General features: G+C 58.4%; 12 protein-coding genes across 13 annotated transcripts; 7 read left to right on the forward strand and 5 right to left on the reverse strand.

Annotated features, from left to right (window-relative positions):
• Position 1: 1 nt before the first annotated feature.
• On the reverse strand, positions 2-10271 carry COLGALT1 (collagen beta(1-O)galactosyltransferase 1; the record flags this gene model as incomplete). Its single annotated transcript, XM_084277785.1, has 11 exons — positions 2-188; positions 1224-1351; positions 3009-3141; positions 3259-3365; positions 5305-5381; positions 6415-6534; positions 7278-7482; positions 8557-8691; positions 8782-8899; positions 9113-9223; positions 10021-10271. Coding segments are annotated over 11 exons (1572 nt in total), but the record flags the coding sequence as incomplete, so codon positions are not given.
• Positions 10272-11174: 903 nt separating this feature from the next.
• Positions 11175-13206, reverse strand: PGLS (6-phosphogluconolactonase). The gene is made up of 5 exons (XM_084277833.1): positions 12894-13206; positions 12685-12792; positions 12468-12569; positions 11703-11843; positions 11175-11547 (listed from the first exon to the last, which is right to left on the reverse strand). Exons 1-5 carry the CDS (start codon positions 13200-13202, stop codon positions 11410-11412), a joined length of 798 nt encoding a protein of 265 aa, XP_084133959.1. The 5' UTR covers positions 13203-13206; the 3' UTR covers positions 11175-11409.
• A 239-nt stretch (positions 13207-13445) lies between these two features.
• SLC27A1 (solute carrier family 27 member 1) lies at positions 13446-21464 on the reverse strand. The gene is made up of 12 exons (XM_084277819.1): positions 21216-21464; positions 19174-19568; positions 18823-18984; positions 18288-18357; positions 18092-18183; positions 17850-17959; positions 16312-16521; positions 15996-16122; positions 15182-15319; positions 14692-14856; positions 14141-14287; positions 13446-13804 (listed from the first exon to the last, which is right to left on the reverse strand). Exons 1-12 carry the CDS (start codon positions 21380-21382, stop codon positions 13647-13649), a joined length of 1941 nt encoding a protein of 646 aa, XP_084133945.1. The 5' UTR covers positions 21383-21464; the 3' UTR covers positions 13446-13646.
• A 633-nt stretch (positions 21465-22097) lies between these two features.
• Positions 22098-23321, forward strand: NXNL1 (nucleoredoxin like 1; the record flags this gene model as incomplete). The annotated part of the gene is made up of 2 exons (XM_084277786.1): positions 22098-22420; positions 23012-23321. The coding sequence occupies 2 exons, from the start codon at positions 22098-22100 to the stop codon at positions 23319-23321; spliced, it is 633 nt and encodes a 210-aa protein (XP_084133912.1).
• A 2211-nt stretch (positions 23322-25532) lies between these two features.
• Positions 25533-41432, forward strand: GMIP (GEM interacting protein; the record flags this gene model as incomplete). Its single annotated transcript, XM_084277787.1, has 22 exons — positions 25533-25568; positions 30717-30810; positions 30897-30972; positions 31588-31651; positions 32210-32335; positions 32606-32670; positions 32812-32922; positions 33134-33214; positions 33607-33795; positions 33893-34030; positions 34591-34781; positions 35303-35418; positions 35650-35736; positions 35845-35943; positions 36263-36402; positions 36586-36774; positions 36857-36994; positions 37093-37289; positions 37760-38095; positions 38985-39081; positions 39437-39557; positions 40954-41432. Exons 1-22 carry the CDS (start codon positions 25547-25549, stop codon positions 41430-41432), a joined length of 3156 nt encoding a protein of 1051 aa, XP_084133913.1. The 5' UTR covers positions 25533-25546.
• A 12659-nt stretch (positions 41433-54091) lies between these two features.
• LPAR2 (lysophosphatidic acid receptor 2) lies at positions 54092-58671 on the forward strand (the record flags this gene model as incomplete). The annotated part of the gene is made up of 2 exons (XM_084277840.1): positions 54092-54830; positions 58370-58671. Exons 1-2 carry the CDS (start codon positions 54098-54100, stop codon positions 58669-58671), a joined length of 1035 nt encoding a protein of 344 aa, XP_084133966.1. The 5' UTR covers positions 54092-54097.
• A 4114-nt stretch (positions 58672-62785) lies between these two features.
• PBX4 (PBX homeobox 4) lies at positions 62786-76677 on the forward strand. The gene is made up of 9 exons (XM_084277823.1): positions 62786-63054; positions 65691-65764; positions 72212-72453; positions 72813-73003; positions 73651-73786; positions 74061-74217; positions 74383-74489; positions 75273-75359; positions 75822-76677. The coding sequence occupies exons 1-9, from the start codon at positions 62846-62848 to the stop codon at positions 75912-75914; spliced, it is 1296 nt and encodes a 431-aa protein (XP_084133949.1). The 5' UTR covers positions 62786-62845; the 3' UTR covers positions 75915-76677.
• A 429-nt stretch (positions 76678-77106) lies between these two features.
• On the forward strand, positions 77107-80937 carry DSN1 (DSN1 component of MIS12 kinetochore complex). Its single transcript, XM_084277824.1, has 11 exons — positions 77107-77184; positions 77262-77304; positions 77552-77875; positions 78178-78251; positions 78409-78481; positions 78767-78854; positions 79279-79338; positions 79450-79521; positions 80098-80245; positions 80639-80726; positions 80816-80937. The coding sequence occupies exons 1-11, from the start codon at positions 77113-77115 to the stop codon at positions 80902-80904; spliced, it is 1131 nt and encodes a 376-aa protein (XP_084133950.1). The 5' UTR covers positions 77107-77112; the 3' UTR covers positions 80905-80937.
• A 159-nt stretch (positions 80938-81096) lies between these two features.
• Positions 81097-82966, forward strand: MVB12A (multivesicular body subunit 12A; the record flags this gene model as incomplete). Its single annotated transcript, XM_084277789.1, has 9 exons — positions 81097-81168; positions 81264-81359; positions 81457-81547; positions 81640-81766; positions 81869-82003; positions 82175-82257; positions 82439-82503; positions 82596-82646; positions 82755-82966. The coding sequence occupies 9 exons, from the start codon at positions 81097-81099 to the stop codon at positions 82815-82817; spliced, it is 783 nt and encodes a 260-aa protein (XP_084133915.1). The 3' UTR covers positions 82818-82966.
• A 125-nt stretch (positions 82967-83091) lies between these two features.
• On the reverse strand, positions 83092-99712 carry ATP13A1 (ATPase 13A1; the record flags this gene model as incomplete). The annotated part of the gene is made up of 26 exons (XM_084277810.1): positions 83092-83500; positions 83749-83892; positions 84168-84279; positions 85580-85722; positions 86054-86250; positions 86518-86632; positions 86920-87101; positions 88444-88540; positions 88856-89055; positions 89263-89371; positions 89755-89880; positions 90359-90469; positions 90814-90989; positions 91653-91810; positions 92432-92552; positions 92964-93101; positions 93344-93470; positions 94041-94096; positions 94196-94325; positions 94958-95064; positions 96145-96214; positions 96343-96498; positions 97148-97220; positions 97461-97651; positions 98326-98415; positions 99374-99712. The coding sequence occupies 26 exons, from the start codon at positions 99710-99712 to the stop codon at positions 83390-83392; spliced, it is 3579 nt and encodes a 1192-aa protein (XP_084133936.1). The 3' UTR covers positions 83092-83389.
• Positions 99713-101583: 1871 nt separating this feature from the next.
• CHCHD5 (coiled-coil-helix-coiled-coil-helix domain containing 5) lies at positions 101584-106120 on the forward strand. Of its 2 annotated transcripts, none has more exons than XM_084277841.1 (4): positions 101584-101607; positions 101713-101853; positions 104186-104337; positions 105703-106120. In XM_084277841.1, coding segments are annotated over exons 1-3 (294 nt in total). In that variant the 5' UTR covers positions 101584-101605; the 3' UTR covers position 104337; positions 105703-106120. The 2 variants fall into 2 exon arrangements, with proteins under 2 accessions (XP_084133967.1, XP_084133968.1); XM_084277842.1 differs by lacking the exon at positions 105703-106120 and adding an exon at positions 104557-104638.
• A 6242-nt stretch (positions 106121-112362) lies between these two features.
• LOC311203186 (LIM homeobox transcription factor 1-alpha-like) lies at positions 112363-114636 on the reverse strand (the record flags this gene model as incomplete). Its single annotated transcript, XM_084277834.1, has 6 exons — positions 114361-114636; positions 113789-113946; positions 113626-113707; positions 113334-113483; positions 112840-112998; positions 112363-112517 (listed from the first exon to the last, which is right to left on the reverse strand). Exons 1-6 carry the CDS (start codon positions 114533-114535, stop codon positions 112363-112365), a joined length of 879 nt encoding a protein of 292 aa, XP_084133960.1. The 5' UTR covers positions 114536-114636.
• Positions 114637-132988: the final 18352 nt, after the last annotated feature.

The raw sequence follows: 132988 nt of genomic DNA on the forward strand, positions 1-132988 counted from the left end.
TGATGGGCAGGAACTCGTCCACCGGCAGCATCTTGCCCAGCGGTTCGGCCGCCAGCAGCCGCCGGGCGCCGCGCAGCGACAGGACGTAGCCCAGCGTCCAGTAGGAGTAATCGGCCTCCACCAGGTTCCGCACGCCGGGCACCGCGCGCTCCGGACGCTCCACCTGCATCCGCTTCCGCCCGATGTAGCTGCCGGACAGGGACCACCCTCGTTAGCGCCACGGGGCGGGGGGATTGATTATGCTCTGGTCATTAGCTGGGGAGGGGCTTTGGGGTTGGGATTAATTAGCTCTGGTCATTAGCTGGGGAGGGGCTTGAGGGGGTTGGGATTAATTAGCTCTGTTCATTAGCTGGGGTTGTGATTAATTAGCTCTGTTAATTAGCTAGGGAGGGGCTTGGGTGGGGGGAGGGGCTTGATTAATTAGCTCTGTTCATTAGCCAGGGAGGGGCTTGGGTGGGGGAGGGGGTTTGGGTGGGGGGAGGGGCTTGGGGGTTGTGATTAATTAGTTCTGTTAACTAGCCAGGGAGGGGCCTGGGGTGGGGGAGGGGCTTGATTAGCTGTTAATTAGCTGGGGAGGAGCTTGGGGGGTTGTGATTAATTAGCCCTGTTAATTAGCTGGGGAGCGGCTTGGGGTGGGGGAGGGGCTTGGGGGTTGTGATTAATTAGTTCTGTTAATTAGCTGGGGAGGGGCTTGGGGGAGGGGCTTGGGTGGGGAAGGGGCTTGGGCGGGGGGAGGGGCTTGGGGTTTGTGATTAGCTCTGTTCATTAGCTGGGGAGGGGCTTGGGGGGAGGGGCTTGGGTGGGGGAAGGGGCTTGGGTGGGGGGAGGGGCAAGGTGAGGGGGTGGGGCTTGGGGAAGGGGAGGGGCTTGTGAGGGGGAGGGGCTGGGGCAGGGGGATGGGCTGGGGCAGGGGGGAGGGGCTGGGGCAGGGGGGAGGGGCTGGGGCAGGAGGAGGGGCTTGTGAGGGGGAGGGGCTGGGCAGGGGGATGGGCTGGGGCAGGGGGAGGGGCTGGGGCGGGGGGGGCTTGGGGCAGGGGGAGGGGCTGGGGCAGGGGGAGGGGCTTGTGAGGGGGAGGGGCTGGGGCAGGGGGATGGGCTGGGGCAGGGGGGAGGGGCTGGGGCAGGGGGATGGGCTGGGGCAGGAGGAGGGGCTGGGGCAGGGGGAGGGGCTTGGGGCAGGGGGAGGGGCTGGGGCAGGGGGAGGGGCTTGGGGGGGGTCTCACATCAGGTCCCAGGCGATGGCCGCCGCCTCCAGCTCGCGCATCAGGTTCATCAGGCGGCGCTTGAAGAAGATCTCAAAGCGCAGATCGTCCTCGAACACCACGGAGCGGCCCAGCCCCCTGGCCACGATCTGGGGAGGGGAGGGGGCTCAACACCCCCCCAAAAAACACCCCCAAACGCCCCCCTGGATCAACAACCCCCCCCAAACACCCCCCTGGATCAGGGATGAGCCCCAAACCCCCCCCGGATCAACAACCCCCCTCCCCAAAACCCCCCCAAACACCCCCCTGGATCAACAACCCCCCCCCAACCCCCCGGGTCAACAACCCCCCCCCAAAATCCCCCCAAACACCCCCCTGGATCAGGGATGATCCCCAAGCAGCCCTGTAACACCCCAGGAGCCCCCTAACCCCCCCAGCAGCCCCCAAAAAACCTCCCCAGCAGCCCCATAACCCCCCAGCAGCCCCACAACTCACCCCAAAGCAGCCCTGTAACACCCCAGGAGCCCCTTAACCCCCCCCCCAGCAGCCCCCAAAAATCCTCCCCAGCAGCCCCATAACCCCCCTGGCAGCCCCACATCCCCCTCCCCAGCAGCCCCATAACCCCCCAACAGCTCCATAAACCCTCCTGGAAGCCCCATAACCCCCCCTGACAGCCCCATAACCCCCCTCCCCAGCAGCCCTGTAGCTCCATAACCTCCCCAGCAGCCCCATAACCCCCCCGACGGCTCCTTGCCCCCCTCCCCAGCAGCCCCACAACCTCCCAGCACCCCCACAACCTCTCCAGCAGCTCCATAACCCCCCCGACAGCTCCTTGCCCCCCCTCCCCAGCAGCCCCATAGCTCCATAACCCCCCCAGCAGCCCCACAACCTCCCCAACAGCCCCATAACCTCCCCAGCAGCCCCATAACCCCCCTGACAGCTCCTTGCCCCCCCTCCCCAGCAGCCCCATAGTTCCATAACCTCCCCAGCAGCCCCACAACCTCCCCAACAGCCCCATAACCTCCCCAGCAGCCCCATAACCCCCCTGACAGCTCCTTGCCCCCCCCTCCCCAGCAGCCCCATAGTTCCATAACCTCCCCAGCAGCCCCACAACCTCCCCAACAGCCCCATAACCTCCCCAGCAGCCCCATAACCCTCCTGACAGCCCCACACCCCCCTCCCCAGCAGCCCCATAGCTCCATAACCACCCCAGCAACCCCATAACCCCCCAGCAGCCCCATAACCCCCCTGACAGCTCCTTGCCCCCCTCCCATAGCTCCATAACCACCCCAGCAGCCCCATAACCCCCCAGCAGCCCCATAACCCCCCCTGACAGCTCCTTGCCCCCCTCCCATAGCTCCATAACCACCCCAGCAGCCCCATAACCACCCCAGCAGCCCCATAACCCCCCAGCAGCCCCATAACCCCCGCTGACAGCTCCTTGCCCCCCTCCCATAGCTCCATAACCCCCCAGCAGCCCCACAACCTCCCCAGCAGCCCCACAACCCCCCTGACAGCCCCACACCCCCCTCCCCAGCAGCCCCATAACCTCCCCAGCAGCCACATAACCCCTCCTGGAAGCCCCATAACCTCCCCAGCAGCCCCACAACCTCTCCAGCAGCCCCATAACCCCCCTGACAGCTCCTTGCCCCCCTCCCCAGCAGCCCCACAACCTCCCCAGCAGCCCCATAACCCCCCTGACAGCTCCTTGCCCCCCTCCCATAGCTCCATAACCACCCCAGCAGCCCCATAACCCCCCAGCAGCCCCATAACCCCCCCCTGACAGCTCCTTGCCCCCCCCCTCACCTCCTGCCAGACGCTGTAGTGGCTGAGGAAGCAGCCCAGCTCCCCCCGGGTGAGGGGCCGCCCGTGGTAGGGGTCCTTGTACCCCGGCAGCATCCGGATGCCCAACGCCTCCACCTCGCTGCTGTTCAGGGCTCTGCCGACAGCAGCTCCGCTGTGGGACCCTGTCCCAGGGCTGAGCCCACTCCCCCACCCCCCCAAAAAGGCACCATGGCCCCTCCAGAGGGTTTTGGGGGGGGGATTTGGGACCCACTTGCCATCCACGGCCTCCACCACCTTGCAGGCGATTTCCTGCTCGTGGAGCGTGCGCAGCATCCGCTGCCGCCGGTCCGCCCGGCGCTTCAGGTTGATCATGAAAACCTGAGGGGAAAGAGGGGACACCCCCCCCAAATTAAACCCCACATCCCATCCACTGAGCCAGGAAAATAGGGAGGGGAACCCCTAAATCCAGAGTAAAGGGCTGGGGGGAACCCCAAAGTGCAGTGAGGGGGGGTGATGAGGCAAACTCCAGGGGAAGGGGGCAGGAGGGATGGAAAGGGGGTGGGGAACCCCCAAATGCAGAGTAAAGGGCTGGGGGAACCCCAAAGTGCAGTGAGGGGGGGTGATGAGGCAAACTCCAGGGGAAGGGGGCAGGAGGGATGGAAAGGGGGTGGGGAACCCCCAAATGCAGAGTAAAGGGCTGGGGGGAACCCCAAAGTGCAGTGAGGGGGGGTGATGAGGCAAACTCCAGGGGAAGGGGGCAGGAGGGATGGAAAGGGGGTGGGGAACCCCCAAATGCAGAGTAAAGGGCTGGGGGGAACCCCAAAGTGCAGTGAGGGGGGGTGATGAGGCAAACTCCAGGGGAAGGGGACAGACCCTGAAAGGAGGGATGGAAAGGGGGTGGGGAGCCCCCAAATGCAGAGTAAAGGGCTGGGGGGAACCCCAAAACACAGTGAGGGGAGTGATGAGGCAAACTCCAGGGGAAGGGGACAGACCCTGAAAGGAGGGATGGAAAGGGGGTGGGGAGCCCCCAAATGCAGAGTAAAGGGCTGGGGGGACCCCAAAACACAGTGAGGGGAGTGATGAGGCAAACTCCAGGGGAAGGGGACAGACCCTGAAAGGAGGGATGGAAAGGGGGTGGGGAGCCCCCAAATGCAGAGTAAAGGGCTGGGGGGACCCCAAAACACAGTGAGGGGAGTGATGAGGCAAACTCCAGGGGAAGGGGACAGACCCTGAAAGGAGGGATGGAAAGGGGGTGGGGAGCCCCCAAATGCAGAGTAAAGGGCTGGGGGGACCCCAAAACACAGTGAGGGGAGTGATGAGGCAAACTCCAGGGGAAGGGGACAGACCCTGAAAGGAGGGATGGAAAGGGGGTGGGGAGCCCCCAAATGCAGAGTAAAGGGCTGGGGGGAACCCCAAAGCATAGAGAGGGGAGTGATGAGCCAGACAGACCCTGAAAGGCAGGAGGGGTGGAAAGGGGGTGAAGATGGGAACCCCTAAATGCAGAGTAAAGGGCTGGGGGGAACCCCAAAACACAGTGAGGGGAGTGATGAGCCAAACTCCAGGGGAAGGGGACAGACCCTGAAAGGAGGGATGGAAAGGGGATGGGGAACCCCTAAATCCAGAGTAAACAGCTGGGGGAACCCCAAAACACAGTGAGGGGAGTGATGAGCCAAACTCCAGGGGAAGGGGACAGGAGGGAAAGGCAGGAGGGATGGAAAGGGGATGGGGAACCCCTAAATCCAGAGTAAAGGGCTGGGGGGAACCCCAAAACGCAGTGAGGGGGGTGATGAGGCAAACTCCAGGGGAAGGGGACAGACCCTGAAAGGAGGGATGGAAAGGGGATGGGGAACCCCTAAATCCAGAGTAAAGAGCTGGGGGGAACCCCAAAACACAGAGAGGGGAATGATGAGCCAAACTCAAGGGGAAGGGGACAGACTGAAAGGCAGGAGGGATGGAAAGGGGGTGGGGATGGGGGGGTAGAGATAAGATTTGGGGTGAAAACCAGCCTGAGAATTCAGAAAAGAAGGGAAAAGCACCCCAAAATTCATAAGAGAGGCAAAAAGATGCCCCTACCCCAATTAAAAAAGGGGGATTCCTCTCCCCATGAAAATTTCAGGAGGGAGAAAGCAAACCCAAGCTGGGAGTGCAGGGGAAGGTGGGGGGTGCCCCAAAATTCAGCAAGGAAAACCAACCAGCCCCAAACTAAGAAGGGAAAAGCCCCCCCCCCGCCCAAAAAAGGGATTCCCCCCCCCACCTGTGCCCCCCCAACCTCACAGGCTGAGGGGGAGCACCCCAACACCCCCCATTCTGTGCTCACCTCATCAAAACCCATCTTATCAGGGACCTTGGGGGGGACCCAGACGTGGGGCGACGGCTCCGCTGGCGGGTGCTTCACTGGGGGGTGGGGGGGGAGGAGAGACACCGGCTGCCACAGCCCCCAGGATGGAGGGGAGGGGACAGACAGGAGGGGACAGACAGACACACACCCCCCCCACCTCCACCCTCCATGGCTGACCCGGGGTTTTTCCATCCCAGCTCCTCAAAGGGCCCTTTGTGTGTGTCCAGCAGCACAGGGAGGGGGGGGGGGTTTAACAGGGGGGGAGTTTAACGTGGCCAAGTGGGAGAGTTGGGACAGAACAACCCCCGGCAGCTCCAGGCTGAGGGGAGACTGTCTGGAGAGCTGTCAGGAGGAGAAGGACCTGGGGGTGTTGGGGGGCTGAACACCAGCCAGCAGTGTGCCCAGGAAAGCCCAGGGCATCCTGGCTTGTGTCAGCCCCAGTGTGGCCAGTAGGGCTGGGGAGGGGATTGTGCCCCTGGGCTGGGCACTGGGGAGGCTGCAGCTGGAGTGCTGGGACCAGTTCTGGGCTCCTCAGCATCAGGAGGACATTGGGGGGTCCTGGAGTGAGTCCAGAGAAGGGCAACCAGGCTGGGGAAGGGGCTGGAGGGTGAATCCTCTGAGGAGCAGCTGAGGGAGCTGGGGATGCTCAGCCTGGAGAAGAGGAGGCTGAGGGGAGACCTTCTCCCCACCTGAAGGGAGGGTGCAGAGAGGTGGGGGATGGTCTCTTCAGCCAGGGGACAGGAGCTGGGACAAGGGGCAATGGCACTAAGCTGGGCCAGGGCAGGGGCAGATTGGATTTTAGGAACAAATTTGTTACTGAAAGAGTTGTCAGGGCTGGAACAGGCTGCCCAGGGAGGGGGTTGAGTCACCATCCCTGGGGGTGTTCAAGAAAAGGGTGGATGAGGCACTTGGGGATCTGGTTTAGCACAGGATGGGAAGGGTTGGACTGGATGATCTTCAAAGGTCTCTCCCAACCTGGGGATTCTGGGATTCTGGGAATGGGGGGGTGGAATTGGGGGGTGGAATTGGGGGGTGGAATTTGGGGGTGGAATTTGGGGGGTGGAATGGGGGGTGGGTCCTGCCGCTCACCCATGATCTCCAGCTGGACGTGCAGGAAGCTCTCGGCCTCGTCGCGCAGGGTGCTGTGCGCCCGCAGCGGCACCGGCAGGAAGCCGAACACCTCCCGGTTACACACGAACATCTGCACCTCTGCAGGGCAGAGCGGGAGGCTCAGGCTCAGGCTCAGGCTCAGGCTCAGGCTCAGGCCCAGGCCCAGGTTCAGGCCCAGGCCCAGGCCCAGGCTCAGGCCCAAGCTCAGGCCCAGGCTCAGGCCCAAGCTCAGGCCCAGGCCCAGGCCCAGGCCCAGGCCCAGGCTCAGGCCCAAGCTCAGGCCCAGGCTCAGGCCCAGGCCCAGGCTCAGGCCCAGGCCCAGGCCCAGGCCCAGGCTCAGGCCCAGGCCCAGGCTCAGGTCCAGGCTCAGGCCCAGGCCCAGGCTCAGGTCCAGGCTCAGGCTCAGGCCCAGGCCCAGGCTCAGGTCCAGGCCCAGGCCCAGGCTCAGGTCCAGGCCCAGGCCCAGGCTCAGGCTCAGGCCCAGGCCCAGGGCCAGGCTCAGGCCCAGGCTCAGGCTCAGGCCCAGGCTCAGGCCCAGCCTGGCACCGGCAGCCCCCCACCCATCACCAGCAGCCCCTTCCCCAGCACCGGCAGCCCCATCTTGGCACCGGCAGCCCCCCACCTTGCACCCACAGCCCCCTCCCAGCACTGGCAACCCCCCACCAGCCACCGCCAGCCCCTTCCCCGGCACCAACAGCCCCCCACCCGGCACCGGCAGCCCCATCTTGGCACTGGCAGCCCCCCACCCACCACCAGCAGCCCCATCCCCAGCACCGGCAGCCCCATCTTGGCACTGTCAGCCCCCCACCTTGCACCCACAGCCCCCTCCCTGTCCCCCTCACCCGCCCGGCGACAGGAGAAGGCGAAGACGATGATGTCGTCGAAGGCCCAGGTGTAGTCGGGATGGGGGGGGTAGAAGGCGAGCGCCCGCGCCGCCTCCTTGCGCAGGTCCAGCAGGAAGGTGGAGTGCACCATGGGCACGGCGAAGCAGCCGCGCCGCTCCCGCTTCCGCACCGGCAGGTACGCCGGCGTCCGCCGGTAGTAACCCTGGCAGGGAGCTCGGCTCAGCCCTGGGGTGGGAGAGCTGGCACCCAAGGGACCCAGCACCCAGGGGATCCGGCACCCAAGGGACCCGGCACCCAGGGGACCCGGCACCCAAGGGACCTGGCACCCAGGGGACCCGGCACCCAAGGGACCCAGCATCCAAGGGACCCAGCACCCAGGGGACTCGGGGGATGTGGCACCCAGGGGACCTGGCACCCAGGGGACGTGGCACCCAGGGGACCCAGGGGACTCGGGGCACGTGGCACCCAGGGGACCCAGCACCGAGGGGACCCAGGGCATGAGGCACCCAGGGGACCCAGGGCACGAGGCACCCAGGGGACCCGGCCCACAGGAGACTGGGGGGATCCAGGACCCAGGGGACCTGGCCCCCAGGGGAACCAGCACCCAGGGGACCCAGGGTATGTGACACCCAGGGGACCCGGCCCCCAGGAGACCAGGGGGATCCAGCACCCAGGGGACTCAGCACCCAGGGAACACGCATTCCCCGGCATACAGAGAACACAACACCCAAGGGATGCTGCACTCTGGTGACCCCGAGGACCCAGGACCTGGAGAACGTGGCACCTGTGGGACTCGGGGCATGTGGCACCCAGGGGACCTGGCACCCAGGGGACCCAGGGGATGTGGCACCCAGGGGACCTGGAACCCAGGGGACCCAAGGCATGTGGCACCCACGGGACCTGGCACCCAGGGGACCTGGCCCACAGGGAACCAGTGGAATCCAGCACCCAGGGGACTTGGTACCCAGGGGACCTGGGGCATGTGGCACCCAGGGGACCCGGCCCCCAGGAGACCAGGGGGATCCAGCACCCAGGGGACTCAGCACCCAGGGGACACGCATGCCCTGGCATACAGAGAACACAACACCCAGGCAATGCTGCACTCTGGGGACCCCGAGGACCCAAGACCTGGAGAACGTGGCACCCATGGGACTCAGGGCATGTGACACCCAGGGGACCCGGCACCCAGGGGACCCAGGGCATGTGGCACCCACGGGACCCAGGACCCCCAGAACCCACAAGACCGGGGGTCACCCAGCACCCACCGGGCGCTCACCTGCGCCGTCATCCCGCACCAGAAGTTGGAGTAGGCGGCACGTGAGTCCAGCATGGGCGCCACCACCGTCTTGTTCTCAGCCATGAGCAGCCCCAGCGTGTCGGGGTTGGTCAGGACGTTGTCAGCATCCAGGAACTGGAGGGGGGGACGGCACCGTGGGTGGAGGAAACTGGGGTTATGGGTTGGGGGGGGGACACGGTTTCCTGAGCAGCGGGACCCTCTTACCAGCACGTAGTCGGCCCAGATGGCGCGAGCCGACTCCAGCGCCGCCTGACGCAGCTTCATCACGTGCTCGTAGCGGGAAGGGGTCCAGTGCTTGGGACCCTCCTCATCGGGGTACGACCTGGGGTTGGGTGGGGATTCAATACCCTCCTACCCATGGGGAACACCCCCCTTGGGAGACCCTCTGCTCACCCCACACCCCGGGGAAACCCCCTGAACCAGGGTTCAGGAACCCACTGGGACCCCAAACCCCTGTTTAGGTCAGGAATTGACCACTCACACCCCCTCCCCGAGCTCCCCCCCAGCCTCAGTACCCCCCCCAAGCCCAGCTCACCGCGGCTCCTCCATGGGCCGCCACTCCACGCGGTGGTAGAGCCCCTGCACCCGCACGAGCCAGTCCCGCAGCAGCGCCGTCGTGTTGTCCACGCTGTGATCCACGGCCACCCTGTGGGGCAGGACACGCGTTAATCCCCCCACACACACACACCGCACCCTGGGGCTGCTGGGTGCCCCGTCCCGTCCCCCACATCCCGTCCCGTCCCGTCCCGTCCTCCTCCATCCCGTCCCGTCCCACCCACCACAGCGCCGTCCGGTCCCGTCCCGTCCCGCCCCCCCATCCCGTCCCATCCCGTCCCGTCCCTCCCGTCCCGTCCCCCCCCATCCCGTCCCGTCCCGCCCGTCCCGTCCCGTCCCGTTCCCCACGTCTCGTCCCGCCCACCCACGTCCCGTCCCGTCCCCCCCATCTCGTCCCGTCCCGCCCCGCCCGTCCCTGTCCCATCCCGTCCCGTCCCGTCCCCCCCCATGCCATTCCGTCCTCCCCCATCCCGTCCCGTCCCGTCCCGTCCCCCACATCCAGTCCCGTCCCCCCCAATCCCGTCCCGTCCACCCCACCCCATCCCATCCCGTCCCGTCCCCCCCATCCCATCCCGTCCCGTCTCCCCCAATCCCGTCCCGTCACCCCCCATCCCGTCCCGTCCCGTCCCGCCTATCCCACCCCATCCCATCCCGTCCCGTCCCATCCCATCCCATCCCGTCCCGTCCAGTCCAGTCCCGTCCCGTCCCGTCCCGTCCTCCCCCATCCCGTCCCGTCCCGTCCCGTCCTCCCCCGTCCCGTCCCGTCCCCCCCATCCAGTCCCGTCCCCTCCCATCCCGTCCGGTCCCGTCCCGTCCCCCCCAATCCCGTCCCGTTTCCCCCCATCCCGTCCCGTCCCGTCCCCCCCAATCCCGTCCCGTCCCCCCCACCACAGCGCCGTCCGGTCCTTGGGGTGCCGCAGCCGCTCCAGCGCCCCCAGCGTGACGGGCAGAGCGTGGGCCGCGTTCCGCGCCACCAGCGCCACCATCACCCGTGGGGGCCGCAGGGCCGACTCGGGGCTCCAGCGCTCCTCGGGGAAGTACCCGCGGACCGGCCCCGGCCCCGCCGCCAGCAGCAGCAGCAGCAGCGGCGGCAGCAGCAGGAGGAGCGGCCGCGGCCCCGGCCCCGCCGCCGCCGCCATCGTGCGCCGCCCGCGGCCCCGCCCCTGCCCCGGGACACGCCCCCTCCCCTCCGGCCACGCCCCGCGGTGTGCGGGACCAATTATGGCCGGGGGCTCGCTTGGCCACGCCCCCCTCCCTCAGGCCACGCCCCCGCCGTGTGCACAGCCCGCTATGGCTGGGGGGGGGTCGCTGGCCACGTCCCCACATGGCCACGCCCACATTGGCCACGCCCCCTTTGCCTTCCGCAGAGCCCTCTGGCTGGGGGGCTCGCTGGCCACGCCCCCAAAGAGAACGTGTCTCCCTCAGGCCACGCCCCCGCCGTGTGCAGAGCCCGCTATGGCCGGGGGTCTCGCTGGCCACGCCCCCCAGTAGGCCACGCCCACAGTAACCACGCCCCCCTCCGCAGAGCCCTCTGACTGGGGCTGGCTGGCCACGCCCTCCTGCAGGCCACGCCCCCGCCGTGTGCAGAGCCCGCTATGGCTGGGGGGGTCTCGCTGGCCACGTCCCCACATGGCCACGCCCACATTGGCCACGCCCCCTTTGCCTTCCGCAGAACCCTCTATGGCTGGGGGGGGCTCGATGGCCACGCCCCCCCTGCAGGCCACGCCCCCGCCGTGTGCAGAACCCGCTACGGCCGCAGGTCTCGCCCGGGTTCCCGCCTCAGTTTCCCCGCTCTGCGCTTCCCTTCTCCCGCCTCAGCCTCAGCACCAGGACAGGACCCGACCTCGGGACTCAAAGGCAAGGCCCAAGCGGGGTTAAACCCGGGATTAAACTCGGGATTAACAAGCTCAAACACCACCAACCCCCGGGGGGAACCTGCTACCCGTCCGTCCATCTGTCCGTCCTCACATCACCACCACCCCGATACCCCCAAACCAGCTCCTCTACGGTCGAGTGGGAAGAACCAGGAGCAGAGGAGCCCAAACGGGTGCGTTTAATCCCCTCCCACGGCGCAGCCAGCGCGAGGAACCGCGTGACGCCCTCACCGGGCGCGACCGCCACCCTGCCGCCCGCTCCACGGGAGGAGATGAGGACGGGGGAGAGCGGCGTCCCGCTGAGCACCGGGTGTTCCAGGAGACAGTAATCAAAAATACACCCCCCCCAAAAGCCCCCCACACCGTGTTCCGTGCCGCGCCGGGCTGTGGAATGGCAGGAGCTCTACAGGATGGAATGTTTCTCCAGGGGCAGAGTCAGCTCCTTGGCTGCTGCTTCATCCAGGAACCAGCGCAGCTGCCCGGAGCCCGGCCGGACACGTGCAGCAGGAAGGGGGTTTTCCTCATCACCTTCCAAAATCCGCTGTTGGGGGAGAGGGGAGGGGGTTGTGGCTGAGCCGTCAGCGGGAGGGAACAGCAAGCTGTGCCCTCAGGGGTTGAGTGAAACCCCCTTGATTACTCATTCCAACCCCACAACCAGGCTGGATATTTCATCCCAAAGAGGAAGAGTTCGGGCACCTTTAGCACAGCAGCTTTTCCCTCTCCCGTGGCCACGAACACGACCATCCGCGCGGCGTTCAGCACGGGCAGGGTTAACGTCACCCGCTCGGGCGGCGGCTTCGGGGAGTCGGTGATGGCAGCCACGATTTTCTCTTCCTCCTGCCAAGGCAGAAAAAAAACCCCCCAAAACCCAACGTGAAAGGCAGGGAACCCAGCCCCCTCCACCCCCCACACATAGAATTGTAGGGGTGGGAAGGGACCTCAAGAGATCATGGGGTCCAACCCCCCTGCCCAAGCAGCTCCCCAGGGCAGATCACTCAGACAGGCGTCCAGAATCTCTCCAGACTCCACCACCCCCCTGGGCAGCCTGTCCCAGGGCTCCCTCACCCTCACTGGGGAACTCCTTCCCCATGTTGGTGGGGAACCCCCTGAGCTCCAACTTGAGCCCATCACCCCTTGTCCTGTCCCCACAGACACTGAGAAGGGGCTGCCCATTCCCCCTGCATCCCCTGCTTCAGATAATTATAGACTTTAATTAGTTCCCCCCTTAGTCTTCTCTTCTCCAGGCTGAACAGTCCCAGCTCACTCAGCCTCTCCTCACAGGGGAGATGCTCCAGGCCCTTCAGCATCTTCGTGGCCCTTCTCTGGACTCTCTCCAGGAGATCCCCTTGTGTTTGTAAACCGCAGCACCCACCACCCACCCCTCAATTGGGCCCCAGCACCCATTGAAGGGCTGGGGGTGATGGGATCCCCCATGGGCTCCCCAGCCGGAGCTGAGCTCACCTGCAGCAGGGGGTGGCCAGGGAAAAGGGAGCAGGTGTGTCCATCCGGCCCGACCCCCAGCACCAGGAGATCAAAGACCGGCACGTCCTCACCCGGGAAAGCCTGTGGAGAGACAGAACCGGGGCTGGGAACACACTCTACCCACCCCCCACCCCCTCCCCCACTCCCCCAGCCCCTCCCCCTCTCCCCTTTCATCCTCCCCCCCGGGGGCCGGTACCTGGCGCAGCCGCTCGGCGTAGTCATCGGCAGCAGCGGCGGGAGGCAGCCCGGGGCTGAGGGTCAGCACCCGCGGCCCGGGGCCGGGCAGCCGGGGCAGCAGCCGGGTCTGCGGGGACGAGCGAGCGGGGAGGCCGGTCAGGGCCGGGCCGGGGCCGGTCCCCCGGAGCGCGCAGGGCGGCGGGAAGTAACCAGCCCGGCCCCGCTCACCTTGTAGGCCCCGGCGGTGCTGTCCGGGTGCTCGAGGGGCACCAGCCGCTCGTCGCAGAACGCCAGGAGCCAGCGAGCCGGGGCGGCACCGGCGGCGGCACCGGCGGCGGCGGCGGGGGGCAGGTCCCGGGCGAGGATCTCCACCAGGCTGCCTCCCGAGAGACCCAGCGAGAAGCGCCCGCGCTGCTCCGCCACCGCCGCCGCCGCCTGCTCGGTCACCAGCTGCGCCAGGGCCGGGCCCAGCTCCTGCGGCGACGGGAAGACGGAGACGCGGCTCCGGGGATCGGAACCGGGACCCGGGGCGGCCATGGCGGCGGCGCGCAGGAAGTGACGCTGCGGACGCGACGCGGCGTTACCTAGCAACGCGCGGCCTAGGCCTCCCGTCGACTCACTGAGGCCCGGCTTCCCCCTCCCTCCCTCCTTCCCTCCCTCCCCGGGCTCTCCCAGCTCCACCCCGGCTTCAAGCACGAACCCCGTGTCCCCGTCCCTCGGGCACCCCCTTTCCACGCCCGCAGGAGGTTGAACACACCCTCCCCTCCACCACAGCACCCATCAAATCTGGTTTCTTTAATGTCCTCACAAGCCCCGGGGGGCCCTAAGGGCGTTAAAACGTCACCTACCGCGAGGTTAAAACACAATAATCATCATCCTCATCACCACAATAAATCATCTAAAGTGGGTTAAGCACACGAGCAGGGGAAGACACGGCTCCCCAGCAGCCTCCCCAGGCGACGTGGCCCTTGGGAGAGGCGATCACAAAGCGGCTTTCCCAGAGCGGATCCTTTCGTAAAGGGGTTCATCCAGCGGGACGTATCTCCCCGCTTTTAGATCCAGAAAATACAAGCGGTCTGAGGTCTGGTGGGGGTCGAAGCCTTCCCTCTGCAGGCGTGTTTTCTGAATCTTAAAGGTACCTTCAAAAAACAACCAGAGATAAGAGAGTATTTGAAGTGGGAACGTGGTGGATGGAGTTTGATTCCCACCCAACGCTTCTCTCCCCTTGGCATCGGAGCAACTGGAAGACAGGGAACCATCCTGCCAAGGCAGAGAGGTCTTAAAGAGGACCTGGAGGATGTTGATGTCTCACCACAGATGGGTGAGAACACCTGCTGAGAAATAAAAGCTCCGTGCTAGCGGTACCTCCGTGCCTGCCCCATGCGAAGCTGGGAGGGTGTTTCACCCTAAAATGGGTGGAAATGCTTCCAAGCCTCCTGTGGGGATCTGAGCTTTTCCCTGCGGATCACCAGTACCTGTGGTGTCGACCTGGGGTAGGAGCCGGAGGAAGACGGGCCGGGCGTAGGGAGGCAGCACCTTCTGCAGCTCCTGGTACAGGACGGTGGGGTTGACTTTCGCCTTGGGATCGGCGATCGCCGCCATCCCGGCTTTGCCCTCCACCCCTGAAAAAGAAGAGCGTGGGAGGAGGAAGCGTTTGAGCTGATGTGGGTGCAGGTTATTCCTTTTCCTGGGCCCTGAACACTGAGACCCCTGGTGAGAAGTGGAATTCAAAGCGCCACAGGCAACCAAGAGACCCCAACACATCCTTGGACCCGGCCTCATGCCCTCCTCCACCCCTCTGGTCCCACCCATGGAATGGTTGTTGGTACTTGGGTCCTAAACCCAAACTTTCTTTGGTTTTAAACCCCATTTTAAAACCCCAATAAAGATTGTGCTACTAGAGCTCCTCTTACTCCTGCTCCTCCAAATCAACGTGGCCAACCACACCATTTGACCACCAATTTCTTCCCGTTTCCCCCCCCCCTGGATCTGGTGGGTTTACTGAGCTCCAACTCGCTGTTTTTACCTGGTACTTCCACTCCATACACAGCAACATCTGTCTGGTTGAGGATGTGACTCAACATTCCCTCCACCTCCGTGGTGGAGACGTTCTCCCCTCGCCATCGGAAGGTGTCTCCGCTACGATCTTTGAAGTACATGTAGCCCAGTTCATCCATCACCAGCACATCTCCTGGGAATGGGGAGACACCCAAAACCAGCCTCAGGACTGGGTAGCGCTTAGGACCACCTCAGCACACTTTCCTCACAGGGAAATTAGGAAAAACACCCAGAAAAAGCTCTCTCTTCCTCCTTAAAACCTTAGTTTTTAATATTAAGCCCAGAGTGCAACAGCTGGCAACCTCACAACGCCGACCCAGCTGTTCACAGGCTCTTTTTAGGTTGGAAAAGACCTTTAAGGTGATCGATTCCTCTCAAAAGTGACAGGTTTGGGTCTAAAAACGCCAGCCTTGGGTCTCTGGAGACCATGTAGAGCAAGGCAAGCCTGCAGTGGGTACCTGAAAGGTAGGCCTGGTCCCCTTTCCGGAGCACGTTGTAGGCGATCTTCTTGTTGGTGGCGCTTTCGCTGACGTAACCGTCGAACCGGCGCAGCGGATCCCGCTGGTTTATCTGCCCGACCAGCAATCCCGGCTCTCCTGTGGGAAGGGGATCGAACACAAGGTGATACCAGCCACAGGGTGTATTTCATGAGAAGCTAAAACTTGGCACAGGCCAAAAGATGTTGGGCTGCTGAACCGATGCGGTTCTGGAGGGAAGAACTGGAAGCGAAACCCGCGTACGACACGGGGAACTCCTAAAAACCTGCTGGAGTTTGTTCTCGTGGGGTTTGGGGTCTGTTTGGTGGGGTTTTGGGGTCTGTTTGGTGGGGTTTTGGGGTCTGTTTGGTGGGGTTTTGGGGTCTGTTTGGTGGGGTTTTGGGGTCTGTTTGGTGGGGTTTTGGGGTCTGTTTGGTGGGGTTTTGGGGTCTGTTTGGTGGGGTTTTGGGGTCTGTTTGGTGGGGTTTTGGGGTCTGTTTGGTGGGGTTTTGGGGTCTGTTTGGTGGGGTTTGGGGTCTGTTTGGTGGGGTTTTGGGGTCTGTTTGGTGGGGTTTGGGGTCTGTTTGGTGGGGTTTTGGGGTCTGTTTGGTGGGGTTTTGGGGTCTGTTTGGTGGGGTTTTGGGGTCTGTTTGGTGGGGTTTTGGGGTCTGTTTGGTGGGGTTTTGGGGTCTGTTTGGTGGGGTTTTGGGGTCTGTTTGGTGGGGTTTTGGGGTCTGTTTGGTGGGGTTTTGGGGTCTGTTTGGTGGGGTTTTGGTTCATAGAGGTGACCGCTCACCTGGGCGGCAGGAGATACACAGCCCCCCCGAATCCCGGATCAGCTCCATCGTGTCCTCGTTGACCTTCACCAAGCGAATGGGATACACGTTGGGCAATATCCGACTGTTGAAGCCACAAGCACCGACCTGGCAAGGAAAGAGAAGGAGAAAAAACCCCCAAACACCCCCAAATGAAAGAGTTTTTTCCTAGGGTTTTGTGTGTCTCACCTCTAACTACCAATTTATCTCCCCGCCATCCCTCGCGCCGGGCCAGAGGAGCTTCCTCCCTCTCCCTACACCTCTCCCAGCTGCAGCAGCACCCCTCTTCTTCCTCACCTTTCCATCCAGGTTGGCCACGCTGCAGTTACACTCCGTAGCCCCGTAGAACTCTCCGATCTGTTTGATTCGGAAGCGCTTGGTGAAGTCCTCCCAGATGGTGGGTCTCAGACCGTTGCCCACCGCCAGCCGGACGCAGTGCTGGGTTTCGGCCTCTCGGACCGGCTGGTTCAGAAGATACCTGCAGATTTCCCCGATATACTGAATAATCTGAAGCAGTAAACACAAAAACACAGCTCAGGGTTGGGGTTCAGCCTTGGAACGGCCCCGGAAGAAGCTGGTTGCGAGGCGGCTGGCGCCAGCGGAGCTCGTGGAGCTGCGCACGCCGGGTGTTCTAATGAACATTGGAGGTTTCACGAGCTCGAGCTGGGAATTCTCCCCATGGGGAGAAGCAAAGGGGTAACGTTGCCCTGTGGAAACTGCCCAGGAGGGGTGATTCCCCAGTGCCAACCATGGGATGCACATGAAGAGGCGACCAGAGGCCCTCTAGAAGGATTAGGGGGACGGGTTGTCCATCATAAATCAACAGCCTGACCCAGTGGAACGCGGTTGGAGCGGAGATCCGATTACCAGCTATAAATGCTGCTGCTGGGGGAAGGGCAAGGTAAACACCAGGGAGAAAAAAAACGGCTCAAATTAGAAGGCAGCGTGAGGCAAACACAAAGAGATGTCTGTCAGCCAAGGGGATTCCTCTGTGGAGACTCCCCGGGGCGGTGCAGTTCCTGCAGAGCTCTCCCAGGATGCTGACGGGCACAAACGTGGGGGTTTAGAAGCAGGTGCCACAGGGAGAGGAGGAGGGGGAGGCTGGATGAAGGGCCTTTCCTAAAAATCTTCCTTAATCCCGTGGTGCTGGGGAGTCGAAGGCACCTCGATGCTGACAAGGGTTAACCAGACTCATCAGTGACCCCAGGAGGGGACACAGCGTGTCCTCAGTGACATCGCTGACTGTAGGAGGAGGTGGTTCTGCTGGTCAGGGAGGTCTGGACAAGGCAGAGAGGAACCCTCTGCAACACAACATGGAGAAGCAGAGGGTCTCACCCCTGGGGAGGAATAATCCCCGGCACCAGTAGGGTCTGGGGGCTGGAGAAGGGTCTGGGGGTCCTGGTGGGCGACGAGCTCTCTGCACCCAGCACTGAGTCCTCAGGACAAGGGGCTGACGGGACCTGGGGTTGTTGGGAAGGTCCAGGGAGGTTCCGTTCTCCTCCCTCATTGCTCGGCCCTACCCAGCCCACAGCTGGAGGTGGGTGTCCAGTGCTGGGCTCCCCAGTTTGGGACAGACTGGGAGCTGCTGGAAAGAGTCCAGGGAGGGTATGAAGCTGCCTAGAGTGGTGGGGGTTGTCTGCTTCTCTGGGGAGATCCCAGATCTGCCTGGACACTGTGTGACCTGCTGGAGGTGGTGCTGCTGTGGCAGAGGGGTGGACTGGGGGTCTCCAGAAGACCCTCCAACCCCCCCCAGTCTCTATGAATCTCTGGATTATTAAGAAGTGAACGTGGCGTTCCGGAGCCGAGCGCCGGGATCGCGCCCGCGGAGCCCTCACCGTGCATCTGTACTTCACACAGTCATCCCAGAAGCGACTGGCTGAGAACTTCTTCCTGATGACCACGGTGAGGCCGTGGATCAGGCACTGCCCGACCCCCATGATGTTACCTGGAAGACAGGGATGGTGGGGGTGGGAACCAGCCGGGCTCGGGATGCTGAAGGACAACCTCCGAGGAGGAGGAGGAGGAGGAGAAGGAGGAGGAGGATGAGGAGGAGGATGAGGATGAGGAGGGGGCTTACCTGCAGAGTGGTAGAGCGGGAGGCAGTTGTAGAGGACATCCTCAGGGCACATTTTGTAGGCGTAGTAGCCGAAGGCGGCGATGCGGTAATACCTGTGGGGAGGCAGCGGGCGCTAAGCCAGCCAGAGGGACGGAACACGGGGGCTTCGCGACAGGACACGCGCCCTGAGGGGGAATCAACCCCCCCCAGACCCCACCTGCTGTGCACCACGATGGCAGCTTTGGGCATCCCTGTCGTGCCGGAGGTGTAGATGTAGAAGAGCCGGTCTGGAGGAACAACAGGACTGGTCTCAACTGCTTGTTCCCAGCGGCCAAGGAGCGGCTCGGTGATGGCGATGGCAGCCTGGTAAGGCCAACACCACCACGGAGCCCACAGCCCACATGAAGAGTTCACAGGGCTCCAGATGACATGGCCCACACCCTATCTGTCTGTCTTATCCATCCCCTGGGACTCCGTTAGGTCTCCAGCTCAAACAGGACTTCCAGACCAATGGGGAGAGGAAGCCCCCGACCCGTGTCTGACCCTGGGCAGCTCATCTAAGGCTCCACAATTAACAAAATAAGTAATCAAAGGGAAATGCATCCTCCCTCCGGCTGCAAACGGAGCACTGGAACAGAGTCACCTGCCTCAGGGAACTCAGAGGGTCTTAATTATCTTAATTACAGAGCGGAGACCAGCCAGCACCTAATCCCAGCCACCAAACCACACGGTGAAATACAAACTGGAATTACCATCTAAACCTTTGATGGGAACGTGGAGCGGGGGCGACTTGGATGCTGCACTCAGCAGAGGATCCAGGTGTCTGGTGTCTGCAGGAACCACCCCTGGGCTGTAGTCACCAGAGCAGAACTTGGCCATGTTCTTCCCCAGCATCCCGTTCACTTCCGAGATCGCTGCGAGACAGAACCAAGAGGGTTTCGGCCACGAGCTCCAAGATAACCCGTAACACCCCGTTGCGCCCTGAAACCACAGAAGGACCTGGAGAACCAGGGATTCCTTGGAAACACATCCCACCCACCCAGAAAACCGTGGGTTGAACTCACTGGGTGTTGCTCAGGCCACGCCGTGCCTGGGTGACTCACCCGCCGAGAGCTCCCCGCCGAAGATCACCGCCTTGGCGCCCGACGTGGTCACGCAATACACCAGGGAATCCAAGCGCAGGTTGAAGTTGATCAGAGCCGCCTCGATGCCGACTTTAGCCATCCCCAGCCAGAGCCCCACGAACTCGGGGCGACTCTCCATGAAGATGGCGATGACGTCCCCCAGCCGGAACCCTTGCTGGTAGAAGAAGTTGGCTACGGCGTTGGAATACTCATCCAGCCTCCTGAAGGTCCACTGCTCGCCCGTGGCCTCGTAGATCAGGGCTGTTTTGTCGGGGTGCCTGCGGACCACGTGGTGGAACATCTTGGGGACGGTGCTCTTGGCTCTGTGGTGGCTGCGCAGCTTGTACTTGACTCGCAAGAGCACGGAGAGGCCGCTGCGGCAGAGGGAGAGGGGAAGAGCTGAGCTGCAGCCCTGTTTCTGAAGGGGAGGAATGTTAGGGGGGGCTGGGACCCGTCCCCCCCTGCTTTCAGGCAGCCAAATCTTTACCCTATAATGGGCACTTTTAATCAGAAAGGCTACAAGAACGTTAATGGGCAACAACCAGCAACTCTCCCACTCCCAGCTGCTCCTCGGAGGGTTTGCTGCTCCCCAGCCCCTTCCCCAGCCTGGCTGCCCTTCTCTGGACACACTCCAGGGCATCAACATCCTTCTCACAGTGAGGAGCTCAAACCTGAGCCCAGCACTCAAGGTGTGGCCTCCCCAATGCCAAGGGCAGGGGCACAATCCCTGCCTGGACCTGCCCTGGCTCCGCTTGGCACGAGCCGAGATGCCATCGGGCTCCTTGGCCCCGGCGCAGCTCGGGCTGGGCAGCAGCGAATGTTGTTGTCCTGGATCCCATCTTACTCACCCTTTCCCGGAGGAAGCTATTTTTAGGGGTGTGTTGGCTCCCTGGCTGTGACTTGGGAGGCAAAAACAAACTTGTGGAGGTCCTGGGCTGTAAGGAGCCCAGGGGAACCGGGGCAGGGGAGGGGGGGGGGATCCTGGTCCCTGCCCAGAAGGGGAAGCCACGGGTCTCCCCGGTAAACGGGCAGTGGTTGCGCAAGGAGGGTTTGGAAGGATCCCCCAGGAACTTGTGAGGACGCTGAAGATCAGCGCTTACGAAACCCCCGCAGCTCCGGGAACGGGAGCCCGGCCGGAGGGGGAAGGGCGCCCGTTTCGGAAGCAGCTCTTGGCACCGGCCCGGCCGAGCTGGGGCTTTCACGGTGACCTTACGCCGGGCCGGTGCCAAGCGCAGAACAGAGGAGCCTTTTCAGCGCCGGGCTGAGCCTTCCAGGCGCTCCCAGGGCTCCATCCTGCCCGGTTTGTTCTCGGCCCCCCCGGGCCGTGGGGAGGGGGGGGCGGGGGTGGGGGGGGCGGCTCTCCCCGGGCCATGGGGAGGAGAAGGGGGGGGGCTCTCCCCAAGCGATGGGGAGGAGGGGGGACCGGCTCTCCCCGGGCCATGGGGAGGAGGATGGGGGGGCGGCTCTCCCCGAGCGATGGAGAGGAAGGGGGGCGGCTCTCCCCGGGCCATGGGGAGGAGAAGGGGGGGCTCTCCCCAAGCGATGGGGAGGAGGGGGGACCGGCTCTCCCCGGGCCATGGGGAGGAGGATGGGGGGCCGGCTGTCCCCGGGCCATGGGGAGGAGGATGGGGGAGCGGCTCTCCCCGATAGATGGAGAGGAAGGGGGGGCGGCTCTCCCCGGGCCATAGGGAGGAGAAGGAAGAGGAGGAGGGGGGCGCCGGCTCTCCCCGGGCCATGAGGAGGAGGAGGCGGGGGGCTCTCCGATACCGGAGCTCTCCAGACCCCGGGCTCTCCGGGATAAAGGCGCATCCCCTCCCAGACCCTTTCCGGGGCTCAGCATCCCCTCGCTCATCCCAGGGCGGAGAGCATCGCGCCGGGTCCCCGTCCCCCCCGGTCCCACCGGCTGGGAACCCCGCTCGGGCTCCGGCCCCGGCCCCGCCGGCTGGGAGCCCCGCTCGGGCTCCGGTTCCAGCCCCACCGGCTGGGAGCCCCTCTCCGGCCCCGGTCCCGCCGGTACTCACAAGAGGTCCCGCGGAGCCGTCCGCAGGACGAGCCGCAGCAGCCGCCACCCGCCGCTACCCAGGCAGACGCCCACGGCAGCCGCCAGGCTCCATGGCCAGGGCGCGCCGAGGAACCGGAGGAGCCCCAGGGAGCCCAGCGAGGCGGCGCAGACCCCCGCCGGGCGCATGGCGGGGCCGGGGCTGGGGCCGGCCGGGCCCGTTCCCCCCCTCCCGCTCCGCTCCGCGCTGCCGGCTGCTCCCGCCTCGGCCGCCGCGGGGGCGGCCCCGCCCACCGGGAGCGCGGGGGGCGGGACGACAGGGGAAAGCGGCATTCTATTGGTCGGACGAGAGGATGCGCGATGCTGATTGGGTGAAGGAGGAGAGGCGTGGGGAGAGCCCGAGGAGGGAGGGGAGAGCGGGCTCGGTCCTGCCCCCCCCACCCTCCCCGGTGCCGGTACCCGGTGTCAGGTGTCCGGTACCGGCGCAGTCGGGCTGTTCCTGCCCGAGACTGACCCCACCCCACCGGTGTGGGGCTGCTTCTGCCCGCCCGAGGGATAACGGGCCGGTACCGGTACCGTGAGGGACCCACACGACCGGTACCGGCGCTGCCCACGGTCCCGGGAGCCCCACAGCCCCGGGGAAGTGACAGTCCCAGCGCTGCCCACGGCCCTGCACCCCCAGGACCGGCTTCGGGCGCAGCCCCACCCCCCCGGCGCTGCCCAACCCCCCGTTAAGCCGATTACCGGGGATGCGGGAGCAAACAACCGGGATCGAGCAGCAGCTGCTGGGTTCCCGGCCTCCCGAAGCCTTTCCCGGCCTCCCGAAGCCTTTCCCGGCCTCCCGAAGCCTTTCCCAGCATCCCGAAGCCTTTCCCAGCCTGGCTTCGGCTCATCCCACCCATCCATGGCCGCTCTCTTCACCGGGAAGGTCCTGATGGCAAACCGGGAGGAGGACGAGGTGGAGACGGAGCGGGAGCTGTGCCGGGCGCTGGAGAACAAGGTGCTGCTGCTGTACTTCGGGTCGGGGCAGTGCCCGCGCTGCCGGCAGTTCTCCCCCCTGCTCAGGGATTTCTTCCTGCGCCTCACCGATGAGTTCTACGTGGAGAGGGGGTCGCAGCTGGGGCTGGTGTACGTGTCGCGGGATGAGACGGAGGAGCAGCAGAGCGCGTTCCTCAGGACCATGCCCCGGCGCTGGCTGGCTCTACCCTTCGGAGATGCCTTCAAGAGGTACGGCACCGGGGTGGGGAAGGGGCCATGGGGCTGTTTTCTCACCTTTAAGAGCTTTTCCAGATGTTTCCCTGCGTGGCTGGGCCCTGGAGAGCGATGGGCACGGCGCGTCCCCGTTCCCTCTTCCTTCCCACCCGGGTTGTGCCGATGGATTGGTGTTCCCAGGGTGTCTATTTATAGCTCCTGCGCACGAGGCGGCTGCAAGGGGACGGATTGGAAGCTCTCACGTATTTACTGTAACCTCATTAGGCACCCAACGAGCTGCAATTAATACTGACAATTACTTCCAGGGCAAAGGGGGACGTCAACGTTTCCAGCCGCTCGTGGAAAACGGGTCCCAGCAGCCGCCCCGCATCTCCCAGGGTGCTGCCACCCAAATCCTCCTCCTCTTTCACCAGCCTTGATCCCCATCAGGCTCTAATTAAGCAGCGCTGGACAAACGAGCAAGGGGCACGTTTGACAACCGGGCTCTGTTTAACTACACCGTGACAGCCGCGGGTGTCTTACCGGGTGAGGATGAGGAGCTGTGAGGAGCCAGCACCGTGCCCTTCCCCATCTCAAGGGCTCTCCACTCCCCTTTTTGCCTTGCAGGGAGCTGGAGCTGCGGTTCGCCGTGTCCGAGGTGCCGGCGGTGGTGGTCCTGAAGCCGAACGGGGAGGTGATCGTGGGCAACGCGGTGGACGAGATCCGTCGCGCCGGCCCCGCGTGCTTCCGCGGCTGGCAGGAGGCTGCCGAGCTGCTGGACCGCAACTTTCGCCTGGCAGAGGATTTTGATAACCACAGCAGGAGGAGCATCACCGACCCCATCCGCCGCCTCAAGTACAAGCTGGACAAGAAGGACAAGGAAAGGGAAAGGGAAGGGGAAGGGGAAAGGGAAAGGGAAGGGGAGGACTCGTTTTAGCGGCTCAGAGAAGCCCAAGGATGACCCGCAGGTCGCTGGCCCAACCCGACTGCCAACAGCTCCAGAGTCTGTTCTGGAATCCTGCTGAAATCCTATCAGTTTTCCAAACAAAAATGATCTGTGCTGAGGGAAGAGGGATCTGCTCCAGCGCTCTGCAGAGCCAGGGAAGCTCAGTGCAGGTGGTGTGGCCAATCCTGACCTCACCCACCGTAGCGAAGAGCTGCAGTTCTGTGTCATTTACTCCCCACATCAGCTTAGAAGGAAATTAAGCACCAGACACCAGCATCCCATGACCAGCTCCCTGATCAGTTTGAACCCCCCTTGCCTCATCCCAGCTGCTGTGGAGAAGCTGCCACAGACACCGACAGGAAGGGGGGTCCCTGCGATGCGCCGACACGGGGGCTGAGACACCCCCCACCCCCCCAGCACTGAGCCCTGAAATCCCTCGTGTCGCTGGTGGTGTTCACACTGCTGCCAACTCCCATCTCAGATGGACACCACAGGGAAGGGGGTTGGTGCCACGACTGGAATGACAACACACAGCAGCTTCTCCCAGCGTCAGCCGCCTCTCGCTGTTGCCATCTGCCGCGGGAGCCGAGGGGAACACGCTGTGTAGCCACAACCCAGCGTGTCACCCCATTCCCAGCGCCAGGGAGGCTGCTGTTCTACCAGCCCTGCCTCCTTTTTGGGCTGGAATCCCACGTTTCCCTCTGTTTGGAGCCAGAAGTTGCCCCTTTCTCAGCTCTCACACAGAACAACAGGCTGAGGGGATGGGGGAAGAGTAGTCGCAGGAAGATCAGAAAAGACCTTTAAGGTCACCAAGCTCAAAGCATCCCCCTGAGAGACACACTGCACGGTGCTGGTGGGATGTTCCAGCTCTGCTGTCACTCATGGGGTGTATTTCAGGTTCCAGCCCAGCGACCTGAGGGCAGCGGAACACCCGGGGTGGTGATGAAACACCCAAATAATCCCTTTCTGAGCCGTTCACTGTCCCAGCCACGTTACCTTACAGAAGGTCTGTGTAATCCTTGCTTCTCCTTGTCCCTGACACGTGGCTTTCCTGCAAAGGGCCTCTGTAAACCAAAATAAAACACATATAAATACATCTTCCTGAGGCGTGTGGAAGCCCCACACCTCTTCACAGCAGCGATAAGAGAGCTGTGGGGCAGAAAAGGGGGTTAGGAGCCCCCCCATGGGGGCTGCCCCGGTGCAGGGTCACAGGGCTCAGCTGTAACTCACCCCTTGAAAATACTTATTAAAGAATAATAATGATAATTCACCATTTATTGATGTGGGAGGAGGGGTTTTTTTTGTGGGTAGTGCCGGAGCAGCTCAGCATCCAGAGAGCCAAAGCAGCTTGATCAGCATCGACCCCACCACACTGGCCAGTGGAGAGAGCGGTGTGATGGCTTCTCTCATTAGAGGACCTAATTAGAGGACCTCGTTACTACCTCGTGGACAGCTCTGTCTTACCTGGGAAGGGGACGTTGGGCCATTCCTTGAGAGTTCCTGGACTTCCCTTCTGGGAGGGATCTGCAAAAGAGAATTCAGAAGGTTCACCCTCTAAAAACCCCTTGACACAGGCCAGAGCTTTGTCTTCCTCTCCCAAAACCCTCCCAAACGAGGCTGAGAGTTTGGTTTTGCTGAGGAAGCAGCTGAGTGGGGCTCCATCGTCACCCACACACTGGCCAAAGGGAGCAGAGAGATGATGGCTGGGGTAGGGACCACTGCTAGCCTGTCCCTAACCATGACACCCACCCTTTCCCTCCTCCCACCCTTCTTTTTTCTTACCCTAAGGACCCTTTCCAGCTCCCCAGCGCTTTTATCTGGCAGCCCAGCTCTTTCATAGGGAGCTGCCTGGATGGGATAAGCAGCCCTGGTGCCATAGCCCTGGAACCAGGAGGACCCCAAGGATCCCTTCTGGGCTGATTTACAGAGAGGCAGTTGAGTTCTGCAAACGGCCCCATCAGCCCAGCGCTGGCCGCGCTGCTGCGACGCGGAAGCGTGTCTGCAGGAAGCAGATTTGGCTACGAGCAGCCGCGCTCCCCGACAGGCGCTGCTGCTGCCGCTGCCTCTCCTGCTCTGAGGCAGGTTTTCCTCGCTGCCAGGAGCACTCTGGTGAATTTCTGAGGAAGAATTGGCCTGTTGCTTTAGCTGAGCCGTGGTTCCAAGCTGGGTTCGTTGGGATTCTGCTGCTTTCGGCTCCAAACACCGAGGATTCAGCCATGGGGGACCCAGAAGCGAGCGGTACGTGGTGGCATTGGAGAGAACCTGGTGTTGGGGTTAACGGGAGCTTCTGGGGCACGAGGGGCAGGTGATGCACATCAGCTCTGAGAGCCACTGGGAAACAGAGGGGATAGAGAAGAGCCGGGGTTCCTCCCCTGAGGTTTCCATCCCTCCTGCTCGGCTCTCTGTGCCTCTTCTCTCTCAGAAGGTGCTCGATGGGTTAGTGCCGGATGCTGTGTTACGTAGGGGGAGCCAGTGCAGGTCCCTCTGATGAGGATGTGCCCCAAGCCCTCCTTCTCAAAACCTTAATTAGGAACATAATTGGCTTGGTTATTGGGTAGTGCTTACTGCTGGAGGATCTCAGAAGTTTCTGTGCCACCTGAGAGCACAGATCCCCCCCAGGGAGCCCCAGCAGTGCCCAGCACGCAGGAGGCTGATGAAACGAGCATCTCGCTGGTTGTGCAATCGCAGAGGCAACGAGCAGCCTGAGCCCTTTCCCTGCGGCCTCAGCACTGTTCCTGTCACCAGAAAACTCTCTCTCCCAGCCTGTCCTTCAGCAGCTGGATCTGTCCATCCTCTTGGCCACGGAGGTTGGAATGAGCAGAGTGTCTGCAGCTTGTGCTGGTACCAGGGACAGCTCAAGGGGGTCTCACAGGCTCTTTGATGAACTGAGCTCGTTTGGAAGCCGCTAGATGAGGGTTTTTTTGCCCGTTACAGAGTGGGTTTGTGTCTTCTGCTGCCCCCATCCAGCACTCATCACCCAGCCTGGTGTCTGAAGGCACCAGCAGAGCCAGTTCCCCTTTTGCTCCAGGTTCCCCTTCTGTACGTGCCCAGAGGTGTGGGGCTCCTCTTCCTCCAGCGCCGCTGGCCTCAGGCAGTGCTTCTCCCTGCCCAGGCTTCCAGCTGGCACCCTGACACCAGCACCTGGCTCTGGGGGTGTCCAGCTCTGTGCCACAGGGGAACCAAACCATTCCTGGGGCCACTTCAAGACTCTGTGATAAACAACCCTCTGCCTCAGCTGTCGGCCTGTGAGCTCGGTCTCACCAAGTGCTTTACCAGGAGAGACGATGACACGAGTCCAACTGCTTCATAAACCCCTCAAAAAGCAGGAACACGTTTGAGATCCCCCCCAGGAACAGCCCCCTGCACTGATTAGAGATGTATTTTTAGGTTTGCCAGTGAAAACTGTTGTTACCCCAACAAAATGCCATCCCTTAACAAGGTTTACATCAGCTCTTTGGCAGAACCAAGGTGACAGGTGTAACTTGCTTTGCCCAGTCTCCTCTCTGAGCCAGTGAGCATCCCAGATTCCTCACTAACCAGAAGGTGCTGTACAGCTTTCCAGTATCAGCAGCATCTGCCATGCTTCTCCTCAGTCTACATCCTTCTGACCACCACTAACCTTTCCTTATTCCTCTGAGTGAAGAAAGCAGCAGCTGGAAGCTCAATGCTTTAAGGCTTTCCTTGTTTAACAAGCCAGGTTGATGAAGCCTGGCAGGGGGCTGTGACTCTGGGTCACTAACACCTTCCTCTGAAGCTGGTGACCCCTCATTTTCACCCAGCTCCTGCTGCCAGGCTGTCCCAGGGATGGATATCTGCAGTGTGTACAGCTCCTCCTCCTTAGAACTGGAAGCCCTCCCTCTGTCTCAGGCGTGTCTCATTAATCCCCCTCGTTAATTCGTGCTGCTATTTCAGCTGCCTGCCCTTGCTGGGGCTTCCTGTCAGCTGTGGGCACCAGCACCGCTCGGTAGCAGCTTCAGCCTCCCCAAAAAGATTTGCTGAGGTAGTAAACTCAGGTTCTGCCAGGGCTTTTGTTGAGCAGGAAGGGGAGTGGGGAAATCAGACTGGCAGGGTGGTTATTCAGGCCTGGAGGTTGGTGGCCCTGCCTGTGGCAGGGGGCGTTGGAACTCTCTGATCCTTGGGGTCCCTTCCAACCCATGCCAATCTATGATGGGAAGCAGCCTGTGGTTTGGCAAAACCCTTGCCAAGGAACTTGGGTTATTTAGCTCCAACCCTGTTATCCCTCTGGATGCACATGGCAGAGCTGGAGCCTTGGCTGCTGGTCCCCAGCAGAGCCTCACCGAGGGCAGCCTGGCTCAAATGGGGAGGGTCTCACCCAGGGGGGTTCAGACTACTCAGTCCAACCCACCTCAGCGAGCAGGGAGGTTACACAGCTGCTGCTGCTGGGACCCAAGAGCCCTTTTCTGCAGCTCTGGGAGATCTGCCTCCACAGAGAGATTCAGCTGAAGCGTTACCAAAGCACGAGGCTGAGCGTGAGGAAGAGGAAGGTGGGAGCAGGCTGGTGCTACCAGGTTTGGCAGCTGTGCTGTGCTGAATTAGGGGCTTTAGGTGTTTCACCCCAGTTCACGGTCGCTGCGGCTGAAAGGGAAGTGATGCTTCTGCTGAACGGCACAACAGAAGCTTCTGCTAAAAATAGCCTGGATGCTCTGCACACCTACTGCTGCAGGGGCTTGTCCTCCCCAAAACAAGGTGGCACAGAGCAGCAAGGAGCTTTCCAGAAGCAGAGGATGCAGACAACAGCCTCCTTCATCCAAGGATGGGGCAGAACTTTGCTTGACAGCTGCTGGGCCCCTCCAGCACGAGCATCCCTGTAGAGGTGCTGTCCCTCTGGTGCCAAAGCTGGAGAGGTTTCTGCTGGAACTAAGCTAAGAACAATAAGGGTATGAGGAAGGAAACACAGATGGCTTTTCATCCTCAGAAGAGTTTGTTCCCAGTTGTCATCAGGCTGCCCAGGACGGTGACAGATTTCAGACTGAAGTGTCTATTTGTAAACAAGGCTGCAGGGTTGTGGTGAACAAAGGACTGAGCCAGAGTCTTGTCCCTGTATCCCAGCACTGCAGCAGATGCTCTGTCTGCTCCACCATCCTCTCTGGCCAAGGCACAAGGTTTCTGTTGGGTCTTGAAAGGCAAATCAACTCCTGGATGTTCTTGGGGTCTCTGCAAGGCGCAGGGGCTCCGTTCCCCTTCCTGCACAGGGAAAAGTCTCTGGGTGGTTTTGCCTTTATCTGGTGGGCCCTCAGGAACGTGCAGCTCCTCAGGAAGGTGCCCTGACAGGCAGCAGACCCACGGTGGCTGTGACAGCACCTGAGGCAGCCCCACCCCCTTGGTGGGGTACGGCACGCGAGGCCCAGAGCCGCCAACCCGCCGTGTCGACCGGGGCGGGATGAGTCCGTGTTCATCCCAAACCACAAAGGGGAAGCAGATGTTTGGCTCCCTGAGAATGCAGCTGGTAACACTGGCTGCACCAAGGCCAGGGAAACTTCCTCACACCCAGTTCTTTCCCCTTTTCCCTACTTTTACAGCACCACGATTAATATCAGCCTACGGGGGGGTGAAGCAAAGGACTGGCCAGACCCTGGGGCTCTGGTTATCTTACAGCCCCTTTCAAAAGCGGAATGTGCTGCTTTGCCCAGCTGCTGCTCAGATTGAGTCACTTCTTCCTGTTGTACAACCCTCCAGGGGTAAACAACAGCAATTGGAGAGACTGTCTGCTGAGAGTAATGGGGGCAGCAGGAGGCGTTAAACCAGCACAGCCGGGGGTACAGACAACTGGGAGGCACTAAACCAGCACACACCCTGGCTGCAGCACAGCCTGGGGCAGGGAGAGCAGGAGGCACATTAAATCCACGTGTCCTGGGTGTGTGCAGCTCTGTACCCAGCCTGGGGTATGGACAGGTCCTGTTTCTTGCTGGAACACTCTTGCTTGTCTCAGGGTGCCCGCTGAGGGCTTCAGGACAAACAGCTCCCAAGTGGTTTGTCCAGCTGCTGCTCTGTCTCTCCTCTGCCTTGTTCTGTTTTGGGGTAAAGCACTCAGAAAGCTTACAAAGAACGAGGTTTTAAAGCTTCATTATCACTCAGCCAAGCAAGCTCGTTCCTCGATGCCGAAGGGAACACGGCGCACGGCACAGGCGGGTTGACATCCATGGCTTGGGCACTGTAGCTGTGGGGTGGCTGAGAGTGCAGACAAGACAATCCACAGAACAACCCCCCTACTACTTCCCCATCTTTTCTAATTCTTCAGTTTTCTCCTCAAATCCTTTGCCCCATCTGACCCTTCAGAGTATAAACCCCTCAGTGTAGGCACACACACACGCTCAGTGTCCCTGTTACCAGGCAGACAAGCCAACCTCGTGCCCTTCTGCACTGTGCTGCCTGGAAGCAGACTGGGATCTCACCACTCCAACAGCCAGTGCCCAGGCTTTGGGTGTCCCCCCACGTGCCAGAACCTTCCTGGGAGCATCAGCCTCCTGCAGAGGGGGAACACAGCTCCCCCAGTCAGCAGTGGCACGGTGCTGTTTTGGGTGCTTAAGGACAGGCCAGGTCCTAAGTGAGACCCTGACTCGGAAAAGAACCACCCCAAGTGTGTTTCCCAGGAGCAGCTGAAGCTACAGGAGGCCCAGAGGGACCCTCCTCCCGAGCTGTGTTTACCAGTGCTCACTGGCTGTCAGCAGCTCAGCTGTCGCTGCAGCAGCTCTAGATTTCGGTCAACCACATCCTGTTTCCTGGAATATCAAAAGGACCAACTTTTCTTTTGTTTTTACCAATTGTCCCCAGTTTCATCTTTTAAAATGGGGTTTGGGTGGGTTTTTTTTTTTTGCAGCAGCAGCAGCAGCAGTTTTCAGCCTGAGTCAGTTTTAGCTTCAGCCCTCAGTGACAGACACACGACAGGGTGGGAAGGGGAGGTTAACAGCCCTGACTACCCTGTGCAACACACACACACACACACGTGTGCCCTGTGGCACCACAGCCGGCTGGAGACGTGTGTGGCAGGGCTGCATCACCCCTGGAGTGGCAGCAGGCAGGGTCTGTGTGTCACACAGCCCATAGCTGGCACCCTGTGGGGATGCAGGGGGTGCTGTGAGGTTTCGTAAGGAAGATTATCAGGGTGAATAAGGATGTAAAACATTGGGCAACGGTTCCGGCGTGCGAAGCGTTGCGACACACACACACACACACACACGTGATGCACGAGGAACAGGCAACTCTCTCTCCCAAACCCCATCTCACCCCTGGCTTCACCTCGCTGCCATCACTGGTGTTATCTCTCCGGGCTCAGCCACACTCCCCAGCGCCTCCAGCAGCCATCCTGCCACCTCTGCCAGCTCCAGGGCTGGTGCTGAGGTGAAACGATCCCTCCTCCTGCTCCAGGTCTTGACAGCCACGAGAGGACCCCTGAGAACAAGAAGAGGTACAGTGAGATCTTCCGGAGCCTGGATGCCATAGAAATATCCATTGGGAACACGTGAGTAGGGAAACAGAGGGGATAGGGGGGGTTTCTCACTCTCTGCAGCCTCTGGTTATTCCATCACTGCCTTTGTCACCGTGCAGGACAGTCGATATGTTCATGGGTGACGCCGACAGCGCTGAGGACACAGACCTGCCTGCAGAGAGAGAGGCTGCGCCGGTAGGCAACAGGATTCATTATCACAGAGATAATTAATTAGCTGTGTCTGCTGCTGGAGCACAGGGTTCTGCTGTGTTCAGACTGGGGCTGGGGTCAGTCGCCAACCAAACCCAAACCAGCCCCTGCTACGGCTCCTGCGCAGCCCGAAAAGGAGTGTAGGACCCTGGGGTGGGACAGTGATGGAGCAGGGGAGGTTTAGTGAGAGCACTCGGGCATTTCCTCTTTGCATTTGAGTTTGGCTGCAAAAGGAGATGTGGAAATGGCTGGTTGGGGTTCTGTGTGCTGAGGGAAAGCCCAGGCAAGAAAATCCAACCCAAAATACATCCCAGTGCCCTGCATCAAAACCAGCTCCAACCACCCCGGGATGCTCAGCTAAGCCAACCCTGCTGCTCTGGCAGCTCCAACCACCCCAGGATGCTCAGCTAAGCCAACCCTGCTGCTCTGGCAGCTCCAACCACCCCGGGATGCTCAGCTAAGCCAACCCTGCTGCTCTGGCAGCTCCAACCACCCCGGGATGCTCAGCTAAGCCAACCCTGCTCCAGCTCCTGGATTTCGGGGCGCTCACTTGTCCCTTCACCATTTCCCTCTTTCTCATTCTCCTCTTTTTGCCCCCAGCCAAGTGAGAATCTCTGCAAGAGCAAAATCAGCCTGGAGAAGCAAGCACAAGCAGACCTAACAGGTAACACTGCTAATTAAAGAGAAATCCAATCAGAGCAACACTTAATCACCTCACAATGGTCCAGGCAGCACCCTAATGATGGGGTGAATAATACTGGCTCACTACTCATCAAACCTGCCATTAAATTGGGGTTTTTTTTCCTTAATTTACAATAAAAGTGATAATAATTAATCAATCTGAGCCACTTCCTCTCAGATTTCAGCCTGAAATGTGTTTCGATTTGCTCAGCACAGCAAATCCCTATGAGGTTCCACCAAGGAACAAGAAGCCCCCCCCGGCAATCCCTGGTGACCCCTTAGGTCCTTCACTCCCACCTTTCAAACCAAGTTAAACCAAAATATCTAATTAAAAAGTGAGGGGGATGGGGAATGTACCTGTGAAACTGGCCTGGAATTTGGGTGGCTCCGTGGGTGGGATGCTGTGGGGTCGCTGTGACATCGTTAGGCAAAGCATGACCTGAGTATTCTGCAGCACCAACTCCTGAGCCCCCAATCTGGCTGCTGCTGGGGGAGCCTCTGCCCCTCACGCTGCTCCCAACCTGGGTTTACTCTGTTGCAGTCCAGGAGGCAGATGAGATGCTGATCAAGTGCGACGGCGGCATCGACGCCGCCCTGGAGTACGCCAAGTCGTGGTGTAAATACGTCAAGGAGCTGCTCAGCTGGATCGAGAAGCGCCTGAGCTATGGTGAGTGGGGGTGTGGAACCAGCCCCCAGCCCAAATGCTTGGAGAGTTCTGTTTTTTTTTTTTTTCTTTTAAACAAAGAAATTCACAGCCAAGACCAGGTGGGCTGCAAGTGGTGAGGAGTTAGCCAAGCACCGAGCCTTCAGCCACCTCTGTGTCACACTAGGAGTTGGAGTTTCTCTTCCCTGAGAGACTCTGATTGACCAGAATAACGTTTGGTGTTGCCAAACCCACCCTGTGACTGTGCCTAACCCCCCTCTGCCCTTTTTACAGAGCTGGAGTTTGCCAAGGGGATGGTGAAGATAGCTGAATCGGGACGGAATGCCATCTTCCAGCAGGTATGGGTGTGAGCCACGCTCCAGCTGGAGGGTGACACCAACGATGGGTGTCCCACGTGGATAAGACACACAGAGGACCCCTCGGGTGTAGGGCTGAACCAGCACGTCCCAGCTGGTCGGTTGTGTCTCTGGTTCCTGCAGCACAACATGCCCCTGAGGGTGCTCTACACCATGGTCCTGGAGCACGACATAAAGGTTGGGAATTCAGCTAGTGAGACAGTCGGGCTGCTCCAGCAGAAGGAGTTCTACCAGGTACTGGGTTTCCCCGTGGGTTTGGTGGGAGGTTGGCCAGGAGCTTCACCAAGACACATCCTGGTCCATTGGGGATGGAGGGGAAAGGAGGAGGGAACACACACCAGGTCCAAGGGATAAGGCAGCATCTCGCTGCCTGACGTCACGCCCTGTCCACGTGCTCCTGCCCTGTGGGGAACTGTTTGGCCCAGGAACTCCTCTTCCTCTGCAGCCCCTGTCAGCCAAGAAGAACGAAATCGAGAAGTGGCGGAAAGAGTTCAAAGACCAGTGGATAAAGGAGCAGAAGAGAATGGTAAGAAGCCCATAGACAGCACTGAGCTCTGCACCAGCCACGGCCCCAGCACTGAAAATACGAGTTTAGAAACGAGCAATAATTGATTAAAAGTGCTTTTTTTTTGGTTGTTATTTAAGTGCTCACCATCTGCTAGACCCCCTTGCTCCTGCCCAAAGTGGAGGCTGGCAGAGCAAGGATGATGTTTGGGTTCACACTGGGTTGGGAAGCCTCAAAAAAGGTCTTTTTCATTGAGTATTCAATGATATTACAACGATATTCCGTATCATTGAATCATCTATCCTCAGTGGAAAGGCAGCCCCCCTCCTCTAAAGCAGGCACCCTGCTAAGGCTGACCCCCCAGCCCTTGGTTCCAAGGGTGACCCATTCCTTCCTCCCCCACCCCCCAAAAGAACGAGTCCTTGGCAGCGCTGCGCAAGTCCCGCCTGCAGTACGTGCAGCGCTGTGAGGAGCTGGAGAAGGCCAGGCTGCTGAGTGCCAAGGCAGAGGAGGAGTACCAGGGCATGGCCACCGCCAACCCCGGCAGCGCCAGCAAGCAGCTGGAGAAGCGGCGCCGCTCCTGCGAGGAGGCACAGGCCAAGGTGAGGAGGAGCTCCCCGCGGGCTGCGGCACGGCGTCTCCGCACCCATCCCACTCACCTCCTCCTCATCCTCTTCCTCTTCCTCTGGCCACACACAGGTCCAGGAGACTGAAGCCCTGTACAGGTCGTGCATCAGCGACGCCAACTTCCGTCGGCAGGAGCTGGAGAAGGTCCGAGCGCGGATCATCTCCCACATCAGGAAGCTCATTTACCAGGGGGATGAGGTGCTCACCTGGGTACGTGGGGCTTGGTGGCTTCTCCCCCTAACCACCCATGCTGGGAAACCCCTGGTTGGAATAAAACCTCCAGGTTCATGGAATGGGGGTTGGAAGGGACCCTTCAGACTGAGTCCAACCACAGCCAGACCCCGACTAGCCCAGCTCTAGACCACATCCTTAAGGACTTCATCCATCCACCCACCTTTCAACCACCCCAGGGATGCTGCTCATCCCTGCTGAGCCCTCCAACTGACCCTTCTCAAGCAGGTGGGATCAGAGCAGAGCTCTGGGTGTCGCTTTGCTGCCCCCAAAAATCAAATCTCAGACACAACCACATTTTCAGTGACTATTGCTTTGAGGGCACATGGATCCATAGGGGGAAAAAGCCTGGGATGGGAGGGGAACAATCCTGGCAGAAGAGAGAACAACAAACAGTGTTTATCACCCTGTTCAGCAGAGCTGTCAGCAAGCAGTAACAGTCAGGCAGTGAGCAGCTGAACAGCTGTGATATCCAAGGGAGGGAAAAGCACCTGGGTTTTGACCTGCAATGGGTTTGGGTTTTCCCTTTCCCCTTCAAGGTCACTCTAAGGATGTTCAAGCAGCGGCACAGTCAGTCTGAACAGATTCCTGTGGGATACCAGTACCTGTCTGAGGTCTGCAAGCCATACAAAGCAGGAGAGAAATACCTGGAGTTCATCCAGGCCCTGCAGAAGAGAGACCTTCAGGTGGAGGTGTTTGAATTCGAGCCACACACTCCTGGAGGGCAGAGGTAACCCCCTTCCCCAAACCCAGAGGGGTGGGAAGCTTACAGCCTGGCTGCAGGGCCAGGAAGATGTAACAGAGACCAAGAAGAGGCAACCTGAAACACGATCATGAAGTCAGGAGCAAGGCTGTGGCACTGAGACTGCCAAGGGCAGAGCAGCCCCCAGCATGGGGATCTCTGCACAGCTCCACTCATGAAGAGCAGACCCCTAGGGATGTGCTTGGCTCCTCCATCCCAAGCACAGCCCAACAGTTTGTACCACATCCCCCCTGTTATTTCCACCATCTCCCCACAGCTTTGGGTGCTCTTTGGGTTCTAGATCTTTCCCTCCCCTGGCTAGAGAAGGGGGAATGGCATCAAATCTGGTTTCCTAGTTTTTGTGTTTGTTATCATCTCCCCAGAAACTCTGCTCATGCCTGGAAGCTTCTGGAAGCAAAGGCATCACCCCAGGTGCCTGTAAGGCACCTCTGCCCTGTGGCACTGTTACCCTTCACTGCTGAGAACTGTTTGTAACTCCTCCTCCTCAGGTCCCCTCCGAGCAGCAAGAAGAAGATGGGATCGCATCACACCAGCCCCTCCGCTGCAGCAAAGGACACCCCAGAGGACCCATCCCGAAAGCAGCTGCCCACAAATGGGGAACAGAGTAAGGCTGAATTTCAGAGAGAAGACTCAGTTTCCCCTCGAGTCCCTGTGGTTTAGGTTAGTGCCCAAGGAGGGGGAGAGGTTCTCCAGTTCTTAGGGCAGAGCTTGAGACTGAGAGACAGTATTAGCAAGTGTTTAGGATCTTCTTGAGAGCCTGGCTGGGACTTGGACCCCCTCTTGAGGTACCCTGAGGGCTCTCAGGGTGGTCTGTCACCATACCCACCTTCAGCAGGTGTGAGCAGACCCCTCTGCACCGACACGGAAAACCTCGGTGGGAGCGGCGAGTCCCGGTCCCTGGACTCTCCCAATTCCAGCCCAGGTGAGAGCTGAGCAAGTTCCTGCCCCCAAAACCCTAAACCAGGATCAAACCTTACCCTGCCCCACACGGTGCATCATGAGGACAGCTCTGATTTCCTCTCTTCCCAAGGGCACTCGGACAGGAAGCTGCTGAAAGTCCCCTCCACCGGCACCATGGTCTCCTCTGAGGATTTTGAGGAGAGAGATTCCTTGCAGACCTATGAGAATGGTGAGGTGCACACATCCCACTGGTTCCCACACATCCCCAGCCCAGGGGGAGACACCACCCTGCCCACCGGTTCCTTTGCCACACACAACCCCAGCCCAGGGGGGAGACACTGCCCTGTGTACTGGTTCCTTCACCACACACATCCCCAGCCCAGGGGGAGACACCACCCTGCTCACCAGCTCCTTTGCCACACACATTCCCAGCCCAGGGGGGAGACACTGCCCTGTGTACTGGTTCCTTTGCCACAGACATCCCCAGCCCAGGGGGGAGACACTGCCCTGTGTACCAGTTCCTCTCACCCTTGATGTTGTTTCTGCAGAGAACGGATCATCCCAGCAGCAGTTCAAGAACATCCCCCTCTCCAGCGCATCCCAGACCCACCGGCTCCGGAAGCTGCGGGGACCATCCAAGTGCAGGGAGTGTGACACCTTCATGGTCACGGGCTTTGAGTGTGAGGAGGTGAGGGCTGGAAGACACCACCCCAACGAGCCCATCCTCACACATCCATCCTCCTCTTGCCTGAAACAACCCTCCTGGGGCTGGGGTGACATCGGTGGTCGAGGGGTTGGGAGAGACCCTCTGTGTCCGGGTACCGCGGAACCGCAACCGGGCCGGTAACTGGGGTGTGTTGTGGTGTTGCAGTGCTGCCTGGCTTGCCACAAGAAGTGTCTTGAGAGCCTGCTCATCACCTGTGGCCACAGGAAGCTGCCCAACAGAGTCCCTCTCTTTGGCATCGACTTCACGCAGGTTCCTCGGGACTTCCCAGAGGAAGTTCCCTTCATAGTGCTGAAATGCACCTCGGAGATCGAGGCCCGTGCCCTGGGCGTGCAGGTGAGTGCTCAGGGCTCCTCGCTCCCTCCTTCTCTGCATCCCAAACTCCTGACCTCTCCTTCCCCACTCTTCCCCTGTGCAGGGGATCTACCGGATCAGCGGGTCCAAAGCCCGGGTGGAAAAGCTGTGCCAGGCGTTCGAGAACGGCCGGAGCCTGGTGGAGCTCTCCGAGCACTCGCCCCACGACATCACCGGGGTCCTGAAGCATTTCCTGAAGGAAGTGGGTACTGGATCTCTACGGGTCTCACTGACCCCCTGCCTTGGCTCCAGGCTGGCTGGCTGAAGTGATGCTCTGCTTCCCTTCCCCTGTCGCTGCAGCTCTCAGCCCCCGTGATGCTGTCCCAGCTCTATGACGACCTCATCGCGCTCGCCAAAGACCTGCAAAAACCCGTGGAAGAGAAGCCAGACAGCACGGGCTGCCCTTCAGATCCCATCCAGAGCATGAAGGACCTGCTGAGCAAGCTGCCTGGAAGCAACTACAACACCCTGAGGCACCTGGTCGCACACCTGTACAGGTGAGCGTGGCTGCCACACTGCTTGGGGTCGGGTCCTTGCTGGGACCTTGGGGCCAGCAGAGTGGCACCAAATGCTTCCTCTGAAATGGGGAGCCAAGCAGGCAGTTGAGGAGGGGAAGGGGGGTGGAAAGAAGTCATTAATTAATTCCTGGAAAGAACCATCATGCAGCAATTAGGGGGAAGCCTTAACGACCAAGGAGGACTGGAAGGTCCTCACCAGTAACACTCCATGAAGCGCAGGTCAAGGAATAACGTGGCTCCAAACCCCCTTTGACCCAGCTCCAAACGGGGCCACACCATCCAGACAGATCCAGGCAGCTCCAGAGCCCCTTCTCCAGAGCCCCCTGCGCAGACCAGAGCTCTGTCCCCCGTGCCAGGCAGGCTGCTTTCTGTCTCCACCAGGGAATGGGGGTTTGGGGCGGTGGGGTTGAGGACCAGGAAGCCCCTGACAGTCCCATTTCCCTCCCCAGGGTGGCAGAGAAGTACGAAGAGAACAAGATGTCCCCAAACAACCTGGGCATCGTGTTTGGGCCGACGCTGATCCGGCCGGGCTCAGGCAGCGACGTCTCCATGTCTTGCCTCGTTGACTCCAGTTACCAAGCCCAGATCGTGGAATTTCTCATCCAGAACTACGAGAAGGTGTTTGGGATGGATGAGCTGCCTTCACCTGCCTCCCTTGGATGTGAAAATCCCTCACAGGAAGCATCAGCAGACAAGGATGAAGGACCACAGAGCCCAAACCCGCTCCAGACCGTAACGCTAGAGGTAGAGCCCCCAGACACTGAGCTGGGCTTGCTGACCTTGCTGTAGAGACAGGGCAGGTGCCAAGCCATTAAAGAGACCTTGGTGTACTGATACCAAACCCGTTTGCTGTCAGAGGGTTATTCCAAGAACACCTCTTGCACGTGGAGCAGGAGAAACAGAAACAGTTCTAAGCTACAGACCACCCAGCAGCTCCTCAGAACACCCTGGATGGGGGGGTTCACCCCGTGCTTCAGACCCCCCAGGCGCTCTGGAAAGCTGTGGGGTTCTCTGTGTTAAATTCCCTGGGGATGCTGCTGCTGCTTCTGTGAATGGCTCTGCAGCTGTGGAAGTGGCCACGTGCACGTAGGGCCCAGCAGATCCCCTGGTACAGCCCTACAGGGGCTGACACTGCTCAGTGTCCCTGAGCAGCATCCCCAGACTCTGCTTTGCCCAGTCCCTGCTCCCCAGTGCTCTGCATTCTCCACAGCTCTTTCCTCATGGCATTTCACAGCCCATTTCACAGGATTTAAGAGCCAAAATGTCCCTGCACTGGGTTTGCTGGGGGGGGGGGGGTTCCCCCCCCTTTTCAGGGCTGATGTGATGAGTAAGAAAGAAGAAATCACTCTCCTAGAGTTAAGCCAAAGGGAGTGAGCTCCAGTCTCAGGGATTCCCCACCTCCTCCTTTTAAGTCACAGGTCCTTGTGTGCAAGCTGGGTGCCTGCACTGACCACATCCCCCTGACCCCAGTAACGCTGCTTCCCCCACAGCTCCAGCTCCCTCAGGAAGCAGAAATGAGAATAACCAGTTGAAATAAAGTCACCAGGGTGGACACAGCCCATTCCTGGGGCGCAGGAATCCTCCAGAATTAATAAAACCTTCACAGGAGGCACAGGAGCTACACACAGCTGAGACCTCTGACTGTCCTCAAAGGCCTTTTCCCTGCTGCTGCAGCATCACAAACCCTGAGGAAGGGGAGCTGCTGCTAAGGACACTTTGCCATCGATCCAAGCAGCCCCTGGAGCCCCTGCCCAGGGTGCCCAACCCTTGGGTGAGCTCAGGGCCACTCCAGACCCGTGTCATTCCCTGTGCCCTTGGCTCATCCTCCCGTTGGCACAGTGAGGATGGTTTCCATGCTCTGGTTCTCACCTGGTGTCTGAGGTTTCAGCACCCCCACAGGACACAGGATCCATCCCCACACACCCAAAGCTTTCTGGGGAGGGGGGTCTCAGTGGGGGCACACCCCAAACCTTCACCTCCTCACCGCCAGCTCCCCTCCTGCACCCCAAGTGTAGGACAATCTGAGCAGTCCCTTCCTCCAGCAGCACTCGGGCTGGAGCGGGAGGTGCCAGTGTCCTCACGCCCAACCAGAGCTCCCAGTAAACACTCGTGGCTTTTCCCAACAGAGCCCCCTCTCCCAGCACGGTTCAAACCCCGAGCGCGTCTCCACCAGCTCGTCTCCCAGGGAAACCACCAGCCACCCGACTCTAGAGGGACCCCGCAGCCCGCCCGGCGCGGATGCTCTCGGTAAGTACCGCCGTGCCGAAGCTCTGGAGCTGCTCGCTCGCATCCCCCGTGCTGGTTTCACACCTCTCCCTCCTGCTCTGCGGTGCCAGGAGCATCGTTGGCACCGAGATGTCGTTGTGGGGTCCCCGCGGCGCAGCGGCTGGGGGCTCACAGGGGAGCACGGGCACTTTTCCTCCTGGTTTCTCCTCTTCTCTGCTGCTGTCTCAGGTCTTGAGCTCCCAGTCAAGGCTTTAAGGATCTAAGCCCACTTCCTCCAGCTCTTCCAAAGGCTTTCCTTGCGATCGCTGGTGGTTAACGCAGCCGTTAGAGGGGAGCATCTCAGCAGGAGGGGTTTCAGGATCCTTTTTAAGTGGAAAAGAAGCATAGAATCATAGAATTGTAGGGGTTGGAAGGGACCTCAAGAGATTATCAGGTCCAACCCCCCTGCCAAAGTAGGTTCCTAGGGCAGATCACTCAGACAGGCGTCCAGATGGGTCTTGAATATTTCCAGAGATGGAGACTCCACCACCTCCCTGGGCAGCCTGTCCCAGGGCTCCCTCACCCTCACTGGGGAAAACTCCTTCCCCAAGTTGGTGTGGAACTCCCTGTGCTCCAACTTGCAGCCATTGCCCCTTGTCCTGTCCCCACAGACCACTGAAAAGGGGCTGGCTGATTCCCCCTGCATCCCTTGCTTCAGATAATTATAGACTTTAATTAGATCCCCCCTTAGTCTTCTCTTCTCCAGGCTGAACAGTCCCAGCTCACTCAGCCTCTCCTCATAGGAGAGATGCTCCAGGCCCCTAATCATCTTCGTGGCCCTTCTCTGGACTCTCTCCAGGAGATCCCTGTCCTTTTTAAACCAAGGAGCCCAGCACTGGACACAACACTCCAGTGGGGCCTGAGCAGGGCAGAGCAGAGGGGGAAGATCCCCTCCTGTCACCTGCTGCCCACACTCCTCCTGATCCCCCAGGATCCCCTTGTCTCTCTCAGCCCCCAGGGCACACTGCTGGCTTGTGGCCACCCTGTCACCCACCAGCACCCCCAGGTCCTTCTCCACTGAGCTCTTCTCCAGCAGGTCACCCCCAGCCTGTCCTGATCCCAGCAGTTATTCCTTCCCAGGTGCAAGACTCTCACTTGCTTTGGCTGAACCCCATCTGGTCTCTCCCTGCCCAGCTCTCCAGGTCTCTCTGGATGGCAGCGCAGTGTCCTGCCTGTCAGCCACTCCTCCCAGCTCGGTATCATCAGCTACTTGCTGAGGGTGGATGCTGTTCCCTCAGCAAGGTCGTCAATGAAGATATTGAACAGGACTGGACCCAACACCCAGCCCTGGGGAAGAAGCCACCAGCCAAACACAGTTTGGCACAGCTGCCCCCATCTCACTGCTTTGCAGGTAACCACCCTGTTTTCTTCCATTCAGAGGTGAACACAGGCGCTGCCCTCGAGCTGGAGGAGCTGGAGGATTCCGGGCAGGAGAAGACAGACAGCGACTGCGACGCGGCCGCAGGGACCCAGCCCAGGAGCCACTTCAGCCGCCAGCCCGTGAAGTACATCCGAGCTCAGGCTAAAACTAAACCCATCATCCCCAAGTCCTCCAGTCTGCCCTTCGGGGTCACCGTGTCGGGCAGCGCAGCCGCCGAGCCCGGCGGAGAGGGTGGCTCTGAGGATGGCAGCACGGCAGCTAAGGAGGTGCTGGAGGAGGGAACCAGGACCAGGAGCAGCTCGGGGGACACCGGCGGGCTCAGGCAGCGCTCGGGGGGCAGACAGCAGCTCAGACGCTTTGAGATCACAGAGGAAACCGCCAGGATCGTCTCCAAGTTTCAACTCGACGAGGCGGCCGCATCCCCTGAGCGTTGCCAGGAGAAAGCAGAGGATCTCAACCCAGGGACTTACCTCTAGGAACAGCCCCCAAGGGTGAGGGATGGGGCAGCGGAGATGGAGAGGGGACTGGAATCCCAACGTCCCCAACAAGGGGGATGCGGTGGGGTGAGAGCCACGTCCTCTCTGTGCTTCCCAGCAGGCTGCCAACCACCCGGCCGGCTTCCAGCTCGCCCAGGGTTTGTTTGTCAACCCTTCACAAACCTCTGGGGGCGATAAGGAGCCAACGCCACGCGTGTTGCACCCCGGGGAGGTGCAAAGGGCAGCGTGAAGAGGAGGGGAACACACGCTGCCTCCTGAGGAGGAGGATGCAGCGAGGAAGGAGGTGACTGGAACGCTGGATGATGGACAGAAGGCATCCCTACACGGTCAGGAAGCACTGAGCGGTGTCAGGCTTATTCCACAGCCCTTCTGAAGGTTCCAAACAGGGTACAAGGGTAAGGACTCACTCTGAGTTCTTCTGCTGCCACTGCTGGAGCTTCCACTCTCTGGCCAGCACGAAGCCAGTCTCTGAATGGAGAAGGTGCTGCCATACTTTGAGATGGACCTTGTTTTTCTAGAACATTCCCTGTGTTTCTCCAGGGCACACCAAGCTTCTCCAACAGCCACATCAAGCTGCCACTGTCACTGAAGGCAGCAAAGCCCTGAGCAATCAGCAAGACCAGAAGATTCCTTGGGTCTAAGGGGAGGTTGCCCAGTCTTGCTGGGTCTCATCTCTCCTGCAGCTCCCAGTGCTCCTTTCTGCCTCCGTGCAGCAAGGTTTCTGTCCCCCAAATCCAGCCATGAGGACAAAGATTCCATCCTGTAACACCATCTCACAACACACATGGGCTTCCTTCCCATACTGCTCACGCCTGGGGACAGTGGCACAAGTTTCCTGGGTGCTTGATTGCAGTCTGAAAGCCAGAGGACAACCTAACAAGGCAGATTTCAGGGGCTGCCACCAGCTACAGGAGATGCCTGAGCCCTGGGAGACATCTGACTGTGCCAGAGTCGAATACTGAAGGAAATGTTTCCCCTCAAGCAGCTCAAGAGGCAAAATGATCCCCTTACAGCTTCCCTCTGCCTCACCTCAGGGCTGCTAAGAAACCAAGCTGTGACAGAAACACCCCAGCCCTGCTCTTTGTGTTGTACAGCTCAGGCCAAAGAGGTTTTGCCCTGTGGGCTGGTGTGTGTTGGTTCACACAGCACTCTGAATTCCTCCATCCTGAGTTATCTGGTACCCCAGGGCTCCTGTAATAAATCACCAGGTGGCTGCTCACAGGCTGTTCCTGTGTCTGTTAAACACCAGTAGGGAAGCCTTAGGTAAACACCTCCCTGACTGGTATTGGAAGGGCCAAGCGTGCCCAGGTCTCCAGGTAACACTCACCCACAGGAATTTATCAGCCAGGAGGAACCCTGGGAGCTAAAATAAGATCTCTGGTAGAACCAGTTTCCTTTTCCTGTGCACTTAGAAAGTTCAACAAGGAGTTTTATCAGGGGCTTGTTCAGTGCAGGTCCTGCCCTCTGCTTCCTCAACACGTGCAATGAAAGCTCCTAAACAAACCAGCTCTCACCTTGTAACTCCTGGTTCCTCACAGAGCAGGAGCTGCAGTGCTTCCAGCTCAGCCACAGGCTCCAAAGCATCTCCAGACAGGGATTTTTCTGTGAGCCAGCCCCAGCAAACACAGCTCTGTCAGAAACAAGAGACACTGAGTTTGAGAAGAGCCTCAGGCAGAGCAGGAGACGTTTACACCCTCAATTCCTCCCACCACCAGGCTGCACCTTCCCTCCACTGCATGGACACACAGTGAGGGATGGGCAGTGGCAATGAGGAACACCCTCACTTCCCAGAGCAGGAGTAGGGACCTTACAAACCCCTTATTTCATAGCAGCACCTCATGGAGGCAACTGCCTTCCATCCTCCTCCAACCCATCCCAGCCAGGACAGCAGCAGCACCTGTATGCCTGACCCACAAAGCCAGAGCAACTCCCTCCAAAACCCTTTTATCAGCCAAACACCCAATAAACCCCTTTCCTCATTTTCTTAAATATTTAAACCTTTTTAATTTAATTTATCCAGCTAAGATCAACTCAGAGCACCAAGCAGCCAGCTCACCTCAACCACTCAACCTGCTGCCACTGAGCTCTGGGTGTTCCTTGTGTCCTTAAGTAACTTAAAGCCCAGGGTCATCACAAATGGGGGTCTCAGCTGGGAAAGTGCTGGCACCTGGTGATTTTAGGTAGAGACCAAGTGATTCCTCTTTCCCTGAGATGCAAAGTTTGTACTTTGCTGATCACTGTTTTGTTGCAGCTGATAAATTCTGCCCTGAAAGAAAAAACCTAAAAAAGGAGGGTTTTTTCCCCTCCTTATCCTTCTAAATAAACCAGAGCAAACAGACCTGGAGGTACCAGGAGGAAAAACCTGGTTGGGTTTTGCCAGCAAATTACCTTTACACCTTTATGGTGCTCAGCCTCTGGAAGCAGAAAGCTTTACAGCTGGGCTCTGGTCCAGTTTTTTATGCCATCTTCCCCTTTTCCCTTTTAATTTCCTCCCAGTTTTACCTTTTATCCCACCTAATTGGAGAAGCTCAGTGGAGATTAACACACAGCTGCCAGGTATTTATCTACCTGCCCCAGATGGAGCACGTTGGCATGAGGAAACAGGCTTCATGGGCAGGATTCCCCTCCAGTGCCTCAGCTTCTGACCCAGCACCCTGGGGTATAAAGATGAGGGCTGAAAGCTCCAGGTCCTGATGGAGGAGTGTGGGGTTTCTCATGGGTTTCCCCAGAGTGGGTGCTTCTCTTCTAAATGCTTTGTGGACTCCATCCTGTGAGGGTAAGAAGGGTTTGGTTGGTAAACACAATGGGGGTCTTGGTGTTCCTGAAGCTCAGTGTAGGGGGTCACTCCTGAGAGGCTGGGGGGTGTGTTGGGGTTCCAACCTGGGGGTTCTTGGTGTTCCTGAAGGTCAGTGTAGGGAGTCACTCCTGAGAGGCTGGGGGGGGGTTGTTGGGGTTCCAACCTGGGGGTTCTTCTTGTTCCTGAAGCTCAGTGTAGGGAGTGGGCTCTAGAGAGGCTGGGGGGGGGGTGTTGAGATTCCAACCTGGGGTCTCTTGTTGCTCCTGAAGCTCAGCACAGAGAGCTGGCTCCAGAGAGGCTGGGGGGTGTGTTGGGGTTCCAACCTGGGGGCTCTTGTTGCTCCTGAAGCTCAGCACAGAGAGCTGGCTTCAGAGAGACTGGGGTGTGTGTTGGGGTTCCAACCTTGGGGGTCTTGTTGTTCCTGAGGCTCAGCACAGAGAGCTGGCTCCAGAGAGGCTGGGGGGTGTGTTGGAGTTCCAACCTTGGGGGTCTTGTTGTTCCTGAGGCTCAGCACAGAGAGCTGGCTCCAGAGAGGCTGGGGTGTGTGTTGGGGTTCCAACCTTGGGGGTGTTGTTGCTCCTGAAGCTCAGCATAGAGAGCTGGCTCCAGAGAGGCTGGGGGATGTGTTGGGGTTCCAACCTGGGGGTTCTTCTTGTTCCTGAAGCTCAGTGTAGGGAGTGGGCTCTGGAGAGGCTGGGGGGTGTGTTGGGGTTCCAACCTGTGTGTTTTCCTCCTGTGGGTAGCGTGGGCATGGCTTGGCCTTGTCTTTGGGTGGAGTGTGGGGGTCACTCCTTGAACACTGCTCTCACACAGGCTGTTATCTTGCCTCCCTCTTCTGCCTGTTACCCCTGGGCACCAACTCTGCCTCCATTCCTTTCTCTGAGCTGGTGCTTGTTACAGCGCAGGGTTTAGCGGCTGAGCGTGGTGGTGTTTAGTGGCAGATCAAACTGTTCCTACCTCCAGTTCAGATGTTAACGCCTCTGGGATGTTGTGGTGTGTAAAATAAGCCAGTATTGTCGAATTCCTGGTTTATTTTCCTTTGCAAAGTGCCTTCCAGCAGTCAATTAGCAGCTGAGCCGGGGCCGGGTGAGGTAGTGAGCAGCGAGCTCCTCCGCGGGTCTTGCTGGGAGCTCACGCTGCTGCAGACAAACAGCTTTTGTTTTCCTCTTCTCTCCCCACGTCCCCCCTTTAATATTCTGTAGTTTTTGCCTTTTTTTTGGTGAGAGTTTTGGCTCTGTGAGTGTACAGAGTACTGGTACCTATGGCAGCGCTGGTACACATGGTGAATAACGCGGGCAGGCCCGACCAGGCCGCGGCTGGGATCCTTTTTGGGGTGCTGGCTGCTCTCCTCTGTCATTACCTTAAAAACCCAGAGCTGAAGACACTCAGAGCTGGAACTGCAGCTCTGCTCAGCGAGGCCTGAGCGCTCAGCATTGGGATGGTGGGTTTGGGGGTGCGTTCAGCTCCGAGTTGGGCTGCTGAGCTTTGGGGGAGCTGCGTGTTTCGGAATAAACCTGTTTAATAAATGGGTGTTGGAGCTTTCCTGTGCCCTCAGTTAAGGGATGGCTTTCTTCAGGAGGAGGAAGAGCTCTCCTCTTCCTCGTTTGCAACAGGAGGTGGTGTGGAAACGAGTGTTCTTCTGCTAGAAAGGTGCCTAGGAGCTTGAGGCTTTAGGAAGGGGGTAAAACCTCCCCAGAATGATCAAAGATGGAGAATTAAGGGGACAAAAGCAGGAAAGACTCTTCTTGTTCGTACCAGAAACCTTGAAGGTCACTGTTCAGAGCCTATCAGAGTAATTTACTGCTGTGCAAAGAGAGTCCAGGCTTGAAACAGCTGGGCCTGCCTAGGCCAGGCCTCGTGCTTAGACCAGGACCAAGCAAGGCTTGCTGTGGCCTGGGGACTGTCGAGGGGTTGGGTGGGAGACACGTCCATGACAGATGGGTTCTGCTGAGCCTTTTGCTGGTTCAGAGGGGGCTGTGGGGGTGTCACTTGTTTCTACCCCCAGCTCATGCTTGTGGAACCCGAAGAGCTGTAAAGGGATTCAGAGGGTTGATGAAGCCCTTGTGGGTTATTGAAACATCCCAGGAGGGAGGCAAAACCTTCAGCTGAGAACTCAGCCTTGGGGGCAATCAGGCAAACTCTTGGGAGGGAATCACTTCCCCACTGCCCCTTCTTGCTCCGTGGAGGAACAGTGAGTCCCTGGGTCAGGATGGAGCTGGCACCGCGCTGCGCTGGCTCGTTCCGTAGCTGGAGGCTTTTCTGGGCTGGTTTTGTTTTCCCTCCCCAGCCTTAAGCAGAAAGGCACGTTAAACGCTGCTTACAGCTCTCCAGCCCTGAGCTGTGGGCAGCTGATGTTACCCTGACCAGGGGGGAAGTGGGTTTTGAGAGGTAATCCCTGGAAAAGCAGAGGCACATGGAGCTCAGAACGCTGGAGGATCCGAGTGGTGCCAACTGAACAGGGAGACTGGAGGAGCGGGATGTCAGCTGGGATGGGGGAGCTCAGGGCAGCGTGGAGCCATCCTGCCAGGGGAGATGGGGTGGTTTGTGGGAAGGGAATTTCCACCCAGCTTTGGTTTTGCTGATGATGGGGTGAGATGCCAAACAGAATTATCTCTGGGATGGGAGGAGGCTGAGCTCTGCTTCATAACCACAGCATCCCGGCTGGATGTTAACCCTGCTGTGGCTTCCATCAGTGTGACATCACCCAAGGCCAAGCTCTGCTCTCTGAGCTGCAGGATAATCTCCTCCTTCCTGCGTGAATTAGGAGGAGCAGCAGAGGGGCCCCCGCAGCATCTCGACTCCAAACAAAACACCGATGCAAACAGGCCCCTCTTCCCTCCCCTGTCTCCTCTCTGCTGCTGCAGGACAAATGTTTTCCGTCTTGGAGAGCACTGGAAGAAGCCTGCAGAAGGAAGTTAGGCCCCCAAAATCTGTGTTCCAGGCTAATTACCTGGGGAAGGTAAGAGTGTGGCTTTGCCAGGACCATCCCAGCTGCTCCTTCTCAGCCTTGGGAGTTTCCCATTTGATAGGAAGTGTCCGACCTGGGGCAGGTCGAAGGGTGAGAGGAGCTTTTCCAGGTTCCTGGTGACACCTTCTGCAGCAATCCCTGATAAACAGCTGCCAACTTGCTGGAGGGATTGAAAATTCCTCTGGCAGGCATGGGCTGTGGCAGCTCGGGCTCCTTCCCTGCCTCTTTGTTGAGAAGTGTTTGATGCTGCAGGTTTGGAAACAAGGGCTCTGCTCAGCTGGCAGCCGTTCAGCAGCTGTGGGTGTTAGGAAATTCCTGCATTTCTAACACTGATGTATATGTGCTGCTTCCCATCCAGAGATGCAGCTCTTGGCTGGGATCCTCAGAGCAGCGGAGGTGTGCTCAGGGGAGTGCTCTGTGCTGAGGGTTTGGGGGTCTCTGGGCCAGTTGGGGCTTGGGAAGTGTTAATTTGAGCTGGGGAGGGGAGATGATGACATGGCTCCTTCCAGGAGGTCTTTAACATTCCTGGCATTCCAGGAGAGGGGTCCCAGCAAGAGAAAACCACAAGGGAAGGGGAAAGGGAATTAGGAAGGGGAAAGGGAAGAAACCCCCTCGGATTGTCGTCCACGGGAACAGCTGAGGCTCTGGGGGGTTAAAGGAAGAAAACCCAAACCCTGGGTTTGTTTGAAAATGCAAAAGCTCCTAAAACAATTCCCTTGGCTGGGGAGAGGAGCTGTGCAGGAACAGGGAGTGAATGCTGTTGTCTTTGGAAGCGTTTCCCTGCTAGCTCTCTGCTGGGCACTGGGATGAGCGGATCTGCCGGCTGCAGCGAGATCAGGTTACTGGTGACTGCAGCCTCTCTGCTTGAGGAGGGGGGGAAGGACACCCAACGACCCCCTTCCCAGCTGCTGGAAACAGGGATAACCCATGGAGCAGTCAGAGGGGCTGGGTGCTGTGGGTGTCTGGGCTCCTCGGTGTGGCTGCTTTCAGCATCTGGTACTCTCTCCCAGAGCATCATTGTAGGAAGATCCCTGGGTATCTGAGCTTTAAGAGGGATGGAGAAGCTGATCTGAGGCTTTTGGGGTGCAGCAGCTTTGGGGGGTTGTTTCACAGGCAGCATCCCAACAGGGTGGGTGAGGCAGTGCAGGGCCCACACTCATGTGTTGTACAGGTGGAGAGGTGGGGCTCAGCTTGGCTCCTCCAGGTATCCCCAAACCTGAAACTAAGACCTCCCAGATTTGGCTATGTAGGAAAATTTTGGGTTGTTTTGGGTTCTTTTTTCAAGAGAAAGGGAATAAAAAACATGTTGAGGTCAGGACTTGTACGCTTGGAATGTTCTCCTGCCTCTGAGTAGACACAGACTGTGACCTGAGCCCTGGCCTGATCTGGCACGGGGGTCCGGGGCTGGGTGCTCCAAACCTGGGAGTCCAGGGCTGGGTGCTCCAAACCTGGGAGTCCAGGGCTGGGTGCTCCGAACCCGCTGGGTCTGTCTGACGCTGCCATTGTCACAGGGTGGTGACACTTCAGTTGGAACCAGTTCCACTGGGCTGTTTTCCTGCTTGCTCTGGGTGTTTCTTCAGGGAAATCTTCCCCTGCCTGAAACCTTAAAGGGGTGAGGAAATCAGATGGTGTTTTTAGGCTGCTGCCACCCCAAACCACGTCGCTGCTGACAGATGCCTTGTGGGAAGGTGAAGGGGTCTGTTCTGTGTCACTGGAGTGATGCTGTGTCCTCAGAACACCTTCCTGTCACCCTGACAGCATGTGATACAACCTGCCTGGTTGCAGCAAGGTGTCTGGCCCTTTTAGGACCAGGGTTTGTGGTCACTGTGTTCCTCCCTGCTAGGAGAAAGCAGCTTGTTACACTACAAGTTCAGGGTTTTTCCAAGGAAGAGCTCTGGGTGCAGCGCTCTGCTTCCAAGCACAAGTCTTGTGCAACCCTGTGCAGAGCCGTGGTGCCTGGCACTGGCACCACCCCTCTGAGGGTGCTGAATCTGTAACCCTCAGTGGTGATGACAGGTCCTTTCTGAGTGTTTTGGGGAGGGTTTTGCAGCCCTCATGAGCTTCTGGTGTGACTCTGGCCTTTAGAGGCTGCAGGGGTGAATTGAGGTGGATGTTCAGCCTTTGCAGGAGTCTGGTGTCCCCTCAGCCTCCCCAGCTTGCCCTGCTCCTTCTGCTGGGGTCACTGGAGCTGTTTTCATGTACAGGAGGGTTAATGTGTCCTTGGGTCTCTGGCCCTATCTCCTTCCCCTTTGTAAACCTCCTGCCTGTGTGGGAGCTTGGCAGAGCCCCGGTGTGTCTGACTGGCAGCAGATTAGGGTTGTGCTGGGTGATAACATTGTTCCTTGGGGAACAGCCGATGGTAGGAGGAGGGTGGGAGAGTTGGAATCGGAGAGGGATGGAAATCGCCGGGTCCTTTGCAGAGGCAGCAGGAGTAAATCGACCTGAGTGGGTGTTGCAAACCCCGTGGGGAGGTGGTTTTCCCTCCCTTCGTGGCTTCTGTGGTACAGCTTGTCAGCACCGAGTGTCCTGCTGTGTGGCACTTAGCAGGGGGGAGATAAGCACAGACCTGTCAGGGACCAGCCAGAGCCACAGCTCAACACCAGCTCCCCGGAGCGCTGACACACCGGCTTACAACGAGGAAATACTTCTCTGGGTCGTGCCTCAGTTTCCCTTCTGCCTTTCTCTGTCTGGAGGTTTCCTGCACTGGGCAAGTGTGTGTGTGTGGGGGGCAGATCCCGACCTGCTGGGGTGCTGGAGCTGGGGTTAGGGAAGCCACCCCCCGCAGTGGAAGCGCCGGGACCGGAGGGTGCCGGTTCCCAGCCGGCAGCGCCGTGCCGGAGGAACGCTCCGGAGGTGATGCCGGTCGAGCGGCCGAGAACTCGTTCCAGCCAGAACCGGAGGTGCTTGGAAAGCGGGTTTTTGGCCTCCGTGGAGTGAAGGCGGCGAGGATTCCGGTTACAGCTCCTGGGTCTCCTGAAGGACCCGCCCAGGGGAGGACCCGAGGAGGGACGGGCGCATCCGAGCTCTCGCAAACTTTGCCTCCCCGGGAGCCAGCGTTCCGGAGCGCCCTTGTGATGGGCTCCGGGGCTGAGGCGCTTCCCTGAAACTTCCCTGGGTGGGGTTTTTGGGGTTTCTTTGCTGTTTTCTCCCTCCTGGTTTGGAGAACACCCCAAGCACCGGGAGATGGGGATCCCCTCGGGCCATCGCTGCTCCGCTCCCCCGCGGGCGGACCGACGCTGAACGCCGGGTCTGGACGCGGTGGCTGCGCTTCCAGGTGAGAACGCGGCTCTTCGGGGTCAAACCACCTCCTTTTTCTGGCTTCAAAAGGAAACAGCAGCACTAGGGAGCTTGGCCACGGAAACCCGGGCGGCCGCCGTGGGTTAAACGGGTCTGAGCCCCCCGCAAGCCGTGCGGAGCCATTGTTCTACTGGTGGGTACTGGTGGGAGCGTAATTCCGGCTGGTGGTCCCTGGTCGGCTCCGTGCTTGGCTCCCGGGAGGTCTGTTCCCGTCTTCCCGGCTCTCAAGGAGCCGGTTGGCATGTGGGAGCAAGAGGGAAGGAGAAGGGAGGACCCGGACGCCTTCCTCTGCACCGTGAGCCCGGGGCAGCAATTGGCTCACGGAGCAGGAAGGAGAGTGGGATGCGCGGGGATAACGCCGGGAGCGGGGGCGTTGTGCCCTGTTTGGCGAGGGAATGGGGGGTCCTGCCGACCTGCCAGAGCTGCCCCCCGCCTTCGGGAGAGGTTAGGGGGGGCTGGGGGCGGCGTGGCTCCAGCGGTGCCCGTGTTTGGGGGTGCCCAAGGGAAGGGGCGGCTCGGTCGCGGCACCGCGTAACCGGAGTCTCGTTTTACCGAGTAAATAACGCTGGTGAGGAACAACCCGCTGAGGGAGGGGAGTGGGGAGGGGGTTGCTCGGACACCGAACAATGGACTCAGCCGGCGCCTTTGTGCATCATGGCACCAGCCTGACTTTCTGAGCGGGGGGCTGGGGGTGTTTCTCTGCCCCGGCACCGCCCGTTAAATTTTGCTTCACAGCGTTGTCCGAGCTCTGAGACGAGCTCCCAGGACCGGCCATGAGCATTAACCTGCCGGTTGGCTCCCGGATTTGGTCCCTGACCCACCCACATCCCCCACCCTCCAACTCCTGCCTGTGCTCTAACAGGGTCTTGCCTGAAAACAAGGCGATGCTGTCACTAGGACTCAAGCCGAGGGGTGTTTGGTGTGCAGAACACAACTCCCATCCCCTCCCCACTAAACCTACCGCTGAACCAGGGCTTGTCTGATGCCTTGGGAGAAGTCTGTGATTTCCCAGCGAGTGTGCAGGCTGACAGAGGCAGCTTTCCAGGGCCCATCGTAGCTGTGGGATCCTTTGTTTCTGCAGTGAAGTAAGATTGGCCTCTGATTTAGTGGCAGTTTTAAAGCTAGTCTAGTCTGGATTTAATTTGTCTTGGTGTCAGCTCAAAAATTGCTGAGAGTTAAGTGTGTGGGGTGCCCTGCACCACGGTGCCACTTCAGTCAGTCTCCTGCTTCCCCCTTCTTCCCTCTGCGTCATCTTAAAAAGGCAAAACCACCCAACTGGCCCAACTTCAGCAATTTCCTCTTTTGATTTGGGATTAAAGCTGTAAACGTTTCTGGGAGGAAACTCTTTTGCATAAGAATGGCTTAGGCCCCAGATACACCCTGCGGAGGCGCTCACCTACCTGCCCCTGAATCACAGCGGTTGGCTTTGTGGTCACCTACCTGCCCTGCCTGTGATTCAGGGTGGTTGGGTTTGTCCCGTCCCCTCGGCTGCCTCCATCGCCTCCCTCCCTTCCCACTGTTGAAGCTGAAACGCTCCCCACTCACCTGTCGAGTCTCCACAGGACACCTCTGCAGAGCCCCCTTGGGTGCCTTCATCCCCTGTGCTGTGTTTGGACCATGGGCCTCTCCTGATGCCTGCAAACATCCCGTGCCCTGAAAGGACAGACAGACCTGTTACACACTAGGGTGATCCCTCCTCTACCTCCTTGTCCTTCCTTCCCCACCAATGTGGGTGAAATACTTACCTTTCCAGCAGACTCCAAGTGCAAAGCTCCCTGGCTCGTGGCAGCCAGGTTGAAGCAGGTTGATAGGAGCCCATTAGGGCTCAGATCAAACACTGATCTCTGCAGGTACAACAGGGTTTCCCAGCTCACACACCTTGTTTGCACAGCCCGGCGTGGGTGCAGTGCCACGATCATGTGCTGGGCTGCCCACAACCATCTCTCCTCTGGCTGGCTACATGTGCCAAGCAGCTTCCTGGAGAGCAGAGCAGCCCTGGGAAACTCCACTGCCTGGAGAGGGGAGGGATGGGGTCGTGTGGCTAATTAGGGCCCCTGAACGGCGGGGATGGGTAGCTAATTAGGGCCCCTGAAGGGTGCTCTGGTTGTTGGGGGTGATTCGAGTTGTGCATCAGGCACTTGGGGTTTCCTGTCTGTCCGGAGAGGACGGTGCTTGTGCTGTGTGGTCTGTTAGGGGTGCTCTGAAACCAGAGTGACTGAGCTCATGAGGGGACAGGCAGAGCTGGTGGCTCAGTGTGCAGGAGCCGGGGTAAGGAAAAAGCCGCGTCACTTGTCAGCACCTCGGCGCTGGGAGGAAGGAGGCTCCGGGCTGGGTCTGCCCATCCCACGGGGCTGCAGCCAGCCCTGACTGGAGATTTCCAAGCTCTTGGTTAGGAAATAGGAACTGAGCATCTGCTGTGGGGTGTAACCATCGGGCTGCTGCTCCTCCCTTGGGTTCCCTGCTGCTGAACATTATTTTTCTCATGTTTTCTTTTAATTATATATAGATATATTTTTTTAATGGACAATTAGCGCAATTAACGCCTGGGGAGTTGGTTTGCATTCTGCCTTCACTGGACACTTGGTGTTTGGCTGCCCACAGAACAGGAAGTTCGTTACCAGAGCTATAGATGGTCTCTGCTAATTAATACTTAACGTGATGCTCCTGACAGACGCCGTGTCGGTCTCAGTCCTGGCCGTGCCTGATGTATCGAAGAAAGGTGGAGGAAATCCCTTGTGAGGCTTAAACATCTCTCTCCCTCTCATGTTTGTTCCCCACTGGGTGCAGAGAGCTTGGAATTGCAGCCGTGCTCCAGATCTGGAAGGGAAGAGAAGTCTCTTCCCTTGCTGTGTGGGTGACTAGTGGGTGGTATTCAGAAGCTGATACTGTGTGTGCTGACCCTCATGTTGGTGTGTTGCTTAGAGATGCTCCAGGGGTTGCAGATGCTGCAGGTTGTAGGTGCTGGTTCCTCCCTGCTCTGAGCGTTTCAGGGCTGAGGAGCTTGTTTCTGCACCGCTCTACGTGCCCTGAGTGATGCTTGGGAAGCACTCTCATCTCCTGAGGGATTGGCAAGCACTGTGCCACGCTGGGAAGGGGACTCTGTGTGCTGACTGACCCAGGAGCTGTGGTCCTGGGGCTGCAGCAGCTGGAGAGGCTCACAGTCCCCATCAGAGTGTTGTGTAGTGATTGACTGATAAAGCATCTCCGCTGCTGCTTTGTTTTCACATCTGGGGCAACAGAAATCTTTTATCTGTCATCCCCATGAGGCTGCGTGGGCCGGACAAGGAGAATCCCTTATCAGATCTGGCAGACTTATCTCCTCTCCTGCATGTTCAGGGTTTTGCTGAGTCCTCTGGAAGGTTTTGAGGACAGATAAAGACTCGGCCTGAGGTGTGCAGCTCTGCTTTGAGCCCAGAAATGGTTTCCTGTTGCTCGTGTGGTCGTCCCTGGGTGTTTCAAGCTCCTCCTCACCTCCCATCTGTGTCAAAGCCATTAAGGGAACACTCCACGTCACCCCAGCTTCTAATTGTGTGTGTGCACAACCAGCTAACGATGAGCATCTTTCCCCCTAGGGCGGCAGCGATGAAGCACTGCTTTTACAACGAGACCGTGGGGTTCTTCTACAACAACAGCCGCAAAGAGCTGACCACGTACTGGAGGACAAAGGATGTCCTGGTTGTTGCCCTGGGCTTGACGGTGAGCGTCATCGTGCTCCTGACCAACCTGCTGGTCATCACCGCCATCATCATCAACCGGCGCTTCCACTACCCCATCTACTACCTGCTGGGGAACTTGGCAGCCGCCGATCTCTTTGCTGGCATCGCCTACATGTTTCTCATGTTCCACACGGGACCCAGGACAGCAGAGCTCTCCCTGAAGACCTGGTTCATCCGTCAGAGCCTGCTGGACACCAGCCTGACAGCCTCTGTGGTGAACCTGCTGGCCATTGCTGTGGAGAGGCACCAGACTGTGTTTGCTATGCAGCTGCACAGCAAGATGTCCAACCAGCGTGTGATGATCCTCATCTTCTGCATCTGGGTCACGGCCCTGCTGTTGGGGCTCATCCCATCCTACGGCTGGCACTGCCTCTGTGCCCTGGAGAAGTGCTCCAGCATGGCGCCGCTCTACAGCCGGAGCTACCTGACCTTCTGGGCCATCTCTAACCTGGTCATCTTCCTGATCATGGTGGTGGTGTACACACACATCTTCATCTACGTGAAGAGGAAGATGACGCGGATGTCCAAGCACACTAACTTCCACCCCCGCTACAAGGAGACCATGATCAGCCTCGTCAAGACAGTCACCATCATCCTGAGTGAGTATCTGCTCGCTGTCCTTGCTCTGATCCTCCATCCTGGGTGATGTGGGGGTGGAGAGGGGACATCCTGGTGCTGAGCAGCAGTGACATCCTGATGCTGCTGGGGCGATGCTTCGGTGGGGGTGGTGGTCTGGGCTGGCTGCAGGAATTGAGAGCTGCAGAGGGGAGAGCAAGTTCCCAAATGTCTTTCTCCCCCCTGCCCAGGTTAGAGGCACAGTAACTAAGGTGCCTTGGTGCTGTCTGACTGCTGTGGGTGCAGGCTTCTTGGGCAGAGAGTGATGCTGGAGTGACCTTCCTCCATAGAGTGCAACTGGGAGTTGTAACCAGCCCTCAAGAGAGAGTTTGCGCCTGGTTCCTCTGTCCTTAGAGGATGGAGGGAGGTTTGGGGCAGATCCTCTGAGGCAGTGAGGAAAGGGGGAGGGAGTTGTGCCCAAATTCCTTCCTGCTGACTGGGACAAAGCCCTGAACTCTGCTCGGGTTTGTTTTCTTCTCTTTATGTTGGTTTTTTTGAGCTGCTCAGTGCTGGGTCTCAATCTGCTCTGGTAAATACACCCCAGGAGCTCTGAGCTCTGGGTCCCAGCTGCCTCCCTGCCAGCACAGGGTCTCCTGCAGAGTGCTAACGGCCCGTCAGTCTGTCTGTCTGCATCCGCCTGCTCTCCCCAGGAGGAGCAGATAGTAACTGGAAGTGGTTTTAGGGCCGGGAGATGTGACTTCACTCGGCCCACGGTGAGCAGCGGGCGCGTGCACCGCGCTTCGGGCAGCCCATCGCCCCGTGGTTTCTTGAAGCTGCTTTTAGTTTTGCCTCCTGCTGTAAAGGTCTAACGAAGCCCTGGTTAAAGAGAAGTAAACAGCACGCTCAGACCTCTGCAGCGCAGCTCGGCGTGGGGCTGGCGGTCACAACCCCTGGCAAATCCTTCCTGATAAGCGCAGAATCTGCTCGGTCAGGGAAACCTGGGAGCTGCAAACAAAGGCTACTCCCTTGCGAGCTCCTGCTGGCAGAGCCGGGCTCTGGGGGTGAAGGGGGTGGGGAGTGGGAGCGGTGGAGGGGCTGGCTGGCTGCTCGGTGGCTCTCTGCTCGGGGGCACGCTGGCTTGCTGGGTCCTGTTGCAACTTGTGAGCGTGGAAAGGGGAGTTTTCTGCCCGTTCCTGCCTTGCCTGGGATGTCTTTCCCCCACCTCGCAGTCTCTGACACAGCTGGGAGCTCACAGCTTCCCCCAACTCTCTGCTCAGCCCTGAGGGACTGAAGAAATGCTTGTTTAGGGTATTTTGCACAGCTCATGGTGTAGAGAGAGGCTGGTTTGTTCCCCCTCCCAAACTGTATCAGGGGTGAGCCCTCGGTGTTGGCAGCACTGCTTACTTTAATGAGGCTTTGCTTATACCAACTGGAAGAGGGTTGGTGGGATGGGGATGCTGGCCAAGGAGGAGGGTGCAGCTCATCTCCTTGTTTTGGGAGATGCCTTCCCCCTTGATGCCTGCTCTTGTTCTCTGCCTTGGAGGAGGGAAATGCTTGGGTTGGAGGCTGGGAAGAGCTGCCATGGGTTCACTGGGACCTGGTGTGGAGAGTGGAGGGACACTCAGGAGTTCATCAGGGCTTTGGGACTCCTGTAACCCAAGATATTCTCCCCTCCTCTGTGGGATGGTGTCAGGGAGAAGCAGCAGTGGGTTTGGCACAGGAGGGAATCAGCTTGGCAGGAGGGGGAGGGAAATACCTTCCCGTTCAGATCCAGTGTGCAGAGAGCCCAGGCTGAGGAGGGTTTGTCTCCTCCCTGTGAAAGCCCTGGAGTAATTACTTCTTCACCCTGGCTCCCCAGCCTGTGCAAACTTGGACTCTGCACAGAGAAATACTTTGCGCCTTATGCATCAGAGGGTGTAGCTGCTGGTGAGCGTGCGAGGAGGCCGAGGGCGCGGGAGGAGCTGTCTCTGTGCCGCTTCGTGGTCAGGCAGAGCAGCCAGAGCTGATGGTCCTGCAGGTCCTGGGCACTGGGAACAGGTCTGGGGCTGACCTGGGGGCTTGTAATGAGTCCAAGGTACATTTGAGATGCAGTTAGTGGATCTTCCCGCTGGCTGCTGAGCGATAGAGGGATGAAGCCCTAAACCCCAGGGCACAGTCCTTGGTGGCACGCTGGGATAGATCCTCAGGAGTTCGGGCTTTGTCCTGAAGACTTGTGCTTCTGCAATGGAGTGAAGAAATCTTTGTCCTGAATGCTTGCACAAAATGTTTTCAGTACCTTTTCTTCACCTTTTGTGGTTCCCCCCCACCTCATCTTCAGCATTCCTCTGGCTTTACTTAGTGCTGCTGGGAGCCTGGCCCCAGGTGCTGAGAACCTGGCTAAGGAATGTTACATCCCAAAGCAAGCAGGTCCCTTTCCTGCCAGCTTGTTGGAGGCAGAAGTGTTGGCACCTTCCTGCCTGACAGCTGGGACTCTCCTGTGTAGAGCCGCTGGATTTAAAGGGAGCAGAGTCATGCCCACAAGTAGGGGAAGGCTGCCTGGCCCAGCTGGGGCGGCTGCTGCGCATGAATCACTTAAATAATAAACCAGGCTGCATGATGCATGGCCTGGAATCAGCAGAGAACACTCCCAGAAACCCTGAGATCCCTCCCCAAGCGTTCCTCTGGCTCCCCCACTGCAGCATCTTCCTCAGTGACAGCTTTGAAGTCATCCTTTCGGTGTTGGTGCCGGTCCCGGTGGCTGCTGCTGTCTCCTGATGACTGTTCTGCAGCAGAAGGTGCAGTGGCAAAGCTCCCAGCAAGTCTTTCAGTGGTGGTTTGGTTTTTTACCCCCCCCTCACGCTCTTTCCCAGAAGCTGGTTGGGCTCCTGTGCTCTCAGACCCAGCCTTACGCGTGACCTCCGCGCGCGCCGATGGGCGAGGGCTCCATTTGCGTCAGCCCTAAAAATCACCACTGTAACAAGGGCTTGAGGAGCCGCCGGCACCTCCCACCTCGTCATGCAAAGCAGCAATTATCCCTTTGCCAGAGAGCTTTGCAGGTGGTGGGGAGAAAGTCGTGTCTGCCCAGGCAGCAGAGGCTGTGCTGTGCTCTGTGCTCTGCCCAGCGCAGGGCTGTGGGACAGGGGCTGCATTGGCTGCCCCAAATGTTGGCCACCTCTGAATACTGAAGGCCCCTACACATGGTAGGAAAGCAGAGGTTATCTCATTTAAGCAGTATTGCTTTGACTGTCCCATGATTTTAGGGCTTGTTCCCCTTTTTTCTGGAGGGAGGGGTGTGTCAGTAGGACACACGGAGCAGGGGAGGTAAGTGGGAGCGCCGTTCGGAGTGGATGGGGTGGGGGGGAGCAGAGGGGAGACCACTCCTTGTAGTCACCAGTGGAATCTCTGCCTTTCCTCCAAAGCAGAAATACAGAGTGAAATTAGTTTGGGGTGGGTTTTCCTCCCCCTCCATTTAACATGGCTTTTCCCTTGAGATTAAACCACCAGTGATGCTGTGGAGCATCCTCATGGTGAGTGTCCAGGCAAGGCCAGGACCCTGCTTGCTTTTTGAATGATTATTTTCTAACAGGGTTTCTTCTCTCCCCAGGTGCTTTTGTCATCTGCTGGACACCAGGCCAAGTCGTGCTGCTCCTGGATGGCTTGGGCTGCAAGAGCTGCAACGTTCTAGCAGTGGAGAAGTACGTCCTTCTGCTGGCAGAGATCAATTCCTTGATCAACGCCATCGTCTACTCCTACCGGGACAACGAGATGCGCAGCACCTTCCGGAGGATCCTCTGCTTTGTCTGTTACAGGAATTCCAAATACACCCCCACGGTGGTGAAGCTGAACACCACAGACCGCAGGACACTCTCCCAGAACGGGCACTTCACGGTGGATTCCTCCATTTAGCTCTTGCTTGCTGAGCAGAGAGTGAAGCCCCGAGCGAGCCGCTTCTGAAGCAGCTGAGACTCTTTATGTGCTCAAGCATAAATCCTTCCCTCCAAGACTTGTCCCAGTAAAGGACAGGATGCTTTTAAGGAGCCACAGGATGGTGTGTGGTGTAGGACCAGCACACCCTGAGCAGTAATCCCCTTAAAGACGCTGTTCCTAACGCATAGTTGATCTAATTTAGCAGCATCAGGAGCGTGTGCCGGGAGGCTTCGCGTGATCTCTCCACCAGCCAAGTGTTTGCTCGGTCCTTCAGTGTTACTCAGCCCTGCCTGTGGTAGTGTACTCCAAGGAGCTCTTCAGCTTTACGTGCTGCCTCCTAGACAGAGCTGCATGGTGTTCCCCTGGAGAGCTGTATTCAGGCTGTTCCTCCTGCCTCAGATCCTCTTTCCGAGGCCTCTTCGGAGACAGATCGCTTCCTGAGAAGCACACTCTGCTTTCCTAACTCTGCTTCCCGATTTCCTGAGTATCCCGGGCTCACAGAGGACACCTTGGGGGGTCCTTAATCCTTTCCTGAGCCAGAGGGGTGCTGTGCCTGAGCACAGCTGTGTCTGTGCTCTGCTGAGCAGTACCATGCGGTGTGCACAGCCTGTTCCCTGTTCAGAGACACGGGGCGAGTCCCGTTCCCCTTGAACCCCTTTCCAGCCACTGGAACCCCCTGGGACACGTCTGGGTCACGTTCCAAGGCGAGCCCTGTTTTGCCTTGGGTTTAATGTGTGGTTTGTGCCTTAACTCAGCCACTCCAGTGACACATTAACAGCCTGTGCCCGTGCTGCCCTTCTTCCAGCAGAGCGCCGGGAGGGATTGGCAGCAGTAATTAACAGTAGGATGTGGTTTCCCATGTCAGCCTGTTGATGGGTGATGCCAGGATGTGAGTGGAGGGCAGGGGCTCTGCTGGCAGAGGAATGGTCACAGCTGGCAACCTGTAAGGCTCTGGGTTCCCTTCACCTTCGTGCTGTTGAGTTGGAACAGTGTGAATGTGGCTGGGAGGGTGTAAAATCCAGAGGGAGTCACTCCCCGGGGGCTGCCGTGAGCGCAGGGAGAGGTGAAGGGAAGGCAGGGTTGGGAATAATGTCTGGACTTCTCATTTCTGTTGGTTATTTTTAAATAAAGTGGGCCCTGTTCTGCCAGACCCCTGCCTGGTCCCCTCAAGACGACTTGACTGGAGGTGCTGTTACCCCAAGGTGTGTGTATGGACTGTTCCCTGCAGCACGGGGCCAGGAGGTGACCCTGTTAAGGTGACAGTCTCAGAATATGGTTCTCACCCTTGTGTCCCAGAGACCTTTTTTAAATAAACTATTTTGTCCTGGGTTTTAGAAAAGCAGGTTTGGACTTTCCTTCCCCCCCCCTTTCTCCCCACCCTGAAGCCCCTGGAGCAGCAGCATCCTCCAGCTGTGTGGTGTCATGCTGGGAGGGAGGGAGGGATGCTGGGCTTCATCCCCTCATCCTTCAGGACTGGCTCTGCCTTCCAGTCAGGCTGTGCCCTCCAGAGCTGCTCATGTGACTGTCTCTGGAGGGGCTGAAGCCTCTGGAAAGGTTGTGGAGAGGACCAGAGGAAGGAACCTGCAGCCAGAGCAGGGGTAAGGCCACAGCCTTGGTTCTTTGCTTGCCAACACCAGGCTCAGTGGGTTTGGGGAAGTCTTCCACTGTGAAGAGTGTGGCAAGGCTAAAAAAAGGCCATAATTTTAATTTTTAATGCTAAGGAAGGCTTCCAGTTCCTTTCCCTTTCCCTGGAGAATGCTGTCATTGGGATAGGGGCTGTGGAAGCAGGTGGGGGGCAGCAGGCTGCAGGGAGGATGTAACAGGGAACACAGGGGAAGCTGCTGCTGGGAGCGATGGAGCTGGCACAGGGCAAATTCAGACCTTTTCTGTTCCCCCAAGCAGGAAGCACACAGGGTCTGCTTCATCCACAGCTGATCTTACAATTAATAAACGTTGGGCTCTGGGTTTTCTTAATGAGGGGGGGAGGAGAGGGTATGAGAGCTGGCTGAAGTGTCATTCATAACACCAACAGGGGTGGTTTGTACCCCACACAAGGTGTACAGGGTGTCAGTACAGGCTGGGTGAAAGCAACTCCACTGAGTTAGTGGTAACTGAACCTACAACTCCCCCCCATGGGGTTTTCACACAGGTAAATAGTGTAAGGAGGAGGGGGAAAGAAAAGTCCCAAACCTTTGCTGGAGCTCGTGGCTGAGGGAGGGCTGAGCCTGGGAGGGGTGGAGGTGGTTGCCTGCACTTCTTCAGAGAGGTTTCTCTTCCCAGGTGACTTGGAGCTGCTGTTCCCAGTGGGCTGTAAGAGGTGGGAGGGCAGATAATTAGGAGAGACAGGAACTGGTGCTCTTTCCAGTGGGCTGGGGGAAGAAATGGTGGTGGGAGGGGGATTTTAACACCCCTCACAGCGGTGTCAGCTGAAGGAGAGGTTGGGGGTTTTGGGGGTTCTGTGGGACTTCACGCTTTGGTTTTCCCTGCCCCACAAACCTTTGCCTGAGTAGGTGGAGGTGGGGGTTTTTTTGAGGTGCATGAGATTATTCCAGACTTTTTGTGGGGTGGGAGGAAGGAAGAGACACCAAGGAACCATTCTGAAGGGCTCCAACGTGGGAGAAGGGAGAACACCCAGCTGGATCAAAGATAGGCTGTGTGGGTCTAGGAATGAGAGGTCGTGCCTTGCTGCCTGGTTGGAATTCCTGAAGGGAGCTGCTGCCAAAAGTAATATGGGGTTTGCTGTGTTTGGGGAGGGCAGTGCTGGAGGGGCTGAGGGACACCCAGGGTTTATGTTCTAGAGGGAGAGAAGGGAAAACACCACCACCACAACAACTAAACCCCAACACACAGGAAGAGGAAATGCTGAGTAGAGGAGAAGTGAGATTAACCAGGGGGAGCTGGAGATGGTGGGTTTTTCTTTGGGTTTAAGCTCCAGTTTGTCATCGCTCTGACCTGCTGAGAGGTGGGAAATGGAAAGGAGAGCTGGTGCTGGAATCCCAGAATGCCTGGGTGGGAAAAGCCCTTTAAGATCATCGAGTCCAAGCCTTCCTGTCCTCTGCTGAACCACATCCCTGAGCACCTCGTCTCCCCATCTCTATCTCCCTGGGAGTTTATGCTCTGTGGGCTTCAGGCTTGGTCTATAAGCTGTCAGTTGGCATCTGAAGTCCTGGCTTTAGTTTTAAAACAAACTCTGCCCCCTTCCCTCCCCCTGTTTTTGGCTTTTTTTGCTGACAGGAGAGAATTCACTTGCTAATTATAGCCCAGCCCATTTCCAATCGAACCGCACCGGGCGATTCATCAGAGGGCTGCAGACAGCTCTCCCCATTCCTGGGGCTGCATCAGCAGGAACTTTTGCAAGACAATTTAATTTCTTGTCATCTTCTAATCCAGCTCCTTTCCCCCCCCCCCCTCCCCAGTCAGCCCAAGAATGAGAAAGGATGGTTTATTAATCATGTTAGGTGGAGAAATGGAGCGTTTCCTCAGTGGTGCTCGCTCTGTGTCTCATCAGTCAGCGCTTGCAGAGTTCAGGCCCCACGTTACAAGGACATGGAGGCCCTGGAGTGTGTCCGGAGAAGGGTGACCAGGCTGGGGAAGGGGCTGGGGAGCAGCAAACCTTCCGAGGAGCGGCTGATGAAGCTGGGGGTGTTCAGCCTGGAGAAGAGAAGGCTGAGGGGAGACCTTATCACCGCCTACACTGACCTGGCAGGACGTGGGGAGAGATGGGGGCCGGTCTCTTCGCCCGAGCGCTGGGCGCCAGGGCAGGGGCAGGTCAGACCCCGGGTAAAAACCCTTCCCCAAAGGGGGGTCGGGCCCCGGACAGGCTGCCCAGGGAAGGGGTTGAGTCACCGCCCGGGATGGGTTTAAGAGCCGGGCAGACCAGACGCTCGGGGATGGGGGTGAGCAGGGGCCGGGGCCCGTTGGATTCGCCCATCTCAAAGGGCTTTTCCAGCCGGGGGACGCTGAGATTCTGCGACCCGCGGGGCGGGCGGCGCTAGGACCCGACCCCACCGGAGCGGGCGGCGCTAGGACCCGGCGGGCGGTGGGCGGGGCCTGGCGGGGCCGGGCCCGGTGGCGGCGGCAGCGGCGGCGGCGCAGGGGGCGGCTGCGGGCGCTGGGCCCTGTTGTGCGGGAACCGGCCCCGCCGCCCCCCGCCATGGAGGATCCGTCGCGGCTGCTGGCGGCGGCTCGCGGGGCCGGGCCGGCCTTACCGGGGGGGATCCCGCCGCCTCCTCCGCCGGCCGCTGGGGATCCGGCCGCCGCCGCTCCCCCGCCGGGGCCGCCGCCCGGGCACCACGACACGGGCGACGTTCTGCAGCAGATCATGGCCATCACCGACCAGAGCCTGGACGAGGCCCAGGCCAGGTACCGGCGGGCCGAGCGGCTCGGTACCGGCCGCCTTCCCGCGCGGCCCGGCGCCGTGACTCAGCTCCGAGCGGCGGGGGGGAGATGGGGGGGTGTGTGGGGGGGGGGGTGACGGGACGGCCCTTGGCCCCGCCGCCCCGGGCCCCACCACCTCGGGCCTTGGCGGCCCCGCGGCGCGACCCTCCCGGTGGGGAGAGAAGCCGGAGGATGATGGGGGGGGGCGGTGGGAAAGTTGCGCGGTGGGTCCCCGCCGCGGGCCGGGCCGCGCTTCGGTCCCGGCCTCCGGCACCGTGGGGGGGGGGGACACACGCCGGGGCTTCTGGTGACCGGCCCCCCCCGTCCATCCGAAGCACCGGCCCCGTTACCCCGGGTGGAGGCGGCCGGTGGCTGCTGTGGAGGGCTGGAGTGGAGCCGGAGGTGGGTTCGGGGCTGCGGGGGTCGTTCCCCGGCTCGCCGTTCCAAGCCGTCGCGGTGGTTAAAGGAAGGAGAAGGCTGCTCGTCCTCCCACCGGCTTCGAGGGGACACAAATAACCACGGGGCGGGAACACCCACCCGGGAATCAGAGTTGGGCAGCGCTGGTGCCTCCTCCTTGGTCCCTGGCTGTGCCTGGCCCCGACTGGCACGGTGTGTGGTTACAGGCTCTGCATCCTCGGCGGTGTGAGGTGGGCAGCCGCTGCCACCAGGCACTTCAGAAGGGGGTGCAGACTTCCAGAGCAGGCTTATAAAACCCAGAAAAAATGGGGTTTTGGAGCTTTTTTTTCCTCCACCACCGATGCGGTGCCGCTCCCCAGTTCACTCTTCGGCTGTCGTGTCCGGTTGCGGGTGTCCCGGTTTCCCCGTGGTGGGGTGATCCCAACCCAAACTGTAGCTGGTTTGGGGTCTGCCTGTGGCTTCGGGTGCTCCCAGGGATGAGTGGATCTCAGTCACGACCGGGGTTTAAAGGCGACTCTTCCACGTAGCTTCCAGCTGCGGCTGGTGGGGAGGTGGAACTCGGGAGCAGCGTAGCTCAGAACGGATCCCACAGGTCTGGGATTGCCCGTGTGTTGTGTAGGAGCCGCGGTTTCTCTCTTGTGCCCTCACCCTGAAGCTAATTTGGAGCAGAATAAATTCAGCAGGAGCTTTAGTTTCAAAGAGGAGTTGAAGAAAATGACCCGACCGTTGATGAAATGACTTGAGCTCTGGCGTAGCGGTGCTGACAGAGCCCACCTGAAGTGCAGCAGGCTTAGAAGACCCCCCCAGGTTTTAAAGCCCCACGTGTATTTGCATAAAGAGAAGGGGGTTTTATTGTCTTCTGGATGAGAAGTTTGTTGGGTTGACTTGGCTTCCTGAAGAGGAGGCGTTGCCGAGGAAGTACAACCTGGGCCTGGTTAAACTCACTGCAGGAGCAGGACTCCTGGTGTCTCAGAGCCACGGTCTTCGTAGGGGGGGTTTATTCTTTGGGGCTACAGAAGCTCGGGGATGCGCTCTGTGCCTGGTCCTCGAACGCCTCGCGAGCCTCTCAGGGCTCTGCACGAGGAGGATTCCTAAAATCCAAGTGAAAAACTTGCCTGAAAGTTTCCTTGGAGGGAAATAAATCTGCTGAGGACGTGTTTGCCGCTGCCGATCCCCTTGCCTTACCCCCTCGGTCTCCCTCGCAGGACTTAGCGGGCGTGTTAATTAGGCAATTATCTCTGGGTCCGGTACCTCCGCTGCCGTGTACCCGACCGCCGCTGTTTTAGACCCAGGTGGGCTCTGGAGACTCGGGATTCGTTTTCTCTCTCCCTTTCTCCCCCATCTTTTCCCTCGTCAGGCAAGGACAATAGGCTGCGCGAGGCTGTCTTCCCAGCTGCCTTTGTTCTCAGGCTGTTTGGGGGGTGACATTATCCAACATCTCCGTAGCTGAATGGGGTTTGTGCTTCTGTCGCCCGGGGTTGTGAAGGAAGGAGGCCGCTGGCCTTCAGCTTCTGGGATTTTGGTTAAAAGCTGGCATCCTGGTAGCTTGCTGGCGGCTCGGTGGGAGCTGAAGGGGGTGAGGGAGCCGAGTACCTGTGTTTGTGGAAGTGGCTGGTGTGTGAGGAGGAAGGCTGGGCTGTATTGACACAGAAAACATCTCAAAACCCACCTCTAAAGGTGGTTTAAATGCTGTTTCCGAGTTACAGCAAGGCTCACCAGGAGCAAAAGAGGCTCTTTCGGAGGGGGACGGGGTGGCTGGAGCTTCCCCTGACTTCCAAATGAAGTTCAGCACCAAACTCCCGGCTGCCCTTGGAGATGGGTGACTGTGAGGTGAAAACACCTCGGGGAACCTCCGCTCCGGCGTTGCTCCGGCGCTCACCGCGCTGCCGATGCGCTTTCAGCTGAGCGTGTGTCTGTTCCCATTAGGCTGGGGATGGATTCTGTGTTAACGGTGTCATTAGCGTGGCCTCTTCCTGGAGAGGAGGAGGGAGGCAGCGAGCACCAAAAGAGCTTCAGCAAGGCACAAGGAGCCGTTGTGGTAACGCTGGTACTAAAAGGCTGTTGAACAGGGTCTGTTGTCCCTTGGATGAGGCAGGCGAGCGAGCGAGCGAGCGGCGCTTGGTCCTTGCTGCGATGCTGCTCCCTGAGACCTGGGATCTGCTTCTCCTGCCGGCGTTCACCCCTTCTTTCTCCTTCCCTTGCAGAAAACACGCCTTGAACTGCCACAGGATGAAGCCTGCTCTTTTCAGCGTGCTGTGTGAGATCAAGGAGAAAACAGGTGCGTTGGTGTCTCCTCTGGCCCGAGCTTTCCAAACCCCCCCAGCCCTGTTCAGTGCTCAGCTCCGCTCCCGTTTCACGTGGGCTGTGTTTTCCTTGGGAGACTCCACAGCTTCAGGCTTTTTTTGGGCATTTAATAGTCTTCTGTAAGCTGGGAATGGGTTTGATTGTGCTTTTTACCATGCTGTCTGTGCACAGGTTTGGAGGAAATAAGATGACTTCAGTGGAAGAAGTGTTTTGCTTGTGTGTGTGCGGAGAATCGACGGGTTGGGGGTGTTCTGTGTCTGGCTGGATACGTGGAGAATCCTGAGTGCTCCTTAGCTGTGGGGTGGAGGAAAAGAGGCAGCGGAGCAGCGCGCTCCGGGATACCGGGAAGCACAGGAGTGGGAAATGGAGCTGGTGATCTTTTCTCTGGGGGGTCGAAGCGCTGGTGGCGAATGGATCTGGAGTTTGAACTGCCTGGTAGATGCTCGTACGCGAACACTTGAGCAGTGCTGTCTGGATGCCTGATTTCTAGAAGCTACTGTGAATTCCTGTGGGTTTAGAGAATAACTACTTTAGTTCCATGTAATTAAAGTGGGGGTGCTGTGGTTTGGGGTGGGTTTTTTGGGGTGTGTGTGAAGTTTTAGCTGTGTTAAGCGTAGATTTAGGATGTTAAAGGTGAGATTGCTTGTTCCAAACTGCCAAGTGCTGCTCCTTGCGCTGCCAGTGCTGTGTGTGGCCGTGGCCTGGCCATCCGAGGCAGCTGAGAGGTGGCATCACAGGCAGGTTTCTGGAGAGCCTGGTCACAGTGTGTCCTCACAACAGCCCTTTGCTTTGGAAGAGCAATGTCGTGGTGTGTTGTGTGTGTGTGTGCTTGTCTGTCTGTCTGTCCTTCGAGCACTGCCACCCTTAAAGAGGGTTTGTCTTCTGTTTTTCTTTTCCCTGCTGAAAGCTGCCTCCTGCATCTTACTGATTGACACGGTGACTTCTCTGAGATAAACACTTTTGCAGGGGCTTGATACCCCAGTTAAATGCCCTTGCAGGGGCTCGATACCCCAGTTAAACACTCCTCTTGCAGGAGCAGGCTCCATACCCCAGTTACACAGGATTTGGTTTGGTCTCAGAGGTTTTTTTGAATGTCTGATGGTCTGTCTATTCCTTATTTAAATTACGGGGAGCAGATGTTATGGCTTCAAGCAGACAAAAGCCTGGACATACTGTATAGCACAAGGTTTTGGGCTTTCTTTGTGACCCAGGCGCACAAGCTCCTTTTCTAGCTCGGAAATGAGTTTCAAATGTGTTTCTCCTCCCCCCCCCCCTCTGCCCCAGCCCCGCTCCCCATCTTTCTTCTGCTCTTTGTTGGAGGGTTAAGATCGCTCACAATAGCGCGGGATAAGCCGCACGCCCTCGCGATGGGCTGAGAGGTGCCCAAGAATTCCTCCCCAAAACGCAATTCCCAAGGAGTCTGAGGGATGTAAATAGATTTGGCCCCATTTAATGTTTTGTTTGAGCCCTGTTCCCCACCCCTCCCCAGATGACTTTTTGTATTTTGAACAGTTTATAGGACATCGGGGTGTTTTATTTCCAAGCCTTAGGTATGTGTGCTCCAGGCACGTATTTATTTGGAGAGGCATCTAACCTGTTACAGCCTCCTTGGGGTTTTTGGGAGCTCGTGGAAGCATTTGGAGAGGTTTTATCTAAGCAGCAGGTAGGGGGGTTGCTTGCTGGGCTGCATTTTTAGCTACGATTCGAGCTGTGTGAATTCAAATGGGGCATAGTTCTATTTTAAATCAGAATTAAACACCTTTAGTGTGGAAGATGCAAGCTGGAGGTGGAATCTCTGAGTTTCCCTTCTCTGCTGATCACACGCTGCCAGGGGGGGCACAGGTCTGTGGTGGGCTTCCAGCCCCACGGGGCAGGGACAGCGCGTTTCTCCCCACGCGCTGCACAGTGGGGCTCCGTATTCTGGCCCCTGGCAGGGGGAGTGTGTCTGTTGCAGCATCCTGACAAGGAGCAGCGCTTTCTCACTGCTTTCTTGTCGCTGCTAGCTGCGACCCTGGGTCCTTTCTTTCACCTGCTGGCCGCTGTGAGGGTAACTCAGTGGGTTATAAAGCTTGGCAGGCGGTGTGGCCGAAGAGCACGCGTTCTCTTTGTCACTGAGTTTGTTGACAATCTTACGTAGTGAGTCCTGTTCCTCAGTGCTTGGAGCCCCACTGGCTTTTGTCTTCCGCTTCCATTCCTCTCCTCTCTCTCTCTCTCTCTATCTCCCTGGATGTACAAAGCTGCCTTGGGTTTGGGGAAGGTGCTGCGCTGTGACGGTGCTTTGAGATCAGCTGAACCAACAGCGATGCTGTTCTCTGCAGCGGGATGCTTGGGAGGCTGGTGGCCGTGCTGCTGAAGGGAAACGGGGTGTCTCCCATGGCTTGATGATGTAGAGGGGTGCACACAGTGTTTTGGTGGCAGAGAGAGGGGTTTACGATTGCTTTAGGTGACCTCCTCTTTAAAAAATATGCTCCTGCCTTCTCCCCTAGCAGCTTAATTTGTGGCCTGCCAAGATGGGGGAAGCCTCTGTCTGAGGAAAACAGCAGGAGTCAGCTTTTAGCATGAGCTGTAGGATAAATATCTGTGAGTGTGACACAGGGAACAGCCTCATCCAGGAAACCCTGAGACAGGGATGAGGAGGGCTGCAGGTCCAGTGCCCAACTGCCTGCTTCCTTCCCCTCTCCAGGGCGTGGGGCTGCCCATCCCTGGCCCAGCCCAGCTGGGTTTGGTGCTGGTGTTGCACGTTCTCCACCAAATAAGAGGCACCCATCACATTCCTCTGCGCCTCTGGCTCTGTGAGAGGAAACCTGGGAGGGAAGGCAGGCTGCATCCTGCTTCTTGATACCGGCGATCTTGGTACGGTGCATCACAGAACTGCAGATCTTTAATTAATGAGATGGAAATATATTGTAATGATTGCATTTGCATAGCGAGTGAGGCTTCGGCACCTCAGGTTGTGATGTGTTTTAATTAAGGATTAATTAGAAATGATGGGAATTTCATTTTGCTTAGCACAATTATTTTGCATATTTGATGAACATCCGGTGGGTGATGTGCCAGCCAGTGTTACGTCGGCGCTGCTGATGGGAGCGACTCTTTGGGCCTTGGAGCTGCTGTCGGGGTTTTCTCAAACCTCAGAGAAGCAGCAGATCCTAAAAGGATTTAAGAGCGATGGATTTACCACCACGCTTCAAACGCTGGCTGTGCCCTAACTGGCTGGGCCACAGCTCCAGTCTCTGGGTGTTCTGTGACTCGAGTCCTTCTGTGGTTGTCAACTCATGTGGGAACTTCAGAGCTGGGATAGCTGAATGGCCGTGGAGAGGGGGGAGATTTCCAGGGAAGGGTTAGTCTTGGAGTATTGAGAGTGTCTTCTTGGAGCATCAGGGGCCGGTAGGAAGCAGTGTGTGGTCAGGCACGTGTGCCATGAGGGCTTTTTCCTCCTTGGTAACTTTTTACCTTCTTAATTATTTTCTTCCTTTGGAATCCTTTCTGTTTCACGAAGCAGAGTGTTTCCAGAAGCCACGCAGGCTGCAGGCTCCTGCTGGTTTGATTTTCAGGCCTGTCTGCAGAAACAGGCGCTGCCAGACCCGTGGAGCACGCCGGAAGCTGGCAGGGCAGGAGCAGCCACCCTGGAGAAACTCCCTGTGCTGTGTGGCATTGCTTTACCAGGCTGTCAGAAGAGACTCACAGGAGCTGCTGTGAGCTGCAGCGGTTTTGCTCTCCCATTGTGCTGGTTTTAGAGATGAAAGGAGAGCAGCTGAACGACAGCAGCTCTGGGCTGAGAAATCAGAACCGGCTGCTGCTCGTAGCAAACAAATAGTTGTGAGAGAATCTGATGTGACTCGTGATCGGTGACGGTACTGGCAGTAGGTGAAGGCACTGGGAGTGAAAACGAAGTGAAAGCAGAAGGTATCCAGGAGCTGCTGGCTTGAATTTAGAGATACTCTCCCCAGTGATGATTTCTGCAGGACTTGGGCTTTAACATGCTAAGGTGTGGTGGTGCCAGCTCATCCATGCTTTGCTCTGCTCACCTCAGAGTTTGTGAAGCACAAGTTGGAGCTGCTGGGTGGCACATGCAGGTTATGAAGCACAGGTTGGAGCTGCTGGGTTGCAGATCCAGGTTATGAAGCACAGGTTGGAGCTGCTGGGTTGTGAATCCAGGTTATGAAGCACAGGTTGGAGCTGCTGGGTGGTGAATCCAGGTTATGAAGCACAGGTTGGAGCTGCTGGGTGGCAGATGCAGGTTATGAAGCACAGGTTGGAGCTGCTGGGTTGTGAAACCAGGTTATGAAGCACAGGTTGGAGCTGCTGGGTGGCAGATGCAGGTTATGAAGCACAGGTTGGAGCTGCTGGGTGGCGAATCCAGGTTATGAAGCACAGGTTGGAGCTGCTGGGTGGTGAATCCAGGTTATGAAGCACAGGTTGGAGCTGCTGGGTGGTGAATCCAGGTTATGAAGCACAGGTTGGAGCTGCTGGGTGGCAGATGCAGGCCATGGCACGCTGCTGATGGCCAGCTCCTCTCTAGTTTCTCACCCCTTGCTAGGGCCAGCCAGCCAGTCTTCCCTGGAGATGGGGACGGTGCTTCAGACGCGCTTTTCAGCAGTCAACTCGAGCTGAGCTCATGTGTAATTGATGATAACTAATTTCTAATTACCATAATTAGACAAGTGACATAAAATTAAGCTGCAGCTGGGAGCTTGACTTCAGCACGAGGTAGTCTGGTGCGCATGGTAATGTGCACAGAGAGATGCTGGGCAGGACAGGAGCGTGTTCAAACTGGGTGACACCAGAGTCTCTGTCCTGCTGGCTTTCCACTGCGGGTTGGGGGTAGTTGAAGCAGAAGGACCGACAGCCGAGTGCTGCTCCTGACCCCTCTGCTGGGATGCAGAGAGCTGGCTGCTGCTTTTAAAACCCCCACCAAAAATTGCTGCTTTTCACTCTGTCTCGTTTCTGGCACCGTTCACAGGGTGAGGGGTGCTTGCAGCAGATGGGCTGGTTTTGGTTTTGTTTCTAATAAGGCGCTAATTTTAATGCAGTAAGGAGTTAGAAATACCACCGACTTCTTAAAAGTCACCGCTCCCCTCGCTGCTGTCACGGCTCGAGTTAAACAGTTACCCACGTGTTACCCTGGGGCTGCTTCTGCCTTACCTTGTTCCCCTTGCAGACAGAAGGGGGATGCTGGGCAGATGAGCTGGTTGGCTGTGAGGGGTGAAGGGCTGCAGCCTCTCCGGAGCGCTCGCTGCTTCAGAATGGTGTAGTAACCCCTGCCCGACCTGCAAAATAAGCTCAGGCTGTTTCTGTGTTCAAAAGTATTATTTATTATAGATAAAAGTGTTATTTCTTTTAGATAAACTATCCTTTTGCCTACCAAACGCTGCAGATCGTTATAAACACGTATGTTTAACGTCTCCTTGCTGCTCTCCTGCCCTCCCACTCGATTTTTTGCATAACAAAAGCACGTTTGTGTTTATCTTTGCTGGGGAACAGTCATTCCTTAACCTGCCAATTACAATTTGGAAACGGTCATTTGGGGTTTGTAGCTTCACAAGGTTAAAAACAACTGTTCATCCAACTGAAATTGCCCAGCAATTAAAATCAAATTAACAGCCCAAAAGCTGTTGGCCGTTGGGTGTTTTTTGTGCTGACCTGGTGTCTCCTGAGTTCTTAAGATTTTTAAAATAAACTACAGTCACAATAAATTGTCCCAAAAAAGGGGGAGGTGAAGGGGGTTTTTATAAACCAAATTTACTGGGGAATAAACTGGAACAGCCTGAGTGTAGGGACTGGTGTGGTCTGGGTTCACTGGCCATGAGTGTAAGGAGCCTGCTGGCTCATGTGGGTTTGGGGTTTATAGGGTTTAAAGTCCAGCACGGGTACGACTGGGCTGTGCACCCCACCGCTGGGCAGCTGCACCCTCGGCATGTGAAGCAGACAAGGTCCATCTCTCACCTTGTGCCCAGGTTCCAGCAGGTTCTCATGTGAGCGTGGTGTTTGTTTCCATCCTGGGATGCAGCAGTTGTCCCAGCCGCTCAGGCCTTTGTCTGTCTGTCTGTCTGTCTGTCTGTCTGTCTGTTCAAGGGAGCACTGCACTCCTCTGAGTGCTGCTGTGGGGTGGCCGCTCTCCCACAAGCCAAGTCCTGGTTTTACAGGCTGCTTAAATAACTCTTACATGTAGTACAAAGGAGTGAGACCCTGAGCAGCCTCCTAAGGTGTCTGAAACCCTCCGTGCATCCCGGTGACTCCCCGTTCCAGACAGCGTCCCGTCTGTTCTGCTCTGTTTAATGCTCCTTGGTTCCTTGGGTTGTTTTTTTCCTTGACCTGCCAAGTCCCTCCGAAGGGTGTTAAACACTTTGCCAGAATGTAAGTGGATGCTGGTTCCTGTGTTCAGAAATAATCTCTTGATTCCCTCTCTGTGTTTATCTAGTGTTAAGTATTCGTGGTATTCAGGAAGAAGATCCCCCAGATGCTCAGCTAATGAGACTAGATAACATGTTGCTGGCAGAGGGTGTCTCCGGGCCCGAGAAAAGAGGAAGAGGAGGACCGATGGCTGTAGCAGCAACATCAGGTGGCTGTCCAAATGACAATAGCATTGAACACTCTGACTACAGGGCCAAGCTGTCACAGATCCGACAGATATACCACTCTGAGCTAGAGAAATATGAACAGGTGATCTTTCTGCATGGAAGAGTTTTTATCATCTCAATTAAAAATAACCGTTTTTTCCCCTTGGTGTCGGTTGTAAGAACGGAACAGGAAGTAAAATGGGTTCAGGTGAACGGGAGGAGACCAGATCCAGCTGGAAACCTGTCTCAGTGTTGCAGGAGTGAGGTGAAGGACATCACAGTAAAGATAACGAATGTCTCGTTTTGTCATGTTGCTGTTGCTTTTTAAGAGTACGTGGAATAAAGCTGAAACCTGGAAGCTCTTGAAAGTCTTATTTTGGATATATATATCTCTATATTTGTTGTGGGGAAGGAATTGGGGAGCGCTGTACTGTGTGTCGATACAAATGTGTGTGCTTGCAGGCCTGCAGCGAGTTCACCACCCACGTGATGAACCTGCTTAGGGAGCAGAGCAGGACGAGGCCGATTTCCCCCAAGGAAATCGAGCGCATGGTGAACATAATCCACGGCAAGTTCAGCACCATCCAGATGCAGCTGAAGCAGAGCACGTGCGAGGCCGTGATGATCCTGCGTTCCCGCTTTCTCGACGCAAGGTAGGGACAAAACACAGCTCAGCCAAGCCAGATGTTTAAGCCTGAACCTCTTTTTTGCTGCCCGTCACTCCCAGTGCTGATCTGGTTTAATCAGTGAGGAGTCATAGAATCATAGAATCATGGAATCATAGAATTGTAGGGGTTGGAAGGGACCTCAAGAGATCATGGGGTCCAACCCTCCTGCCAAAGCAGCTCCCTAGGACAGATCACTCAGATAGGCGTCCAGATGGGTCTTGAATATCTCCAGAGATGGAGACTCCACCACCTCCCTGGGCAGCCTGTCCCAGGGCTCTGTCACCCTCACTGGGGAAAAGTTCTTCCGCATGTTGGTGTAGAACTCCCTGAGCTCCAACTTGCAGCCATTGCCCCTTGTCCTATCCCCACAGACCACTGAAAAGGGGCTGGCTGATTCCCCCTGCATCCCTTGCTTCAGATAATTATAGACTTTAATTAGGTCCCCCCTTAGTCTTCTCTTCTCAAGGCTGAAGAGTCCCGCGTTCTGCTCGTTAGGATCTGCTTTGATGTCAGCATCTATTTAACTCCACTCCCTTCCCAACGTTCTCCAGAGCAAATGTATTTAGAGGAGGTGGGGAGGGCAGTGCCAATCTCCAGCGTCATTTAAGTAGGAACAATTAATGTCTTAACAGGCGCAAGCGGCGTAACTTCAGCAAGCAGGCGACAGAAGTGCTGAATGAGTATTTCTATTCACACCTGAGTAATCCTTACCCCAGCGAAGAGGCCAAAGAAGAGCTTGCAAAGAAAGGTGGCATCACGGTTTCACAGGTACGAAGTGTTTTACCTGGAGTGAAGGGACTTTTCTCCTCTCTCCTTGAGCAGCCTGGCGGGGCTTTTCCCTATAGTTGGCGTCAGGCTTCAGTCACTGGTATTTTCAGTAGGATTTAGGCTGTTGGGAGGTTTAGTAGTTGGTATTTTCCACTTGAAGCTTCGTATTTTCCACTTGAAGCCTCGTTTAAAACACCTCTGTTGCTGGTAACATCTGAATATAGCAGGAAATGTAATAATCTGATCAAACACTGACAGTGATACCCATCTCCAGGTTTCCAACTGGTTTGGTAACAAAAGAATCCGGTACAAGAAAAACATGGGGAAGTTCCAGGAAGAAGCGAACATCTACGCCGCGAAGACAGCGGTGGATGCGACTAACGTCGTGGCTCAAGGCAACCAGGCAAATTCTCCATCCACACCAAACTCGGGTGAGTGAGCGTCCCAGGGAGGACTCTGTCTGCCCCAAAGTCCCTCAGATTTGTTTCTCGTGACACACAGTCCTGCAGACTGCTGGCGGGTGAGGTGGGACTGTTTCTGGTGGGTTTTATTGCTCATGTTTGGTGGTGTTTTGTTTGGTTTTGGTTTTTTTTCAGCTTCCTCTGGCTCTTTTAAGATGACAAATTCCGGAGATTCGTTTATAAACTTGCAGTCGTTGACTTCCTACCAGAGCTCCCCAGTGGGAGCCAATGTGCAGTCCCAGGTCAGTAATGGGGCAGGGGAGGAAATGATCCATATCGTGACATTCACGTTACAACCCCATTTCTCTGTCCCCTGTGTACGGTGTGAGCAGCTTTTCAGGGAGGCTGTGGAGTTCTCCGTTCCTTGGAGATACTCAAAACCCACTGTGGGATAATCAACCCTGATTTGGATGGTTGGGGTTGGATTTGGTGGCCTGGCTTTATGTTTTAATGAGCAGGCCGAGCTGGGTGTTCCGGCTCTGGGTGGCACTGCCGTGGCTGCAGGACGTGACTCAGATGTCTCAGTCCAAGTCAAGACACAGACCTGCCCAAATGTGGATTTTCTCTTGGAACTGGGAGTCTTCTAGGGAATTAACCAATGTCCAGATCAACCCACTGCTGCTCTCCTGTCCCTTCACATTCACACCAGTGACTTGGTGCTTTCTCAGCATAATCAGTTGTGCTCTGTGTAAGCGGGGCTTGGTGTAGGATTTCTGGTTAACAGTATCATTAAACTCATTTTGAGCTTTCTGCTGAATTACTAAACCCATCTGACTCACATAAAGCCTGCTCCTGTTACAGAAGCTATAGGTGACAGGCTCTAATGCTGCTAGAGAATGAACTCACTAGGTGTAGCTGGGTTAACAGCAAGAAGCTGCAAAGAAAACTCATCTTCCTGCCAGGAAACCTGCCCCTTACTGAAATAATTCTTGGTGGTTCTTTAACTTGATTAACTTTTCATTTTTAATTGGATTTAACTTTTTTTTCCCCCAATCCTTACGGATCTCTCTGGCATCTTGTTCTAGATGGATTCCTTACATCATGTCATACACCAGACAGGAAGATACGACACGATTGTGGGGAACCCTTTGTATACGACGCAGCGCATAGATGTAAGATCTGTCAGGGGTGCTGGTTACTGGAGAACACTCATTCCATCTGAGATGGGTCAATGATCTGAGAATAAACATTGGCTTTGTATTCCCCTGACGTGGGGATGGGGAAGAAGCTGGAAAAGATACAGTTTCCCTCCTGGAAACTTGATTTAAAATTTTAAGTTTTGTTTATCAGAAAACCAGGTTTCCAGCCGGTTTGGGAACAAAAGGACTTGATTTTAAAATAAAGTAAAATAAATGCATGTACTTTAGTCAATTCCTGCCACGAGGAGTAAGAGTAACACCAGAAAATCCTGGCAGGGGGAAAGGTTATGTGGGATGATTGTGGACTATGCTTTGCCAGACATGATACGGAGTTACTCCCTTTTGAAAGCCCCATTGCTGGTAAGGTATAAAGGTGTAACAGCTTACTTTGTGTTATTTCTTCGAGATTTGATGAAGTATTTGTTCTCTTTCCAGGCTAATGGCAGCTGGCAGGATGCTGCCACCCCTTCATCAATCACTTCACCTGCCGGAGACCCGGGAAGCGTTAATTCGGATGCGTCTAATTAAGTTTTTAGGACCTATTGATGAGAGGAAAGAGGTCATTAGTGTAATTTGTCAATGTTGCTCTTTTGCCAATACTATTGTTTATACAACTTGACACACAGCTAATTACCTCAGAAACCCCCCCTGGAACCAATAGAAGATTGTGATTACAATGATACCTCTCTACCTCTCAGCCTCACGCAGTCGAGTTCTTTTTTCCTTATGCCCGTTGGGATGTGAAATTGGTTTCAAAGAACTTGCTTCATTTTCTTAACCAAATTCCTTTTTTTAGAACACGGATTTTATGGTAAGGATCTGAAAGTGTCTCTTCTAGAACTCGGCGTTCGTCTCAAGTTTTACAGCTTAAGAAAACTGACTTATTTTAATTTCCATGAAGTTTTTTACTATGAAATTTCTGTTCTAGTTGATAGCTACTAACAGTTAACCCCCCCTACCCCCGTATTGTAATCGTATGCGTTCTCTGTATTGTAATTTTGTATAGGAAAATAAGCTTTTTCTTAACTAGAATTCATTCTGAGCTAATTAATCAGAACGTTGCTTTACCAAAACTCTCACTGGACTTTGCTCTCGGGTAGGACCTTCCATCCTCTGTCATTCCATGTAATTATAATTTAATGTCTAGTGGAAGAAAGGAGAGGAAAAACAAGTCTCCTACACGATGAAAAGCGCCCGCACCCGCCTGCCCTCCCTGCGGATGAGAGGTTTTTGTGCGTTAACACAGCCCCCACCCCTTTCAGTTGAGGTTTTATCAAAGATAATAAACTTCCAAAGCCTTTTTTTTTTTTGTTTTGAGGGAAGAGGAGGGGGGTCGTGTCTGCTTTTTATCCCAGTTCCCTTGAGGGAGGGGAGATCTCGGTGAGGGAGGGAGAAGGGGAGATGGCTGTGAGGGAGGGGATATCTCTCTGAGGGAGGGGAGATCGCCTTGAGGGAGGGAGGAAAGGTCGTTATGAGGAAGGGGAGACCTCGCTGAGGGAGAGGAGGAGGGCGCCCCGTGAGAGGGAAGCAGCGTTTCCTGAGGGAAGGCAGGAAATGGCCATGAGGAGAGGCGATCGCCATGAGGAGAGCTGGTCTCCCTGAGGCGAGCTGATCTCCCTGAGGCGATGCGAGCGCGCGGCTGGGCGGGAAACGACGGCTGCCGGCTTTGCGCATGCGCCCGCCAGCCCCGGCGCTTTCCCGCCCTCCTCAGCGCCCAGCAGCCGCCATGGAGGAGGCGGCGCTGAAGGGAAGCGGGGCCGCGGTGAGCTCCGGGCCGGTCACCGCGCCGGAACAGGAGGTGAGGGCTGCGGGAGGGGAGGCGGCTCGGCTGAGGAGTCTCGCTGGCTGCCTGCTGAACGGTTTTTTCCCCCTCAGCGGTGCCCCGGAGAAGCGCAGACAGCGGCTGGAGGTGTGGCGGGTAAGGGCGGCGGAGGGCGGGAGGGCCGAGCATCCCCTCCCCTCACACACACAAGGGATGCGGCTGGGTCCTGCCCCGGGACGGGGATCTCTGGAGCCCCCCCCGGGACACCACGGGCCGGCGATCGGCCCCGCTCTGCCCTTCGGTCCGGGCCCTGAAGCGATGCGCTGGGTTCCCGGGGGGATGCTGCCCCTTCCCGCCGCTCCCAGGCCCCGCTGACGGGCCGGTTTATCCCCCTGTCCCGCAGGGCCTGGCCCCGCCGAGGAGACAGCGGCTCCTGAGCGGCCAGACGCTGCCGATGGGAACGCCAGCGCTAGTCCCCGTGGGACGGCTGCAGCCGGGAGAAGCGATGGGAGCCCCGGCCTCAGGAGAAGCCCCCGCCGAGCCCCCGCCGAGAAGGCGTCTCCTTGGAGGAGCAGCCCCAGGGAAGCCCAGGAATCGAGCCCCTTGGACCTGTCCGTGGGGCAGCTCATCTCCACTCCCCAAGACAAGCGGCGCTCCTGGTGCCGTTCGAGCCTGAAAGGGACCAAACGCCGCAAGTCGCTGCCCCCTGTGCACCAGGACGTCACCGGTTGGTGCTCCGCTGCTTCCCCTTGCTGAGGGGAGTCTCATAGGGCAGCAAGTGGCACGGCTTTTGTGCTGGCTGCTGGCTAAACTGCACTATCCCAAGCTAGTAGCTGCTGCTGGCTGGCTGTCCAATGTTTTCTCTCTGTGATTGAGGGTTAAGAGGGACTTTTCCTTGTTGAGAACTCCGTTTCTCCCTCTTTTCCCTGCTCCTCCTGTATCCTGCACCCCGGCTTTGGGTGTCTTTTGGGACTGTTCCAGCTGTTGGGTGCCAATGTCCCCACGCCCTTTTGCTCTGTTTTTTTTCAGAGTTAAGCAAATCCATCAGCCTGGATCTGCCAGAGACAGACCGGCTCTCCATGCTCATCCTCTCCAGTTTCCAGGTAAGGTCCTCTCTTTAAATTGCCATTTATTTTTCTCTCACCTCTCTTCTGCCACTGACTGTCCATTCTGAGTGAGGGAAACGCATGTGAGGAGGAGGAGGAGGGACTCCTTTTTCCTTTGGCCTCGCTGAGATCTCCTCTTCTGTTCTCTCCTTAGTTTTCAGCACAGAAGCTGCAACACAGCTTGAAGCAGACAGAGGACTTTAGCCCCGAGGCTTTCGAAGCCAATGGTAAGTGTGATGATACATTTATCATGGGAGGGTAATCCCAGCTGTAAAAATCCCCCCATTGTTCCTCTGGGAATGAAACCAGGGCTGGGTGCAGCCAGAACCACAGGAGTGATGCTGTTCAGACGTAGAGCGCAACCAGGAGGGAGGATGAACTGACAGCTGGAACAAACAGTGGCCTCAGGGCTGAGTTACTCCTTTAGGAAGGGCCTGAATCGTGTCGGTGCTGCTGGTTTCTCTGGGGGGGGTGGCTGTGTTTCTTTACCCCCCTTTCATTTTTGCCTCCAGTGCAGTCAGTTTTGGGAGACCTGAAGCAACATGTGCAGAAGCTGGAGCAAGATGGGACACTCAGGAGCTGTGTTGAAGCCCCCCAAGGGTAAGGACTCATCCCTGCCTAAGCCCTGAATCCTGTTGCTTTGTTTTGGGGGGGGGGGGGGGGCCTTTAATTTTGTGACCCTACCGACACAAACCTTCCCCCCAGTGGTGTCAGAATCCTCTGGGTTCGTTTAAATGGTGTTAATTACCCAGCTTCCCTCACCCAGGCAAGAGAACCAGTGAGGAGAGGTTGGTGTGGGGGTTTGTAGGAGGGTGAAGCTGTACTGCCCCGGGGTGCAGGGTCTGGAGAGGGAGGTTCTCCTGGTAAAGGAAATGGCTGAGCCTTCTCTTGCCCTTGTTCTGCTGTTCCTTGAGCGGCTGTGAGTCGCCTCAGGGACTCTGGAGTCGCCTTGAGGGCTCTGGGGTCGCCTCAGGGGCGCGCTGACATCACGCCTGTGCGCGCTGACGTCACACCTGTGCTTTAGGGTTGCCCCTGATGCTTCGTTGGATGAGTCAGTGGTGCAGTTGAAGGAGCACATCGCCAGGTGAGACCCCCCCTGTACCCCCACTCTGAGGGGGCTGGGGTGAGCTCTGTTCCCCCCACCCCATCCTCCCATCGCTCACGTGGTGACGGGCCCCATCCTCCTGCTCCACAGGTTCTCTGCAGAGGAACAGGCCTGGGACCAGCTGCTGCAGCGCTGGCAGGAGCACGCGGAGGAGCGGGCCAGGTGCGGGGGCTGCGTCTGTCTGTCCCCCCCGGGGAGGGAGAAGGGGGGAAAGGGAAGGGAAAAGGAAGGGAAAGGGGGAAGTGGGAATGGCAAGGGAAGGAGGGGAAGGAAGGGGAATAAGGGAGAGGAGGAAATGGGAAAGGGAAGAAATTGCAGAGGGGAGAAGGAAGGGGGGAAGGGAGAGGAGAAGGGGGAAATGGGAGGGGAGGGAAGGGGGAAGACATGGGAACGGGGAAAGGGAAGAAATTGCAAAGGTGAGAGGGAAGGGGGAGAAGGGAGAGGAGAAGGGAGAAAAGGGAAGGGAGGGAAGGGGGAAGACATGGGAACAGGGAAAGGGAAGAAATTGCAAAGGGGAGAAGGAAGGGGGGGAAGGGAGAGGAGAAGGGAGAAAAGGGAAGGGAGGGAAGGGGGAAGACATGGGAACAGGGAAAGGGAAGAAATTGCAAAGGGGGGAAGGAAGGGGGGGAAGGGAGAAGAGAAGGGGGGAAAAGGGAGGGGAGGGAAGGAGGAAATGGGAAGTGGGTGGGAAGAATGGGAGAGGGAGAAGGAGAAGGGCCCCAGCCACGGTGGTTGCAGGCAGCTGGAGCGGTGCCGGAGCGAGCAGGGCCGGGCTGAGGCGCTGAGCTACGAGGGGACGTCCCAGGCCGCCGTCCTGAGCAGCAAACCCGACTACGGGCAGGTCCTGCAGGAGCAGCGCGAGGGGCTGGGCTGTGTGCGCCTGCTGGTGGGTGGCCCCCCCTGCTCCTCACAGCTTCTCTGGCACTTCCAGCCCTTCTTATCCCTTTCTTACCACTTTCTGGTCACTTCTGGTCACTCTCTGGTTCCTTTTTGGTCACTTCAGGTAATTCCCTGGTCACTTTTTTGACCCTTCCTGGTCACTTCAGGTCATTTTCTTGTCACTTTGGGTGCTTTTTTGTCACCTCTTGGTGATTTTTAGTCACTTGTGGTCAACTTTTAGTCACTTCTGGTCACCTTTGAGTCACTTCTTGATCCTTTTCTATCACTTCTGGTGACTTCTGGTCCCTTTTTATCCCTTTTTGGTCCCTTCAGGTCCCTCTTTGCCCCTTTCAGTCCCTTTTTTTGTCCCTCCGGTGACTCTTCCCCACTCTGTTGGCAGCTGGACGAGCTCCAGCAAGGAGCCAAGGTGCTGCAGACCTTCACGGAGGACAGCGAGCAGTACCTGCGGCAGCTCTCGGAGCAGCTCGGTAAGCAGGGTGGGGAGGCCGGGGGCGGGCAGGGAGCCCCGGGGGGTGTCATTACCGGGCACTAACGAGACTTTCCTGCCTGTTTCCAGCCGCCAGGACCTTCCAGCAGCTGGAGAACTCCCCGGTGCGCAAGCTGCTGGCCGCCCCGCCGAGGCAGAGGCCGGTGCCGGACGGCTGAGCGCGGCCAATAAAGGCGGCGGCGATCCCGGGACTGGGACCGGTGTCTGTTCTTTCCGTACTCCTTCGGGCAACGCTCGTTGATTGGCCGGGGGACGCGTCGCTCAGGCGGCGCCAGCCAATCGCTGTGGTGATAGCACCATGACGCGTCCTCAGCTGGGGAGGGGGGGCGGGACTTCGCCACTCCCGGGCGATGGCGGCGGCTCCGCTCACCGGGCTGGGCTGGACCGCAGCGCCCGACGCGGCCCCCGCCGGCTGGACCGCGGTAGGGACCGGGGTGGGGGGGGTGCGGGCGGCTGGGGGTGCGACCCGCACTCCCATCCCAATCCCGCGGCCGCCCCACGCTCCGTGTGCCCGCAGATCACCGTCACGGCCGAGGGCGCGGCCGCCAACCTGGGCAAAGGCTTCGGGCACAAGGGCGGCGGGTACCTGTGTGTGCGCAGCGCCGGGGACCAGGTGGGGCGGCGGGGCCGGGGAGGGAGCTTGTGGGGAGGGAGTGGGGGGGATGTTGTTACTCCCTCCGGTACCGAGTTCCCATCCCAACCCCATCCAGGCGGCTCTCGTGGTGACCGACGTGCAGGTCCTGAGCGAGCGGAGCCCGCAGCCCCCCGGCTACATCCGCGCCCCCGAGTTCCCGGAGCCTCGTAAGCTGCGGGGAAGGGTGGATGGAAAGGGGTAGATACCGGGGTAGGAGGTGCCCGGTCCTGGTACCTATCTTCACACCCCGCCCCCGTAGGAGCCGGGCTCTCCCGGAAAAAGCGGCTGTACGTCAAGCTGTTGCCGCCGGATGCTGCGGACACGGCGGTGCTGGACGTGAAGCTGAGCGCCAAGAGCAAAGCGCTGCCCCAGTACCTGCGGGTCGGGTAGGGGGACCTGCCCTGCCCCTGGCACCACCATCCCCCCCCCCCCTCCCCCGGCTTCTCCCCCTCTCACCCCCTTTTAACCTCCCTTTTCCCCCCCGCCAGGGAACTGGGTAACTTCGCCATCTGGTGCAAGAAAGGGCCCGTCCCGAAATCCAGCCCCCCGCCCGTCCCCAAACCGCGGACACTCAGCGCCGACCTGAAGCAGCTCTCGCTCCAGCCCCCCGCCCTGGACCCCGCGTACACTCCAATCCCCATCGTTCTATCCCCCCCTCACCCCCCTCCCTGCACCAGTCTGGGACTGGGAACAGATCCCCTGACTGCTAGTTCCACCTCTTAGTCTCCGTGCCCTTGCTCTGGGGCTCGTTAATATCTCACCTCCTGAGATTAATTAATTCCCATCTGCTGCAGGGCACCGGGGGCCGGATGCGGCGCCAGGCGCGTTCCTCCGCACGAGTCGCTGTACGATGCCAGCGGCATCTACGGCCTCTCAGGTACAGCAGCTCCCACCTTACAGGGGGGGCTGGAACCCCCAAAGCTGCTCCTAGAGAAAGGGCTCAGGGGGAGGGTTGTTCCCCCCACCTCCTGGGAGTTATTCCTCACTTAAACCATCACCGGAGTCACCGAGACGTCCGCTGGCGGCGGTTAACCCCCTCTCTTCCCCTCTCTCCCCAGCCATGGACGGGGTTCCCTTCACCCTGCACCCCAGATTTGAGCGCAGCCTTGGGGCCGGCACCACCGTGAGTGGGGTTTGAAAGAGCTGGGTTAATCCTGCCTCAAAGCTCAGCTTAACTGGCAACACTTTCCCCCCTCCTTTTTCCCCCTTCTCCAGGCTGTGCTCACAGGCCTCAACGTCAAGTCGCTGGCGGATATCGAGAAGGAGGTGAGTGGCAAGGGCACGCTGCTCTTTTGGGGTGGATTCTCTCAAAATAAGGGGTCAGGACCAAATGGCATCACCTGTGTGTTTCCCTGCTTCCCCTCCCCCTCTCAGTACAATTACACCTTCGTGGTTGAAAGGACAGCGGCCGCCCGGCTCCCACCCGGCATCTGTTAGCACCAGAATCACCCTCAAGGCTGTGGACCGCAGCCAGACCCAGCTCCCTGTGCCCCTGCTCAGATTTCAAGGGTACCTGATGAAGCACAATCCCTGTCCCAGGGCAGGAATCATTCCTGGGAACAATAAAGCTGATTTCTCTCTTTCCCCCACCCACAATCTCTCCGTTACCGGGTCTGAACTGTCCGAGCTGCGGCGTCACCGTGGTCACTCGTTCTCACTCCCCGCACTCGGGGATCCTGGGGTATGAAACTCACATCACAAAGGACGTTCCCAGAGGTGTTTCAAAATGCACCAGGTTCTGCTTTTAGTTACCAAACTCTGCAAAGGTTCCTCACGCCGGCAGCGCGGTACAAAAGGCCGGGCGGGCTGGGGGGGGTGGAGCCCAGCGCGGTCAAAAGTCTGGGTGCCAGGGCTGGTCTCACAGGTGATCTGGGGTGAGGGGAGAAGCTGCCCCCAGGTTCCCAGTTCTCTTCAGAATTCAAGGTGATTCTCAATGCTGGACAAACGCTGCCAGCCCTGGGTGCGCTGCCCTGCGGCTGGTAGGGGGGGTGAGGGCTGGGCCAGCTGGGTCAGGAAGGCACTTTGAGCTTGGCACTCCCCAGCAGGAACTGAAGGACTCGGTCCACTAACAAGGCGAGGAAGAAATCAGCCAGCAGCACTTCTGTGATCACGATCTTGAACTAGGGGGAAGGAATATGGGAGCTGTCAGCCCCTCTTTGCCCTCCCTTGGGTTACTCAGCACCCCCCCCCCTGCTACTGAACTAGATCCCGACCCCCAAAACCAGCAGCTGAACCCTAAAAACCCTCCCAGGAGGCTGGGGGGAGGGTTGTGACCCAAGTGAGTTGAATTTCCTATCACTGGGGCTTGTCCCAGCTTCGTTAGAGCCCTCAACACCCCCCCAAAGGGGGCAAGGAGCCCCCTGCTCACCTCCGTGGGGATTTCTACCAAGCCAAACTGTTCATTGAATTCTGGGGAAGAGCCTGTGAGGAGCCCCACGATGGCCAATCCCGAAAGGATGATGCTCCACAGCAACGGCTTGTTCTCCCGGAGACTCTCCATGAAAGGGTGACCCTGGAACACAGTGGGGAGGAGCCGTGAGCGGGGACCAGGAGCCGTGACAAGGAGGCCAGGAGCTGTGCTCCTTCAGCCTCAGGGATGCAGAATAACCCATGGTAGGTTTAGGATGCTCAGCCCCGTTCCAATGTGGTCCTGAAAGAGGGAGTTTTCCTCCCCACGGAGCCGTTGGTGACCAGAGGAGAACGTTTGGTTTCCTCTCTGGCCCCTGAATTCCGTCGCCGGTTCCTCAGCGCGGCTGAGGGGTGAGTTGAAGCAGGAGCAGGACTTGCCTTGTAGTTGATGGCAAAGGTGGCCATCTGCATGGCCATGGACATGATGTACACGGTGCTGTTCACCAGGCTGGGCTCAAACTCCTTGTACAGATCCACAAACTCCTCCTGCCTGAAGAGAGCAGAGTGGGAGATCATAGAATCGTAGACTGCTCTGGGTTGGGAGGGACCCCAAGGGTCACAGAGCTCCAACCCCCTGCCACAGGCAGAGACACCAACCTCCAGGCCTGGAGCTACACAAGGTTGCCCAGAGCCCCATCCAATCTGGTTCTGAACACCCCCAGGGATGGGGCACCCACCCCCTCTCTGGGCAGCCCCTTCCAGCCCCTCACCACTCTCTCTGTAAAAAACTTCCCCCTAATATCTAATCTAAACCTTCCCTCCTTTAGTTTTAATCCATCCCCCTTGTTCTGCCCTTGTCTAGCCTTTTAAAAAGTTGAATTCCCTCCTGTTCCTCTGCTCCCTTCAGGGACTGGAAGGCTGCAGTGAGGTCCCCCCACAACCTTCTCTTCTCCAGGCTGACCCAGCCCAGCTCCCTCAGCCTCTCTCCGTAGGGGAGCTGCTCCAGCCCTCTGAGCATCTCCATGTCCCTCCTCTGACCCCTCTCCAACAGCCCCACATCTTTCTTGTATTGTGGGCCCCAGCTCTGGACACAGGACTCCAGCTGGGGCAGAGCAGAGAGGGAAAATCCCCTCCCTGTCCCTGCTGCCACCCCTCTGCTGATGGAGCCCAGGATCCCATCACCCTTCCCAGCTGCAAGAGCCACTGCTGGCTCATGTGAGGCTTCTCCCCCACCAGAACCCCCAGGTCCTTCTCCTCAGGGCTGCTCCCCAGGAGCTCTTCTCCCAGCCTGGATCTGGGTCTGGGATTCTTCCAGCCCAAGTGCAACACCTGACACTGGGCAGTGTTGAACCTCAGTAGGTTCACCCATCTTTCCAGCCTGTCAGGATCCCTCTGGATGGCTCCTTTCCTTCTAGGGTGTCAACCACACCACCCAGCTTAGTGTCACCAGCAAACCACCTGAGGTCCGGTGGCTCCTGGTGGCAGCAGCCTTGCCCGACGCGAGCGGAGCCGGAAGCACCGCGGGGTTTTACCCCAAATAAGATGGAAAAATGGAAAAAAAGAGGGTTTTTTGTGGGGATTTCTTTATCAGCTGTCCAGCCACCCACCCCACTGGAGGAAGTTCTAGTTCTAATTCCCCTTCCCATGCAGCATATCACAGACTGTGCTCCCACCATCTCCATCCCATTGCCGACGCTCGACTTCAGGACTCAAAACAGGCTCCATGGTAACGTGGGGCCACCCAACGCTGGGCAGTGAGCACCCATGGGAGAAGCGTGGCAGCCAGGAGGCTCCTTTCCACCCCCAACCCTCCTGCTGGGCAGCCCCTGGAGAGAGGAAGAGCCGCTTACTTGGGGTCGCTGCGCGCCTGGGCGCCGCGGTACAGGTAAACCAGGCTGAGGAAGTGCACGAGGAACTGCAGCAGCACCGTCAGCACCGTGTAGAGGTTGAAGATGTTTGGCAGCGGCCGCTCCTTGGAAAGTGTCTTCAAGGGCTGTGAGAGGAAAGCAGCAGCCCTCACTTGGGTGCCACACGCTGTCTCTTGGCAGTTACCCAGCAGAACCCAACTATCATCTGTGTTCCTCTGCCCCATGGCTTTGGTGTCGCACGTACCGACCCTGGTGGAGCTGTATTTACCCACGTTGCTCCCCCTTGAGAGATCTCCCAAATCTGAGGAACAAAAGGAACTCCCTCCTCTCCCCTCCATCACTAGGGAAGGGTGTCTCATTAAAATCAAAGTCTGTTCTCAGAGGGGGGTACCCCAGTGAGCCCAGTTCAGCTCAACATCAGTCAGCTGCTGTCCCAACGCGCTGCCCTGCCCTCACCTTTGACCTGGAGATGAAGAGGAAGCAGCCAGCCAAGAGCAGACCCTGCAGAGTGGCCTGAAAGTCGCTGAACTTCACCCCCTCCAAGTAGAGGACACTCTGGCTGTAAGCAAGGATCAGGGCGTTCAGGGCAAGGATCTTGAACATTTGGAGCGTCGTCACTAGCGTGCAACGACCTTGCTTGATCACGTGGCAGACTAAGGAGCAAGAGGAAGCGGCGTTTGGAAACAAAACGGGCTCTGGGGAGGGTCCCTCAGTCCTTTCCCAAAGCAGTTCAGAGGGATGCTGACCCCTCACTGCTTGTGCTGCCCCCCAGGAGCTCCTGTGGGGCTGCTGAGCACAAACCAACCCTGGGAGGACACAGGTTCAGAGATGTTTCTCCCCCAGCCTGCGCCTTCCGACTTGGCTTCTTTTAATCCAGTTATTCCCCCCCTGGACACAGGGCAGGTCCCACCCACACTTACTGCACTGAATGGAGGAGAGCTTGGAGGTGAAGGGGGCTGCGATGCTGGCGTCGCCCAGCTTCACGACCGGAACGCGGTCGTCTTCCAAATCCTTCAGCACCTGACTGATGCGCTCCTGTGGGGGGAGGAGGACACAAACTTCCTCCTCATTATCACAACGATAACGAGGAGCCATCATCTCCCACACCCCCTGCTCCAAGGCAAGGAGAACCCTCCACGCTCCCACCATCAGCTGGGAGAGCTGCACCCTCTCCCCACATCCCTCCAGTCTGGCAGAGCGAGCAGAGAAGCTGGTCTCTGGTCTCTTCCCAGTACATCCCACCACTCCCTGAACTCAGCAGTAAACCCTGGGAGGGATAAGGAGGGAGGGGAAGGTAAGGGGCTTTGATTATCATTACCCACCCTCTGGATGGCCAGCTGCTCCTCACGCTGGGACAGGACCCTGTGCTTGGCGCCGCGGGAGGTGGGCTTCACGGCCCCGCTGCCCGCCGCGGGCAGCGCAGGTCTCCCATCACCGGGTCCATCGCGGGGTCTCTTCTTCCTCTCAGGGAGCCTCTCAGGAGCGTTTGCCAGCAGTGCCACTCCTGTGGGAGAGTAAAAGTGATGGCTGGGGGTGGAATCCCTTCCCTGGAAGAGTGTGTTCGCCAAGCAGGGATCCCCGCTGGGTTTCCACCCGCAGGCAGACGGGGAGGTGAGTCACACAGGGATCTCCGAGCTGTTAGGCTTGCTGAGGTAAAGCTCAGAGGGATAAAACAGTTAAGGAAGAACCTTTCTTCTGGGAAAATGTGTTTATAGCACATCCATTCCCATCCTGTGCTAAACCAGACCCCTAAGTACCTCATCCACCCTCTTCTTGAACACCCCCAGGGATGGTGACTCAACCCCCTCCCTGGGCAGCCTGTTCCAGCCCTGACAACTCTTCCAGTAACAAATTCTTTTCTAATATCCAATCTGCCCCTGCCCTGGCCCAGCTTAGTGCCATTGCCCCTTGTCCCAGCTCCTGTCCCCTGGCTGAAGAGACCATCGCCCACCTCTCTGCACCCTCCTTCAGGTAGCTGTAGGTGGGGAGAAGGTCTCCCCTCAGCCTCCTCTTCTCCAGGCTGAGCATCCCCAGCTCCCTCAGCTGCTCCTCAGAGGATTTGCCCTCCTGCCCCTTCCCCAGCCTGGTTGCCCTTCTCTGGACTCTCTCCAGGACCCCAATGTCCTTCTTATGCTGGGGAGCCCAGAACTGGTCCCAGCACTGGAGCTGCAGCCCCCCCAGTGCCCAGTCCAGGGGCACAATCCCCTCCCCAGACCTACTGGCCACACTGGTTTTGATACAAGCCAAGATGCCATTGGCTTTCCTGGCCACCCAGGCACACTGCTGGCTCATTTCATCCTGCTGTCACCCAACACCCCCAGGTCCTTCTCCTCCTGACAGCTCTCCAGCCAACCTCCCCCCAGCCTGTAGCGCTGCCTGGGGTTGTTGTGTCCCATGTGCAGCACTCTGCACTTGGCCACGTTAAACCTCATCCCGTTGGGCTCAGCCCATGGGTCCCGCCTGTCCAGACCCCCCTGAAGAGCCTCCCCACCCTCAGGCAGATCAACACTTCCTCCCAGTTTAGTGTCATCTGCAAACTCACTGAGGGAGCTTCAATCCCTTCATCCAGGTCATTGATAAAGATGTTGAACAAGACCAGACCCAGGACTGAGGAGCCCTGGGGGTGCCACTCATGACCGGCCTCCAGCTGGATTTGGTTCCATTCACCCTTTTGGGCTCATCCAGCCAGCCAGTTTTTAACCCTGAGCTGAGGGTCCCCCAGTCCAGCCCAGTGGCAGCCAGTTTCTCAGTCAGAATACTGTGAGAAACCGTGTCAAAGGCTTTCCTGAAGTCCAAGTAGACACATCCACAGCCTTCCCCTTGTCCATTCAGACATTAAGACTCACCCACATCCGCGTGTTTCAGAGCTCCCACGTCGTTGGTCCCATCCCCACACATCAGTGTGACGTAGCCCAGGCTCTTCAGAGTCGTGATGACAAACTCCTGCAGAGAGACAGGGCGCTGAGGGGTGGCAGCCTGTGTGCTGTGCTGCTGGCCAGGCTGGGTGACACATCCTGCTTCTGTCCTGCAGGAACTCGCTGGTCTCACACCCAGGCTCCAAATGCTTCACCCTCCAGGCTCTGCCTTAGGAACTGGATTCTCTGGGATTAACAGTGTGGCACATCCTGAGCTCTGGATGTTGTGAGGGGTTATGCTGCTTCATTAAGAACAGCTTCAGTGTTAATCATGGGTCAACACCACAGGGCCCTGCCAGAACCCCACTAAAACCAGCTCTTACCAGCAGCCACAATCTCTCACCTTCTGCTTCGGCACCACCCTGGCAAACACCTGGATGTGTGGGATGAGCTTCAGGAGCTGCTGCCTGCTCGCAGACTGCAGGTGAGAGAGCCCTTCCCCAGTCACACACAGGTCATAGCGCTGCGTCAGCTCTCCCAAGGAGGCTGGCATGGCTGGGAGCACCACGGTGCCATCGATGGACTGCCACTGCCAGCCAGAGTCTGGAGAGAGAAGCAGCAGCTCCCATGAGTGTGGAGGTTCAGGAGCTTGCACTCCAAGGCAGGGAAGAGAGGGGAAAAGGACTCTCTGGGATTGTTTCCCTCGCCAGCACTGAGTGGCAGAGGTAAAGCACACAGCTGGCTGAGGGGCTGCTGTGCCCCAAGGACAGAGCCCTTTCCTGAGCCCCTTCCTGCCAGGGATGGGGTTACCTTTGCTTGTGGGAGGCTGCAGGACGAGCGTGTGCGCCCGCTGCAAGAAGTGGAGCTCCCGGGCCACGTGGCAGGCAGTCAGAGGGTTGTCTCCTGTAATCATCACTACCTGAGGGCAAGAGAGAAGGGTCAAACCATCAGCACCAGGCAGATAAGCAGCACTTCACAGTGAGTCTGGACTGATTCCTGCCCAGCCTGGCTGCTGGGGACAGTGTGACCTACTCCAGGTTCCTGTGTGACCTGCTCTACGTGATCCTGCTCTGGCAGGGGGTTGGACCACATGACCTTTCAAGGTCCCTTCCAACCCCTAAAATTCTGTGATCCTCTGGGAGATGCAGCCCTCAGACAGGCTTTCTCCAAGCCAGGGGACATCCCTGGTATAATGTCACACCTACAAGTGTCCTGGCTTTCACCCTGGCTCCACACAGGCTTCTGGCACAGCAACTCCACACCCCAGCCCCCAGGGGCAGCAGCACTGCTGCCGACTCTTACGTGGTGCGAGGCGTTCTGGATCTCCCTGATGACAGCTTTGGAGTCGGCTTTGAGAGGACAGGAAACCACGATGAAGCCAGCAAACCTCAGCTCACACTCCAGAGCCTCCCGCTTCATCTCTCGTACCTGCCAAGGCAAAGCAGGGGAGGGGATGTCACCTGCTGCTCTCCAACTGGTGCTTCCTGCAGCCAAAGTGCTGCTGGGGACACAACTTGGGGTGCACAGAGCAGCCCAGGGTGGGGAGCAGCTCTTCCAAGGGAGAACGGCTGCTTTGGCTCAGAAGCTGCACACAAACAGCCCTGGAAAGGGTTCCACGTGCCCATCGCTGCGTGAGGCCATGGCTGAGCAGCTCAGCACCAAGCTTGCTGGGGTGCTGCAGGGGAAGAACCAACCCTGCTTTCCTAACAGGGCAACAGAGCTGCCCAACAATGCACAAGAGCTCAAAGCCAGGGCCATGATCTGCCCAGATCTTCCCCATCAGGACACCGATGCTGTCCCAGCAGCCCCACTCCCCAAGAGAGTCCCCACCCCCCTGCTCGGAGCGGCCCCTGGATTCCACAGCTCAGACAGACAGACAGACAGACAGACAGACAGACAGACATACCTGCTGGTGTGAGAGGTGTCCCAGCTCCTTGTAGCCAAGGGCCAGCACTCGTGCCCCTTCACGTGAGATCTCCGTGTGGAGAGCCTGGTAGTTGCTGGGACACTGAGCCAGCTGCAGCAGGCGTGGGGAAAGCAAAGGGTTGGGTTAGTCCAGCCTCCAGCACCCACCAGCACTGAACCCAGGGACAGGGGCAAGAGGCACCTCAGGGAAGGGCCCTGAGATCACAAGAGGAGATTCCCCCCACCCCCTTCCCTGATTTAACCCTCTGCTGGCAGCAAGAGGGGCTGGGAACACCCTGGGCGAGGTGCTGGGGTCTCGTTAGGATGCACCCCACATCCCCAGCCAGGTTAGCTGATGATATCCCCACATCCTCCAGGTTCCAGCCTCTCAAGGATGAGGGGAGAGGTGGAAAGGGATGAGCAGAGGCCCCTCCCCTGCTAGCGAGGGGCGCTCACCATTCTGTGCAGCGTCTCTGGGGCCCCTTTCACAGCTGCAATGTAACAGAGCTCAGTCGAGCCGATCTTCTCGTAGGACGCCAAGACAGACATTCTTTTCAGGGCACTGGCAAAATGAAAGCGCTGGTGAATTTTCAGTCCCTGAGTTTTAATACTTCTGGGGAAAACTTTCTCATCTGGAAACAAAGAGACCAGGAAATCCTGAAAGGTTTCTCGGCATCGAAAGCGACGTCCCTCCCCTCGGGTCCCCAAGGAGCCCCCCAGGTCACCCAGATCGGATCAACCTCCTCTCAAAGAGAGGTAGACAGTGCTGGGAATTTCTGTGCTGGGAATCCAGGGATACACCTGGCCAGGGTGCCAGGAAGCCAGGGGTACACCTGGCCGGGGTGCCAGGAAGCCAGGGGTACACCCTGTGTGGCTGCTGCCCTCAGCACTGGCCACAGCCCCATGTCACACAGTCGGCACAGCCAGAACTAAGAGACACCGACCCAGCGTGCCCGTAGCAGCATCTGGTACCCACAGGCCTGAGCATGGACTCTGACTCATTTGCTGTCCCTCAGACAAGCATTGGAAGGGTTTCCAGTGCCCCAAACCAGTTCCTGGGCTCACACCAGGTGGAATTCCCACTTGGATTTGATGATCTTAAAGGGGTTTTTCCAACCAAAATCATTCTGTGAATCCTTTCCTGGCAGGAAGCTGGCATGAGGCAGAGGAAGTCCCCACAGACTGGAGAGCTTCAAGCTCAGAGCTGACAGAACCAGTCACCATCCCCCCCCCTCCCCCCAAAACACCCTCCCAAGTTCAGGTATCATCTGGGGAGAGTCAGACTCAGGTTTTACCTTTGGTCAGGGTCCAGTCCACAGCCATCAGCATGGCCTTCTCCAAGGGATCTCCCACCAGCGTCCCATCATCCAGCTGCACCAGCGAGTGGCACGTGGCGATCGCTCGGTGGGTCTCGACAGGGATGTCAGACACTGGTGTCACTTCCTTCCCATCCCTGCAGGGAGAAGCCAGCCAGAGCACCCCTGTTCACACTCCTAGAACGGTCAGGGCTGGAAGGGACCTCAGAGCCCACCCAGTCCCACCCTCTGCCATGGGCAGGGACACCTCTCACCAGCCCTGGCTGCTCCAGGTCCATCCAACCTGGTCTTGGACACCTCCAGGGTGGGGGCAGCCACCACCTCCCTTCCCTGGGCACCCTGTGCCAGGGCCTCCCCACCCTCCTGGGGAAGAATTTCCTCCTAATATCCCATCTAAATGTCCCCCCTTCCAATTTAAACCCATTCCCCCTCATCCTATCACTCCAGGCCCTTCTAAAAAGTCCCTCCCCAGCTTCCTTGTAGCCCCTTCAGGCCCTGGAAGGTGCTGTGATATCTCTGTCCTGGTTTAAAACCCCTTTGCAACAAGTCCCCCCAGGACAATTAACCCCCAAATCCTGAGCCCACAGAGTGTATTTTTAGTGTTGTTACCAGACAGCCCCTTCTCCTTCCAGCTCAACCCACTCCTTTCCCTCTCTGAATCCCACATCATCTTCTCTTCCTCGCTGGAACGTGACTCAGGTTGTGCCTGAGGAGCTCCTGGCAGCCCCTGGCACAAGGAAAACCCCACAGGCACCCACCTGAGCCCGGCAACTCCTCTCACCACGAGGTGGTCGCTGGTCAGGGTGCCAGTCTTGTCGAAGCAGCAGACCTGGACTTTGCCAGCGAAGGGGATGCGGAAGGGCTCCGTGCAGTACACGTCTGGAACGGGGCACAGGACGTGCCGTGAGCCAGCGGCCACACAGAGCCGGGCCCAGGCGGGCTGCTCAGGAGGCTTAAACCACATGACAGGAGGTATCTCTGCAGTGCTGGAACCCCAAACTCCCACCCCTCAGCTCCCAGCACGGACACCAAGTGGCAATGATGTGGCTCAACATGATGCATTGGCCTCCCCGTTCCACACCCTGCTCAGCACCGGGTTGTGGAGCGAGCACAGCGCACGGATACGTTGGGATCTGCTTCACAGCGCCCAACTCCTGAGTCCTGCAGGGTTCAGGCACTCCCTGCCCCCCATATACATCATCTCTAACCCCCAAACCCTCCCCACAGCCATGGGAACGTGGCGCTCGCCCCTGCCCCCCGGCGCAGGCCTGGGCTCTGCGCGGTACCCACAGAGCTTGGCCAGGGCGATGAGCGAGGTGTTGACGGCCAGGGAGAGCTCGATGGGCAGCTCAGGGGGAACCACTGAGGTCAGGATTAGTGTGCACTCCAGGAAGAGCTTGTACCGGTTCCGACTCGGGTCCTTGGTGCCTGTGGGGTGAGAGGGGAGAGCAGGTTACTCCTCATCCTCAAGACCAGCAGCACAAAGCAGCTCACCTACCTAGGAGGGGCTGTGGGAGGGCAAGAAAAGCAGCCAGAATGCAGCGTGGGCCCCAAGGCTCACCCCCCTGGCACAGCCCCACCCAGCTATTAGAAATGAGACCAACTGGCCTTCCCACAAGCTTGGTGCCAGTCCTGTGCAGAGACCTGGAAGAGGGAAGCAGCAGCCTCACCTTCGATCCAGACGTACGCGGCGGCGGCAACGGCAAAGACCAGCAGGAACAGGATGAAGATGAAGGTCTCCAAGTTATTGGCTGTCACTCTCTTCACCCCAAAGAGGATCGTACGGAGCAACTTCCCCTGAGGAGAACAGCCTTCAGTGCAGGAAGCGACCCCCACAGCAAGCAGCACGTGTATGAAACCCAAGTCTGGGGTTGAACATGGGGTTCTGGTGCCAGAGCCTGAGACTTTGACCCCTTTCTGTGATTAACTGGCTAAAAAAACACCCCCAAAGCTGGGACTAAGTTACTACAACTGTTTCTTGGAAGCTGCCTTGATTTCCAACTCAAAAAGCTCATGTTCACATCCCCAGTCTCTATGGACACACTTTCCCTACCAATATCATTACAGGAACAGGGATAACCAGGAGCTGTGGCGCATCTACACAGCAGCTGGTCACAAGAGGAACCCCCAAAGCCAACCCCCAAAGCCAACCCCCAAAGCCAACCCCCAAAGCCAACCCCCAAAGCCAACCCCCAGCCTTCTGCACCTAACAGACCATCCTCATTTCTCCCTCTCCCACAAAGCAAGGAGTCACCCCAGTGCCCTGGTTTGTGCCTCCCCACTTCCTAAGGGTTCCCTCAGAGCAGAACGCTGAACCCCACGGCCGCTATCGAAGGCGGGAGGCGAGGAGCCACGTTCACCTCTTACCTGGGACGTGTTGAAGCCGGTCCTCAGAGCATACGCCACGCAGCCGTTATCGACAGCTGGAAGAGGAAGAGACAGGAGCCTGAAGGTGACTGTTCCATGGGGTTACACAGCCAGGAGACACCTGAGCTGCCCCCTCCTTGTGCCTGGGTACGTACGTTTCAGCCCCGTGCTGGCCTTTTGGGGTGGGATGTGCTGCACCACTTTTGTTCCCCCAAATATGATGTGTAAGCGGGAATCCGTCTGCATGTCCAAGATGTGCTCTGGGTTGAGATCCTCCACTGGCTCCTGCAGGACAGTGCTCAGCCTCAGAACCACAGCTCTGAGCTAGGACACCCAAATAACCCCCAGCCCACAAGATGTTCTTGGCTTCAGCTCAGGCAGAGGTGGCCCAAATGGAATCTGGGTCTCAACTTGCCGCTCAGGTCCCAACCAGTCGGGGTTCAGAGCCTGGGGTCTGTGGCAGTGCTGGGTTTGGGGGACTCGTTCACCCCAGGGGCACTGAATTCAGCAAGGGAGGCTCTGCAAGTGCTGCTTTGTCATTGTCAGCTCACCCAGGGACGCAGAAAGGAGGATTTGAGGGTTTGAATGCTTTACACTTGTTCCTCCTCCCACCTCTAACCCAGCCAAGGGAATCCAGGCTGGGGAACACAGAAGAGGGCAATGCCAGGCCTGAAGCTGCAGTTCAAACCCAGAGCCTGGAGACATCACCAGACAAAACAGACCTTTCATTGCTCATTTACCAGATCCCTTCAATCACTGACAGGGAGCAGACAGCAAACAGACTGTGTCACTCAGCCCAGTGGGGTCACAGAGGTTCCTCTGCACTGCCAAACGTGCAGGACCTCGGATGCTCCTTGTTTCATTTAAAGACTCCTGCTGGGCTGCACCACAGGGACCAGCCAGAGCGTGTCACTGACCTTCATCTGTGGCACAGACTCCCCAGTCAGCATGGCCTCATCCACAATGCACCTCCCACGCAGCAGCAGCACGTCACAGGGCACCAGGTTCTCATGAGGAGAGCGGCCTGCATTGAGTGTGCAAAGAGGGAGCAGCTCAGCAGCAGAAGTGGCATCACCCAGCTACCTGTCTGCCTGGGCACGGCTCTCCTTCAGCTCAGCAGAGATCCAGGAGACTCCTAAAGCTTCCCAAACCCTACTAGGGGAGGGTCCAGGTCTAGCACAGCACGTGCACACCCAGAACTGCTGAGAACCCGAAGGACTGGGAGGTTATTCAGCCTCTAGTGAGACCAGGGAAGTTTAACATCACTTAGTATGTGTCCTGGGGTAAGAGAACCTTAAAAGGGAGAGAGAGATCTGCCCTTCCCCTTGTAAGAGGTGAGAATGCTTCATCTTCCCAACCCTAAGCCCAGGCATCTGATGCTGGGTTACCTCAATTTCCCCCCGCCCAAAGGCAGCTGGGCCCAAGAGCCACAAATCATGACACCTCAAAAGCCCCATCAGGTTTTTATCCCCAAACTCATTTCGCTGCCAAGTTGAATGTGCCAGGAGGAAGAGGAGTTGGGTGAGAAGCCCCTTGAGCGAAGGGGAGTTTAAGGCAGGGTTGGGGGAGAAGCCCCCTGAGGGAAGGGGAGCTTAAGGCAGGGTTGGGGGAGAAGCCCCCTGAGGGAAGGGGAGCTTAAGGCAGGGTTGGGGGAGAAGCCCCCTGAGGGAAGGGGAGCTTAAGGCAGGGTTGGGGGAGAAGCCCCCTGAGGGAAGGGGAGTTGAAGGCAGGGTTGGGGGAGAAGCCCCCTGAGGGAAGGGGAGTTGAAGGCAGGGTTGGGGGAGAAGCCCCCTGAGGGAAGGGGAGTTGAAGGCAGGGTTGGGGGAGAAGCCCCCTGAGGAAAGGGGAGTTGAAGGCAGGGGTGGGGGAGCAGCCCCCTGAGGGAAGGGGAGTTGAAGGCAGGGTTGGGGGAGAAGCCCCCTGAGGGAAGGGGAGTTGAAGGCAGGGTTGGGGGAGAAGCCCCCTGAGGGAAGGGGAGTTGAAGGCAGGGTTGGGGGAGAAGCCCCCCGAGGGAAGGGGAGTTGAAGGCAGGGTTGGGGGAGAAGCCCCCCGAGGGAAGGGGAGTTGAAGGCAGGGTTGGGGGAGAAGCCCCCCGAGTGGTTACCGATGGACACGATGTCCCCGGCGATGATCTCGTCGCTGGAGATGGGGCGCCACTTGCGGTTCCGGTAAACCTGGGAGGGGTTGTGGGGGGAATAAAGTGCTTTTAGAAGCTCTGCACGTGTCAGACAAGGATCAGAGGATGAGATGGGGCACTACCAGCCAGCCCCAGCCCAAGCACAGCCCTCCCAGCTCCCATCACCTGGATCATGTAGGGTTTGTTGCCCATTTTCCGAATCTCCGACATGTTCCTCATCTGCTGCTGGACCAGAGAAGCTTCAAATGCCACCAGCATGGAGAGGGTGAAGACACTGTAATACCAGTACTCATCCAGGCACCACAGCCCCACGCAGAACACCTGTGGGACAGAAAACATCCTGAGCCCTTTCCAGGGGTTCTCTAATGGGGGTGGGTGTTCTCCTGGCTGACTCACTACACGTGTCACTGGAGGAAGCCAGGGAAGAGGAAGTCACAGTAACTCTCTGGGGTGAAACAGCCACCAAAGTCACTCCCTCACTGCCCTTTAGATAGAATCATAGAATGGTCTGGGTTGGAAGGGGCCCCAAGGGTCACAGAGCTCCAACCCCCCTGCCACAGGCAGGGACACCAACCTCCAGGCCTGGAGCTACACAAGGCTGCCCAGGGCCCCAGCCAACCTGGGCTTGAACACCTCCAGGGATGGGGAATCCACTACCTCTCTGAGCAGCCTGTTCCAGCCCCTCACCACTCTCTCTGTAAAAAACTTCCCCCTAATATCTAATCTACACCTTCCCTCCTTTAGCTTTAGTCCATTCCCCCTTGTCCTGCCATTATCTGCTCTTTTAAAGAATCCCCTCCCTTATCCCTTTGCAGTGGGATAAGGGAAAATACAGATACTGAGAGGCTCAGGAGTGGAGGTAAGGGCAGGGAGAGACCATTCTTCAGTCAGTGTCATGGGCAGAACAGACCCAACACAGAGCAAAGGACAGAAAACCACCACACCCAGCTCCTCCTGCTTGTTCCTTTACCTGAAAGACGAAGAACGGAGCTGTAGCTCGCTCCTTGAAGAGCTCCAAGAACTCTGGCACCACCATCTCAGCCCTGGGAAAGAACTGAATCACATCACCTGAAACATTCCAGATCCTCAGCAAAACCCAACCCAAACCCGCCCGCACCCACAACCTCCCTGTTTTCAGGCACTTTGATCCCATTGAGTTATTCTACACCATTTATTTCCATCTTCAGCCCAAGCTGGAGCCAATGCCCCTGCTCTGACACTGTTCTCTGGCCTTGAAGGAACCTGAGGGTACTTGCTGGAGGAGCTGAAGTTGGAAGACTCACTTGTTTGTACCGTACTTCTTCTCGGCTGCTCGGATGTCCCTGTCCTCCTGGTAGCCACGGGCATTCTGGTAGTAACTCAGGGGATGCTCCACAGGAAAAGCCACTGGGAGAAACTGCTTCTTGCCATCTATCTCATAGGAGTATTTGATTTTCTGAAACTCAAAGGACAGAGCCTCCTGCCCATCCTCACCCTGCAGGGAGAAAGCAAACAGTGAAGACCACCAAAGGCTTCGGCACCACGCGAGCGCTGCCTGGAGAAGGCAGGAGACCCTGAGCCCTGACACATCTGTGGGTATGGCTCCATGCTGTTTGGGATTGACAACACCACAGAGTCCTCAACACCCCCACTTTTCACCCACTGCAGTTGATTTTTGGGGAGCAGCGCAGGGGAGAGGGAGCTGGGGGGCAGCAGGATGCCCACGACCAGCACTGAGCCAGGAAGGCTGATGGATTCTGGGGTGTGTTAGGAGGGGGGGGTTAGGAGGTCAGGAGAACCCTTCTCCCCCCCTGCTCTGCCCTGGTGAGATCACACCTGGAATATTCTGTCCAGTTCTGGGCCCCTCAGCTCAAGGAGGACTGGGAACTCCTCAGAAGAGCCCAGCACAGGGCCACTGAGGTGAAGGAGGGAGTGAAACCCCTTCCTTGTGAGGAGAGGCTGAGGGATCCGGGGCTCATGAGCCTGGGAGCCTGAGGGGTGACCTCATTAGTGTCTATAAATATGCAAAAGGCAAGAGCCAGGAGCCAGGCTCTGCTCAGGGATGGCAGCACCAGGACAAGAGGAAGTTCCCCAGCAATACAAGGAGGACCTTTGTCACTGTGGGGGTGACAGAGCCCTGGGACAGGCTGCCCAGGCCGCTCTCCTCACCTGGTCCCTGTGCAGCGGCACCAGCTCTGCTGATCCGTTGTTGGGGGTTGGCACCACTTTAGCCAAGGTGGCTTTTCTGGGACAGGGTTCCTGAAAGGCAAATGAGCTGCTTCATAAAGCCCATCCCAAACCCCAAGGAGCCGGGAGGGACCCTCCCGGACCCCGAGGAGCCGAGAGGGACCCTCCCAGATACCCTGGGGTGGGGAGGGGTGGGGAGGGACCCTCCCGGACCCCGAGGAGGGGGGAGGGAGGGACCCCCCCGGACCCCGAGGAGGGGGGAGGGAGGGACCCCCCCGGACCCTGAGGAGCAGGGGGCAGGGACCCTCCCTGACCCCGAGGAGCCGGGAGGAACTATCCTGAACCCCAAGGAGCTGGGAGGGAGGGACCATCCCGGACCCCAAGGAGGGGGGAGGGACCGTCTCAAACCCCAAGGAGCTAGGAGGAACCGTCCCGGACCCCCCGGAGCCGGGAGGGACCCTCCCAGACACCGGGAGGAACCAGCTCTTCCCAGCCGGTGCTTTCACCGGGGTCAAACCGGTTCCAGTCACCCTGATCCAGCCCTAAACCCGCCCTCCCCCCCCACCCCAATGAGGCTCGTTCCACACCAGCACTCGTGGCTCAGGTACCAGCAGCAACCCCCAAGCTGGCGATGGCCCCACCGCCGGCCTCCCCTTCCTTCCCCCCTCCCCATCCCCATCCCCATCCCCATCCCCCCCAGCGTGCTGCTCCGGGCCGGTAACGGAAGAAACGCTTGTGTCTCCTCCCACCCCTCGCCATCTTCCCCCCCGGCAAGGCACATCCTCCCCCCCAACACCCGGGGAGGCCGCACGGCAGGAGCAGCCCCGGGGAAGGGGGGAACAGGGGGTGGGGAAAGGAGGGGTGGGGGAAAGGAGGGGTGGGGGGGTGGGGGGAAAGGAGGGGTGGGGGGGGAAAGGAGGGGTGGGGGGGGGAAAGGAGGGGGGTGTGGGCGGGGGAAAGGAGGGGGGTGTGGGCGGGGGGTGTCTGCAGCTCGGCCAACCCCGCCGAACCGGCATCCCCAGGGCCTTACCCGTACGCAGGTGAGGGCGCAGTGAGCGTGCACCGACCACAGCCCCGACAGCGCCGTCAGCAAGTGGACGACCCCGATGGCGGCGAGCGCCAGCAGCGCGGCCTCGGGCGGAGCGGGGCCTGGGCCCGGCTTCGCGCCTCCTTCCCCAGGCGCCTCCGCCGCTGCCGCTTCTCCCCACGAGGCCCAAACGCGCGGTCCCCACAGCCACAACCAAGCCGGGTAGAGCCCCGCCACGAAGGGCAAGACGGTGCCGTGGAGGAGCCGCGGCCGCCGGCGGTACAGAGTCACCGACGAGACCAGCTCGTCCAGCGCGCCCGGAGCCGCCGCGGCCGCCGCCATCTTTCTGGGTGCCGTAACCACCCACTTCCGCTTCCGGTAGGGACCAGCTGGGCGGCTGGAGGGAGAGGGGGGGATGGCGTCTGCCTTGGGTTCAGCAGGGCCCTTGGTCCTGTCTGCCGGGACACCCTGATAGCGAAGCTGAGAGAGCAGGGGATGGATGAGGGGACAGCGAGGTGGGCTGAGAATCAGAGAATCAGAGAATGGGCTGGGTTGGGAGGGACCCCCCAAGGGTCCCAGAGCTCCAACCCCCCTGCCAGGGTTGGGAGGGACCCCAAGGGTCCCAGAGCTCCAGCCCCCCTGCCAGGGTTGGGAGGGACCCCAAGGGTCCCAGAGCTCCAGCCCCCCTGCCAGGGTTGGGAGGGACCCCCCAAGGGTCCCAGAGCTCCAACCCCCTGCCACAGGCAGGGACACCAACCTCCAGGCCTGGAGCTACACAAGGTTGCCCAGGGCCCCAGGCAACCTGGCCTTGAACACCCCCAGGGATGGGGCATCCACCCCCTCTCTGGGCAGCTAATCCCAATCCCATCCCAACCATCAAATTCCAGACTGGTTTGGGTTGGAAGGGACCCCAAGGGTCACAGAGCTCCAACCCCCCTGCCACAGGCAGAGACACCAACCTCCAGGCCTGGAGCTACACAAGGTTGCCCAGGGCCCATCCAACCTGGGCTTGGACACCCCCAGGGATGGGGCACCCACCCCCTCTCTGGGCAGCCCCTTCCAGCCCCTCACCACTCTCTCTGTAAAAAACTTCTCCCTAATATCTAATCTAACCCTTCCCTCCTTTAGCTTTAGTCCATTGCCCCTTGTGCTGCCATTATCTGCTCTTTTAAAAAGTCGAATCCCCTCCTGTTCCTCTGCTCCCTTCAGGGACTGGGGGGCTGCAGTGAGGTCCCCCCACAGCCTTCTCTTCTCCAGGCTGACCCAGCCCAGCTCCCTCACCCTCTCTCCATGGGGAGCTGCTCCAGCCCTCTGATCATCCTTGTGGCTCCTCTGACCCCTCTCCAACAGTTCCACATCCTTCTTGTATTGGGGGCCCCAGCTCTTGCACCTGGGAAGGAATAATGGCTGGAACCAATACAGGCTGGGGAGAGCTGCTGGAGAAGAGCTCAGTGGAGAAGGACCTGGGGGTGCTGGTGGGTGACAGGGTGGCCATGAGCCAGCAGAGTGTCCTGGGGCTGAGAGAGCCAAGGGGATCCTGGGGGCATCAGGAGGAGTGTGGGCAGCAGGTGACAGGAGGGGATCCCCCTCTGCTCTGCCCTGCTCAGGCCCCACTGGAGTGTTGTGTCCAGTGCTGGGCTCCTTGGTTTAAAAAGGACAGGGATCTCCTGGAGAGAGTCCAGAGAAGGGCCAGGAAGATGATGAAGGGCCTGGAGCATCTCCCCTGTGAGGAGAGGCTGAGTGAGCTGGGGCTGTTCAGCCTGGAGAAGAGAAGACTAAGGGGGGACCTAATTAAAGTCTATAATTATCTGAAGCAGGGGATGCAGGGGGAATGAGCCAGCCCCTTCTCAGGGTCTGTGGGGACAGGACAAGGGGTGATGGGCTCAAGTTGGAGCTCAGGGAGTTCCACACCAACATGGGGAAGGAGTTTTCCCCAGTGAGGGTGAGGGAGCCCTGGGACAGGCTGCCCAGGGGGGTGGTGGAGTCTCTGGAGAGATTCTGGACGCCTGTCTGAGTGACCTGCCCTGGGGAGCTGCTCGGGCAGGGGGGTTGGACCCCATGAGCTGCTCTGGCAGGGGGGTTGGACCCCATGAGCTGCTTGGGCAGGGCGGTTGGACCCCATGATCGCCTGAGGTGCCTTCCCGCCCTTGCCTGAGTTTGCGCGTCTCCGCTACTGCGCATGCGCGGGGGCGGCGGCTGCGCATGCGCGGGAAGGGGCCACGGAGCGGCGGCGGGATGTGAGGAGAGGGCGGCGGGCGGGAGGCCGGGGCCGGGTGTCCCCCCCCCCGGGGCCGGGTCCCCCCCCGGGGCCCTTCCCCTGACCCCGCGCTGTGTCCCCGCAGGCAGGCGGCCCTGGAGATCACGGCGCGTTACTGCCGCGAGGAAATGGAGCAGTACGGGCGGTGCGTGGCCGCCAGCCCGGCCTCCTGGCAGCAGGACTGTCACCGGCAGCGCCTCAGCATGTCCCGCTGCGCCGCGGCACAGTGAGTGGCGGCCTGCGGCGCGGAGGGGCCGGGCCGGGGTCAATCGGGGGCAGGCGGGGGCTGGGATGGGGTTGGGCTGGTCAGAGACAAGGTTAATCGGGGGCTGGGCAGGGTTTGGGCCTGTCAGGGGCTGGTCAGGGTCAGGCAGGGGCTGGGTTGGTCAGGGCCAGTCAGGCTTTGGGCCTGTCAGGGTTTGGGCTGGTCAGAGACAAGGTTAATCTGGGGCTGGGCAGGGTTTGGGCCTGTCAGGGGCTGGGCAGAGCCAGGGTTGGTCAGTCAGGGGCTGGGATGGGTCAGGGTGAATCGGGGTCAGTCTGGGGCTGGGAGGGGCCGGGTCGGGGTGAATTGCGGTCAGTCGGGGGCTGGGCTGGTCAGAGACAAGGTTAATCAAGGGTTGGTCAGGGTTTGGGCCTGTCAGGGGCTGGGCAGAGGCAGGGTTGGTCAGTCTGGGTCAGGCAGGGGCTGGGCTGGGTTTGGGCTGGTCAGAGACAAGGTTAATCTGGGGCTGGTCAGGGTTTGGGCCTGTCAGGGGCTGGGCAGAGCCAGGGTTGGTCAGTCTGGGTCAGTCTGGGGCTGGGATGGGCCGGGTCAGGGTGAATCGGGGTCAGTCTGGGGCTGGGATGGGGTTGGGCTGGTCAGAGACAAGGTTAATCAGGGGCTGGGCAGGGTTTGGGCCTGTCAGGGGCTGGGCAGAGGCAGGGTTGGTCAGTCTGGGTCAGGCAGGGGCTGGGATGGGTTTGGGCTGGTCAGAGACAAGGTTAATCTGGGGCTGGCCAGGGTTTGGGCCTGTCTGGGTCAGGCAGGGGCCAGTCAGGGCCCAGGCTGATCAGGGTCTGGGTCGGTCAGGGGTCCGTCAGGCTCTGGGTCAGTCAGGGTCGGGTCGGTCAGGGGTCGGTCAGGGTCTGGGTCCGTCAGGGTCTGGGTCAGTCAGGCTCTGGGTCAGTCAGGCTCTGGGTCAGTCAGGCTCTGGGTCCGTCAGGCTCTGGGTCAGTCAGGGTCTGGGTCAGTCAGGGGTCCGTCAGGCTCTGGGTCCGTCAGGCTCTGGGTCCGTCAGGCTCTGGGTCCGTCAGGCTCTGGGTCAGTCAGGCTCTGGGTCAGTCAGGCTCTGGGTCAGTCAGGCTCTGGGTCCGTCAGGCTCTGGGTCCGTCAGGCTCTGGGTCCGTCAGGCTCTGGGTCAGTCAGGGTCTGGGTCCATCAGGCTCTGGGTCAGTCAGGCTCTGGGTCAGTCAGGCTCTGGGTCAGTCAGGGGCTAGTCAGGGTCTGGGTCCATCAGGGTCTGGGCCGGTCAGCATCTGGGCTGGTCAGGGGTCAGTCAGGCTCTGGGTCCATCAGGGTCTGGGTCAGTCAGGCTCTGGGTCCGTCAGGCTCTGGGTCCGTCAGGCTCTGGGTCAGTCAGGCTCTGGGTCAGTCAGGCTCTGGGTCAGTCAGGGTCGGGTCGGTCAGGGGTCGGTCAGGGTCTGGGTCCGTCAGGGTCTGGGTCAGTCAGGCTCTGGGTCAGTCAGGGTCTGGGTCAGTCAGGCTCTGGGTCCGTCAGGCTCTGGGTCAGTCAGGGTCTGGGTCAGTCAGGCTCTGGGTCCGTCAGGCTCTGGGTCCGTCAGGCTCTGGGTCCGTCAGGCTCTGGGTCAGTCAGGGTCTGGGTCAGTCAGGCTCTGGGTCAGTCAGGCTCTGGGTCCGTCAGGCTCTGGGTCCGTCAGGCTCTGGGTCCGTCAGGCTCTGGGTCCGTCAGGCTCTGGGTCAGTCAGGGTCTGGGTCCATCAGGCTCTGGGTCCATCAGGCTCTGGGTCAGTCAGGCTCTGGGTCAGTCAGGGGCTAGTCAGGGTCTGGGTCCATCAGGGTCTGGGCCGGTCAGCATCTGGGCTGGTCAGGGGTCAGTCAGGCTCTGGGTCCATCAGGGTCTGGGTCAGTCAGGCTCTGGGTCCGTCAGGCTCTGGGTCCGTCAGGCTCTGGGTCAGTCAGGCTCTGGGTCAGTCAGGCTCTGGGTCAGTCAGGCTCTGGGTCAGTCAGGCTCTGGGTCCGTCAGGCTCTGGGTCAGTCAGGCTCTGGGTCCGTCAGGCTCTGGGTCCGTCAGGCTCTGGGTCCGTCAGGCTCTGGGTCAGTCAGGCTCTGGGTCAGTCAGGCTCTGGGTCAGTCAGGCTCTGGGTCAGTCAGGCTCTGGGTCCGTCAGGCTCTGGGTCAGTCAGGCTCTGGGTCCGTCAGGCTCTGGGTCCGTCAGGCTCTGGGTCCGTCAGGCTCTGGGTCAGTCAGGCTCTGGGTCAGTCAGGCTCTGGGTCCATCAGGCTCTGGGTGGTGCCCCGCGGCTCCGGGGAGCTGAGCACCCGGTGTCACCCCGCAGCCCCATCGTGCAGCAGATCCGCCAGGACTGCGCCGAGCCCTTCGCCGCCTTCGAGCAGTGCCTGAGGGACAACCAGGCCTCCGTGGTCAACTGCAGCCAGCAGGTCAGCGCCTTCCTGCTCTGTGCTGACCAGGTGAAGCTCTCCACATGAGGTGAGTGGCGGGATGTGGGGAGCAGACGCTTTCCCGGGGGGTCTCCAGAGCCCTCCAGTGGCAGCCGCTCTCCACTGCTGCTTTCCTGCCGCTCTTCAGGGAGCCGGGATGGGAACTTTCCAGTGACTCACCACGGCCATGGAAGTGGCTGGGAATGAGACTGAGCTCAGAGGTTACTCTTTCTTTCACAGAGCATCATTCACAGAGTATCTTTCACAGAGTCCCCAGGTTGGAAAAGCCCTTTAAGACCATGGATTCCAACTGTCCCTGTCCTGTACTGACCCAGATCCCTCAGTACCTCATCTACATGCCTGTTAAACACACCCAGGGATGAGGAATCAGCCCCCTCCCTGGGCAGCCTGTGCCAGGCCCTGACAACTCTTTCAGGGAAGAACTTTTCCCTCCCAGCTGAGCTGACCCTGCCCTGGGGCAGCTTGAGCCCATTGCCCCTTGTCCCATCTCCTGTCCTCTGGCTGAAGAGACCATCGCCCACCTCTCTGCACCCTCCTGGCAGGGCAGTGTAGGGGTGAGGAGGTCTCCTCTCAAGCTCCTCTTCTCCAGGCTGAACCAGCTCCCTCAGCTGCTCCTCAGAGGATTCACCCTCCAGCCCCTTCCCCAGCCTGGCTACCCTTCTCTGCACTCACTCCAGGACCACTCAATGTCCTTCTGATGCTGAGGAGCCCAGAACTGGACCCAGCACTGGAGCTGCAGCCCCCCCATTGCCCAGTCCAGGGGCACAATCCCCTCCCCATACAATTTCTGGTACAAGATACTCCCTGTAGCACAAACTGTGAAGAACCCATGCGCAGAGATCAGCTCCTCAAAAAGAACACACACAAACCTGCTCTTCTCTCCCTCCAACCTTCCCTTCCTGTCCCAGAAACCCCCTGAAAGCTCAGCCAGGAAGTTTATTTAGTCTAAAAAAGCTGCTCATTCGTTGCTGTGGGTTGTCAGGGGCTAGGGGGGTGGTGTGTGTGTGGCTGTTACAGTGTGTTTCTCTAAGGGGGTCGCTGATTTTTGGTGTCAGACTGAGCTGAATGCCCCGAGGTGAAAACCTCTTGGGAGAAAAGTGACCTTGCTGAGCTGAACTTGTGACTTTTATCCTAAATCTGGGAATTGACCCACTCACCAGGCTCACCCAGCAGTCACCCAGAATGGTTTTGCTGGGCTAAACCAGCTCATAAACGTGTGTAGAGCAACATGAGGCTTTGGGATGTGTTACTGAGCCTGTGGGAATCACCTGATGTGACATCCTCCTGTCACCTGCTGTGCTAACGCCCCGTACCTCCTAGCTGGGCTGCTGCCTGTGCACAGGGCCTGCCTGATGCTTTTATTTGTGCTGTTTTGTTTTGTTCTTTTCCATAGGGGAGCCTTGGAATTAAAATGCATCTTCAAGAGTGACTGCAAAGTCTCTGTGTGGCCCTGGAGTGTCGTTGGATGCTTGGTTGGGTTGGTTTTACCCTCTGAAAATGGAAGTGCAACCCTGCCCTGGGGTTCTCTGGGTCTGGTCATGCTATGCTGGGCTTCACCAGGCTGCTGGGATGCCAGAGGGTTCCTCATCCATCTGCAAGGGTGTGCTGACAGTGCTGGGTTTCACCTGCCTCTAAAAACCTTCTCAGTAAATAAATCCCAGGGCTGTGTTGAAGAGAGAGCAGCCACCTCCAGACGTGCCCACGAGCTCACAGCAGCCCTTACCTCTCCCTGCAGGCTGTTCTTCCCCAGTTCCCTCTGATCACTGAGCAGAATATTCTCCTTTGTCCCAATAAACACAACAAACCCAACCCACAAACGCTTCTCTAGCTCCAGAGCCAGTCCTGGCTTTTCCCACTGACATGGAAGCTGCTCTGGGGCTGGACCGACTCAAGGGACGTTCCTGTGACCCTAAATGTCCCCACTCCAACCCATCCTGTCCTGCTCCCAGTTTTGCTGCTGCCTTAAGGGGTTGTAGCCTCCGGCTTTCTGGTTTAGAACAGCAGAGGGAGTCTTCCCACCGGCAAAGACTCTGGATTTGGGAGGCATGACAGCTCTAGTGACAGCACAAGGGAGACCTTCCAGTGTGGGGATGCACCTTCTTCCTCCTTACAGCAGGGAGCAGAGAGCCCAGCTCTAAGGAGAGGTGGTTTCTAGGCTGGAACTAGGAGAAACAGAACCAACCCCAAACCAAGGAGCAGGTTAAGACCTGAGGCTCGTGGGATCTGTGAGGACTTTAGTGGAGGGAGAGCTTTGGGGTGCTGGGGGCTTTGGGGTTCCATGTGTGCTGTGTGAGAATCTCTCCTAGCAGAGGTTTAAAATCCTTTGGGGTGCTGGAGGCTGGGTATGAGGAAGAGAAATGAGCTGCTACAGCCTGGTTACACAGCTGCTGCTCTCTGGAGTAGGAGCTTTGGCCTCTGGAGGAGTCAGAGGGAACCAGCAACCCAACGTGTGGGGGAACAGGCAGCACCCAGGAGCTGCAGCGTGAGGCTTTGCCAGGATCTGCTGTATCTGGAAGCCAGGCTGAGGCTTGGGCTGGGAGCCTCAGCCCTGACCTGGTTCCCAGGGGTTCAGACCCTTTTCCTGGGACACATCAATCCTCCTGCTCCTTCCAGCCAGGCGTTGGTCCAAGCCTTGGCCTTTGTGCCGTGGCAGCTGGCAGCTGTCACTGGGCCTTTCCCACTCAGGCAGAGCTTTAACTCCTCTGGGGACAGAGACACCAGGCTTGGAGCCCATCTAGTCCAGCCTTGAGCAGAGCCCCAGTGGCAAAGCCACTGCTGCTGGCTGTGTCCCAGGGTGGCTGAGCCAAAGGTGCCACTGAAGCCCTCCCTGTGCCCTCACACAGAGCTCTGGGTTTCCTTCCATCACGTGCTGCGTGTCTGAAACCTAAAGAGCTGGTTCATCTCCCAGCAGAAGAGTTGGGAGAAGGAAAAAAAGGGTGATGGCACCTTTGAATTTAGAGCTGGGGCCACCAGGAAAGAGGGAGGAAGTTTAACGTGGCCAAGTGCAGAGTGCTGCACATGGGATACAACAACCCCACTACAGGCTGGGGGGAGGTTGGCTGGAGAGTTGTCAGGAGGAGAAGGACCTGGGGGTGTTGGGTGACAGCAGGATGAAATGAGCCAGCAGTGTGCCTGGGTGGCCAGGAAAGCCAATTGCATCCTGGCTTGTATCAAAACCAGTGTGGCCAGTAGGGCTGGGGAGGGGATGGTGCCCCTGGACTGGGCACTGGGGGGGCTGCAGCTCCAGTGCTGGGACCAGTTCTGGGCTCCTCAGTACCAGGAGGACATTGGGGTCCTTGAGCAAGTGCAGAGAAGGGCAGCCAGGCTGGGGAAGGGGCTGGAGGGTGAATCCAGCTGAGGGAGCTGGGGATGCTCAGCCTGGAGAAGAGGAGGCTGAGGGGAGACCTTCTCCCCACCTACAGCTACCTGAAGGGAGGGTGCAGAGAGGTGGGGGATGGTCTCTCCAGCCAGGGGACAGGAGCTGGGACAAGGGGCAATGGCACTAAGCTGGGCCAGGGCAGGGGCAGATTGGATATTAGAAAAGAATTTGTTAATTAAAGAGTTGTCAGGGCTGGACCAGGCTGCCCAGGGAGGGGGTTGAGTCACCATCCCTGGGGGTGTTCAAGAAAAGGGTGGATGAGGCACTTGGGGATCTGGTTTAGCACAGGATGGGAATGGTTGGACTGGATGATCTTCAAAGGTCTCTCCCAACCTGGGGATTCTGGGATTCTGGGAATGGATTTGAGCAAGTCCCTGGAGTTCTGTCCCTCCCAGGCAGCACCCCCTGCTCCGGGCTGCGTGGTGTGAACAGCTTTATTAGGGACGCGGCGCGACGGGCCCGAAGGTGCTCTGCATGTTGTTGACATTGTATTGAAATGTCAGCCTGGCAGCAGCAAAGCCATTTTTCATTATGCTTAAGGTGCACCAGGCCCCCTCTTAAGCCCAGTTGTGCCTCCTCCTCCTCCTCCTCCTCCTCCTCCTCCTCCTCCTTCTCCTCCTCCTGGGGAGCCTGAGCCACTCCGTTATTACTTGCTCTTACACATTAACCACTGAGCTGCCAGGCTTTTGCTGGTGTCATCCATGAGCTGAACTCTCCCAGGACTCAGCTAGCTGATGATTTGGGGATGGGGGGAGAGGGACCCACTGCCCTGTCTCATTGCAGCGTGCGATGGAGGGGAGGAAGGCTTTCTGGGGCAGTGTTCATGGGGCAGCTGCGAGCTTGATTCAGACCAGAGAACTTACACCTTTCACTCCATGTGTAATGTAAACGGAAAGTAACTTCACTTACAGAGAGGGAGGACAGTGAGGACACCCCCTTCCCATGGGGGGGAGGTACTGGGGGATGCTCACTGCCTGAAATCGTTGCCTGCCTTGATTTACACCACCCCAGCAGTGGGTGAGCACCAGGCAGGACACTTGTCCAGCTCCCCTGGGAGAGTTTCTGGGTTACATCACCTTGCAGGCCTGGGCAATCCTTTGTGAGAAGGGAAAGGGAATACTAGCAAGTCTCCTTCCTTCATCTGGATGTGTGGATAAGGGCTGGAGGAAGCCAGGGATGTGTCCTCAGCCTCAGAGGGGTCTGTAGCTCTGTGTGTTGCTGGGATAAAACCCAGTGTGGTGACTACAGCTCCTCCTGCTCTCTCAAACGCTGGGGAAGGGCTGCTGTGGGTCTGACTTCTCAGAGCTGGAAAGAGGATGAAGCTGTAGGTGTGGGGTGAGGATGTGGATGTGGGGAAAGGCTCTTCCTCCCAAGTCCAGTCCTGTCCCTGGGATGTATTTAGCAACCAAACCTTGACAGGAGCAGGGGCTGCAGCGGCGTTTCTCGGGGGTTTCCTCTGAAAACCTGGGAATTAAAGGAGAACTGGGAGCAACCAGGAGGTGTTCCCTGTTTCTGGTGCCAGGGTTGTGGTGCTGCCTCGTGCCTCTTGGTTTGACTGGGATGGTGGAGCTGAACTGGGGGAAGGAAGTCCAGGGGCAGTCAATCAGAGCGGTAGGTTCAGCTTCATCTCCAAAGGCTGCGCAGAGATCCAGCTAAATGAATGCCAAGTGCCTGGATCAATAAGTGAATAAGCCTGTCGTTCCCAGAGTGGGAGTCTGGGGCTGGGGGGGTGGATTTACAGCAGGGTTCAGCAGGGTTGGTCTCTCCCCAGGACAAACCAGACCCAAAATAAACACCAAGACCCTGCAGCACCAAGGAAAGACCCCAGAGGAGCCAGCTCAGCGGCGGCTGCGAGCTGCTGGAGCAGTGTGGGGCTTACTGACCTGTTGTGCTCCTTTGGGGGCTGGATAAAGGCTCCTTGGTTCACATGAGGGTCTTGGTGTCGCTGGAGCCCTCCCAGTTCTCAGTGCCTGGCACAGCCTTTCTCCCAGTTCCATGTTTCCTCCACTCCCCATTGTTCTGGACCCCTGTTGTCAGCCAGAGCTGCCTCTCAGCCAGTACCTGACGAACCTGGATGGGTTGGGGTGGGTTTCTCTTTTTGAACTTCTTTCTGCCTGGCCATGGAAGCTCGTCCTGACACGTTCCCTTGTCTCTGTTTACTCATCTCTAAACAAATAACTACTTGGCTGGGGAGTAACGAGGGCTAAATTAATTAACACGAGGAGTTCTGAGGCCCTTAGCTAAGGGAAAGCCAAGGGTCATTAGGCTGGTTAATTCCCTGCTTTTGTTTCCCCTCCTTCTCTCCCCAGGCTGGCTCTCTCACAGCGTGAAGTTGAGTGTGTCAGGGCTTTTATTCCTCCTGTTGCTGAGCTCCAGCCGGTGTCACCGCTCCTTCCAAGCGGAACCCGAACCCCCAGCGGGGTGAATTACACCCCAGCCCAGAACCAGGAACTGAGGAAAACATCTCTTTAATTTTTCATCCAGAAAATGCTCTCGTTTTACACTCTGCTTCTCTTACTTAAAGGAACCATAAATCAGAGTGTTCCTTTGGTGTTTGCAGTCACGGGGAGAGATTTAGTGCTGCTGGCAGGCCCGGCTCCGGAACGGGCAGCCGCCGAGGGCAGGGCGCTGTGCGGAGCCACATTCCCTTCACACAGGCACTTGCTTTGCTTGGCTCTCCTCCAGGTGATTGGAGTGGAGATTTCTGCATGTTTTTTTCCCCTTGTGAGCACCAGGGAGATGGTGTGGGCAGAGGGGAGAGTTCTTCCATCTCCTGCTCAGCGCCTCAGGTCACTTCTAGTCGCTGGCACCCTCTGGAGAGCAACGTCAGCGGGTGTTGCAGAGAGCAGTGGGCATTCCCAGCCACTCCTTTCTCAGGACACAACACCCTCACTCCTACTGTAACCCTGAGACTTCGCTCACTGATGGCTGTGGGTGCTTTGGGGTGCACACTGACACGCTCAGGTAGCAGCCACAGGTTCTGTTCCCTCCTGTGTACGTACACAAAGCTGCTTCAGCCTCTCCCAGCCAGCGCTCCGGAGGGTTGTTGTCTCCCCAGGACAAGAAGCACAATGTGTTTGGGAGTCAATTCACCTGCCTGAGAGGTGCACCCTCCCCTTTCCTGGGAAAGGAGCTGCAGGGTGTGTGGTCCCAAGGAGCCCAGGCCAGTCTCCATGAGACTGGGGAGAGCCAGCTCAGCGCCTGTGACTGTGCTTTGCCTGCCTGTGCCCAGGTCAGCTTCAGATTCCTACTTAATTTGCTCCTTTTTTTCTTTCCTTTTTTTATTTTCAAACATACATGCAAAAAAAAAAACAAAACCCAAAAAAACCCCCCACCAACCCCCAAAACCAACCCCAACCCCCCCAAAAAACACCAGCACATCACAGCACTAGATCACAAGGAGGACAGGGCGGCGGGGGTTCCGCAGGCGAAGCTGGCTCTGGTACTGGGGAGCAACATGGATTTGCACATCGTTCACTGGAACATCCTTTCCAAACCTCATCTAAACTGAGACCATCTCTAGTGCAGGAGCCTCTCTAAAGAACAGACAGCTTTAGGAGTTCTTCCGCTTCGTTTCTGAAGGGTGGGAGTCACTCAGCTGCAGCAGCTTGCTCTAGAACTTGCCTGGCAGGACAAACATACTCTGTAAGTCACCATTTACAGTGGAGGCTCCCCCCTTCCCTCCCAAAGAGGCATGGAAGAACACCCCTGGGTTGCCCTTGGAGTGGAACCCTCAACCTTCCAGGATAATGCAATCCAGTTCCTTTCTCTCCTTGTGAGCTGGGGGATGCCTTTGGCTACCTGAGGCAGGCTGGGGAAGCCCACCCTGGACAGACCTACAGAGGAAGGGCTTGGGAGCAGGAGTGATCAGAGGAAAAGTGTTTCACTTTGCTGGGTTGAAAAGGAACCAAAGGGAACTCGGTGTAGTGTCCGTACGGGGAGTAGATGGACAGACAGACAGGCAGACACAAGGGCCATAGCTAACTCAGCCCCTCTTGGCATCCTGGAGCAGGGCAGAGGATGAGCACCGTGGGTTTTGATGCAGATGCTGGAGTGGAGCTGTTTGGGTCAGGCTGTGCTGTGTGTTCCCCCAGTGCTGGGTGTACCCAACCGCCACCTGTCCCGGTCCCTATGTGTAGGAACCCTCCAACACAGCGGTGGGTTCTTAAGAGGTGCTTCAGGACCTGTGATTCCACTGCTGAAAGTTAACCTCGTCCCATGAGGGTTGGGGAATGAGGCAGAACAGCCCCCACGAGCAGCTCAGCTCTAACCCCAGGCTTCAGTAAACCCAGTTCCTGTGGGAAGGGCACCTCCCACTTCCAGGAGCAGCTCTGGAACGCTCGGCCAGTCTTGATTCACAGGACATAATGCTCAAAAGCTTCAAACACCGGACAAACTGCTACAGTTACAGCTAAACAACATCATACCATCGATCTACTCATGGCTAGGAGAGAGGAGAAGGGCCACCCAAAGTTCCTTCAAGGCTGTGAGAGGTCTCCGTGACGTAGTCCTTCCATGTGTGACGACCCTCGCTGACCCCTCCCCGGGGCAGCGCTCAAGGAAATGTCTCTGAAGGGCTCAGTCTTGTTTCTTCTCCCTCACCCTCACTCCAAACTCGCAGCAGCAGCAGCATCCAGCTGAGATACTCGTGAAGAGCCGGGAGCTCTTTGAGGGTCAGGATGTGAAGTAGGAGCTCTGCATGGAGTAGAGTCGGTCGATGGGGTTGCCCACGCGGGCTTGGAGGAGGTTGGCCTCAGCGGTGGACAACAGGCAGTCTCCCAGGTGGCTGATGCTGTCACTGTCCATGTCATGGAAAACGCCTTCCGAGTCTGGAAGAGGAAGGGAAAGGGAATGAGCAGGAACGTGGCACCTGTCCTGAAACAGGGTCGGCTTTGGGGGTGACTCTGCCCTCCCTCACCCACCCCCTTCACCTCGGGTGGAGGGGAGACCCCAACCTCGCTCCCCAGGCCCCTCCCAGAGCTCAGCCTGAGGCTCTGGCCTCACAGGATGCCTGGGAAGGGCTGGGCACAGAGCCTGAGTCCTGCTGCCACCCTCATCACCGGGCACAGCAGAGGTGGCTTTCCAGGACCGGGCAGTGCCAGGCACAGCCTCCCCTACGGAGAGGGGACAGTCCCCGCTCTGCTCTCCTACCGTAGGGGTGCAGGTGGTCTCCTGGCAGCTGGGGCGGCGTCAGCCCCTGTCTGTACAAGTCTGCGCTGTAGCTGTTCTGGTCCAGGGGCAGCAGCTGCTGCTGGGGGATCCGGGGGTAGGGAACCATCAGCCCATCCAGGCCGTGGACGCTGGCGCCGTCTGCGAACACGACCAGCAGGACAGGGTGAATCAGAGGGTGTGTGGCACCGTCACGGTAACATCAGGTTCAGAGGTCTAACTGGGACCAGCACCACGTGGTGCCATGCTCTGGGCTTCGTGCAGCAGGGAAACAACCCCCATCCCCTTCCCCAAAAGAGGAGAGGGGTGCTGCCTGGCCAGGAGCTGAGTGTGTGGTAGCTACTCCAGCCTGCAGTGCACTGATGTGAGTGTTGCTGACCCCTTCCTGCACACGTCCTGTCTCCAACACACCCGAGCTGGTCCCCTCCATCCCAGCCCGCAGCCCCAGAGCTGCCCTGTGTGTGGCAGCCCCTCACCTTCGCTGTCATCGTTGCTCTGCCGGCTGCTGCGGCCGGTCCCTCTCCCAGCCCCTAAGCGTGGGTTGCCCAGCTGATCCTGCTCCTGCTGCTGCTGTTGCTGCTGCTGCCTGCGAGCAATCTTCTTCATCTGCAAGGAAAGGGGAGAGCCTGGATTTGGGGTTCAGGCTGAGAGAGGGAGTGGGGACCGCTGCTACCTGCGTGTCCACAGAGCCCAAGCCCTGCCTTTCCTTTGATGGAGGGAGAGTGAGATATCCCCCACGCCTACAGGACCCAGCTGTGACCCAAGAACTCACCTTGGCTCTCTGGTTCTGGAACCAGACCTGCACCACCCGCACGGTCAAGCCCGTCTCAGCTGCCAGGGTCTCTCTCACCTGTTGGGAAAAGCGCAGAGAGGGGAATCAGAGCTGGAGTCTTCCAGGGATCCTGAACCCAGCACCGTGGCCTCAGTGTACCTTTCTGCAGGGCTTGGAGGACACCTCAAAGGAGGCCTTGAAGGCCCGGCGCTGCTGCGTGGTGAGGATGGTGCGCGGGCGCTTGGAGCGCTTGTGGTCTTTGCTCTCCTCGCCGCCTTTGCCGTGCAAGTGGCCCCCGTCCTCATCCTCGCTCTTCACTGCAGGGCAAGAGGGGGAGCGGTGATTCGGCTGTGCTGGGCCAGGACAGGGGCTCAGGGAAACTTGGCAGGAGTTTGGCTCCTTCTGAGGTGCGGCTCAGAGCGGGAGTGCGGAAGGAAAGCCAGCCAAACTCCCGGGCTGAGCTCATGGGAACGCTGTCAGTTCAGAGATGGAGCCGGTGGGCCACCCCAGCCCCATGTCAGCCCTTCTGGGATATCTCAGAGCAGCCCCCCCCCAAACCTCTCCAAGTAGATCTCAGCAGCCCGGTCCCCCCCCTCAGCTGACCTGTCACCAAGGGGAAAAAACACCACCACCTCCCACCTCCCACACGCTCTCACTCCGAAACCTCCCCTACTGTTAATTAGAGACCAGGAGGTCCACCCTCAGCACCTCTCCAAGCCCCAGTCCCTCACCGGACTCGGTGGGTGCCGGGCTGATGGCGCTCAGCATCTCCTTCTCCTTCTCGTAGTCGCTGCGGCACAGCAGCTGCCCCTCCTTGAGCACAAACTCGTCTCCTCGCTGCAGGCGTCGCTCGCACTCGCAGCAGTAGAAGCAGTGGACGTGGTAGACGTTCTCCAGCACCCGCATGATGAGCTCGGAGGGGGCGATGGCCTTCAGGCAGCTGCTGCACTTGGTCTGGAACAGCCTGCAGAGAAGATCCTGGTAGTTTAGACCTTTGGCCAGGGAAGGTCAGCTCGGGAAGCCAAGGGAAGAAGAGGGAGATGTTGGGACATCCCAATGGTGTTTTGGGGGGTTCTGAGCTTCTGTAAGACTGGGAAGGGACATGGAGGTGCCTGGCCCAACTGGACAGAGGTTTGTGTCCCCTCCACCTCCTGTCTGGCCCAACTGGATAGAGATCTGTGTCCCCTCCACCTCCTGCCTGGCCCAACTGGACAGAGGTCTGTGTCCCCTCTGCCTTCCTAGAGCCGCTCAGTGCCCGGCTTCGTTAGGCTGCTCCTAGCAAGAGGTCGTTAGGGACCGTCCCTGGGTCCCGAGGAGCTGTACCCCAGGGAGTCCCCCAGGGAAGCTGTTTGTGCCCCACACCGTGTCCAGAGAGAGAAATAAACAACTGCTGAGCACCCTGCGTGCAGAGCAGATGGTTCTGATGAAGTAATTTGGGATCTAAACAAATGTGAGCGGCGGTGGCTGCCGGCTGACAGCTTCTATTTAGCCACTTGACAAGAGAAAGTAATAAAATAGGGATTAATTAGGCTGTTGTTTAAACACACAGGATCTTCCCCACCAGCAGGGAACTCATAAACTGGGATTGAGAACAAGACTGGGTTAATCCTCCTGGCAAACTCTGTGGAGCAGGATGAAGAGGCTTACAGGGGTGGGCTCATCCCTTCCAAATACCACCATGGATTTGTGCTGTGCGGTGGCTTTCGGCTGAAGTGTCTGGGACATTCCAACTGGAATGGTGTGGGATTTCTCCCTTCCTTTGTGTCAGTGTGTTTGCCTGCGTGTTCCTCTCCCTCTTTCTCTCCCCCTTTTCCTCTTTGTCCTTCTGTAAGTCACACTGGAAACATAATCACCGAGTTGGAGTGGAAGAAGCCGGGAGTGAAGAGCAGCCCTTAGCCACAGCCTGTCCCCGCCTGGTGAGGGAGCTGGCTGGGAGGCTGTTCCTGTGCCACTCCAGATCTGTCCCCTTCCTGACACCGACATCCTTTGGTCACAGCAAGAGAGAAGCAGTAAAAAGGCATCACAAAGACCCACAGATAGAGGGGATAGAGGTAGATCCATAGTCTGACCCCCCTGTTCGCACCAGCCCAGAGAATCTCACCCAGAGATTCCCACCTTGGGCTGGTTCGACGGTGGCAGATGAAGGCTGGAGGCTCCTGCTGGAGGAAGATCTGTCCACATCCCTTTGGAAGAGCTTCCAGGGGCTCCCGAGCTCCTCATTCCTTATTCCCAGGTTGAACCTTCCCTTGTTCCCTGCCCAGCAACTAAGCTTTGTCATGTCCTGGGGACCACTTTGAGCTGATTCTGGTAACAGAACACTTCTTCTTCCAGGTGTCTGTCCCTTGTCCCTCCAACTGGTTTAAAATCAAGTTCTGACTTCTCCTTGTCTCTCTCTGGGGGGACTGTTGCCCCCAAAGAGAGCTCTGCCTGGCTTTGCCACGCGCTGCTGTGGTGGCAGATCTGGGCTAGAAACATCACTTGCCTTGGAGACAGGCTGATCCCCAGCTCATCAGCTCTTCCCATGTCCCTCAGAGATGGGTTTGCTCCAGTAACACACCCCAGCCAAGCTGGTTCTGCCCCCGAATCCAGGGTGGTTAAGAACATAGAGCCAACCTCTGGGTCTATTGCTTGGCTGTCCCAGCCTGTCTCCAAGTGAGGAGCAGGATCCTGTAGGAGAAGCCAGGTGGGAAATTCCCTGTCTTGTCTTTTCATCGTCATTTCTATGTCTTAACCCTGGGACCTTTCTGTTTGGGGCCTCAGTGCCAACACCAGGAACAGGAGGAAAACACCCAGCACGGTGCTTACCCAGGGCAGGCAGGGGAAAGCTCTGGGCATGACATGCTCCGACCTGTGTGCAGGCTGGGAGTGAGAGGGATGATGGAGCAGCACGGGGCAGCGCGGAGCCACGTCAGAGCTGGGGAAGGAGACCTGTTCCCCTCTGAGGCACCACTCCTGGGACGAGGCACTTAGCAAGCCTTGCTTAAAGCTCCTGTCGTGTGCCAGATTTCCATGGAAAGGGCTGGTTTTGGGGTGTGTGGGGGGGGTGTGTGTGTTCAGCTCTCAGGTGAGGGTGTAACTCAATAAGGCTTCGGCGTGGCGAGCCCGGCGGCCCCGTCTCCCAGCTAAAGCCCCCAAAACAAATCCACTCTGCTTTGTGCTAATTGAAGAAAACATTCAGCAAGCAGCTCATAAACACGGTGTCAGCTCGCATTACACAAAATTAAAATTCTCAGCCCCTCCAACACCAGGAATTCCTAAAGAGGCTGGTTTTAATATTGCCTGAATCCGGTTAAGTCAAGGTAATATTGTTTGGGTTGCCATAGGAACCCAACACATCCCTGGCGCTGGCAGCGGGTTATGGGGAAGGCTGGGGAGGCTGGGCTGGGGACACGGCCACGCCGTGCCACCAAATCGACTCTGGGGAGGCTGGGGAGGCTTGGCTGGGGACACGGCCACACTGTGACACTGAATTGACTCTGGGGAGGCTGGGCTGGGGACACGGCCACGCTGTGACACTGAATCGACTCTGGGGAGGCTGGGCTGGGGACACGGCCACGCTGTGACACTGAATCGACTCTGGGGAGGCTGGGCTGGGGACACGGCCACACTGTGACACTGAATTGACTCTGGGGAGGCTGGGCTGGGGACACGGCCACGCTGTGCCACTGAATCGACTCTGGGGAGGCTGGGCTGGGGACACGGCCACGCCGTGCCACCAAATCGACTCTGAGGAGGCTGGGCTGGGGACACGGCCACGCTGTGACACTGAAATGACTCTGAGGAGGCTGGGGAGGCTGGGCTGGAGACACGGCCACGCCGTGCCACCGAATCGACTCTGAGGAGGCTCGGGAGGCTTGGCTGGGGACACGGCCACACTGTGCCACTGAATTGACTCTGGGGAGGCTGGGCTGGGGACACGGCCACACTGTGCCACTGAATTGACTCTGAGGAGGCTGGGCTGGGGACACGGCCACGCTGTGACACTGAATCGACTCTGGGGAGGCTGAGGAGGCTTGGCTGGGGACACGGCCACACTGTGCCACTGAATCGACTCTGAGGAGGCTGGGCTGGGGACACAGCCACACTGTGCCACCAAAACAACTCCGAGGGACAGGCTGAGAGCAGCGTGAGCCCGGGCTCGTGACGCAGAGGGCAGCACTGCCACCGAGATCTCTGTGTGCTCCGGGAGAAGAGCAGAGCCTGCTCTGCTTCCCGGTGCCTCTGACTCATGAGGCTGCATCCTACTTGGGTTGGAAAGGCCCTCACGCTGCCTGAGCCTCACAGCTCCTGTGCCTCCACTTCTGCTTTGACCAGGTATCCCCAACACACTTGTTTCCTCAACAGTTCCACCTGAGTTTCGTTTCCATGTGAGATTTCCTCACGGGAGGTGTGGTGAGGGTCTGGGCTTCTCTTCCTGTGAGTGTTTAGAGAGCAGCCAGCAGGTAGAGGCCAGTGTGTGGGTACAGGTACATCTCCCACCTCCTCCTTCCCAGCTTCCTCACATCAGTTGTGAGTAGAGAACTTGCTTTTCTTGCTGAGGAATTCTCACCTCCGTGGAAAGAGTCGGTAGCGGGAGGGCGGAGGGATCAGGAGCGGGAGTGTCACTGGGAATTGCAGAGCATCAGCTCTGGAGCAGGCACAGGGGTTGGTTCCTCACAAGGCAGCGTTGTGAGAGGGGCTTGGGGTGGCCAGGCTGGGCTTTGGCAGCGGGTTCTCACACCGACAGACACCCGAGGCGCAGCCTGGACGCAGCACACCGTGTGTGCCAGCTCGGAGAGCCCGCGGCACGGCCCGGAGGCAGATCCTCACTATCTCCAGAGATGCTGGGCAGGAGGCCAGCTTCCCTGCCTGCCCCTGCTCCTGCCAGGAGGCTTGGGGGCCAGCTCTGGGGCGTGCTGGCAGCGCTGCCCTGGCACTCCCAGCCCTAGTCCTCTCTACTGCCCGGGCCCCGTGGCGCTGCTGGAGCCTTGCTGCAGTCCCGGTGCCGACACGTCCTGCAGCAGGGAGTCACACACTCCATGGAACACCATCCTTACTCCATCCCCTCGCTCTGCCTGCACTTCACTGCCTCTTTTTCCCCCTTTTACCATCAGCACTTTGCTTTTCTGTTGGTGCCAAACCAGCTTGGGAGAGCCCAGCACCTAAACTCTCTCCAGTTCAAAGCGCGGGGCGGCGGGGAGAGGAGTCTCAGCACAGCAGCCTGGCTTGTGCAGACAGCTGAGGAGCTTGGAGATCCTTCTACATCACTCCAGACCTCATTTAGCAGACTTTAGCCCCAGTATAGCACCCCAGTGCCTAACTGGCCGTTAATCCCCGAGCGGTGGCTCTGGAGGAGAGGCGGCAGCTCCGCTCTCCAGATGGGGACCGAGTTATTTGAGAACCTCTCCAACCTGCCACAGCACAGAGGAGACACTGACCCAGGCCTGGGAAGGGTAATTTGGGGGGCGTACGATTGTCTGGAATGGGATTAAAAGGTGTTAATGAAGCAAGGAATAAGCTGGGAAGCCTGTGCTTCATGGAACTAGCTTATTTAGTTAGGGTTTAGTCAAAATGAAGCAGTCCAGGCTTAAGCAAGGTCTGTTTACTTAACATTGAGCTGCAGAATCCATTGTAGCCCTCTGAAATATTGAAGGGGAGCTTGCAAAGCTCCTTGCCAGGTTTGGGGCTGGGGGGCTAGGGCTGTGCTGGGGAAGGGGACGCACCAGGAGGCAGCACAATGTGCTCTTTCATTCCCCGCCGCGACAGCCGTTCTCCCCCCCCTCCCCGCGATGCTGCGGTACCCAACGGCACCGGGGGGGATTGGAGGGGGTGGGAGGGGAAGGTTTCCTTCTGCTTAATTGCTGGTTTCCCCCAGCGAGGTTGGGGATGGAGAGAGATGGGATAATTGGGGGGCAACGGCTGTCTTTGTGCTCAGGTCCCTCCAAAGCTCTTGGTTGGTGATGTGCATTGATTTACCCCCAGGAAGGTACCCAAAGCTCCTCTGATGGGAGCGTTGACACCAGGAGAAGGTAAGCAAAGCTTACCAAAGCCCAGCTGAGCAGGAAAACACCCAAACCAACCCAAACTTAGACCATAAGAGGTGTGAGTCACCCCACTGCGAGGGTTTGCAGCGGGCAGGGGGATGGGGGTGGGGGGGTCAGAGAGCCATCATCCCACCATCCTCACAGTCACACCGATGGAACGACCCAGCCTTCTCCATCCATCACTGGGAACACCACTGGTGAAGGGGGGGTGGGGGGGCAGCACCATGGTTGTGTGAAACGGGAGGGGTTGTGGAGGGGGCACATGGCAGAGAGATCTCCCCAGAGTTCTACATCTGGCACCATGAGGAGTGTTTAAGGCACTTGTACCACCCCCCACCTCAAATAAACTTGTGTCTCCGGTGTGGTCCTGCTTGGCCAGACCCTGAAGTGCCCTCAGCATCTCCCCAGGTATTACCAGCTCTTCTCCCTGTGCTCCATTCCCTTCAGCCCTGAAAACACCCTGAAAAACCCACCTCCCCCCCACAAACCCAACCACTGTCAGTGATGAAAAGCCTCAGCCACGAAACAGGGGTGCAACACCCCAGAGCAGAACACCCCAGAGCAGAACACCCCAGAGCAGAACAGCACCAGAGACCAACACCTCCACAGAGCACACCACCAGTCCAGAGCACACCACCAGTCCAGAGCAGAACACCCCAGAGCAGAACACCCCAGAGCAGAACACCACCACAGAGTCCAACACCACCACAGAGCCCAACACCACCACAGAGCCCACCACCACCACAGAGCCCACTACCCCACAGAGCCCACCACCGAACCCACCACCACGACAGAGCCCACCACCACGACAGAGCCCAACACCCCACAGGGCCCAATACCCCACAGAGCCCACCACCACAGAGCCCACCACCCCAGAGCCCACCACCGAGCCCACCACCACCACAGAGCCCACCACCACCACAGAGCCCACCACCACCACAGAGCTCACCACCCCAGAGCCCACCACCCCACAGAGCCCACCATCGAGCCCACCACCACCACCGAGCCCACCACCACCACCGAGCCCACCACCCCACAGAGCCCACCACCCCACAGAGCTCACCACCACAGAGCCCACCACCCCACAGAGCCCACCACCACAGAGCCCACCACCCCACAGAGCCCTCTACCACAGAGCCCACCACCACCACAGAGCCCAATACCACACAGAGCTCACCACCACCACCACAGAGCCCACCACCCCACAGAGCCCACCACCCCACAGAGCCCACCACCCCACAGAGCCCTCTACCACAGAGCCCACCACCACCACACAGCCCAATACCACACAGAGCTCACCACCACCACCACAGAGCCCACCACCCCACAGAGCCCACCACCACAGAGCCCACCACCCCACAGAGCCCTCTACCACAGAGCCCACCACCACCACAGAGCCCAATACCACACAGAGCTCACCACCACCACCACAGAGCCCACCACCCCACAGAGCCCATCACCCCAGAGCCCACCACCCCAGAGCCCACCACCACCCCAGAGGCCGGGGAGGCTCATAAACATGAACGTGAGCGGAGCGAAACGCTGCTGCAGGATTTAATGGCGTGCTGCTGCTCTGTCCCTCAAGGGGTTAACCCCCCCACCGTGAGGATATTGCTGCCAGCACGGTGGCACTGAGCCATCACCATATAATCTGATGAACTCCTTTATTAAATTTCACAGGCCTGTCTTCTTTATTAAAATCTCCCAGAATGCGCCGGGCGCCCGTCGTAGCGCTGCTGAATGCTAACAGAGAGACGCAGGCTAAGAGGGGGGTGTCTTTTTGGGGGGGGTTGTGAGGGTTTTTTGCCCCCTCCCACCACCTCCTTTGAGTACTTCCAAGGAGGGATTGATGGTGCTACTGGCTAAAGCAGAGTGGGAAAAGCATGTAACACCCCCCACCCCAAACCATCCCCAAACCGTCTCCCTTGGCGCCCTGCAGCCGCTCCCTGCACACAGAGTTTGGTGGTGGGGTCCCAAAACATGAGTTTTTACCTCTCCTGGTTTGTTAGTTTGTTGATGCATGAGGTGCAGCCCTCCCCAGAGCCCAGGGGATGGGATGGGGTGGGATGGGATGGGATGGGATGGGATGGGATGGGAAGGGCACGGCAGCCCCGTGCTGCCAGGTATCACCGCTGCATCCAAGGCAAAGCAGACCAAGCCCAGGGTCTTTCCCAAGGCCTCCTGAAAGGAGGATGGCAGCTGGACGTGTGCCTGTGCCTCCAGCAGCTCCCTCTGCCCCATGCCTGGAGCTGCTGTTTGACACCCCAGCTGCTCCTAAGCCTGGGAGCACCCGCTGTGGCTGGGGCAGAAGGGGAATCCGGCTTCAGCCATCGCCCCTCCGCTGCAAAGCAGAGGCAGAAGTGTCCCTGCTCTGCTTTAACCCCACGTTAGGCTGGCTCTGGGCTGTGGGAAGGTGGGATTTGCTCTCTACAGACTCTTGCTGGACTGGAATTGGGCTGTGAGCTTTGGGTCTGGGAAGACCCCACTGCACTGGGGTGGCACAGCAGCCGCAGGGCGCACGGGGCATCACCCTCTCCCAACGTAGAGCTGGTGTGGTGCCTTGGCAAGCTGCCCCACATTGAACTGGCTCCCTGCTCCACGCTGGGCTCTCAGGAAGCTCCAATCCCTGGTTCCATTAACAACCACCCAAGAACCAAAGGACACCACCACATCTCTCATTCCTGGGGGATTCCACCTCTTTGGGAAGAGACGGAGTCTCCGGTCCCACATCCCTGACACAACCAGCACCTTCCCACTGCACCACAGAATAATCCCAGAATCCCCAGGTTGGGAGAGACCTTTGAAGACCATCCAGTCCAACCCTTCCCATCCTGTGCTAAACCAGATCCCTCAGTGCCTCATCCACCCTTTTCTTGAACACCCCCAGGGATGGTGACTCAACCCCCTCCCTGGGCAGCCTGGTCCAGCCCTGACAACTCTTTAATTAACAAATTCTTTTCTAATATCCAATCTGCCCCTGCCCTGGCCCAGCTTAGTGCCATTGCCCCTTGTCCCAGCTCCTGTCCCCTGGCTGAAGAGACCATCACCCACCTCTCTACACCCTCCCTTCAGGTGGGGAGAAGGTCTCCCCTCATCCTCCTCTTCTCCAGGCTGAGCATCCCCAGCTCCCTCCGCCGCTCCTCAGAGGATTCACCCTCCCCACAAAGGGAACCAACACCCTCTTTCTCCCTCCCTCCTCCTTGTTGCCCCTTCTCCACGAGGCACAGAGCTCACTGGGGGTGTGGGTGGGAAGCTGGGACTTCTCAGCTCCTATTGATCCTGTGCTGGTTATTGAGCAGCCCCGGGAAGCTCGGTGCCTCCATTAGTATGCCTGGCAGGAGAAGGGCCGCTTCGCCTCGTAGCTAGGGGTGATATTACCACTCCAGATAGTATCCCAACTCAATATCCTGTTTCTCCCTTTCTCATTTCCTGTTTGCAGGTCTGAATGCAGCGTTGTCACAGCGAGGGGAGGAGGGGGGGGAATCCAGGGATGGGGAGAGGGAGACAGCAGGTCGGTGTGTGCACTGAGAGGGGGGCTGGCGGTGGGGGTATTAATGGGGGAGGCAGAGGGGGGGGGGGGAGCTAGAAGGGCTGCAGACACTTTTATTGCAGATTTAATAATGACAAAAGAACATCATTAAACATTCATTAGAATTATTTAATTAAATTTTACTTGGGAGGGTGGGAGGGGGGGGGGTTAAGAAAAAAAGCAGCCCTGAGATGAGATATGATGTAGAAAGCAATATTGATTGGGAAAGAACCAGCTCAGGAGCTGGGGCTGAAATGAAAGCCTGTGCTCCCTCTCCCCCCACCCCTGCAGTGGCCAGGGAAGGGGTAGAAGTAATAGGGCACCAGTGATATTTACCTCCAGCCACCCCATCTCCGTGCCTGGAGCCGGATGCCTCCGGTACCTCCGGATGGTCTCAGAGCTCAGCAGCCTGGGGCTGAGCTGGGCATCACTGGGTGGGCAGCTGGGGATAAACACTTGGTGTGGTTGAACTCTGGTCCCTGCCTGTGCTCTGCTCTTTTGGGCAGGAGGAATAGAGCATCTCAGTGCCAGGGTTGAAGGATGAGTCCTCCCCTGGAGTGTCTGAAGGCAGGACTTGGTTTGGCAAGCAGGAAAATGCTCCCATGGAACAGCCATAGCCTGAGAGATGGCTGGGATGGTGTTCCAGCCCAAGTGCTAAGGATTGGGAAGAGAAAGACTGACAGTGACCTCGGGGTAAAACCCTGAAAGAAGAGATGCCCCAGCGAGCACTCGGCTGCAGGGAGGATGCTGAGCTAAACCCAGCAGGTCCTGAGTGCCTCTGGGGGGATGTGCTTGTAGGCAGGTACCACTTAAACACAGCCCAGACTCCAAAACACCTAAAGAGATGCACTTTTTCAACTCTGAAAGCTGTTAAACCCAGGCTGCTGGACTCAGGAAACACGCCCAGAGAGGGCTCCATGCACAGCCCAGCCTGCTCTGTGAGGGATGGGGTAGGAATGAAGAGAAAGAACGTTCAGAGAGGAAAGAACAGGGGGTGTGGGGCAGGGGAAACACAAGGCAAAGCCTCAGGGACCAGGTCACAGCCCACAGAGCGAGGTGCATGCTGTCAGGCTGGGATCCCAGGGCTGGGGACTCCCTGGGACCAGCAGATCAAGCCTGAGTTGGGATGAAGGCAGCAGCTTCTGTGCCAGCAGCACAGCAGAGCCTGTGTGGTGGCGTGTCTGAGCTCACACAGCAGCTGCCCCTGCTCGTCCCCCTGCCCAAAGCATCACCCTGAATCTACCACAGCACCCAAAAGCTCGTGGGGATCATCAGCACCACCGCTCCAAGAGCATCTTGTCAATGGAACTTGGGCAGCTCTTGTCTCTCTTACAGGTCAGGTGTCCCTCTGGCTTTGCCTCTGTCCTGGCACCAGCAGAACCACACCAGGGAAGGGGTTTGGGATGCTGTTTCTCCACTCAAAGCTGAGTGGCTCTGGCATCACCCTGGCTGCACCAGCAAGACCTCACTAACGAGAAGTGAAACTCTCTGAGCGGTCCAACGCCTGTGCAGCCACCAGCAAGGTAGTTAGGATAAGCTGTAATTAACCACATTTAAGCTTAATTGCATTAAGGGGAGGGGGAATGAAGGCTGGAAGCAGCTTATGGATCTGGATTCTCCAGCAGCGTGTCAGCCACGCAGCAGGAGAGCAGCTGGGGGGGGCTCAGGAGACCATCAGTGAGAAGCCACAGCGACAGGGAGGAGGATTGGGAAGCAGAAGGTGGGAAGATGCTTTGGGAGAAGCAAGGGGGAGAGAGGAGCTTAGCCCCTCCTGCAGGACTGGGTGGCAGGAGCTCGTTGTTGGGGTGAGATGCTCATCCCATGCTGGTACCGAGCTCCTGCAGCACCCAGTCCCACCCAGGCTTCTCCAGGATGGGAACAGAGGATGAAGAAGAGGGTGGCAGATCGTGAGCGCCACGCTTGGGGTGGTAGGGGGATTTAGGAAGAAATGAAGTGGGGGTCATATGGGGACAGCAGCACCTCCATGGCCCATCAAGCACTTTCCCTTAAATCCCTGCGGTCGCTCACACCAGCCCTGAGCTCTCCAGTCAGCCTGGAAACACCTTCCAGTGCACCTTCCCTATCCCACTGCTGGTGAGGAGAGGGAAGAACAAGGGCTGGGCTCCCCTTGCCATGCTCCAGGACCTTTTGGGGATCTGGTTTCTTGGAGCTTTAACAGCTCAGGGCTCGGTGGGGATGCTCAGGCTGCCCTGGAACAGCTCCTGCCTGCTGCCTGCCTGCTCCTCCCGGCACCGCAGCCCCGGGCACTGCTGCGAGCTGCATCCCAGGAGTTTTATTTCTGGCACCTTTGCCTTCGCGGCTGCCCTCTGCTGGTCCCTGGTTCCGGACTGGGAGGGATGCTGTGTCCAGGAGCACTGGAGCTGGGACGGTCTCCAACCCTTCAGCACCTCTGAGACCAGCAGCCTGCACCCCAGAGCCCTTCCCGGCGCTGGGAGAGCTGGCAGAGCAGAGTGCTGGCTTTCCTGGGTGTGCAGGTAGCACCCAGCCCTCCCTGCTCCAGGGGGGAAAGTGCTGTTCCCACACTGAAAGGCAAAGGGAGGTGCCAGGGTGAGCACAGCATCGACACCCGGAGCTCTAACCCTGCGCCCAGCCTGGCAGCGCTCGCTGCTCCTCCCCAGGACACCCCTTCTCCAGCCCAACTGGAGCTGTGCTGGGTGTAAACCAGCCTAATCCTGGGGAGATTCCTCCAGCCACACTGCCAGAACAGAGCCAGGCCCTGTGTCCAGTGGGGGAACTGGGCAGACTGGGAGTGAGGGGCGCAGAGCTGGGCACGTCTGGCAGCCCCACGGTAACAGCTCAGCCCTGAGCAGCCGGTGCCAACCCCAGCACTGCCAAACCCTGTTCTCTGCTGGCCCACAGCCACCTGCCCACACCCAGGGGGTGGCCCCTTCCATCCCTTCTCCAAGCCCATGAAGTCACCTGCAGCCTGCAAGTGACATGAAAGGTCTCTCACAGGACACACCAAGGATCCCAAACCCTTTATCACCCCTCCAGCCGTCCCCTCTGCTTGGGGTGGGGAGGTGATACCTTGTGTTCCAGCTCTTCCCTCCCATAGCTGAGCCTTTTGGGGTTCCCCTTTCCTTTTTCCTCACCAGAAGAGGAACAAATCCTTCCCACAGACCTGTCAGACAGGGCTCCCTGGGGTTGGGGAGTGTTAAAGAACTAGGACTTGGTGACTCTGGGAGAGGCTCAAGGCTGTGGGACACAAACCACGGCAGGGAGAAACCCCAGCCTGAAAGAACGAGTCCCTATCAAAGTAAATTACATTTAATTAAAGTAGAAAAACACTCTGCCCTGCACACCCACCCCCCCCAAAAAAGTACAAACCCTCCCTCTGCCCCCACTAGAAACACAGTCCAAGGGCGCTGGGGAGCAGACAGCACGTGGTGGCTGCTGCTTAATCGCGCTCAAGGCGCATCTGCAGCATCATCATCTGCATCTTCCCTTCACTCTGCAGTGATTAGAGAGTTGGTGTTTAATTTCCTGGCCCTGCAAAGAGCCCGATGCCAGGGAACGCTGAGAGCTGGGGTAGGAACAGCACTGTGTAATTAACCTCATTAATCATCAGGCAGGCTTGGCTCTCGGTGGGAGATGGGGCTGAGCCACCCACCTCATGAGGAAGGAGGGAGTGTTTGGGGTGGGGGGAAAGGCACCAGTTTGGGCTGCTCACTGAGGCATTGGGGACCTGGTCCTGCTGTGTCCCATACACTGGGCTGTCCCAAACCCAGGACACCAGGCTCTATCCCCAGGCTCAAACCACCCCAAAAGTCCCAGTGGGGCAAGGATGGGTGGGATGGGTGTCCTGAGCTCCCCAGTTTGAGAGATGGGTGCTCCAGGGAGGGCTGGCACTAAGCATGACTCCCCCTGCTTAAAGCTGCTAAACCTGGTCCCATCATCCAGCCCGAAGGAGCTGGAAGGAGTTGGGGGGCTCTTCCCTCCCCAGCTCCTTGTCCCCCATCTCCCATGGTGCTACTGGTGGAGGGACCCTCAGGGTCTGTGGCTGGGCACGCGGGTTCCATTCATCACTGCCTCGTCAGGGGCTCATTAGCTCATTTATTTGCTCACTTTTCAGAGCGCTGTCACTTCTCATCACCTCCCTCCAGCCTGATGCAGGGGAAGGGCCAGGAGAAGACAGGACTTGGGGGGACCCCGTTGCTCAGCAGACAGACAGACAGACAGACAGACACGCTGCCCGTGGCCAAGCAGATCCTTGGAGCCAGAGGATGGGGATGCCCAGCACAGTCCAGGACCCAGGTACAGCCAGTCCCTTTTTAAAGCAGTAGCTGTCATCACCTCTTGCTGCCTGTCACCTTTTGGAGCTGTTCTGGCCCTAAACCCCTCTGCTTTGGGTTATAAATGTACCCCCAGCACCGTCCTGTAACACCCTCACCCCAGGAAGCTGCCTACAACCAAACACCCCCAGTGCAGCGAAGGGGAAAGAGGAGCTTTCAGAGTTCAAAACCCACCACAAAGCCAAAAAAAAAAACCCCTCCCAACCACAAACCCTTCTGGTTTCAGCACCAGTTTCATCATGTTTAGAGCCTGACTCCTGCCCCTGGAATGTGATGGGGTTTGTGCACAGCTCACTCCATCTCCTGTCCCAGCTTCTCCTACCCAGGGGATCTTTGCTCAGAGGGGAACCCTCCCACATGGTTTAAACATTAACCAGCTCGCTCAGAAGAGCTGCCAAGGTGCTGGGTCTGGGTCAGTCCCCAATATTTGGGCAGGGAGGGTCATTGCTTCACTCCCTGCCTGTTCAACAGGGGGGAACAGGGTTGCTGGCTACTCCTTGGCTGCACCAAGTGGCTGCTGTGGATACACAAAGATTTGTGGCTCCCTCTGCCCTCCCTCCTCACCCCAGCCCCTGCCTGAGCCCACATCCTTAACCTGCATCCTCCACTGAACAAACCCAGCCCCTCGTCCCCATCTCTCAGGGGATCCCCTTCGTATCACCACACTCACCTCTCCCTGCACTGGGCTTTTCCTAGCTTGCACCACCCCAAAAATCACCCCAGATGGCTCCAGGTCTCAAGAGGACACTGCTGGGTGTCCCTCAGAGTCCTGGAACAGCAGTTTGGGAACTGTGCACCAACCAGTCTGGTCTCAGGGTGCAATTTCCCCCCATCTCAGCTCTCTGAACATCTCTGGGGGGTCACTCAGGTTATCTGTGGTGGCTTTCAAGAAGCAAACAAGCTGCTCTTGGCCCTGAAAGGTCTCTTCAAACCTTGGCCACCCTTTCCTGGGCTCTTTCTTCCTTCCAAACCCTGGGAACATCGGGTTGTCCTCGAGCGCAGCGCTACGTCCCACACATCCCACCCGGCAGGATGAGCAGCCCAGAACAGACCCCCATGGCTGGGCTGGGCTGGTCAACCCTTCCTTGAACCCTCTCATCTCTCCAACCAGATGGAGAAACCACAGCAACTGAGGGCACTTGGAGGGGGGGACACGAACTGGGGCTGTGCTCAGCTGTGCCGGTCACGTGCCGGCCGCCGCTGGGCGATGGAGAAGCAACGAGTCAGGTTCGAGCCGAGTTCAGCCCGTATCTCCACAGAGGACGAGCAAATCATCTCCACATGGGCAAAGGGAGAGCGTGGAGGAGAGAGGGGAAGGCTTGCCAGCGTGAGGCTGCGGTTCAGATCCCTCCTGACAGCTCCCCAGCAGCCCCCACATCCCCTGTCATTCCACAAAACAAACTTCAAAGTAAACAAGGCGCCCGGGACCTGGGTTGTTGCAGCCACTCTATCATCCTGCAGGAGGATTTCTCCTTCCTCCCCCTTCCTTCTCCTCCTCCTCCTCCTCCTCTCCAGCCTTTTGCATTTACATGAGCTGGATTTACAGGGCAGGTGCTTGAGCAGAGCGCAGGAGAAGCTGGCTGGGCCCCAGGCAAGAGGGGAAGGGGAGAGTCTCACAAAAGCCTTCAGACGGTGGGTTTTATATGATAGGGACTTGCAGAGCAACATCCATCTTCAGGCTTAACATTTCATCTCTAGATCAACAGCCTGGGCCTTCCCCCACGCTCAGCTGCAGCTGCTGGCTTATCTCTCCATTAAAGCATTTTCCTCTCCTTGTGCAGCCCCACGTGGGGAGGAACTGAGCCAGATGGGTCCCCCCCCCCCACCCTGAGGGTCACCACGCTGCGCACCCCAGGCTGCACCCCGCAGCCCTGGGACTCATCGCTGGCCAAGCCCATGGGCTGTTGGAAGTCAAGGCCAGGAAGGAATACTCTGGAGGGATGAGACTTCCAGACAGGAGGACTGAGAGTTTTTCCTCCCTGGAAATTCCCATGCTGGAGGTGGTGAGCGGAGCTGCTTTTGGCAGGGGATGGGAGCACCGATGCTCAGAAGCTCTTTGAGGAGCTGGGCAATGTGAGGGGTGTTTGTGAAACTGGCTGAGAGACTCTGGAGCAGAGGGGTGGGATGGAGGAGACCGTGCCAGGGCTCTGCAGCTGAACGTGGCGCCGGGCTGGGAGAACCAGCCTGACCACACTGCCGTGCCCAAAATGCCAGTGGGAGAACAGGCAGCGTTGGAGGCTGAGCCTCTCCAGGTGGAAATGCCATCGCCAGCCTGTGGTCAGCCTGCCTGGAGGAGGAGATGATGCTCCTCACTCCTCTCTGACCTGTTTCACCACACATTTGATCTGGTTCCTCTTCCCCAGGGTGGGCAGACCCACTCTGGTGCCTGGCTCCTGTGCCTTGTGCAAGGCCTGACAGAGACCCCCCTCCCTGGCGTCACAGCACCCAGCCACCCTTGGCTGGGCTGGTGTGGGTGCTGCTGCGCTCATACAGCCGGTCCCTCCTGCCCACGTCGAGCCTGCCCGGCTCCGTGTCCCTGCCTCTCCCAGCTCTGTGTCCCTGACTCTCCCAGCTCCTTGCCCCTGCCTCTCCAGGCTCTACATCCTTGTCTCTCCCAGCTCCACATCCCTGCCTCTCCTGGCTCCACATCCCTGCCTCTCCTGGCTCCACATCCCTGCCTCTCCCAGCTCCGTGTCCCTGCCTTTCCCAGCTCCTTGTCCCTGCCTCTCCAGGCTCTACATCCTTGTCTCTCCCAGCTCCACATCCCTGCCTCTCCTGGCTCCACATCCCTGCCTCTCCCAGCTCCACATCCCTGCCTCTTCTGGCTCCGTGTCCCTGCCTTTCCCAGCTCCACATCCCTGCTTCTCCCAGCTCCTTGTCCCTGCCTCTCCCAGCTCCACATCCCTGCATCTCCCAGCTCCACATCCCTGCCTCTCCCAGCTCCATGTCCCTGCATCTCCCAGCTCCATGTTCCTGCCTCTCCCAGCTCCACGTCCCTGCATCTCCCAGCTCCATGTCCCTGCCTTTCCTGGCTACTTGTCCCTGCCTCTCCCAGCTCCACATCCTTGCCTCTCCCAGCTCCGTGTCCCTGCCTTTCCTGGCTACTTGTCCCTGCCTCTCCTGGCTCCACATCCCTGCCTCTCCCAGCTCCGTGTCCCTGCATCTCCCGGCTCCACATCCCTGCCTCTCCCAGCTCCTTGTCCCTGCCTCTCCCAGCTCCACATCCCTGCCTCTCCCAGCTCCGTGTCCCTGCCTCTCCCAGCTCCACGTCCCTGCCTCTCCCAGCCCCCAGAGGAGCGGGCAAGCCCTGGTATTTTTATTACTGCCCCATCTCTGCCAAGCTCTTGCGTCAGTGGCCAGGAGGAGGCTGCGCTCCCCTTCATGGAGCGTGGGGAAGATAAGATTGGGCCGCTGAGTCTTCAGAGGATGCTGCCAAACTCGAGGGGATTGATGGAGCATCTTCCCGGCATCCCTGGGTGTCTGCGTGTCACCAGCTCTTCCCAGCAGCGCCGGGAGGTCGCCACCAGACACGGGTGTTCCAGGCAGCAGCCTGGGCCCCTTCCCTAATATTTCAGCACGGGCAGGATGAGCTGGGGATGAGCGTGTGGGAAGCAGCTGTCCTGCACCCACAGGTCTTGACTCAGCAGAGGAGGGGAACAAGGAAGCGTCCCCCTCAGCACCAGCCACCAGTCCACCTCCTCAGCGCCCAGTGCCGCGGCGTTGCCACCAGCTGTGGTGACAAGCAGCGGTGTCAAGGAGCTGCTGAGCTCCCAGGAGCTGCCTCTGCCAGGCAGGGAGATGCTCAGGCCTTTGCTGAGGTCTCTGAAGTTTGCTGGAGCCTCACCGTGGTTATTTAAGCCCGTTTGCCATGGGCAGCAGGAATGGCAGCGGCATCTGAGTGATCCTCTGCTCCAGCCATCCCCTGCTCCAGCCATCCCCTGCCTCCTCTGAGCCATCCCCTGCTCCAGCCATCCCCTGCCTCCTCTGAGCCATCCCCTGCTCCAGCCATCCCCTGCCTCCTCTGAGCCATCCCCTGCTCCAGCCATCCCCTGCTCCAGCCATCCCCTGCCTCCTCCGAGCCATCCTCTGCCTCCTCCAAGCCATCCCCTGCCTCTTCCGAGCCACCCTCTGCCTCCTCCGAGCCATCCCCTGCCTCCTCTGAGCCATCCCCTGCCTCCCAGCTGTCCCCTGCCCGGACAGAGCCACCCCCCTGGCACAGAAGCAGCTCTGGTGTGTTTAGAGCCCTGAGCAAAGTGCTCCGTGCCGAGAGATAACCTCTGGCAGGATGGACCCTGCCCCGGCTCCAGGACCGATGCCACGCGGGTGCGTCCTGACGTGGGGCTCATGGTGGCTGCCAGGAGAAGGCAGAACCGGGGACACGAGGGCAGCCCCTTTCCCCAGGCACCCCCTTTCCCCAGGCACCCCCTTTCCCTGGGCACCCCCTTTCCCCGGGCAGCCCCTTTCCCCGGGCAACCCCTTTCCCCGGGCACCCCCTTTCCCCGGGCAGCCCCTTTCCCCGGGCACCACCTTTCTCTGGGCACCCCTTTCCCTGGGCACCACCTTTCTCTGGGCACCCCTTTACCTGGGCAGCCCCTTTCCCCGGGCACCCCCTTTCCCTGGGCAGCCCTGTCTTCGGGAAGCCCTGGCAGGGTGTTCCAAAGGGAATTAAGTTGGTTGGTTGTTGTGGGTTCCTTACAGCTGAAATCCATTTCCCTTTCCTTCCTTCCTTTCCTTTCCTTTCCTTTCCTTTCCTTTCCTTTCCTTTCCTTTCCTTTCCTTTCCTTTCCTTTTCCTTTCCTTCCTTTCCTTTTTCCTTTCCTTTCTCTTTTCCTTTCCCTTTCCTTTCCTTTCCTTTCCTTTCCTTTCCTTTCCTTTCCTTTCCTTTCCTTTCCTTTCCTTTCCTTTCCTTTCCTTTCCTTTCCTTTCCTTTCCTTTCCTTTCCTTTCCTTTCCTTTCCTTTCCTTTCCTTTCCTTTCCTTTCCTTTCCTTTTCCTTTCCTTTCCTTTCCTTTCCTTTTTCCTTTCCCTTTCTTTTCCCTTTCCTTTTCCTTTCTTTTCCCTTTCCTTTCCTTTCCCTTTCCTTTCCTTTTTCCTTTCCCTTTCTTTTCCTTTTCCTTTCCCTTTCCTTTCCCTTTCCTTTCCTTTCCTTTCCTTTCCTTTCCTTTCCTTTCCTTTCCTTTCCTTTCCTTTCCTTTCCTTTCCTTTCCTTTCCTTTCCTTTCCTTTCCTTCTTTCCTTTCCTTTCCTTTCCTTTCCTTTCCTTTCCTTTCCCTTTCCCTTCCCTTTTCCTTACCCTTCCCTTTCCCTTTCCCTTTCCCTTTCCCTTTCCCTTTCCCTTTCCCTTTCCCTTTCCCTTTCCCTTCTCGTTCCCTTCCCTTTCCCTTCCCTTTCCCTTTCCATTTCCTTTCCCTTTCCTTTCCCTTTCCCCTTCCCTGCAAAGCCAAGCCAAGCCCCTGGGGTTAAATCTGGAGGGACAGGGGTCAGACAGCATCTCCT

Source organism: Gallinula chloropus (assembly GCF_964237585.1).
Source record: "Gallinula chloropus genome assembly, chromosome: 36".
Classification (NCBI taxonomy): domain Eukaryota; kingdom Metazoa; phylum Chordata; class Aves; order Gruiformes; family Rallidae; genus Gallinula; species Gallinula chloropus.

Coding starts and splice junctions, on each gene's coding strand:
- PGLS (XM_084277833.1), bottom strand. CDS start 13,202: ATGGCCGCCCCGGGTCCCGGTTCCGATCCCCGGAGCCGCGTCTCCGTC. Junction 11,844..12,467: donor CTGGCCACCCCCTGCTGCAG/GTGAGCTCAGCT, acceptor CTGCCTTGGCAG/GAGGAAGAGAAAATCGTGGC. Junction 11,548..11,702: donor GAAAAGCTGCTGTGCTAAAG/GTGCCCGAACTC, acceptor CTCCCCCAACAG/CGGATTTTGGAAGGTGATGA.
- CHCHD5 (XM_084277841.1), top strand. Junction 101,854..104,185: donor TCCCGCTGCGCCGCGGCACA/GTGAGTGGCGGC, acceptor GTCACCCCGCAG/CCCCATCGTGCAGCAGATCC.
- DSN1 (XM_084277824.1), top strand. CDS start 77,113: ATGGAGGAGGCGGCGCTGAAGGGAAGCGGGGCCGCGGTGAGCTCCGGG. Junction 77,185..77,261: donor TCACCGCGCCGGAACAGGAG/GTGAGGGCTGCG, acceptor TTTCCCCCTCAG/CGGTGCCCCGGAGAAGCGCA. Junction 78,252..78,408: donor TCATCCTCTCCAGTTTCCAG/GTAAGGTCCTCT, acceptor TTCTCTCCTTAG/TTTTCAGCACAGAAGCTGCA.
- SLC27A1 (XM_084277819.1), bottom strand. CDS start 21,382: ATGCGCCCGGCGGGGGTCTGCGCCGCCTCGCTGGGCTCCCTGGGGCTC. Junction 18,358..18,822: donor TCCCATCAAAGGTTTAGATG/GTAATTCCAGTT, acceptor TTGTTCCTCCAG/ACCGGCTCTTCTACATCTAC. Junction 13,805..14,140: donor ACCCCAGGTCGACACCACAG/GTACTGGTGATC, acceptor TGTTTTTTGAAG/GTACCTTTAAGATTCAGAAA.
- PBX4 (XM_084277823.1), top strand. CDS start 62,846: ATGGAGGATCCGTCGCGGCTGCTGGCGGCGGCTCGCGGGGCCGGGCCG. Junction 65,765..72,211: donor TGAGATCAAGGAGAAAACAG/GTGCGTTGGTGT, acceptor GTGTTTATCTAG/TGTTAAGTATTCGTGGTATT. Junction 75,360..75,821: donor ATACGACGCAGCGCATAGAT/GTAAGATCTGTC, acceptor TTCTCTTTCCAG/GCTAATGGCAGCTGGCAGGA.